At 43.6% G+C, this 112,397-nt stretch overlaps 2 protein-coding genes across 6 annotated transcripts; one reads left to right on the forward strand and one right to left on the reverse strand.

Moving 5' to 3' along the window:
• Nucleotides 1–5,827: 5,827 nt before the first annotated feature.
• Nucleotides 5,828–44,020, reverse strand: LOC141917756 (AN1-type zinc finger protein 5-like). 5 transcript variants are annotated; one of them, XM_074811188.1, is made up of 7 exons: nt 37,431–44,019; nt 37,155–37,301; nt 32,089–32,252; nt 31,567–31,678; nt 30,644–30,741; nt 10,287–10,412; nt 5,828–10,005 (listed from the first exon to the last, which is right to left on the reverse strand). In XM_074811188.1, exons 3-7 carry the CDS (start codon nt 32,243–32,245, stop codon nt 9,857–9,859), a joined length of 642 nt encoding a protein of 213 aa, XP_074667289.1. In that variant the 5' UTR covers nt 32,246–32,252; nt 37,155–37,301; nt 37,431–44,019; the 3' UTR covers nt 5,828–9,856. The 5 variants fall into 5 exon arrangements, with proteins under 5 accessions (XP_074667289.1, XP_074667292.1, XP_074667288.1 ...); XM_074811191.1 differs by having other exon boundaries at nt 32,095–32,252; nt 37,155–44,020; XM_074811187.1 differs by having other exon boundaries at nt 37,155–44,019.
• Nucleotides 44,021–44,931: 911 nt separating this feature from the next.
• Nucleotides 44,932–51,325, forward strand: LOC141917750 (uncharacterized). The gene is made up of 2 exons (XM_074811173.1): nt 44,932–47,436; nt 50,338–51,325. Exon 1 carries the CDS (start codon nt 45,005–45,007, stop codon nt 47,126–47,128), a length of 2,124 nt encoding a protein of 707 aa, XP_074667274.1. The 5' UTR covers nt 44,932–45,004; the 3' UTR covers nt 47,129–47,436; nt 50,338–51,325.
• Nucleotides 51,326–112,397: the final 61,072 nt, after the last annotated feature.

Consider the following 112,397-nt stretch of genomic DNA (forward strand, 5'->3'; position numbering starts at 1 on the left):
GTCCTTGGAAATTATATGTTTGTGTATGAAATGGTGTCCTTGGAAATTGTGTGTTTATTGTATGAGCAAGTTCTATATAAGATGCATGATTTTAGTGCTTGGTACGCGCTGTTGGTGAGAACACTCCCCTGCGCGTCCGGCCCTCAATAAAGAAGTGTCTGCTTATCTGCATCAAATTGGTGTTGATAAGTTCTTTATTCTGGATTTTTGGTAACAGGGTCTGCAAGTTTGCCAATGACACCAAGCTGTGTGATGCAGTTGATACGCTGGAGGGAAGGGGTGCCATTGTCACAACCTGGACTGTGATCCCCTTGGCTTAAATTAAGGTGAAATAACACCAAACGACCAGTTAAAATGTTTTACTTGTGGTAGAAAACAATTTAAACTTGGAAAAGGATAATAAGGAATGTGTGATTTTTTTTTTTTTTTTTTTTTTTTTTTTTAATAAATCTCTAAGAAAGAAAGGAAGGGAAAGGAAGAGGAGAAAGAGTCAAAGAAATCCAGTCCCAACCTCTGGATCCAGTGTTGTCTCAGGTCCAGTAATCTTGAGTGGTGGGTGCACACACAGAAAAGTTTTCTGTCACCTTTTAAGTTCATCTTATCAGCTGATTAGCACACTAGTCCAAGAGAGGCAGGTATTCCATGAACTCATTTCCATGAGAGACAAGGAAAAGGTGGAGCATGGGTTCTGTGCATGCGTTGAGGGGGTGCACCAATCCCTTGGCCAATTGAGTCAGTCGTGCTTGCCCTGCACACCTTCTACCCCAATTCCCACAGATTTTTGCTAACTTCCTGTTTCTTGAGCAGTCATACAGCTTCTGGGGCAGAAATGCTCACCTTTTATCAGTTCTTATCACCTCTCCAATGGTGAGGTAGTTAGCAAGGTCTGCATGGTATCAGGCTTACACAATCGAGCTACAGAGTATTGGGCTTGCACAACTGAGCCAGTATTCCCCCCTTTGAGGCTTATCTAAGGAGTTTGACAATGCAACTGCAAGGGAGTGGGGAGTACATCCTTCAATGCACTCCTGCTTCCTTGGGTGACATTCCTTAGACTAATCACAAAGGCCACAGCTTGTCCTTGAGGTTTTCTGTGTTGACAAATGTTTGAGGCATCAATTCCTTCAGTTCCTTACAGCCATCCACAGGGACCTTGACAGGCTTGAGGGGTGGGCCCATGCAAACTTCATTAAATTCAATAACACCAAGTGCAATGTGCTGCAAGTGGGTTGAGGCAATCCCATGCATAAATACAAGCTGGGAAAAGAGTGGATTGACAGCAACCCTATAGAGAAATACTCAGGAGTAGTAGTGGATGGAAAACTGACTATGAGCCAGCAATGTGCGCTTGCAATCCAGAAAGCCAACTGTATCCTGGGCTGCATCAAGAGAAGTGTGGCCAGCAGGTTGAGGGAGGTGATTCTCCCCCTCTGCTCTCATGAGACCCCACCTGGAGTACTGTGTCCCAATATAAGGAGGACATAGACCTGCTGAGGCTGGTCCAGAGGAGGGCCACAAAGATGATCGGGGGCTAGAGCACCTCCCCTATGAGGACAGGCTGAGAGAGTTGGGGTTGTTCAGCCTAGAAAAGAGAAGGTTCTGAGGGGACCTTATAGTGACCTTCCAGTACTTCAAGGGGGCCTTCCAGAAATATGGGGAGGGACTCTTTATCAGGGAGTGTAGTGATAGGCTGAGGGGTAATGGTTTTAAACTGAAAGGGGGTAGATTTAGATTAGATATTAAGAAATTCTTTGCTGTGAGGGTGGTGAGACACTGGAACAGGTTGCCCAGAGAAGTTGTAGATGCCCCCTCCCTGGAAGTGTTCAAGGCCAGCTTGGATGAGGCTTTGAGCAATGTGAGCTTGTGAAAGGTGTGCCTGCCCATGCAGAGGTTTGAACTAGATGATCTTTAAGGTCCCTTCCAACCCAAATCATTCTATGATTCGATGATTCACAGTAGGACATCATCCTGTCTTGCTATACTGCAAATTCACCAAACAATCAGTCAAAAACATTAGAGAGGGGCATTGCAGTTCTCTGAAGACAAATGGTCTGAGATGAGGGAGTTTCTCTCTGCTTACGTTTGCCATGCAGTAGCTTGGTTTCTACTTCTCTCACAAAGGAGTACACCAACAAACTGAAAACCACCCCCACCAAAATGCCTTGAGATAATATGTTAACTAAATGTACAGACTGTGTGAATAAAATCTAAAAGTAAAAAGCAACCAATAAAGAGGAGTCTAAATATGCATAGTTAAATACACTTCTGTAGCATTTTTATAACACCTTTCAGGCAGTGGCTGTATTTTAGATAAAGGGCCTGAGAATCATTACCTCTGTTGTTACAGTGGAAAAATGAAGCTGAAAAAAAATAAAAGACTTCTTGTGATAAGGGTCTCTTTCTGGTCCCTAGCCTCATTTTATCCTCTAGGTGATGTTGCCTCCATTTATATTGCTTTTATTATTGAACCATTAGAAAGTGCTATAGGAAGAGCCTGAAAACACATGAACCAGGAAGAGCAAATTAAAAGTAATTTACCATTAAGCATTCTCATAGTCCTGTCAGAACAATAGCAACAATCCCCAAACAAAATATTTTAAAACTGTGATATTTCCCTAATAACAGACTAAATCATGGTGAGTCTGGCTAGATGTGGGACTGAAGCAAAAAAAAAAAAAAAAAAAAGGCAAAATGAATTAAGATGCAGCTACATTTTCAAGTAGCTCTTGCTGGAGGAATAGCAAGTGGAGTGCCAGGCATCTAAGGTTTGTTGAGTTTAATTAGGTAAATACATTTGGCTATTACACAATCAGTGACTAATGCTTACCTTGGATTTAAACATTTTTCATGAGCAACCCAGCGCTTTGGTGGTTCATTTAGCAAACATGGTCCTGGTTTATTACAAGAGAAGGTAATATTACACTGATGTTTGGGTTGGTCTTATACAAAGATGGCCACTTTCTAACTACAGTATATGATATTGTAAGCATGAGGCTTATGTTCAGTTGAATCCTTTGAGATACAGCATATTAACTGGAGGAAAAATGAAAAAAGATCAAGGAACTCCATATTTTATAGATTAATATATAAAATTCCTTGACATACATATACATATATATGTATATTTTTTAAAATACATGCATACCAGTTACAAAAGCAAACAGAAAACATACAAAATAAGAACTTGCTCCAGGGTAATGTAATTGAGAAATATTGTTGCCTATGTATGGATTAAAAATAGCATCATACTAGCATTAGAATCATCCAGATTGGAATCCAGGAATTCTGCAGGACTTGCACTAAAGAAAGAGGCTATGAAGTGCTGGCTTTTTTGGCACAGATTGTGGGCAGCCTCACAGTGAAAGCCTGCAGAGAGAGAGGTACTTGACTCTACAGAACTCTTTAGGGTGCCTAGAAGGTCAGTAAGTACAAGACTTGCCTTGGGTAAGGACTAATTACACATTTTCTTCTACCCTGCATGGTTGTACTCAGAAGACAGATATAATTGTATTATTTAGTTTTTACTTTCTCTATGTACACTTGCCAGGACAGGCTCTCCAAATCCTCGCTGTAACCGGGGCTGCCCAGCGACTGCGGATCTGGATGATGGTAAAGTATGCAAGTGGTGATGGATCTTTCTTAATCACTATTCTCTCTCTCAGGTAGTAATGATTTCATGCATTACCCTGTATTTTCCTATCTAAGTGCACTATTCTGTCTTTTCTTACTGTATGTTTTCTGTATTATTCTGTTATATTATTTAGTTATTTCTAGTAAAATACGCCTGCTCTTTTCACTCTGGTGTCTGAGTTTAATTGGTATCCCTAATCAGCAAAACACAGGGGCAAAAAATAAGATGGACAAGGGACCTACAACGTTCATCCAGTCCCACTGCCTGACCACTTCAGGGCCGACCAAAAGTTAAAGCATCTTATTAAGGGCATTGTCCAAATGTCTCTTAAACACTGACAGACATGGGGCATTGACCACCTCTCTAAGAAGCCTGTTCCAGTGTTTGATCACCCCCTCGGTAAAGAAATGCTTCCTAACATCAAGTCTGAACCTCCTCTGATGCAGTTTTGAACCATTCCCACGCATCCTGTCACTGGATACCAGGGAGAAGAGATCAGCACCTCCCTCTCCACTTCCCCTCCTCAGGAAGCTGTAGAGAGCAACATGCCCCTCAGCCTCCTTTTCTCCCAACTGTGTCCAGCAAGCTTTGCTGACATCCATGAAGATTGTGTGAAGAATGTATATTTTAATGATAAATCTTAAATATGTGATTTATATATGCAAAGGGTAAAGTGTATTGAGTTTACATGGCAAGGTTTTGGTAGTGGGAGGGCTTCTGTGAGAAGATGCCAGAAGCTGCCCCCGTATCAGACAGACCCAGTTCCAGCCAGCTCCAAAATGGACCCACTGCAGGCCAAAGCTGAACCAATCAGCAATAGTGGTAGCACCTCTGTGATAACATGTATAAGAAAGGGTAAAAACCAGGATGCAGCAGCTGTGAGGGCAAAAAGAAAACATGAGAAGCACCTATGCAGACACCACAGTCAGTGAAAAAGGAGGAGGAGGTGCTCCAGGTGCCAGAGTAGATTCCCCTGCAGCCCATGGAAAAGACCATGGTGACACAGGTTGTCCTCCTGCAGCCCATGGAGGTGCATGGTGAAGTAGATATCCACCCTGCAGCTCCTAGCGGACCCCACACCAGAGCAGGCTCCTAGCAGGAACTGCAGCCTGTGGAAAGGACTCAGGTTGGAGAAGTTCATGAAGGACTGTATCCCATGGGAGGAACTCCATACTGGAGCATGGGAAGAACATGAGGAGGAAGGAGCAGCAGAGACAACATGTGATGAACTGACCACAAGCCTCCATTCCCCATCATGCCCTGTGCAGGGGGGAGGAAGAGGCAGAAGAATTGGGAGGGAAGTTGAACCTGGGAAGAAGGGAGCAGGGGAAGATGTCTTCAGTTTTGTTGTTGTTTCTCACTATCCTCCTCTATTTTTGGCAATAAATTTAATTAATCTTCCCCCAGGTTTTCTTGCCCATGATGGTTATTGGTGAGTGATCTCCCTTGTCCTCATCTCAACCCACAAGCTTTTTCATCATTTTTTTCTACCCCCATCTTGCTGAGGAGGGGGAGTGAGAGCACAGCTTGGTGGGCACCTGGCAACCAGCCAAGGTTAACCCACCACAGTCCTTTTTTCTAAAGGGCTAAACAAAAAAAACCCAAACACTAGACCAACTTCATGGTGCTTTAAGGGAGAAAGCTCTACCCTACACCATTCTACTATTTGCATTTCATGTAGAGGTACTACTCTAAATCGGTACCTTCCCTGAGAATGTTTATGCTGTTAGGGGAAATCCTGTTCCATGTGTGAAATGCATTGGAAAAAGGCACTTCATATCTATAACTGCATCAAAAGTAACCCTTTTATTAAGGCATCTATGGGGAGGAAGAGAGAGACACCTTGGTGAAATACTTAGCCTAAGTAGTAGTTATTCATTCATGGAGGAGACTTCCACCTTCCCAAATATCCTTACAGGTCCTTCTTCAACAATGAAGGATCCCACACCTGCAATTTCTCTGTCTGTAAGAAGTAACAGCATGCCATGTGAAATTTTTCATCTACTTTGTTGGGTTTTTTCCCATTATGGAAAGAAGAACAAAAACCAGATGTAGCTTTTAGGTCTGAATTCAAGTAAGAAAAGCTAAAGATAATGCCTGAAATTTAGATCTGTTCCTTAGCATTTACTGTACAGTAAAGCATATAAAAGAAGTTACATTATCTTAATGCAAAAAGGAAATAATGAAACTGAAAGCTTTACAAGCAGAAGTTTGCCATATATTTGCCATCACATACTTTATACTGAAACTTTATCCTCATTCTCTTTTGCCCGATTTATGAATAAAAAGTACATTAAATATACCACACACAGAAAGCCTCATGGCATTTGTTAAGTGAGCTGATTATTTATATAATCACAAAGGGGATAATCAGTGACATTCAACTTGTTAACCTTGAGTCATGGTAAGAACTGTACATGGTCAAACACACTGTTAACAAATAAAAAGTAAAAATAGTCAATAGCAACATCGAGAAAATAAATCTACTAAATATCATAATTTGATTTTTAAGAAACACATGTAAAAGCATAACAATTTATATATGTTTTATCATGCAATTCTGTGTCATGCAGTTGCATAAACAAAAAGTAAAGTTTTAAATCAGTTACATGGTTTAACATTACATCTTCCATTCTCAGTTGGTGGGAGATACCTGAAATACTGCAACAAAGCTCATCTATTATCCTATAGACCCAGAGTAAAACATGTTTCATATATCAGTCTGAAGTGCCAAACCTGCTTCTGAATCATTTAGAATAAAAAAATCATAGCTGAAATAGAATGCCTGTGAAGCTGTAATGTTTATGTTTAGAATATACGATTATCAAAAACACATTCTCAAAGGGTCAAACGCCAGCAAGGTCTCAGGATGTAGCCAGGGCTTAACTTCATTACATCCTTATACACCACAACCAACCTAATTATCTGACAATTCAACCACCTTAGAGCAAATGGTTGAAAACACCACAGGAAGCCTTTTGTTCTTCCTCCAAATTTCAGGTTTGTTTGCACAGAATCCTATGGAACCCACTATTGTGCAGCCATAATCCTAGCTAGACATTTAAGAGGTAAGAGTAAAAAATTCTTAGTCGCCTACCTACTTTCATTTACGATGTTCTTTCATTTATACGTTCTTTCTTATGGCCTAACTAAAAAGTCCCCATCATTTGGTAAACTTGTCAGGGGCACAGGAAGATTCTTCCTATAACAGCATATTTATGTACAAGTTAAACACATATCAGTTAAACAGCCAAATGTTACATAAGGACTAGTGTCATGCTAAGCAATCACATTGCCTTCTTCTAAGATGAGTATATTGTTTGTAAGCATTTGTCACTTTAAATTTGAAGACCAAATGACCAAAATCCAAAGTGTTCTACACCTATATTCATATTCTTTTTACCAAGGTATATGTACCACAGTTTGCACTAGAATTTAAATATCCATTTATCACACTTTGTCAGTATCCACTCTTACTAAAAAACCTTCCCCCTCTTTGAATGTTTAATGAGCCTCAATGGAATCAGTGCTCCTGAATGATTACAGACCCTATATGAATCATTAGCAGAATAAAGCTTAGCTTTGAATACAGGCTCATATCCCACCTGTGGACAATTTACATACAATACAGTTAATGATTTCATAAAACAATGAGGGATTTCTCATTCCATACTTTCCTCCTCAGATCTACAGAGATAAATTATTTAAACAAGCTTTTGTCCAGATTAAAAAAAGCAAATAAATGCGAAAGACCATCAGAATCACTAAGTACTGGTATCAACATGGTTCCTTCCTAAAATACTCTCACCCCAACAATATCAGATATCTGAACGCATTCTCCTTAAATATCCAGTTCCAAGGTGCATTCACAAAATAAAGAACCAAAGCAAAAAACCCAAAACCAAACAAGCTTTTTATGATGCAGTTGAGTTGATTTTCCTTTAATACAAAAAGGTGGAAAAATTATAATTTTGATGCTTTAAAATAGTTTCACAATTAAAAAAATAAAATTCATCCCAGCACATGAAGGCCCAGAACATGCCCTTGTTCCCTTATCAGAAGTATATATAGTGGCAGCAGTAATAACTTATCCCTTGAGTGTTAGTACTAGCTGACTGATGGGATGCACATTATACATTTCTGATATAAGCAATTTTTATGTATTATTCAGTAGTGAAGATAACATCTTCCAAGTCAACATGTGCTCTGCACTTTTGTTTCTCCTTGGGAAGGGTAAGTTTGTCATATGTGACATACATATTTGGATACAGACCCTGACAACTCTGCCCAGGCCTACTGGCAAAGATTTGAACAAAACAGTGTAGTCAGTATACTAGCTGTATTAAAACAGATCCACTGGAAATAATTTTTGTAGCCAAAAGGAAAAAAAAAAACCCACAACACACCCACAACAAACCATAAACATTTAAAGTTCACTGCTAATACTTCCTTCATTCCTTTTAAGCAGAATGCTGTTTGCAGACATCTTTGTCTGGTCATCAAGTAGTTACCTGTATTCCAGCTGTTCATGCTTCTCTGACTTAAACAAGCCATCTTAAACAAGTTGGTATGTCAAAATAAGAAATAAGGAGGTGAGACACTTTTAAACAAAAAAACATCCATACAAATCTAGTACTAGGCTTTGTATCCCAACCTCCACAGGGCCACTTTCAAGTTACAGCAATAACTAAAATCAATGAACTATCACAAAAAGTATTTCCTTCTGTACATGATTTTTATTATTTGCATAATACAGAGCACAGATGCTGGACAGTGTGACTGTGTGCAATACATGAATTATCTGTGCACGTTTGTATATCTGATAACCAAATTGAAAGAACAAAGTTAAAGCAAAAGCCTGATGCTTTTAATAGTAAACTAAAAAACTAAGACTGAACACTGCAATAAAGGTCAGAAGTAGCATCTTGTGTACATAAACAACTATTTACAGATGAGAAGAGGCATTACTACAACACTAGTCTACACTATACTTGATTATATAAAAAAACCCCACAAGTTTCATACATCACAAAAAACCCTTCCATTATAACACAGAAGTGATATTACCAGACAAGCAGTGAACTATACTGCCCTTTCTAGTTATTATACAAAACTGTAGATAATGGAGCCCATGCAATACACTCAAGAACACTACAGTCCTACACCCAAGTAGAATTAAAAATTATAAAGCAGCCCTCCAAGAGTGGTTCCAGTTTCCCATTTAAGTCTACAGGAGTCATGTTGGGTATGGTTTTCCATACTCAACAATTGTTGCATGTGCAATTGTTACATTTAAAACTTTCTCTTTTTAATTTAAAAAAACTCCTAATATTCTTCTGAACCCAGAACACACTGAATTTAAGAAGTACATGAATAATAAACTGCTCAAATACTTCTGCAACTTACACAGATGCATGTATCACTCAATAGAGCTGCCATGGTATGTCTAAAACACCCACATATATGTAGCTTTTGTTTTGTAAGTCGATCTTAGCGCAACATTGTGCTACACAACATTTTTAGCTATGCAAGGAAAAGCAGACAACTGTTGCAGGCCAGTTCTTAAGTTTCTAACAGATCATTTCCTTTGGGAAACTATTTTCATGATTCTGAAGCTAATGTAATCCGTTCCAAAACAGTTTTCTTCTCATACATATTCGATGATTTCCATTTTTCCCATTGCAATTGTTAAATGACATTAAATATGGTACCAACACTCATCTTACTGGAAGGTAGAGCCCTCTACATGGCTTATGTTCTGCTGGAAAACAATGGAGTGTGTAAACTACAAGCAGAACAAGATTTTAAATGATAGAAGTAGACCACCAACCTTTCTGACATATACTTCTCCCAAACAGGCACATAGTCTTTGGCTAGTGTTATACACCTTGAACATCTCAAAAGGCAGATCTGCTGCAAACATGCAGATAGTATACATCTATTTGGCACACGTGAACTAGAGCCTGTCCTCTGTGTATGTGTATTCCTGTGCAGGTTCTGATCATCCAATCATATTCTGATGAGAGCATATACATTTTCAAGGGCTGTATCTATCCAATTCTGTCTGTAACAAACACTCAAACATTCTGAAATATCATGAAGACAGACAAGACTAAAATTAAAACTTTGGAGAACAAAGGAAAATAGCCATGCATCTGCTCTTTAATGCTTTCCTAGTGGATATTAAAATAAAACAAGAGTCAGTCTTTTCACAAGTAGGCTAGTTTATATTCTCTGTATTTTTTCAGCCACCACAACTGGATTCTCTTTCCTGATTTTTGCTGCAGCTTCTGCTTTGTAATCATATGGACAGTTATGCTTGTCAGAATAACGGTGAAGTCCACAAAATAAGTTTCCACATCTGCAATCAAATCCTGTACAAAGAAAAGGAAAAGCAACATCACTAGGAAGCTTCAGACTTAAGCAAGCTATAAATTAAGGGCTTAGTCAGTACAAAGGGGGTATGTGCATCTACTTTAACAAACAGAATAAGTGAAATGAATATTTCCAAATATCAATTCTATTAAGGGATCTAACATTATGGATTTTGAAACAGCAAGCAAGTTTAATGGCAACAGATAATTCAACAAATTTAATCTAGTAAGAGGCAACTAATCATATAAATCTGTTCAACATTGACAAAGTGCTCTCATACCCGTAAGGCCAACTTTCTTTCTGCACATGAAACATCTGTTCTTCTTTGGTTTAGGCAGTTCAGAAGCTTTCTCTTCACTCTGTGAAGCACTAGGTTTAGAAACTGATGGGCTTGGTTGAGTAACAACTGTTAAAGCAAAGGAAATAAATGTTAATTTTTTTCCTTTTCTTGACTTCACTAGCTACTCATGCTTGTATTTATTAACAGTTAATTCCCCTCTACTAAGACCCTGAAGTTTATTGTCTGAAATACTAAGTAGAATAGGTATTCTATTAAATTCCCTTTTATCTCTACAGAAAATGATCAAGTTTTCCCCACTGTTCCATCATCTAGAAAATACAGGATACTTAGTGTTATCACCTGTATACACCCACATAGGTGTAAAGGCTTGGAAAGCACTGTAGAAGTTCCACGTACACACATTAAAAGCCATATGATCTAGTTGTTGAACAGAGGGGATACTTGTGGAAAACAGACAATAGGAACATATTTTAGAAAATTACATTTACAGTAATGCTTTTTTGTCATAGTACCAAGCTACTCTGCCACTACACTTGCCAAGTCAGATGATCTAAAAACCTCAAAGTGTCAACCAGAACAACAGCTAACATTCTTCAGCTTCAAACCACCAATTCTGTGATACATCAAGCATACTACTACAAACCACACAGCTCAAAAGAGCCCTTGTTTCAGACACTTTTTTCAGCAATTTAAAGAAAAAAAATCCTAAGTAACAACCCAAACTCTTTACTAACTTTATTTTTGACACATTCTATATATTTTTCTAGAAAGTGTGAAGAGCTCAGTGTTAATGCTATTTTGCTAAGTCTGTGGATAACAATACCATCCAGTCTTGGATATATAATATTTTTTCTATATTTAAGCATGCTATTGGTAAAAAGCAAAGGTACAGCACTACAGTCATTACTGCTATTAATACTTTTCAGGGTAGTTTCCACAGCTGCTTTTTTTTTAAATTAAATAAAAAAATTCCTTTGTCTTGACAATTAATATTTTCTAGATGAATAGATATAATCCTTTAAATTTGTCTTTAAACCCCAAGGAAAGTAGTATGCAGTATCAGATAATCTAGTTGAGAGCCTGTGACCAAATAAATCAGGTTAAAAAACACTGACACCACAGTGTAAGCCCGTTAGATACCACACACCTTAGCTGGTAGGCATTAGCTATGGCATTAATTGACTAAACATCTCCCAAACCAATAAGCATGGTCAAGCTCCTTTTAGATTTCTTGTATTACCAGTCTGTTTAAAATGAAATGCTAGTTGCACGCCACAGCAGACAGAAAAAGGGAATCTTCCGATTCTCTCCCCCATCCCACTCTGGGGGACTGAGTGAGCAGCTGTGTGCTGCTTAGCTGCCTACCAGGGTTAAACCATAACAGGCCTTTTTGGCACTCTATGAGGGGCTCAAAGGGTTTGAGATAATGACAGATTTGATTGGAATGTGCTAGATGAAAATTATAGCTGTTATTGCTGTTTAGATATTGACAGGCTTCTGTGCTTGCCATGGGGCTTGCTTGACTTACTATACATTAGAGTCTAGTACTCATTAGTGGCTGCTTTTCGCTTTTGCTTCTTGCTGTACTGCTGATCATCTTATTCTGCTGTGCCTGGGAACATTTTGATAACAGCAATGGCCATGCACATGGGCTGGCAGGTGGCCAGAGCATCACTGCTGCTTTCATGCTGCTGTACTGACAGGCTAGAACTCCATGTGAAGTCAAGTCAATGGGACTGTGACCTGTGGATGAGTCTACATGGGAGCAGGACACCCTGAAGCATCTGCGGCCACGGATATGTCCATGCCACAGCAGGTATACCTCTGAAGGGATTGTGGCCCAAGGATAAGTCCACACTGGAGAAGGTACACCTCAAAGCATCTGTGGCTGTGGATAAGTCCATGACACAGCAGGTACACTCCTGAAGGGACTGTGGCTGTGGGTTAAGATATGCTGGAGCAGGTATATCTCTGAAGGGATTGTGGCCCATGGATAAGGCCATGTTGGAGCAGGTACACCTCAAAGCAACTGTGGCTGTGGATAAGTCTATGCAGCAGCAGATACACCCTGAAGAGACTGTGGCTCAGATACAGCTCCACTTGGAGCAGGTACAGTCCATGGAAAAGTCCAAGTCAGAGCAGGGACAAGGGGAGGAGTTCATTGCAACGTTAAACCCTATGGCCTAGTACAAAAGGACCAAGGGTAGAGACTGTAATGGAAATACCTTTAAAATGTTGTAACTCATGATTTGAGTTGCGTGTTATAGGAAGTACTATAGCAAGAACCACCCAAACCAATAGAGGCAAACCTCACAAGAAGCAGTGCAAGGGCAGCAGTGACCCGATCTGAGCTCACTGAGCCATCAAGGTAAAGAGATAGTCTACTAGATCATTCTGTGTCACAAAATAAAGATTAAAAACAAACCCATCTAAGGGAAAATATTACCAACTACTACAAATGTACTTCCTCCTCCACATTAACAAACTGACAAGTGTTCACTGCCACAACCAGCAACATGGAAACTAGAAAGCAGCGAGAATAATCCTAAGTGCAAAGGCCCATTTCCCAAAAGAGCTGCCGAACAGGATCCTTCCCCCACAACTAAAATACATTCCAAAAAGGAAAAGCAGATAATGTGCAGAAATGGGCAACTAAAAGGTCCCAAGATGAGGAGATGGTGCATGGCCCCCAAAATCAGAATTAAAGTGTTCAATTTATTACTCTACACAGATAACACCTGCAGAAAGGAAGTATCCTCCCACTTTTATGCCAGCACTTAGATCTAATAATGAAGTCTTCAAAGTAGCTTCTGATTAACAGCTAGAACAGGGACAACACCCTTTAACTACTCACACATCAGAACAAAAACCCCTTTTTCATCAAACTGTGGCTCAAATGAAATAAGAGTTTTAGTTGTTCTGGCATGACATTAGGAGCCAAACTCATCAGATAATATCCTGACAATTGCTTGTCACAAAAGGCTCCCTCTAGCATACAAGCCAAATCTAACTGGGCAAATACAACACCATTCCTCAATATATTAAATTCATTTTATGCCAGAAATTATACTGTGTTAATCATCAGGTAAAGTACTGTAAGTGATTGCCATGGAATAAATCACTAAACAAAAGCTGAAACAATGGTAAGGAAACAGTTGTTACTGTTACCTGCATACCTGCTTCCTCGATACCAATAACCCTATTCGTATGAAATAATGCCTTTTACCACCAGAACATGTTTTAACACCTTAACAGAGTTCCTGTTGGCATGTAGTCCTCTCCATCAGAATTATTTCTCTTGCCAACCATCAGCTCATGTTACCAAATGAGGTTTATTTCACTTGAATTTTACGAGACCAGTTCTGCTAGAAGGCTGAAGAACATGGGAGCAAAAGTTGTTTTCAGAATGGGGCATGACTTTTTAATTTATTAATAAAGACAACAATAAGTTAACAAAAGGCATTGAAAATGCACAGAATCATTTAGGTTGGAAAGAACCTTGAAGATCATCCAGTCCAACCATTAACCTAACATTGACAGTTCCCAACTACACCATATCCCTCAGCGCTATGTCGACTCTACCCTTAAACATCTCCAGGGACAGGGACTCCACCACCTCCCTGGGCAGCCCATTCCAACACCTAACAACCCGTTCTGTAAAGAAATGCTTCCTAATATCTAGTCTAAACCTTCCCTGGCGCAACTTGAGGCCATTCCCTCTTGTCCTATCACTTGTTACTTGGTTCAAGAGACTCATCCCCAGTTCTCTGCAACCTCCTTTCAGGTAGTTGTAGAGGGCAATGAGGTCTCCCCTCAGCCTCCTCTTCTCCAGACTAAACAACCCCAGTTCCCTCAGCCAATCCTCGTACGACATGTGCTCCCGACCCTTCACCAGCTTCGTTGCCCTTTTCTGGACACGCTCGAGTAATTCAATGTCCTTTTTGTAGTGAGGGGCACAAAACTGAACACACTAATCGAGGTGTGGCCTCACCAGTGCTCAGTACAGGGGTAAGATCACTTCCCTGTCCCTGCTGGCCACGCTATTTCTGATGCAAGCCAGGATACCATTGGCCTTCTTGGCCACCTGGGCACACTGCTGGCTCATGTTCAGCCGGCTGTCAATCAACACCCCCAGGTCCCTCTCTGACTGGCAGCTCTCCAGCCACTCCTCCCCAAGCCTGTAGCGCTGCTGGGGGTTGTTGTGGCCAAAGTGCAGCACCCGGCATTTGGCCTTATTGAAACTCCTACAGTTGGCCATAGCCCATCGCTCCAGCCTGTCCAGGTCTCTCTGCAGAGCCTCCCTACCCTCGAGCAGATCAACACTCCCACCCAACTTGGTGTCATCTGCAAACTTCCTGAGGGTGCACTCCATCCCCTCGTCTAGATCATCAATAAAGATGTTAAACAGGAGTGGCCCCAAAACCGAGCCCTGAGGGACACCACTCGTGACTGGCCACCAACTGGATTTAACTCCGTTCACCACAACTCTTTGAGAAAAACCAGACACAGGGGATGCCATTCATAGATACCTGGAAGAACTCAAGAAGTGGGCCCATGTGAACCTCATGAGGTTCAACAAGGTCAAGTGAAAGGTCCTGCACCCAGGCTGGGGCAACCCCCAGTATCAATACAGGCTGGGAGATCAATAGATGGAGAGCAGCCCTGCGGAGGACGACTTGGGGGTACTGGTGGGTGAAAAGCTGGACATGAGCTGGCAACATGCAATTGCAGCCTAGAAAGCCAATCGCATCCTGGGCTGCAACAAAAGAAGTGTGGACAGCAGGTTGAGGGAGGTGATTCTGCCCCTCTACTCTGGTGAGACTCCACCTGGAATACTGTGTCCAGCTCCAGGGCCCCCAGTACAAGAAAGTCATGGACCTATTAGAGCAGGTCCAGAGGAGGGCCACAAAGATGATCAGAGGGATGAAACACCTCTCTTATCAGGAAATGCTGAGAGTTGGGGTTGTTCAGCCTAGAGAAGAGAAGGCTCTGGGGATACCTTATGCAGCCTTTCAATACTTAAAGGGGGATTATAAGAAAAATGGGGACAGACTTTTTAGTAGGGCCTGCAGCAATAGGACAAGAGACAACAGTTTTAAACTAAATGTAAGGGACAAGTTCTAAGTGATTGTACTGTAAGCCCAGGCAATGCCCTGAGAGGGGGAACCAGAAGTCAGTCACAGGGAGGGGTCTGGTGTCACTTCTCTTGATTGACTGGTGTCTCAACCACTCCTGGAACTGGGGCAAGAGAAGGTTCCAGAAGTCCAGGAACTGGAACCATGAATAGGGGCACACATAAGTCTAGGAGGGGACTCTTCACATTAAACACCCCTGTTGGCAGGTCCAACACTGGATCCAGGACTGGTGATATAGCACGCTCTCTCTCTTCTAAGTAACCTTAAAGCTACTAAGTAATGGTTAAAATTGTTAAGTAACACAAGGCCGACCTTGATTTCCCATAAAGCCACATAACTTATAGTTGTGAAAGTGCCAACATTTACAGAATAGTTGTTTCCATTAAATTTGAGACTTATGTATGGACCTTGAGTGTTATCTCACTTTTGTCCACACCAAAGGGAATTTGTGAATGAGTCACCTACCCCCCTCCCCACAGGTGGGGCATGACATTTATTTGGCATCACAGACAGGATTTCCTTGGTGTTGAAAGGTCCTAAGGGATACCAATTCTCTACCCAGTGGGGAAAGCCAGGAAGTGACCTCTCAGCAATAAGCCGGGAGAGGTCCAAGCAGCAGCAAGCCATGGCTGCCAGGAAACATCAGTGCTTGATTGTTTCCTTGTTATTGAAAAGTTGAAGGAACATAAGGCATGCCCTTCCCCACCAGAAATGGCACAGGCCCACATTATTGGCGTGATCCAAAGTCTGCAGTGTACTACAACACTTAGGAAAGAACAAAAAGTGCGACCAGGAAAAGCCACACTGTGTGACATGTTGGGAGCAGCATTAGTGGCAGCCCAAAAGGAGAGGCAAACCAATGATGAAATGGTTAAATCCTTGCAAGAACAAATAAAAACCCTGCAGAGCCAACTAGCCACTGAATGTAATGCTACTCAGTGACTCCACATGGCTCTGTCAGATGTGTTGGACCAAGTAAAATTTTATGGTCCAAATTAGAGGAAGGGGGACAAGGATCTTATGACCAGACAGACCTTGATTCTGTTCTGAATAGTGAACCTGGATTTTCAAGCTTGACACAATTGGCCAAAAACCAGGCATCGGACCCAAGACCCTTGTACCCAACTAGGAAATTAGAAATTAGCTGAGAAATATTTTACCCCAAAAAGGAGGAAGTGATGAGGCCACTAATTAAAACCAAAACCACCACTGATAATGGTCAAGGTGGGGGAGCACTGCAAGTTACTATCCGGATGGTGCCGTACTCAGTGGCTAAAAATGTCAAAAATGCAGTAAAAATACACCAGGTTAGCTCAAGATACTGAGATTGAGTATGTATGGAGATTATCACTGACCGGTGGTGATCGAGTTTTGCTGTTGGAAGATGATGCCCAGGGGTACTGGGGGCCAGGGGTTTTCCTAATTGCTGATGACCTGAGAGCACCATGGTCCTTAATTCAACAAGCTGCCTATTGGGCAGGGAGTCTGGACCCTTTGGAAAGCAGGGATCCAGTATGTATTGAGACCCCAACATAAATCATTTGACTGAAAGTCTGCAGAAGGCTGCTTGTCTCCAGTTAACACATGACAGGCATTTAGTTCCTCAACAGCCTTCCCTGATTCTATTAATTGTTAACCCTAATAGAATTACTCCCCTGATTCAGGGCCTGCCTGAATTTTTGAAACTATATGCAGTACAACTACCCATGACTTGGGGAGAGGTAGCCCAAGAGTTAATAAATTATGGTAGAAGGATGGGGATCACAGGGGAAGCCACAAAAATCAAAGACTGCTGTGCAAAGAGTAGACCAGCAGGAAAATCAGACACCCCCCCTCCCCTGAGCCTCAGGGGCAAAGAAAAAGCTATTGTGAGCTGAGGGAATCGAACAGGAGATTTAATGGAGATTTAATGGACAGTATGTCCACTGTGGCCTTAGAAAAGCTCATTCAAGCATTGAAAGACAAAAGAAAGGTGCCCCCCAAATTGAACAGACCTCTTGAGACAGTAGGAGGGTGGAACCCCAATCTGGCAGCATGGCAGTAATTGCCTCCAAGGCACCTACCACCCCTGAAAAGGACTTGATTGATCTTGGGATGGCCAGTGGGTCCATTTAAGAAGGCTCATGGAAAATAATAAGGGGGAAATATAGACTGAGTAAAACCATATGTTCAGGTTAATGCCTAAGCTATAGTGACACTAATTTAAGACTGAATGTACTACACTGATTTTCTAAGGAGGACCACTAAACATTGGCTCTATTGTGTAAGCCTGATACTTTGTATAAATGATACAGGCCTTACTAACAACTATACCCTTGAAGAGGAGTTAAAAGATTGATAAGAGTGGAACATCCTGCCCCAGAAGGCACCAGAGGCTCGATAATTGCTCAAGAAGCATGAAGTCAGCAAAAATCTGTGGTAACTAGGGGAAAGGTAAAGGCAGTAGGGGAAGATCACAACCACTGACTCAATTCAAGACTGAAAAGACTTGCCCCCCCATCTGTAAGGAGCATGCATGCTAATTTACATAGCAAGCCTGGCTAATTTAAATATAACTAACAAATAGCAGATGGAATGGCAATTATGGACCAATAAGTGTAAATTTAGATAGGTCTTTACTAATCATGTAACAAGACAAATAGGCTGTAGTTCCTTTGTGAGGTGTGCTAGCTTTGTGGAATTGCCACCCAGCACCCATCTCTGCAGACATGAAATAAAAGAAATACATCAACCCTACATGTATTGGCTTGCATACCAGGTGAAAGAACCCTTCTTTTGGGATAACATTCTGGCCATCCAGATGGGACAGCCACAATGCCTTGCCCAGATCATATGATCAGTCCCAGCACTAGGGTTAGTAGTCCAGACTCCAGCATGCCTTGACCTGCTTGGTCAGGGATCTCCTGACAGCCTTCCGTGGTACCAGGATGACCAGCAACTCAAAGGTGCAATGCCTAACAGAGGTATTTTGGGGAAAAGGGTGGAGGAGAGCTTGGGATTTTGGGTCAAAGTGCCACTCTTTCAAAACAAACAAAAAAAAAAGTAAATTATCATCAGCCATGGGGGCCAACTGACCAGGGGGGGTTGGAGAAATAGGTCTTCACATAAGTCACACAATAATACTTGGCAGGGTGCCTTAATCAACCAGCAAGGTTGGAGCAGTGTGCAGTAATAGACTATTAAAGGGTCCAGACCAATAAGGGTAAGGTAACTGGATAATATAATTTGGTAAACAAAGATAGGTACAGCATCCTCTACCACAACTTCTCCTTGCGCACACACACCCCCTACCCCCCCCCCCCCGAGTATTTTCAAAAACTGGAAAAAGTTTGGAAGAGATCCTCTGACTAAAGAAAAAATTAAAAGATATTGTAATCAGCAGTGGCCACAATATTTTTTGTATGATAGGGAGAAAATGGCCTGAAGGGTGATCTTTATAATATAATACTATATTACAGCTAATGTTGTTTTGAAAACATGAAAGAAAATGGGATGAAGTACCACATGTGGATGCTTTTATGATTTTAAGAAATGATTATGGTACTAGAAGGAAATACAAGTTGTTAAATATGTATGAAGGGGAGAACAGGATATATATATTGGATACTGAACAGGAGGGTCAGATAGTACTGCGAGGGGTTTGAAGTTGTGGTTTAGCTGTTACCCAAACCCAAATCAATCCAATCAGATAATGGAAGCCATTTTACTGCTGGGTTGGTTCAAAAGTCAGCACTGGACAAAGGGATCCAATGGATTTTTCACACTCCATATTACCTCCAGACAAATAGCATTGTTGAATGTGCCAATGGGCTCTTAAAATGAACCCTGAAACCTCATGAACCCGGGTGGGCACAGCAGGTGGCAGATGCAGTATAGAGAGTTTATAGCCACTGGGGAATTAACGGATACCCACGACTCACCACGTTCTGTCCTAAGCCTCTATCCATACTCCCTAGGAGAAAGGAGACTAAGGACCCTGCAAACCCATTACATTATCTGGGACATCCTGTTATAGTAGAACCTGCCGACAGCGGGAACGGTGCTCCTAACCTTAAAAAAAAAAAACCTTAATCTTTATGCTTCAGTGGCCACCAACACACACAGGAAGGATCACCAAATTCATACCTGACGGATTGTCCCATCCTTCTAGGCAGGCCTTCATGTCCTGAATTAAAGATGTTCCGATGTCAAGAGGCTGATCAGAATGTGCTCACACAGTGTACTGCATCCCATTTTCTTTTCTTCTTTATCCCACTAGCTGGATTCTAACAAGCATATCAGTTAAGATACAAAAATCTAGCCCCAACTCTCTACTATAGTTCCAAGACCATAGCTGCTTGGTTGTTTGCATATGCGCATTGAAATAATCCTTGTTGCTTTCATATTTCTGACTGGTGATGCTGTGTTAACCTCTCAGGGTTTCAGGGGGATCGGGCACTGGAAGCTTGGCAACAAGTGGTGTTGGAGTTTCTGCAGCAGCATCTAAACCAATTTACCTGGTCACAACAGTCCTGGCACAGCTTGGGGTAACCCTTGGCTGGTAGATAACATCACAGGCAGGACAGAGGGAAAGACACCATGCAAGAGCAAGAGGTTGCTATTTTCCCCACACAGTCTCCACTATGGGGGATGAAGAAAGATGCTCAAGCTCTTTCATCATTATTACCTGATTAAGGTGTGGTCCCTTCACCACAAAGTTCATGCAATGTTCCTTTGGCTGGTCCAACTGAAATTTATTAGCATTTTCACACACAATGAGCACATTCTGCAGATTTGCAGATGCTTCAGTGTATTGTGGGTGGAGCTGTTCCAGTCAAGAGAGCTTGAAGTTTAAGACTAGTTTGTATGCATCTGCATGAGCACCTCAAAAGATTGTGCCTCAGCCTCTCAGAGGCTTCCAGCCATGACCACAGGCAAATCAGAAGCCCACCATGGGACTAATGTTTTTGGTTACTGAGTGGGCCATTTTTTGCATTGTTTGTCTGATCTTATTATGCCTGGTTTTATTCTTTACTAGGGAAAGATGGCATGGAAGAAGTTCATATTCTCACTTTATGGATGTATAACCTTGTCTCAGCCAACTGGGAATTTGAATAACCAACCCAACGTGGCACAGGAATTGATTACCGGTTTTATTCAAATCTGGAATTGAACAGACCAAGGTCTTTGTGTGGATCTCCCCATGTTCGCATCAGCAGGCTTCAAATTCACCATCATTTGGCTAAACTTCTCACAAATTTTGCATTCGAAACTAAAAATGTTAAATCAAAAGGTGTACTCAAATTCCTGACAAATGGAGGGGCTACATTCACCATGACCATTCTCACTATGAATGCACTTAGTCCCTTAAACATTTTCTGTCCAATCCAAATAGTATAATCAATGCACAAGAAATAAATCCCCTACGCCATGAGGATACCCCCCTAATGAATTGTTCATGGACAATTAGTTGTCAATCGTTAATATGGGACCCCATAAAAACATGGTATGTCCCACAATTACGAACCTTTGTTTGAGATATGGGTACTTCTTGTGGTTTTCCAGTACCAGGGTTTAAACTTGAAGATCCCATGTGTAATGGAACCATTACCAATCAAGAAACCACATTAAAATGTTGAGTGCTGAACCATACGGCTGGAGAACGCTGCATTACCATACACAATGCCACAACCACGATCATGGAGGCATGTCAGAAGATGCAGGAGACTTATTCCAGTCAATGTTACTGAATAGGTGGATTGGAACCCTGCCTCATGGATATCAACTCTGCTCAAAAAAAAACCCCTCAGACTTGCAGGATGGTGGGATTGGATAGTGGAAGCTCTAAGGATGTTTTTGTTAATATTAATTGGCCTAGCTATCAGCTTTGCTATAATAAGGTGTCTAATTAGTCGCTTATTCTCTTCTCTCTCTCCTTTAATATGGTATGTTCAGATCACCACTGTTGAAGATCTTGGAGTGTTTGAGCCACAGGATGCTATAAGGGACAAGTCCCAAGTGACTGTACTGTAAGCCCAGGCAATGCCCTGAGAGGGGGAACCAGAAGTCAGTCAGTCACAGGAAGGGGCCTGGTGTCACTTCTCTTGATTGACTGGTGTCTCAACCACTCCTGGAACTGGGGCAAGAGAAGGTTCCAGAAGTCCAGGAACTGGAACCATAAACAGGGGCATGTACAAGTCTAGGAGGGGACTCTTCACACCAAACACCCCTGTTGGCAGGTCCAACACTGGATCCAGGACCGTTGATATCTCTCTCTTCTCAGTAACCTTAAAGCTACTAAGTAACAGTTAAAATTGTTAAGTAACACAAGGCTGACCTTGATTTCCCATAAAGCTGCATAGCTTAGATATGGTTGTGGAAGTGCCAGTGTTCACATAATAGTTGTTTCCATTAAAGTTGACACTTATATATGGACCTTGAGTATTATCTCACTTTCATCCACACTGAAGGGAATTTGTGAATCTGAGTCACCTACTCTCCTCCCCACAGGTGGGGCATGACACTAAAAGAAGGTAGATTCAAACTAGATACAAAGACAACATTTTTTACAATGAGGGTGGTGAAACACTGGAACAGGTTGCCCAGAGAGGTTTTAGATGCTCCATCCCTGGAAACATTCAAGGTCAGGCTGGACAAGTCTTTGAGCAACCTGATCTAGTGGAAGATGTCCATACTCATTGCAGGGGGGGTTGGACTAGATGACTTTTTAAAAGGTCCCTTCCAACCCAAACCATTCTATGATCATAATTCTGCTAGGATAAGGACCAACATAATCCTAGTACAAGAAGTGCCTAAAAAAACCACAAGTACAAGTGTTGCATTCTAAACATGGGAAGATTTACTTCCCTCAGTCTAAAAATAAGATGCATCTTTAAAGCAGAGGGGGAACAGCAAGGTCACTGATGATTGGAAGCCACAATCATGACACAGGATGACAGCTGTTCAACCTATACACAGAAAGGTCCTACAAGCAGGAGCCCAAAGTACTGACCCCAAAGTACTGAAGCCACAGTGACTGCAAGACTACTCCTGAAAAAGTAATAACCACTGTAATAACTAGACATTCAGAACTGACAATGGCTTTCCTTACATAAACCAATACAGCTGGAGCAGTTCATGAAGGACTATATCCTGTGACAGGGACCCATTCTGGAACAGGAAAAAAGTGTGAGGAGGAAGGAACAGCAGAGAAGAACTTATGAACTGACTGCAATCCTCCATTCCCCCTGCATCACTCAAAACAGAGGGAGGAGGTAGAAGAGTCTGGAATAAAGGAATGAAGTTGAACCTCAGAAGGGGGTGGAGAAAGGCATTTTTGATTTTGTCTTTGTTTCTTTCCATCCCACTATTTAATTGACAATAAATTAAATTAATTTTTCCCCAGTTGAGTCTGTTTTCCCTGTGACTGTAATTGGCAAGCTATCTCCCTGTCCTTATCTCAACTCATTAACTTTTCCATCTTATTTTCTTCCCCCATCCTGCTGATGAGTGAGAGAACAGCTGGGTGGTCATCTGGCAGTCAGCCAAGGTCAACCCACTACACCTCCCAATATTTAAAGCAACCAGAAAGGGCTAATAGAGTAATACCAATAAGGTTTTTGAAGCTTCCTCTATACACAAATTATCCAAAATAGGACCCTAGCAGTTTAAAAAACTGCATTGACTTCCACAATACTAGGAAGCAGTAAGCATGCCAGTGAAGAGTGAAATGCTTGAGAGCATAAAAATTGTTTTAAGCATTCTAAATTTTACATGAAGGTAATCCCCAACTCCCACCATGGAAGAACTGGGAAAATTAAAACAGAAGGAATAAATGTAATAGACAAAGAGCACCCAAAAGTCATCAGAAAGACATACTGCACTTCTGCAATACCAGAACTGAAAACTATATTACAGATTATGTAATCCTTACATTGCAGATTAACACAACTGACTTGTATATAGTTTGAGTCATTGAAAAGAAGATGGACAGTATTTATTATGCTTTATCAAGCTTGAGAATAAATATTTCATTCTTCAGAAACTGGAATTACTATGCTGATCTAGGTGCCCATGATAAAAGGCTAAAGAATAAACTGCATTTTTAATTTGATACCAAAGAACTGGGATAAAACTGTTCTGCAGCACATATTTTTATTCTTATATCTATGTAATAGATACTCCTGTAAGTATCACACTAAAATATGGTTTAATTTTGTTACCATCAAGACTTGATGTCTGTTGTGCATCTTTTTAAAAGATACAACAGCATCCTATCAGCAACAAGCACAGGACCAGCAGCTGGGTCCTTGTGGGAGGCATTGGCCTGCCAGCCTTGCACAGCCTGTGAGAAAGTGCTAGGCTTTGATGAGAAACAGGCCTTGGAAGAAAGATAAGAGGCTGTTGAGTTATGCCAAGGTGGCAGGGAAAAACAACGGACAGCTGCAACACTGAACTGTGGAAAAGTACTGAACTGCGAGAAGTTGCTACCGCGAGAACAGCGCGTGAACGAGAGGGTGATTGGTCTGCACAGCGCGTGTGAGAGTGGTCTGATGCTGATAGGAGAAAAGGTTGAGAGCTGTCTAATTGCTGATTTGTTAACTATGAAGTAAGAGCTTTACCAACAGCATAAGTATGTACCATTGTAACAATAAACTCTTTCTTTCTGGATTTCATCAGGAGTCCGTGCCTCAGTTGCCACAGGTCTTCAGTTATTTTTCAAGGTAGACAGCTTCAAGACTTAGAAGAGATTATTAGTTTCCTTTCAGAATTTTTTTCAATCAGGGACATCTACTCAAGCTACAGCAGACATGGGAAATGGGAAAACAATTTTGAACACAAGACAAAATTGATATATCTGATGATTTTATCAGCAGCCACAAAGGAACTGTCTACAGATAGCACCCACAGTTAAAAGCTATAGCCATGTTCGAAAACAAATCAGAATCAGTTATTAAAACAAGAACCAAGCAATATAATGTATCATCTTGAACCTTCAATATCTCATAAGATAGCTGTCTATTCCGCATCTTACTCAGAATATTATCTGCAACACACACACTATATATATCATAGCTACTGGTTTTATCTATAACATAAGTGACAGCAACCCATAACAGGGTCTCAACCTATATGTAGGACAGCTGTAGCATTTAACATTAAAAAAACTCATCATATTGGCTTGGTACAGAGCCAAAAACCAAGTGAGCTAACCATAATCTCATGAATTTCATTAAATGTCAACTTTCAGGACTGGAAAGGGTAATCTACAAAGCAGATGGAATAAGACTGTTAACAATATTTGGGGAAGGTTTTTTAACACTTATTTTACACAAGACTACACACATTTCAAGTTCCAGTTCACTTTCTTTACAGGCAGCACTATTCCACAGCTGTGACTTCAGAGTGATAACTCACCACACTGCTCCCTAAAACAAAGCTATTACTGGGTTAAGAAAAAATAGTTTTAGATATGCATGCTGATACTAATTAAGTCTGGAAACACTGAGACCTGATAGGAGACTCATTCAGAAAGGTAGTAACCCACAAAAGCAAAAAATGCTAGAAATATGCTACGCCTTGATACAATATGATTAAACATACTTGGTTTCAGAACAGTTTGGTTTTAGTGCTCAATATCTAAGTCAGCTCTCTTGTATGGATCTTTTATTGCCACTTAAAAACCTGCTAAAAAACAGGTTTCTTAAAGGCCTCTACTTTGCCTCACCAACTTGGTAATGCTATTGCTGTGATGTAACAATCAACACAAGGAAAGTAAAGGAATTAGATAAGGTTTTTCCTGCATTTAATACTCAAATTAGCATGGAAAAACCACACAAATATGAACAATATATCTAGAATGCTTCAGGTATATTCTGACTTTGATCAAGATTAGACTAAAAAGTGTAGAAGCATATCAAAACACTATAAAATGCATGATATAACTAATACCAAATTATGAACTGGACTTTTGATAAAAAGGTCTTTATATTTCACTGACTTGTGAACAGTTCATCAGATAAACAGCTGGACTGAACAGATGCCACAATTCAGTTACAAAACTACAACAAGCAAAAAAGTTGGACTAAAAAATTACAAGTTACAACAAAATATAGCATGGTAGACATCTAAATTACAACCAAGTAGGTCAGGTACATTTGTCATGCCTCCCTTCCCAAATGCTAAGATATGATTAATTGCCTTCAGACCCAATTTGTTCTGAATGAAAATCCAGGTTAGAACCTCAACCTGGGAAAAACAAAAGAAAAAACAAAGTCTTTTAAGCTTCATTTTTGTCAACTTCAGAACCTTCTAGATTCAGATGCTTAAATCCCAACAGCAAGAAAGTATACTTTTAATCCACAAACTTAAAGACTTGTCCAGACTTAACTATTTAGAACTTTGTGGCTTGCTGAAGAGAATGAGCCTTCATAGTGCTGAAGACGTTAAAAAACCCAACCTACTTTGCTTGAAGGATACATTGTTCCTGACCTACCATCTGATAGACAGTTATGAAATTCAATTGCCAGCATGAGACTACAGATAAAACTAACAGTCCTTTCATTAGCAACATCATGACAAGCATCACCTTCAAGAATTACATCTCAAAGTAGTAGCTTTGTTGTTATGAGGTGACGTGAATTATCTACTCTGCTATTGTTTCATCTCCTCCTCAAGAGAGGCCAACACATATTGGATGCTGCTGGAAAAGAAAAATACAGAACCAACCCAAACACAATAGGGATAAGAAGTTGAGGCCAGTATTTCTTGACTGCAAGACACTTACAGGATCGATGTACTAGTGAATACAGCAAACACTTGGTATATCTTAACTGTCCGATAAACCCTTTGTAATCTAAGAATAGTATATAAGGACATGTATAAGGACACTACTCCCTGCTGTCTAAAATCTGCCCCCAAATCAATGAACTTCTACTTTTAGATCAGCTGAAAACTGTTTCAAGAATTTATGGATATGTACTAAGAAAGACAGTTTTGTTATAGGTTTTTTCCCAAACATTTGAAGTCCACAGTAGTTTTCCCAATGATCTCTACACAAACTTTAACAGATCTTTGACTAGTTTCAACTCTGAGTTTCAAGCTGCAAGATTATCTTGAGTTGTTTTCAGGGATTTTTTTTTTCCCCTATTCTAATCAATAGTGCTCTGTGTGACACTACCATTTAGTTGCCTTGTTAGAGGAAAATGGATAGAGTCAACAGAAACAGAAGATTGCCCTTTACAGTTGGCAAAATGACAAAACCCTACTGGCAGTTTTAACAAGACAAGATTCAGCTATTACTTGACCACTGCTACCATTTTATGTATTTTTCCTGCCTGTCACATTCTTGGGTAGCAATTCATTGATGCCAATTGCTGTAAGGGGCCTCAGACAAGAATGCACCCAAGGACATCATTTTTGCAACTGTGATGGGTACATCCCAGGGAGGGCAGAGAAACCAACAGACACCTGTGGCAGTCAAAGAAAGCTGAGAAACTTTACAGACAGAGCAATGAGCCAAGACGAGGCCATATATGAAAAAACCTCAGAGTTCATGGAAAGGACACTAAGAGACACCTCTTCAACAACCACTAGGGACCAGCACAGACCACCGAAAACCCCCATGGAAGCCCCTCAGAGACCCTTCCCCAAATTTTAGTACTTGCACAATGTATTAACATATGCATTAGATCCTCTGAAAATAGGTGTGTACTTCTCAGAAATTACAGAATCACAGAATCGTCTAGGTTGGAAAAGACCTTGAAGATCATCCAGTCCAACCATCAACCCAACATTAACAGTTCCCAACTACACCATATCCCTCAGCACTAAGTCAACCCTACTCTTAAACACCTCCAGGGATGGGGACTCCACCACCTCCCTGGGCAGCCCATTCCAACACCCAACAACCCGTTCTGTAAAGAAATACTTCCTAATATCCAGTCTAAACCTTCCCTTGCGCAACTTGAGGCCATTCCCTCTTGTCCTATCGCTTGTTACTTGGTTCAAGAGACTCATCCCCAGTTCTCTGCAACCTCCTTTCAGGTAGCTGTAGAGGGCGATGAGGTCTCCCCTCAGCCTCCTCTTCTCCAGACTAAACAACCCCAGTTCCCTCAGCCCCTCTTCATAAGACCTGTCCTCCAGACCCTTCACCAGCTTCATTGCCCTTCTTTGGACACGCTCGAGTAATTCAATGTCCTTTTTGTAGTGAGGGGCACAAAACTGAACACACTAATCGAGGTGTGGCCTCACCAGTGCTCAGTACAGGGGTAAGATCACTTCCCTGTCCCTGCTGGCCACGCTATTTCTGATGCAAGCCAGGATACCATTGGCTTTCTTGGCCACCTGGGCACACTGCTGGCTCATGTTCAGCCGGCTGTCAATCAACACCCTCAGGTCCCTCTCTGACTGGCAGCTCTCCAGCCAATGCTCCCCAAGCCTGTAGCGCTGCTGGGTGTTGTTGTGGCCAAAATGCAGCACCCGGCATTTGGCCTTATTGAAACTCCTACAGTTGGCCATAGCCCATCGCTCCAGCCTGTCCAGGTCTCTCTGCAGAGCCTCCCTACCCTCGAGCAGATCAACACTCCCACCCAACTTGGTGTCATCTGCAAACTTCCTGAGGGTGCACTCCATCCCCTCGTCTAGATCATCAATAAAGATGTTAAACAGGAGTGGCCCCAAAACCGAGCCCTGAGGGACACCCCTCGTGACCGGTCGCCAACTGGATTTAACTCCGTTCACCACCACTCTTTGGGCCCGGCCATCCAGCCAGATTTTTACCCAGTGAAGTGTGTGCCCATCCAAGCCACGAGCAGCCAGTTTTGCCAGGAGAATGCTGTGGGAAATGGTGTCAAAGGCCTTACTAAAGTCAAGGTAGACAACATCCACAGCCCTTCCCTCATCCAGTAAACTGGTTGCCCTGTTGTAGAAGATCAGGTTTGTCAAGCAGGACCTGCCTTTCATAAACCCATGCTGACTGGACCTGATCATCTGGTTGTCCTGAATGTGTTGTATGATGGTACTCAGGATGAGCTGCTCCATCAGCTTCCCGGGCACCGAAGTCATGCTGACAGGCCTGTAATTTCCCGGATCATCCTTCCGACCCTTCTTATAGATGGGCGTCACATTGGCCAATCTCCAATCTGTCAGGACCTCCCCGGTCAGCCAGGACTGCTGGTAAATGATGGAAAGCGGCTTGGCGAGCACCCCAGCCAGCTCCTTCAGCACCCTCGGGTGTATCCCATCCGGTCCCGTAGACTTGTGTGTGTCTATGTGATGTGGTAGGTCACTGACTATCTCCTCCTGGATTGCGGGGGGGTCGTTCTCCCAGTCTCTGTCTTCTGGCTGAGGAGGCTGGATTCCCTCAGTACAACTAGTCTTGTTATTAAAGACTGAGGCAAAGAAGGCATTAAACACCTCGACCTTTTCCTCATCACTTGTTTCCATGTTTTCTTCTGCGTCTAGCAGGGGATGGAGGCTCTCCCTGGTCTTTCTTTTGCTGCTCACATACTTATAGAAACATTTCTTGTTGTCCTTGATTGCTGAAGCCAGATTAATTTCCAGCTGGGCTTTAGACCTCCTGATTTCTGCCCTGCATAGCCTCACAGCATCTTTGTAATCATTGTGAGTGGCTAGCCCCTTCTTCCAAAGGCCGTAAACTCTCCTTTTCTCCTTGAGTTGCAGCCAAAGCTCCCTGTTTAGCCCAGGTGGTCTTCTCTTACAGCACCTGGGGACAGTCTGCTCCTGAGTCATTAAGACTTCCTTCTTGAAGAGTGCCCAGCCTTCCCAGACCCCTATACCCTTCAGGATTGTCTCCCAAGGGATCCTGTCAAGCAGGTGCCCAAACAAGACAAAGTCAGACCTTTGGAAGTCCAGGATTACATGAATATTCATTTCTTTATTGTATATATTAAGTGCTTTTGTCTTTCGGCATGCATGTTAGGTGGAATGATCCCCCCTGCATCCAGTGCTGCAATAAAGCATGCCTGCCTTCAAAAACTTCCAACTAAGTCTTAGGGGGTTCTTTTGAGACCGAATTAACGGTAACATCATAAGACGACAATATGGGTTTATAAATATTGTAACAAAGTATAAATTTCTAAACTACATACAATAAGCCTCCTCAGATAATATAAGTTACAAGAAGCTGAAACATGTAAAGATCTCCTCAGTCTGTACATAACCAAAAAAGAATATAATAAAAGCTATTGTAATTTAGTTCATGACACATTTTTAACTTAACATGACAAAATATTAAAAACCTGTGTACAAACACTGAGCAATGAACTATGAAGCTCTAACAGCAGTCTTACTGACAAAGATGTATCTATAAAATGCTGAGTGGTACCTTCTGGAATTTTGAACTCGGATTTTCAAAGCAAAAAAATCATTTTATCTTCAGTTGTAGTGAAGAGATTTTCCTATTAAACATCAGCTTAATGTTTTAAGACTGTTTCAGAACTGTTAAAATTAACAGGTGTCAACACCTATAGATATCAAACAAGCACGTTAAGATACCCATTTGAATAAACTGCTATATAATAAAACATGAATTCAATTACTCACTAGTAGGTAGGGAAGCATTTCCTCCCCACCTCCCACCAAGAAATACTTTACATTTCAAAGTTTAAATACTACAGCTACAACCTTCCTAAACAGGAGTAAAAGCTAAGCAATTAATGCCGTAAGTATTCTATATCCACAGAACAATGTTTTGGTTATATCTACCAATCACTCAATTAGTCCAAGAACCTTTAGTAATCTTTGTTAGTACTTTAAAATCAAGTATTCCCTTCTCCCCCACTCTCATCCTTCTGCAGAATAGAATTTAAGAACTCTGTTCTTCAAATGCAGCAAGCCATTTTGATTGCCACGAGTCAGCAGGAACTGTACTGCTAGATTTTATATAGAAGTCAACATCGACTTCAAAATTGAACATCTTGCATCCAGATACAATTTAAATGTCTTTTTAAAATGAAGGTTTGATAGTCAAAATGCTCCTCAAGTACCAAATTATCCACTAAAATTGAACATGTGTCTGAAAACTATATTCTGGCACTAGTAATTTTTCTTGATTCTGAGGATACTAATACTCAAGAAGCATCCATAATCAACAGTTCCTCAAGACCATCACCACAAAGGGATATGCCTACTGAAGAGAAAGTAAATAAGTTGTCAGCTTCTGTTAAGTCAGTTGTACCCATTGTTACTCTGCAAACATACCTGGCTTGGTCTCTGTTTTCGGTGATATTTTTTCCTCTCTTGAAATGCTCATTTCTGTCATTTGCTGCATTACAGGCAAAGCGGCAACAGGCACATTTCTGTTCATGTACAGTGAAATGGATAGTTACATTAGTTTTGAGTTCATAATAAGAGCTTAAACTGTCAAAATCCATCAATAGACTATCTGATCAGTTATTATTGATACACATTCCTGACCTTCACTTCTACTATCCCTCTTCCCTAGAAGACACTAGGCAATCTGTAGCAAATGCTTCCCCAGATAAACCAGAAATGTCCTTGTAAATGCAGTAGTCCAACAAACACTAATTAGTTCTCATTTATGAAGATTCATAAAGCACTGTCAGGTACACTGTCCCTTTTTCCTCTGCAGAAACTCACTGTAATAGGGAAAGGTCACTGCAATTGTTACTGTAACTTGCTATACACTCACAGTTCATTCAAACCTCAAAATATTATCTTCATCTGGTGAAGGGTCCGGAGAACAAGTCTTACAATGAGCAGCTGAGGGAACTGGGGTGGTTTAGCCTGGAGAAAAAGGAGGCTCAGACAAGACCTTATCGCTCTCTACAACTACCTGAAAGGAGGTTATAGCGAGATGGGTGTCAGTCTCTTTTCCCAAGTAACAAGCAATAGGACAAGAGGAAACAGCCTCAAGTTGTGCCAGGGGAGATTTAGATTGGATATTAGGAAAAATGTCTTCACTGAAAGGGTTGTCAAGCATTGGAACAGGCTGCCCAGGGATGGTGACTCAACCACTTCCCTGAAGGTATTTAGAAGACTGTATAGACATGGTGCTCAGGAACATGGTTTAGTGGTGGACTTAGTGTTAGACTTAGTGTTAGGTTTACAGCTGGACTCAATCTTAAGGGTCTTTTCCAACCTAAATGATTCTATAATCTTACCTTGATTTTTCAGATGTGCTACTAGTAGTACCTTCAAAGTTGTTTAAGCTAGTGTCTGCTCTCTGTACAGATGCAGAGTCTGAGGTGGGACAGTTTGAACCACTAGCTGTCCCTATATAACAGAAATTTGAGAAGTTAATTATAAGCAAAGCATAGAATAGAATGCAAGTTAGTCAAGTAGTTTTGCATAGTTATGAACTGTTTCAAATCATTCCTCACTCTACTGCATCTTCTTAAAGACAGACTATATTGGTAATGACCAAAATACAGGGATTGTATAAGAACACACTTATAGCAGATGTTAAATTGAAATGCAAATTAAGGCTCAATACCAAGTGGGCCAGAATATATTACAGTTTAAAATGCAGTTTTATTTTTTCATATGATTTAAAGTATTACTCCCTTTGATATTCATAGTTTTACTATGCAGCTTTCAGAAGATCTCCTGAAATACATTCTGCAATTCCTCTCATCACCTATACATTATATTTTCAAGACAAAAGAAAATAAAAAGACTCAAACCTTTACCCATTGGGCTGATTCTACCACTATTCTGCTGTCGCTGAAGATGCTCTTTGTAGCAAACAGAACACATTCCATTTGTCCTAGGATTTCCATAAAATCCGCATCCTGTACTACACAGCATGGGACCTGGGGTCTGGTTTGTCTCCTGAGCCATTTCAATGCTGTAAAAAAAGCCCCAAGAACTGTATTAGGAACTGGTGTTTCAAAAATCAATAACAGGGTTATAGAATTAAAGTAGGTCTGCTTACCTTGCCCGCAAAGAGTGATATCAGCATTTTTAAAGATAGCTATATGGATGTTATATAATTCAATACTTCAACTGCATTGATAAGTAACATAGTTATGAACTTTTAAGAGGTAAAAAGTGTTATCAGTGTAGAGGATTGACCTTTGCTGGATGACAGGTGCCCACCGAGGTGCTCTATCACTCCCCCTTCTCAACTGGACAGGGGCAAAAAATACAATGAAAGGCTCATGGGTCAAAATAAGGACATGGAGAGATCACTCACCAATTACCATCATGGGCAAAACAAACTCTACTCAGGGAAATATAATTTATTACTAATGAAATCATAGTTGGATAATGAGAAATAAAACCAAATCTTAAAATACCTTCCTCCCACCCCTCCCTTCTTCCCAGGCTCAACTTCACTCCCGATTTCTCAGAGTGACACAGAGAATGGGGGCTGTGGTTGGTTCACCACACACCATCACTTTCACTCCTTCCTCCTCACACTCTTCCCCCGCTCCAGCATTTGGTCCCTCCTATGGGAGGCAGTCCTCCATGAACTTCAACAAGGGTCCTTCCCACAGGCTGCAGTTCTTCACAAACTACTCCAATGTGGGTCCTTTCTACTTGTCCTTTCCACAGGGTGCAGTCCTTCAGGAACAGACTGCTCCAGCATGGGTCCCCCACAGGGTCACAAGTCCTGCCAGAAAACCTGCTCCAGCATGGGGTCCTCTCTCCACAGGGTCACAGATCCTGCCAGGAGCCTGCTCCAGCATGGGTTCTCCAAGGGGTCACCGCCTCCTTCAAGCACATCCACCTGCTCCAGCATGGGGTCCTCCCCGGGCTGCAGGTGGAGATCTGCTCCACCGTTAACCTCCATGGGCTGCAGGGGGACAGCCTGCCTCACCATGGTCTTCTCCACGGGCTGCAGGGGAATCTGCTCTGGTGCCTGGAGCACCTCCTCCCCCTCCTTCACCGACCTTGGTGTCTGCAGAGCTGTTTCTCTCACATACTCTCACTCCTCCCTCTCAGCTGCTGTTGTACAGCAGTTTTTTTTCCCCCCCTCAAATATGTTATCACAGAGGTGCTATCAAGACCACTGATTGGATCGGCTTTGGTCAGCAGCAGGTCCATCTTGGAGTCGGCTGGCATTAACTATCAGACATAGCAGAAACTTCTAGCAGATTCTGAGGCCACCTCTGTGCCCCGCCCCGCCCCCCCCCCCCCAACCTTGCCACACAAACCCAATATATGTAGTAATACTGAGAAGTAGTGTACTTGTCAGGACACTGAGCTGTGTGTGCAGGTTACAACCAAGTTGAATTCAGTGGCCAACAAAAACTTTATTACCAACCTCTGAGCACTTATAGGGTAGGAAAAAACCCAAACACAGCTAGATGGGTAGAATAAGCAAGACTAAGTTTGGGTCTACTAAACAATTTTGGTTATTAGCATAGCTTATCTTTGCAGACTCCAAAAGAAAACTCCACTTTTTCAATAATGTTGATCTTGCATCATTCTGATGCTAATCCCATTATTAGCAATTTGTACTTCAACACATTTGTTAAACAGAAAAAAAAAAATCACTTAACTATGGGCAACAGTAATTTTAAAAATGTATTTTATATCTTTAGAAGTTTCCATAACAAGACCTTTAACTGCTTAAATTGTATATGAAGCCCAATACTGAATATTAACTGGCAACAACATGCATACAACAGGCCCTCAAAACAGATGATCAAAAAGCATTTCTGAAATAAGCTTAGACCAGATCTTACACTTTCAAGAAAAATAAAATTTTAGACTGTTGAATACATTCATTTACACAGCCTATGCATTTCCAAAAAGACAGTTAAATCTTTTGTCTTAAAGATATAGGCAGACTTCTGCACCTCCCAAACATAGTAATGCTAACCCTCATCTCTGCTATCAACTGCAAAAGTTAGGAATAAAAATACTTCACCTTCAATGGTAGTTAACCTCTGCAAAACAAGGCTAGTAGAAAAACTGATATAGTAACCAAAACCTTAGTTCCGAATGACAATGAAACTGGAATATAGTAATCAAGTGATCTACTACAAATTGAGGACAAGAATATTGTGCTTGCCCTCCAAAAATTTAGCTTTAGTGGAAGTACTACCTATGGCACTTGGAGACATTTTAAGGGCAGCCACAGTAAGGGATATTTGTCTGCTGATGCTCATGAGAACTCAAACATACAAAATGCTAGTTAGCTCTAATATATAAAGAAATACTTTTTATAACTTGAAAAAAGCCACACTACAAGCTGTAACCATATACCTCAACAATACAACAACTGTAATTGGCAACAACATTTGTCTAGTTAATCTAAACTTTTAGGATCAAAGGAAATCAATAGCAGGAGAAAGAGTAAAATTAATCTGCTTGCCTGCTGGTGGGTCACAGGACTTGAACATTGTTTCAGTACTAAAAAGCAAACTCACACTTATTCTGATATACCTCTCAACAAATTGTAGTTTTACAACCATACACCACTCAATGGATGAAACAGAAAATTTAAGACAGAAAATTCTCATCTTTATTGTAGCTCTGTTATTATAATAAAGACTGTACTTCTGTCCTTATTATGAAGGTACGTTCAAAGCACTACCACATATGCTACCACCATCAGTCTCAATTGACTTGCTCCACTTTCAAATTAGCATGTTTCACCCCTTCCTAAGTTTATCTTTAGTTATTAATGCTGGTATTAACAACAAACAAGAGCCTTCATGGCTCCTTTGTCAAAGTCTTTCACTACTTGAAATACATGCCCCTAATTGAAAGATCAAGTTGTTACCAAATGCTTAAGAAATTGTGCTTTTTCACACTCTTTAAGGTCCAGGTATTACCTGACTAGGTTATAATACACTTTCCAGAACTTAATCTACTGAAGAGGAAATATGCCATTTAATCTTTTGACCCAACAGTGAAAATGAAGTTTTCATAAGAGACAGATTACAAACCTCTCCAATTCTTCCCTATGAGCTTTTCTACTAAGAACAGTAACTAGCTAAGGCCTTACAAATTCAGTTCTGTTTCCCTGGAAAACTAGCTAATACCATCACATATCTGCTTTCCTGAACTTCTCAGAAACTTGGGTCACATGGGTGAGCGCATTAGCTTCCGCCTGTCACAAGGCTGCAGTGTGACAGGCTAAGCTAAAGGCTCAGACACAAAACCTTGTCAACAGGGGCCTCTGAAATCAGCTTCTATTTATATCTCTGAAGGCTGCCAACTCCAACAATCCACAGAACTGAAGCTGAGCATACACCCACTGTAAGAGGAAAAGATGAAATTCCATTAACATGACTACAGCTTCCTTTCTAGAGGAATTCAGTCAAGAAAATGCAGCATCATGAGGTAGTCATCTCAGACATTTTCATCTCTATTTCACAGCAAGAACAGAAAACAACTAGCTATGATCAGAGACCTGAGAGATGATTACTCTCTCATGGCCTTACAAATACATTCCCCAACCTTTTGGTTGGGTGGTTACAGCCAAACCTTTGCAAAAAATATAAAGATCTCTTCTACCCCCAAAAAGGAGAAAGTCTTAACCCTCAGAGATGTCCCTGTTTAACCCTGACCTCCCAATATAGAAAGAAGCTATTTTATTCATCATGTTAACTCAAACAGTAATTTACATCACTGACTTTCACAGTTACTAGCAAATTCACCAAGCTAAAAGAAGAACATAAATAAAGTCTCATAACTAAGACATCTTCTTAGTTCCAAATTACAACTAAGGCATAGTTAACTTTAATAACAGCAGATATTTAGATTTTTTGAATGATCAATATAACTAAGCTCTTCCTTGCACACCAAGTGCACTTCCGATCAACTACAACTGAATCCTAACACTTATGCACTGTGTGAAGTACATCATAAATGCACTTAAAGTTACCCTAATACTTAATATAATAAAGGGAATACAAATACAAAGAGTTTTTAAACCAATAATAAAACCTTGTAATTGAGTCAGCAATTGGGCTAAACTGGCTAGTTAAATAAATACTTATTTATCCTAATATCCTCAGCTAGAAAATGGACCACAAAAAAACCAACAAACCCCAAACAAACAGCAAGGATGTTTCAGGTATACGCCTCTCACAGGTATACAGTGTTCTAGGTGAAGCAAGAAGACAAAGTAAATGCTAAGAACACGGATCAAACCCGGGCATTTCCCAGTGTCAATTAAATCTAGCTCAATGAGTCAGACAAAAGGAAAGGCACCACCAAGTGCTCAAAGCGTGGTACGTTTCAGTCGCCTTCTCCCCCCCACCCCAAAGACACCGGAACACAAAAGACACGGAGGCTGCCGGGCTAAGGAGCAAAAAAACCCAAGAACACAACAAAAAACCCCACAAACAAAAAAAAGGAGGTGGTGCCAAGGCGGAAATGTTGAGCCCGGGGCATTCCCCACCACGCCGGGGCCTCTCACAGACTCCTGAATCATATTCAGCACCGGCTGCTGCACGGCTCCCCTAACCCCCCATCGCCCCTCTCCCAGCGAGGACTGAAAAAGCCTCACTGTCTCACTCTCTTTGTCTGCCCTACTAAGGGGGAAATAGGGTGTGCGCCAGCCCGGCCCGCGGCCTCCCTCCACAACACCCACCGCATCAGTGATAAGGAGACCGCCGGGGGGGTACGCGAGAGACGCCCTACCACCCCTCGCCTCGCGGAAGGCAGCAGAAACGCCGCGGAGAGGCCTAAGCGCCCCCCACGCCGCTCCTCTGCGCACACCACCACCGTGCTAACAGCTCTCAAACCAAGCCCGCATCTCCCAAGCCGCCCCTCAGCGTCCGCGTACCTGCTCCTGAAGACGTGTGCGTGCGCGTAGCGAGAAACACCACGGCTGATATCGGAGGCACTGCAGGTGGCTCTGGACTGTTTCTGGGAGAGCGAAGGGCAAGAGGGTGTGGGGTACAAAGCTGACGGCGCCACCACCGTTTCCCTTCTGCCGCAGCAGCGGGGAACGAGACACGCAGAAAAAGAACGAAAGGAAGGCACAAGAAAAAGAAAGAATTGAGGAAGGGTGGAGGAAGGAAGGACTCAGACCCAGACCCGAACCCTCCGGTCCGCTCACGTCAGCTCCACCTCCTCCTGGCTGCTACTGAGGCCTGCACGCCCGCGCGCTCCTACGCGGAATCAGCTAGAGAGAGGGAAAAGAGAACGAGGCACACGCGAGGTGGCTCACGGTACCGCGGCCAGCGCCTGCAGAGTCACCAACCTCCCCCACCCCGCGACTGAGGGCTATATAGGAATGGACAGAGACTCCGCGCGTAGTCAGAACATCGTCTACCCTCCAGGGGGTGGAGAAACGGAAGGAGATGCGTATAAAGCAGTGATCTTTACCCCGCCTACAGGAATAGCATGGAGCTACGCGCAAAGAAACAGCGGAAACAAAGCCTTCCCTATCCGTTTGCCTTAATAACAGACACCTCCGTCCCTAATTAATGGTACCGTTTAAACGTGCGCGTGCAGTAGTGTCACAGGTGAATTACCGAGAAGCCATAGTTGTGGTTAACTAAACGGGTTTTATTAATGATTAAACGATGATCAAATGATAGTTAATTGATGATTGAATGAAAATTAAATGGTAATGAAGCAATAATTGAATGATAATTAAACAGTGATTGACAATTATTTAAATGATGATTTAAACTATAATTTAGACAGTGATGATGATTTAGACAGAGACCAAACACTCTACTACTTACTACACTTCTAATAATTAAGCTATAACTGGATATGTAAATGTTGCTAGCACATAATATACTTCTAGGCCTAATGTAAAATGTCATTTACCTTATTATAGATATCACATGCTGGGTAAAGGGGTCTCTCAACTTTGAGGAGTGGTGCCCCTACTCAAGGGGTAAGGTCACTGCTGTGTAGTCTGCTGCCATGTAGGAGAGCTCAATGGGCTTGGGGGTCTGTAGATATTTATAGCATACAGTGATTGACTTGTAGTCAAACTCTCCTTTGGTGCATGTGGAAGAGTACAGTTGTAGCAGTCTTAGTTTTGTCTAGTCCTAGCTCAAGCTGGTACTGTTAGCTCCTGATAAGACATGGCCTAGACTCCTTAGTTCCTGAGAAGTTATAGCCTAACACAATTCTCAAGGTTTGCACATCAAGGATGATTTCAGACAGGCCTACTTGTTGGTAATACCTGAACCAAAGTACTGTTAACTCACTCAGAGTGGGTGCATCCATCATAAGCAGACATTTCATTTTTTAACCTCACACTCCCTTTTTAGCTATCTTCTGGATTCATTGGCTATTGTTTACTTACACTTTTATACCTAAGCAACTATTGAGGCACTAGTTGCTACTTTTTTTTTTTAAAAAAAAAAAGTTATCTGACTTAATGAAGTGTCTGCAGTGATAAGTCAGTTTTAAGACAAATGGGATAATTCTGTGCTTGATGGTGGATTTTTTTCTGTGAGATTATAGTATAAAGAAATTCTAGTTCTTGTGAGATTTAAAAGTCTTTAATTTTGAGTGTTTATAAACTACATTTACTCAAAGCAAAGGAATCTATAGTATACAAAGATATCAGATTGAGACAGGAAGTGATTTGTTGTATATGGGAAAAAATCTCTTTGTTCTATAGTCTACCTGAAGGTTTGCTGTCTTTCTCACAGACTTCATTGGTTGTAACCAACCACCTATAAACATAGGGTGAACTTGAAATCCAAACCTTGACTTGCATTCAGATTTGCAAATTTGTGGCTCACCGAACCTCAAGATTAAATATTTATATATTTTTGCATGTCCAAACTTTAGCTCAGACTTTGTGTCTACTGGATGTTGATAAAACTGTGTGTTCAGAGGATGTAACACTAACCTAGATAGGTAAGACAGATAGAAAGGTTACATCACTGTGGAGAGAGCGAGTTAGAAGGTCATGCAAGCTTGGAGAGCACGGGAAGAGCGAAAATAAATCAAAGGAAAGAATAAAGCTTGTTATTTCAGACTTCTTGCTCACTGTGGGAGCAGCAAAGGGTAGCTCATAGTTTCAAAACACTGTTAGTAGGTATAGGAGAACAATTATTTTGTCACAGTAAAGGCAATTAAAATATTTGTAAGGTAGTATTGTTACTGTAAATTTGGTCTCAAAAGAACCCTCTAAGACTCAGTTTGAAGTTTTTAGAAGGCAGGCATTCTTTATCGCAGTGCTGGATGCACGGGGGATCACTCCACCTAACGTGCATGCCGAAAGACAAAAGCACACTTACTATATACAATAAAAGAAATGAATATTCATGTAAATTCTGAGAAGTACACACCTATTTCCAGAGGATCTAATGCATATGTTAATACATTGTGCAAGCGTACTAAAATTTGGGGAAGGGTCTCTGAGGAGCTTCCATGGGGGTTTTCGGTGGTCTGTGCTGGTCCCTAGTGGTTGTTGAAGAGGTGTCTCTTAGTGTCCTTTCCATGAACTCTGAGGTTTTTTCATATATGGCCTCGTCTTGGCTCATTGCTCTGTCTGTAAAGTTTCTCAGCTTTCTTATCTTTGACTGCCACAGGTGTCTGTTGGTTTCTCTGCCCTCCCTGGGATGTACCTATCACAGTTGCAAAAATGATGTCCTTGGGTGCATTCTTGTCTGAGGCCCCTTACAGCAATTAGCACCAACTGCTTGCAGGCATCAGCTAGCAGGCATCAGTATTTCTAGGAAATCAAAGATAAACATAACATGCTTACATGAATACATGTATCTTAGGAATAGAAGATCTGTAAAATTCAAAGGTGCTTTGGATAAATGGTCTACATAATTCAACTTTGCTTAAAATCAGTTTCTACCATATTCTATTGATTTTCTGAGGCTACAGTATATTGGGGCATATATTTATGGGCCTCTTTAAACCATTTAATCTGAAGAAAACAGCTAGAATTGGAAGGTATGGCTTTATGGGAAGTACACCACTGAAATCATTAGAAAAAACTATTCGCCTGACATGCCTTCTAGAGCTGATCTCTTTCCTTGTTTGTCAGAGGGATGTCTCCTGAGATCTAAAAGTTTATATCATCAGAAACAGTGTGTTGGGTTTGTGTGTGTGGTGGGTTTTGGTAGCGGGGGAGGGGGCTACAGCGGTGGCCCCTGTGAGAAGTTTCTCGAAGCTCCCCCAGCTCCAAGTTGGACCCACCTCTGGCCAAGGCTGAGCCAATTAGTGACCTGTGCGAACACCGAGATCAGTGTCAGAAAGGGGGAGGGGGGGGTGTGTGCTGGAGGAGAGACTCCCCTGCAGCCCGTGGTGAAGACCATGGTGAGGCAGGCTGTCCCCTGCAGCCCATGGAGGTCCATGGTGGAGCAGATGCCCACCTGCAGCCTGTGGAGGACACCACACCAGAGCAGGTAGCTGGGCCGAAGAAGTATGGGACTCAGGGAAGCCCGCGCTGTTGTAGTTCGTTGCTGGGAGGACTGCAACACACAGGAGGGACCCACACTGCAGCAGTTTGGGAAGACCTGCAGCCTATAGAAAGTTCGTGGAGGACTATCTCCCATGAGAGGGACCCCATGCTGGACCAGGGGAAGAGTGTGAGGAGTCCTCCCCCTGAGGAGGAAGGAGCGGCAGAGACAACGGGTGAATGGGTGATGAACTGGCCACAACCCCCATCCCCTGCCCCCCTGTGCCACTCGGGGGGAGAAGGGAGAGAAATCGGTAGCAAAGCTGAGCCCAGGAAGAAGGGAGGCATAGGGAAAAGGTGGTTTTAAGATGTTGTTATATTCTCACTGTCCTACTCTGATTGTTAAATTAAGTGGTGGTGGTGTTTGGATTAAATTAATGTTCTTTTTTCTTCCCCTAATAAAGTCTGTCTTTTGTCCATGACCATAATGGGTGGATCATCCCTCCCTGCCCTTATCTTGATTCCTGAGCCTTTTGCTGTATTTCTTCCTTCCCATTCATGAGGGGGAAGGGGCGTGTGAGTGGCTTCATGGTGCTCAGTTTCCCTCTGGGCTCAAACCAGGACAGATAGCTAAAACTTTCAGGTACATGGAATTATACTGTGCTGAAGGACAGCAAGCTCTGCAGAAGTATAGGGTACTAATAATGGAGCTCCAACACATAAAGGCAGCATGCAGAGGATGAAAGTGGAGACAGGCTGTCCTGGTTTAACCAGGATAGGGTTAAGTTTCCCCAGCAGTGGGGGGGAGCTCTAGCCGGGTTATTCAGATACCATGCGGACGTCACATCCTGGCAGGTCACATTTTCCTGGCGCGGAACTCGGTGCACTCGTGGTTTTGTACATCGTGCTTCCCACTGCTGTATTTGGTAGCTATTTTGCTCTGTTCATTGCTATCGCTATTACTGTTATTGTTATTGTTGTTGTTTGTTGTGTTGCTATTGCACTGTTGTATTAAACCTTTCCTTATTTCAGTCTTGGGGCTTTGTATTTCACTCCCTTTGTGGGGGAGGGGCAGCGGCCGCGTGGTCTCAGACGCCGGCAGGGGCTAAACCACCACACAGGCTGTTACCCTGAACAAGAGGCCTTGTTCAGAGTTGCTTAAACTTTATGTGCTTGCTACCCATGGGAAAGAATGTATTGTTTACCGGGAATTGTAGGCCACAAAACCATTTCTCATCGCACATTGCAGGCCCCACAAATGCTTCTCATCGCACCCAAGGCCACATAGTACGTATTGTTATCCATACAAGTATTTCTCATCAAATACAAGGACAAATTGGACACAACAGATAGGTCAGCCTGTTCTTCAAACCATCAACAATAATTAGTAAGGAACTTCTAATCAGGAGCTACCATCCTTGAAGAAGAGAAACATTCTGGGACATGGAAGCTTGGTAAAATTTTTTTACGTAAATAAGCTTAAGACCCCTGCCCGAATACAGACCCTTACCCTTTGAGCTTGTGCAGAAAGTTAAAAAAAACCCACTGTATGTTACTAACCAATAAGGGATAGAAGCGATAAGCAACTAACCAATAATCATTATAGAAAATATGTAATCACATAGTTTGGAGTGTATAAATACTTTGAAGTTCTTTGGTGTGGTGTGCTTGATCTGTGGATGCTTTCCACCTAGCACCCTGCGCAGAATAAAGCAATATTTCCTCTCTAAACTAATTTCTGGTTTCGAGAGTCTTTATTTCAGGTAACAGTTTTCTGGCACCCCAGATGGGACACTGCTGTCTGGGACACTGACGACAGTGAGACTTGAAGTCCGTATGACTCTCCCCACCACCGGGAGTCATGAGTGGAACTCCAGCACGCACCGGACAGTTTCTCCGGGGACTTCCCTGGTGATTTCCCAGCAGGGGTGGTGAGTACTCAACTGGAAGCAAGTTAAGATATTGCTCAATAAAAGGAATCCACAAGTAAATCGTACTAGGAAAAGTACGTGTTGGTGGATAAAGGTTGGTTGCAGCTGCTGGGGATTCTCCTGCATTTGTACAGTGATGACTGGAGCAGGTAGACATAAGGGTAATGGAAAATTCAGTGTCATCTTCTGAAGGAGGCATTGTAAGAGCCTCTCCTTTGGGTTGTATATCGAAACACTGACGAAAGTTTGGAGGTGGTCAGTTAACTTGGAAAATGTTGGTTGAATATTGTAATCATTGGTGGCCGATGTATATATTGGATGATCAGGAAAAATGGCCAAAGGATGGAACATTGAATTATAATACTATATTGCAATTAATGTTGTTTTGTAGACGGGAAGGGAAATGGGATGAAATACCATATGTTGATTTGTTCTTTACTCTCAGAAATGACTATACTAGTAGAAAGGATTGTGGATTAATGGTTAATGATATGAACATATTGGCTTTAGAACACAAAAATGGAAAATCAAAAATGTTAAAGCAGTGCTGCTCAGCTTGTAGCATTGGGAAATGGTGTAATAAGTATAAGGATACTGAAGAAGAGGAGGATGTTCAGTTACTAGTAGCCCCATGGGGACTGCCGGCCCCACGGCAGCCACCTGATGTTCAGGATGAAAGTGTGGAAGTGAGGGAAGAGGGAGAGCCTGGCGGGGGAGTGGAGAGAGAATCTGGGAGTGGAAATTATAGTCCGGTAGCTGGTCATACTAGATGAGGAAGAGCTGTGCTGCAAGCCCCTTTAAGACAAGTGGCGGGGCCCACTGCAGAGCCGGTGTGGGTAAAAGTTCCTTTCTCAGTAGCAGACTTGAGAGCTTGGAAGGAAATGGCAGGTACCTACAGGGAAGATCCACAGAGGGCAGCTCAAGCATTAGAGACTATTATTGAAAATCATGATCCAGACTGAAAAGATGTGCAAGTTGTTCTGAGTACTCTTTTTATGCATGAAGAGAGACAAATGATAATAGGAAAAGCCAAGGAAGAGGCAGAGAAAGTACATGTACAGGATGTGCAGGCAGGGAGAGTGGATGATCATTTCCCAACTCTAAACCCTAACTGGGTGGCCTAGTTTCGGCTGGGATAGAGTTAATTTTCTTGAGCTTGGGAGGGAGCACAGCCAGAGTGCCTGACCCGGATTTTGGCCAGGATAGAGTTAACTTTCTTTGAGCTGGGAGGGAGCACAGCTGGAGTGCCGGGCCAGGATTGGCCATTGGAGTATTCCATATCATGTGATGTTATGCTCAGTATATAAAGGAGGCAGGTTCTCTCTCACTTCCAGTCTATGTGGCAGGATCTTCGTTCTGGTGGGATCACTGCCAGGGACAGGTTGCGTATCGGTCACTGGGTGGTGATCAAGTGCATTATCCGTTTGGACTTTCCATTATTGTTTTGTTACATTAATATCACTAAATTTTAATTTTTTTTATTTCAACCTATGAGGTTTTTTTCCTTTTTGTTCCTCCACTATTTCCCCGGGCAGGGGAAAAGGGTGAGCGACCGGCTGCATGGTGATTGGCTGCCGGATGAGTTCAAACCACAACACTAGGATCCGAATGATAGAGCACAAAGGTTGCTTTTAACAGAATACCAAAGATTGATTTTGTTTGGGGTAAAGAACACAGTCCCAAAACCTAAAAATCTGGCAAAAATCTATCAGGTGGTTCAGGGAAAAGATGAGACACCTTCTGCCTTTTATGAAAGATTGTGTGAGACAGCCAGAAAATACTCAGATCTAGATCCAGAAAAATAAGAAAGTGCACTGTGGGGATTCAGAAGGAGTCCCTGCAAGAAAATGGACGTGTGAGCAATCCTGTGTATGAGCAAGGATGTGACGAGGGACTGACCCTGGAAGAATGAGGAAGAACCCAGGAAGGTAAACAGCTTCAGGGTGATGGCCTGGGCCGAGAAGAAGTTTGTACAATGTCGATGTGGCAGTTTTCATCCAACCAGAAGAGAGCCTAAGGAGCATGTGCAAAGCTACCTGTCAAATCAGAAAGAATTGTACCATGTGATTGTATCTTGTGATTCTCACCTTCATTATAAAAGACTTGTCCACCATATTAAAGTAGGTATTGCTTAATCACTGTGTGATCATTTGCATGCGTCAATCTCTTGCACCTGGTGCCTGACCAGGGCCATAAATCAGATTAGCACAAGTCTGAAGAGGACTCAGTGAAGTATTATCGCGGGAAGGCCGGTCGAAATTCAGCCAGACGCTGCCCCAGTGTCTGAAGGTGAGAATCAGCGCGCTGTCCCCTTAAGGAGCCGCGAGAGGCGGCTGAGTATAGGGAGCCGCGAGAGGCGGCGGCCGGGGAGGAATGGGGTCTACGCTTACTAGAGACGAGCAAGCAGTAGTAAAACTCCTCCAACTGATCCTCTCTGTGAGAGGGATAAAATATGACAAGTCTGCACTAGAAGGCTTATTAAAGTGGAGCCGAGAGAAGGGACTTATCCCCAGTCCAGGGCTTATATTTGAAGCCGCTACCTGGGAAGCCACAGGGAAACAGCTATGGGACTCGGTCAGTGATGGAGGAAAGTCGGCAAGAGAAGTGAGCAGTTACACTGCGCTATGGAAATTAATCCGAGAGGCGTCACAGGAGATGAGTAGTGAGCGTACGGCTGCGGCGTATGTCGCTGCAGCGCTCGGACCGGCCCCTAATCTTGATATATCAGCCACGCCGCCGCTGCCGCCGCTACCGCCCTGCCCCAACCACGGCCGGAAGGACGGTCCGGCCCCTTCCCCCCCCTCAGCCCCCTCGCCCCGGGGCGATGAGGGAGGGGGGGACTCGACGCCGCTTGCGGCGCCCGCCGCGCTGGGTGAGCTGAAAAATCCGTTTGACTTAACGATTGTGCCGCCGGGGCCGCGGCGAGCGGCGGGACCTAAATTCAAAACTGCGCAATCAGGGGCGGGAGGCACCGGAAGGGTGTCTGATGCCAACCGGAAAGCGACTGAGGAGAAACCGAAAGAGACCAAAGACGCCAATAGTGGGCGGGACCCAGGCGAGGGCGGGGGTACAGAGGATTTGTGCCCGCCCCTCCCACCCTCACAGAACAACCCCTCGGGAGAAGAGAGCCCCGCCTCACAAGCCGGCTCTGCAGACATTGAAACCTTACTCCTGCACATTGTAGCCAAGCTTGATAACTTAACTGTATCACAGGCAGAGAAGAGGGAGCAGAGACCATATACCTTTTCGTCAAACACGGGACCACAGCCATCTGCTCCTCCGGATCCATCACTCGAGTATGCAGTTCCTGTGCCTGCTACTGCGCCCTCATCATCTCACCCTGCAGCTTCGCATCTTTTTTCTTCACAGGCGCAGAGTGCCTCTGTAGCTACACGCCGATGGAAAGGAGTTCTTAAAGATGCTATAATAGAAGGGTCTTTTATCCCAGAAAGCGTACAAGCATTTCCAGTTTCCTTTAATACTGTTACTGGCGCCAATGAGTGGGATCCCTTAGATTGGAAATTGCTTGAAAAGGCTAGGGCTTCAGTAATCCAAAATGGTCTTCATCACCAATTGACCAAACAAATCATTCACTATATCTTCTCGTCATCGCTGTTAATTCCAAAAGATATTGATCAAATAGCGGCAGTTATTTTAACTCCATCTCAAAAAATGTTATTTGAAAGCACATGGTCGAAGTTAGCTAACGAAGAACAGGTTCGTCCGCGCCCACAGGGTGATCCCCTTCATCTTGTCCAAGCACAAATGCTATTGGGTACAGGGCCCTTCACCGCAGTAGATCTACAGGTCAATCTCTCTAATGAAGTGTTACGGCTATCACAGTCAATAGCCTGTCAGGCCCTACTGTCTGTACCTGACACAGAAGGAAAGAAACAGGACAAGTTTGTAGCAGTAAAACAGGGACCTAATGAACCTTTTTCAAAATATGTAGATCGCCTTTATCACTCCCTAGAACAACAATCTGACATGACCCTAGAGATGAAAGAAAAAATGTTCAAGTTAATGACCTTTGAAAATGCTAACCCATCTGCCCAGCACCTGCTAGCGACCCTCCCACATGGAACATCTGTAGCTGATATGATTGAGTTAACCAACCGAGGAATGCAACACTCTAATGTTGCAGCCTATGCCGCTGCGGTGCGCAACATGGCTGCACCATTTTTTAGGAAGAAAAGTGGGGGGGGGCAAAAAGGGGGGAAGAAATGTTTCAATTGTGGCAAGCAAGGTCATCTTCAGAACCAATGCAGAAACCCAAAGGCTCAAAAATGGTGTCATAATTGTATACGAGATACTCATAACACTCACGAGTGTAGAAGGTGCTCGGGAAACATGAAGAAGAGCACGATTCCCCCTCGCGCTCAGACACAAATGAGGGGTGTATGGCAAGCTCAACATCAGGACCAAGGGCTGGTTTCCTGTCCAATATCGCTTCCGCCACAGCAGGAAGTGCCGGAGTGGACGTGGAAACCGCAGTAGACATTACAATACAAGATCAAAAGGTCCACTTAGTGGATAGTAATGTGAAAGGACCATTAGGGTTTGGATTGAGTGCTCTTTTAATAGGGAGGTCATCAACGACTCAGCAAGGTATTCAAGTATTATTGGGAGTAATTGATGCTCATTACATTGGTGTTGTAAAGATAATGGTTCAAACTTTAACGCCACCTGTGTTTATTCCTAAAGGTAGCAAAATAGCCCAGCTTGTGCCATTTAAAGCCTGTGTTCCAAATGTAGGAGACAGTCATCGAGGGACTGGTGGTTTTGGGTCAACCGGCGAACCGCAAGTATATTTATCTTTTGACATAAGTCGAGTAAAACCAGAATGTGACATGATTATCCAATCCCCTGATGGGACATGGAAGAAATTGAAAATGTTAATAGATACAGGGGCTGATGTTACAATCATATCGGCTCAACAGTGGCCTGCTTCATGGCCTACCATTGCAGCAGCAACAGGAGTGTTTGGCATTGGGGGGTCCCAAGCCACCAGAATTAGCCAAGATCCCATTGTAGTCAGATTTCCGGATGGAGCTCAGGTCACCATGAAGCCTTATGTGATGGAAGTTCCTATTACCTTACTTGGACGAGATGTTCTGAGTCAAGTCAGAACAACATTGGTTACACAGCCTTTTCAGTGATGGTCATTGATGAGCAGCCCATCCTCAAACTTAAATGGAAATCAGAAATGCCTGTGTGGATAGATCAATGGCCATTGAAACAGGAAAGGCTGCAAATCGTCCATCATTTAGTTGCTGAGCAATTACAAGCGGGTCATATTGTCCCATCACAAAGTGCCTGGAATACTCCGATTTTTGTTATTCCCAAGAAGAACAACAAATGGCGACTGTTACATGATTTAAGAGCGGTCAATGCGATAATGGAACCCATGGGATCCTTGCAGCCAGGACTGCCTTCTCCCTCAATGATACCAGAGTATTGGTCAATATTGATCATTGATTTAAAGGATTGTTTTTTCACCATTCCACTTCATGAGTCTGATAGAGAAAAATTCACATTCTCTGTTCCATCTATTAACAAGGCCGAGCCAGCAAAACGTTATCATTGGGTAGTGTTGCCTCAGGGAATGAAAAATTCACCTACTATGTGTCAAATTTTTGTTGCTTGGACATTAGAACCAATTAGGAAAAGGTTTCCCCAGTTAATCATTTACCATTACATGGACGATATATTAATAGCTGGTAAGGACATGCAACCAGAAGTCAGATTAAGTCATCTACATGCAGAATTGTCAAAGAGGGGCCTTCGAGTAGCCCCTGAAAAAGTACAGTTTACTTCACCCTGGAAGTACCTAGGGTGGATCATAACCGATGCTGCCATTTGGCCTTAGAAATTAAAGATCAATACAGATATTCACACACTAAATGATGTACAGAAAATGATTGGAGACATTCAATGGGTTAGAAATTTGTGCGGAATCACAAATGATGATCTAAAACCATTAATGCCCTTATTGAGCACTACTGCACAGGCTGATACAAGGAGAACCTTGACACAGGAACATAAGTTTGCTTTACAAAAAATTACAGATAAAATAGAGTCCTGCCATGCACAGAGATTACAATTAGAACTCCCATTACAATTGATGATTATTAATAGTGGCGGAAATAGACAATACCCATTAGCTATCATTATGCAATGGGATTCAGAACAGAAACAACTGTTACGTATTCTAGAGTGGGTTTTCACAGCATACACTCCTAAGAAAACAGTAACTACAAGAGCGGAATTACTATCGCAATTGATCATGCAAGGTAGAAATAGAATTATTGAGATCTCAGGCGCAGATCCCCAAACTATTGTTGTTCCCCTGGCACAAGAATATTTGGAATGGCTGCTTAGACATTCGGAAGTGTTGCAAATTGCTCTGGAAGATTACACTGGCCAGCTGTCCAATGTCTACCCAGCTCATCGTCTATTGCCATTATTAATGAACCAAACGATTGAAACATTTCCAATGCAATCAGAAATACCAGTTCAAGGGCTAACAGTTTTTACAGATGCTGGAAAAAGGTTGAGACGAGCTGCACGTACCTGGTTAGAAGATGAGGAATGGAAATACCATATTATTCAGGGCCAACAAGAAGATTCCTTACAAACGTTAGAACTCCAAGCAGTCTTGTGGGTATTTTTATCCTGGCCAGAGATAGCATTAAATGTAGTATCTGACTCATTATATGTAGTGGGAATAGTGAAGCGAATTGAACGTGGCCAAGTAAAGGAAGTAAAAAATGAACATTTAGGGAAACTGCTTCAACAGTTAGCTCACACTCTTAATCAGAGGGAAGTTTCCTATTTTATTACTCATATCAGAAGTCACCAATCTAAGGAGGGGTTAGGCTATGGAAATGACTTAGCCGATCAGCTAGTTGCTCCAGCCTGGTCTGGACCTTCGCCAGATTTGTTTGCCCAAGCCAGAGAATCTCACAACTTTTTTCATCAGTCAGCAAAACTGTTACATAAACAATTCAAAATCCCTCTTGTAGACGCGAAAGGAATTGTTCTCTCCTGCCCGTCCTGTCAGAAAATAGGGTTTGGCCTCGGAACAGGGGTCAACCCACGGGGCCTGTCACCTTTGCAATTATGGCAAATGGATGTCACTCACATAGCTGAATTTGGTAGATTAAAATATGTACATGTTGTTATTGATACCTTTTCTATGGCTGTTTGGGCTACAGCCCAAACTGGAGAAACAGCAAAACATGTTGAGAAACATTTGTATAGTTCCTTTGCAGTGCTTGGGGTGCCACGAGAGATCAAAACAGACAATGGTCCTGCATATATTTCTAGTCGCTTTCAACGTTTTTGTACTTTATGGGGTATCAAACACTACACAGGAATTCCACATTCTCCCACTGGACAGGCAATCATTGAATGAGCCCATCAAACTCTGAAGCAACTGCTTCAAAAACAAAAAGAGGGAATGTTAGGAGTGATGCCAGCCGAACGTTTAAACAAAGCTTTGTATGTTTTGAATTTTCTGCGACTTACAGGAACGCGTCAGGAACCTCCAATGATGATTCACAGTTTAGCACTAAAGGGTGATGCCGAACAACCTATGGGCGCACAGCAGCCGCTGGTCATGTTCAAAGATTTAAGCACAGGCCAATGGAAGGGACCTGTTAAAGTACAATTAACCGGCAGAGGTTATATGTGTTTGCTTACAGATCATGGCTTACGGTGGGTTCCGTCTCGTTGGGTACGGCCTTGGAAAGGAGACCAAGTTCGTGACTCTAAGCCTCGTGATGGTTCTGACAGTGATTAATGCTCGTTCAGCAAATATACAGGATTCTAGATGTGGCTTAGTCAAAATGTAGCTATTAATAGGGATGAAATGCTGTAAGAATGTTTGTATTCAACTTTCCTTGTTTAGCTGTATTAAGAAGCAAAACCTCAACTGTTCAACCTTATTAGAGACTCCCTTGGTTTTCCCCCTTGAGTGATGGCCAGACTCTGGGTGGAACCCAACAGAAGGATGAGATCAGATGTTTCCGCTCAAAATTGCCAGTTATTTTGGCCTGTTGATTTAGAGGCTGGACCTGCTTGCAGCGATGTTGGATGCCTCACCTACGGATGGATGCATCACGTAGGGCTTTCCAGTTTGCGAGGAAGGGCACTCTAAATTCTCGCTGCATCCAGGGTTCCCCAGCAATTGCGGATCTGAATGTTAGTACCCCATTGTAGGGTGTTCGAAGGAATTGTTAAAAGGAGTAATCATTGTAATTATTGTGATTATTGGGCTTGCTATTATTGTGCCATGCTTAATTCCTTGTGTTAGACAATCGCCGCAAAAAGGCTTACAAGGAGTTTGGATTGCTCAAAAACAAAAAGAGGGATATGTGGGGATTCAGGAGTCCCTGCAAGAAAATGGACGTGTGAGCAATCCTGTGTATGAGCAAGGATGTGACGAGGGACTGACCCTGGAAGAATGAGGAAGAACCCAGGAAGGTAAACAGCTTCAGGGTGATGGCCTGGGCCGAGAAGAAGTTTGTACAATGTCAATGTGGCAGTTCTCATCCAACCAGAAGAGAGCCTAAGGAGCATGTGCAAAGCTACCTGTCAAATCAGAAAGAATTGTACCATGTGATTGTTTCTTGTGATTCTCACCTTCATTATAAAAGACTTGTCCACCATATTAAAGTAGGCATTGCTTAATCACTGTGTGATGATTTGCATGCGTTTAACTCCCGCACCAATCTTCTGCAGTGCACTGTCCTTAATATATTTGTGGGACAGTCTTATCCAGACATTAGAAAGAAGTTGCAGAAATATGATGGGGAGGATTCAAGATCTATAAATAAACTGCTAGAGGCAGCTTGGAAAGTGTATAATAATAGAGAGGAGGAGGAAAAGAAAAGGCAAAAGAGGGAGCAGCTTAAGAGAGACAGATTAATAGCAGCAGCAATAGAGAGAGGGAATAAAGGAAGTAGGTGGAATGAGACTAGAGGAAATCAGAATCAGAAGGGGAGAAATAAGTATCCTTTTACTCCTCTTGAAAAAGATCAATGTGCAATTTGCAAACAAAAAGGACATTGGAAGAGGGAGTGTCCTCAAATTAGATTGTGGACAAAACTCCCTAGGATTAATGAAAATCCTAAACTAACCAAATTGTTGACTTTGGATCAAGATTCCAACTGACAGGGACTGGAGTGTTACTGAAAATTCGGAATAAAGAACTTATCAACACCAATTTGATGCAGATAAGCAGACACTTCTTTATTGACGGCCGGACGCGCAGGGGAGTGTTCTCACCAACAGCGCGTACCAAGCACTAAAATCATACATCTTATATAGAACTTATTCATACATATTCATTAAGTGTTCATACACAAATATACAATTTCCAAGAAATCATTAACATACTATCCGCCTACTTCCGATTCTGCGCAGTAAAGATTAGAAATGTCTACAAATGAGTCTGGGGTGTAATGTGAGTAGGTGGTCCATGGGTCGATGGTCGCAATCTCCCCCTGTCAGAATTACCCTTTGCTTAAGGACACAGTTTCCTTGGCAGGTACTTGTAAGCTGTTACGGTTGTTTCCCCCAGTTCCCATTAATCCTAGACTTTGACAACTACTTGCATTCTCCTGGTCCTGTATATATATTATAAATCAACTTACAAATCAGTTTGTGTTTGGTTACCTAGGTTCCAAACGTTCCTACTAGATGATTATAACCAATCTCTTCAGCCTTGGTATGGAGCTGTATAGGGGATTTTAAAGTAGCAGTCGGTTGATGGTATAAATTACAGCAAATACAATTTTTACTAAATATTTCTTATGATTCTATATTTCTATTAAATCAAACACAATTACTTCTACTTATTGGTAAATCAATAACAAGAGGGTGACTCAGAAGTCTCCCCAACAGAACCCCTGGTTACCCTGAAGTTGGGGAATGAAAGAGTAGAATTTTTAGTCAACACCAGTGCAGCATGTTCAGTTTTAAATTCATGTAAAGGTAAATTGAGTAAGCAAAGTTTATCCATTGTTGGTGCCACAGGGGTGTGGTGGTGCAATTCTTACCCCTCCCCGCCCCTCCTTGTTGGGCTGCTTGGTGCTACATGTGATTCCACCCACATCCCCCGAGCTATACACCAATCTGTGGAGATAAGGACTGATAACATTAACGAGCCTGGCTCCTGCCCCTCCCAATTACTCGGGAAATGGTTAAAATGGCCCATCATCTCCTAAGGGCCTGGCACACCTGTGCCTGGGATGGGGTCAAATGGGAACAATAAAAGAGTTGCACATTCATGAAGTTCTTGTGCAACTGCTGGAAGGCACCAGAAGGTATTTGAAAAAAGTCAATTATCTTGGACCCTATAAATGGGGACCACCAGGGAGACCCTTTGAGCTCTCCTGGATCGCAGCCGGCCTGTGACCAGCATCTCCCCTGAGCTGGGACGCCTCTCAGGTACCAAAACCCTTAAGGTGTCGTCTGCTGCCAGAGCTGAAGGAAGGCCAGGGCGAAGTCCACCCACTCGAGTCTCAATTATCGCCCGTTGAGGAATGCCAAGGCATTGTAAGTATTTGCTCTAAACTCGAGAGGGAAATTCTCCTTTGAGCTAGCTTCTCTTTCACCCGTTCTTTCTCTTGTTTATTGGTGTGTGGGTATGTACTTTGTTCTACTGGATCCAGATACTTTCGTTTCTGTGTGTGTGTTTGTAAGTTTTGTGTTAATTCTACTGGATCCAAATACTTTTGTCTCTCTGTGTGTGTTTGTATGTTTTGTGTTTGTGTATGCGCATGTACATATGTATAAATTAAGGTACCGTTAAGTTAGTGTGAATCTTGTCATTTTAGAATCTGTGAATAAGTCGCTTTCCTTTCTTTCAGCATTTCTGAATTATCTTGTAATAATAATAAATTGCTGTTAGTTATTAATAAATCTAGATTTCTTACTAAATCATTACCGTGTCAATACTTTCATCCACAACAAGGGGGTAGAGAAGTCAGGCCCTTTTTCCAACTGTTTTGCTGATTAAGGATACCAATTAAACTCGGACACCAGAGCGAAAAGAGTAGGTGTATTTTACTAGTGATAACCAAATAATATAACAGAGTAAAACATGCAGTAAGAAAAGGCAGAATAATGCACCTAAAGCAACAAATAGGAAAATACAGGGTAATGCATCAAATCATTACTACATGAGAGAGAGAATAGTGATTAAGAAAGGTCCATCACCACTTGCATACTTTACCATCATCCAGATCCGCAGACGCTGGGCAGCCCCGGTTACAGCGAGGATTTGGAAAGCATTTCCCTGAAAGTGGGAAGTCCTACGCGATGTGTCCGTCCGTAGGTGAGGCATCCAAAGTCGCTGTGAGCGGGTCCAGCTGAGATGAGGAGCTAGGAAATTAAAATAGGATATAGAAATTAGGCACTCAAGAAATGAAGGTATAACTTAGTTTAGAGATAAAGATGGAAGACTTAGAGATCAGGCTAGGGGCTAGAGGCCCATTAGTTAAAAGATAGCTAAGATAGAATAGGATAATAGATCACAGTTGATAGGCCAGAGAGCAGAACAATATGGAAACCTTGATTAATGGAAGCTGTGAGGGAACGCTTCCTGATGGAATAGGAAGTCCCATCCCCCAGATGGGACATGCTTTGCTCGGCTGCAGGATAGACTGAGGAGCGGACATCCTAGGCGTGCCCTGAGTCCTTTCTCGGAGGAACTCCGCTCCCAGCCACTCACTGCGGGGGCAAACAACGACCATCTACAGCTGCGGACAAATGGTATGTTTAACGAGGGAAGCCAATAAGTCGTACGCTTGCCTGGGGCTGCTGATAAATCGCGCAGAGACGTCTGGCGTACAGCACAGTCCCCGTATGGGAGGAGGGTACCCTGTATGTTGGTAAAGGGGATTCGCTGACTGATAGAGTGGCCGCTAGCGATCTTGGGAGTAGATCGAGTGAATCCGAGGTCACCGCTGCATCCCAGTTTTGGGAGCCAGGATGGACCTGCTAATGACTGTGTAAGAAGCAGGAAAAGGGTAAGCGGAACCTCTTGAGTGGTTTTGGTAAAACATTAACAGCTGTTGGAAGGATATCAACTGGAATGTAGTAACTGTGTATTTAATTTGTGAAATGCCTAGGAATTTTATGTATGTTTAGGAAACCGTATTACCACCTAAAAACGTTTGTATGGTGTGCCCGGTACCGAGATACAACATCAGCAAATTGTGGATCCAAGAGTAAACAACTCAGATCAGTTAAAAACAACATTATATTAAGCTAGCTTTTAGATGAGTAAATGAGTACCTGTGTGTGTGTGAGACGCAGCACAGCTGCGAAGCGAGTGTGGAGTTCTGATCCGCGGTTCCGTGTTCTCCGCGAGGAGAGCGGCCGGAGACGAACGAAGCGAACGAAGTGTATGTCAGATTGTAAAAAGTGTTATTTGAGCCTGTGATTAATTTCTGGTGCCCCCATACACCAACCCGAGGTTTTTCTTGTAATCCAATCTTTGTGTTGAATGCCTCTGAAGCATGCAGGAATGAATGAATGAGTAGGAGGAGAAGGAATAGTGAGTCTCTCCTCCGGTGGTTTGGGCTGGAACCCAGTGATTATTTGAACGATGAGAGTGAGTGGATAAGAAGGGAAAACGGTCTATATCGATTGGAGGGATTATATGTAACCCCTCAAGGGAGACTTGTAGCATTAGATTGGGAACAACCCTCTGAAATCGCTCTTCTCCCAATTGAAGACAGAATTCCTTGTTTTGTTTGTGGATTAATACCTTATAACTTCTATAATAGAGGGGGTTACCATCAAGCCTGGGTATTGCTGGAGTGTAAGCTCTGTAAACAAAGGTGGTATTGTGCATCTGATAGGCGAAGGCCTGAATGCCCTAAATGCTTACCCGAAACGGCACCTCCGAATCTTTATAATTGGGAAAGGGCTAGACAGGAGTCAACAATAATAAAATTTGTATGTGGTAAGAGCAGCTTAATTCTAGAGCTTTGGGACGTATGGGAAAAGAACTGGGACAGAGTTAACATACAGTGTAAGAAACGCTTTAAGTGGAAATTAAAAAGAAAATAATTTTAGAAATGGGAAACACACAAGGGGGAGTTATAAAGAGCAGCCCTCTGGGATGCATATTGGCCCACTGGAAAGATATTGCTGGGACAGGAAACACAGAAAGCAAAAGAAATCTTGTTAAATATTGTAATCAATGGTGGCCACTATATGCATTAGAGAATGAAGCCAAGTGGCCGTTTAATGGGACTCTCGATTATAACACCCTTTTACAACTAATGTTGTTTTTGAGGAGAGAAGGGAAGTGGGATGAGGTATCATATGCAGACATGTTTTTCACTCTCCAAAATCATCCAGAGTGGCAAAGGGACCGCGGGATTGTACCTCCACAGGACCCTTTGGTACTCGCCCTTGAACAAGCTAATAAAAAGGAACTTAAAGGCAAACTGAAACGGTGTTGTTCAGCGTGCAGTATTGGGCAAAGATGCACTAGAGCAGATAAGATTCATCAGGCACCAGAGCAGGATCTAACTGATTTGTTCAAGCCTCCCCCTCGACCACAGGAACAGGATGAGGACTCGGATGGACCCTCCACTCCCCCGGGTAGTCCAGTATCCTCCCACACCAGGAAAAAGTCTGCTCCAATGGTCTTGCAGGCACCTCTCCGAGAGGCAGTAGGACCTAACGGAGGGACAATGTTAATTAAGGTACCTTTCTCTACTACTGATTTAGAGGCATGGAAAAAGGTTGCCAGGGATTACCGTAACGATCCGACAAGCGTGACCAGATACTTTCAGTTTATTGTAAAACAACATAATCCTGACTGGAATGATATACAGCTATTGTTAGATCATTTGACTGAGATGGAAAAGCAACTAGTTTTAAAAACTGCATGGAATTTGGCAGAGGATTATTATAAAACTATGGGAGGAGACGTTAAAGAATATCTCCCCCTCCAAGATCCAAAATGGGAAGCAAACAGGTCTGCACATATGGAAAGATTGCAGGCATACCAGGAGTGGATTGTAAAAGGAATGGAGAGGGCTATTCCCAAAACAATAAATTGGTCAATATTATATGAAATTAAACAAGGTCCTTCTGAGTCACCATCAGAATTCCTGGATCGACTGAGGGACGTAATGCGTCGCAACACACCATTGGATCCGGGGTCAGAGGTAGGACTACAACAATTAGTTTCTCTGTTTTTAGGACAATCTACAGGGGACATTAGACGCAAGCTTCAGAAGCTGCGTTCCACAGAAAGTAGAAACCTGGAAGCATTACTGGATGAAGCGTGGAGAGTGTTCAGAAATAGAGAAGAGGATTATAAGCGAGGACAGAGAAGGGTACTGGCAGTTGTTAGGGAAGAAGAAGAAAGGAAACCTAGGCGAGGACTGTCTCAATTAAGAAAAAAACAATGTGCAATATGCAAACGGTTTGGGCACTGGAAAAATGAGTGTCCGGAAAAATGGAAAGTTAAGGAAAGGGGATGAAATAATCAGAAAGGAAGGGCAGTGGCCCATATGAAAGAGGACTGACGGGGACCTGAGGAATCTACCCTAGCGGATCCGCTGGTTACAATAAAGCTAGGGAAAGAACAAAAGAAGGTAGAATTTTTAGTGGACACTGGAGCGACATACTCAGTTTTAAACCAAGACCTAATGCCCTTAGAAGACAACTATATTATGGTAAAGGGGGCGACTGGCCAAAGTGAAAAGGCATATTTTTGCAAACCCCTAAAGTATAAATTAGGAAAACAATGGGGCATACACAAATTTTTATATATGCCTAACTCCCCGAAGGCACTTCTGGGGAGAGATTTATTAGAACAATTGGGTGCAATAATTAAATTTAAAGAAGGAGAGATTACTCTGGAGGTAAATGACCAAGAGTTTATACAAATAATGAGTTTATCCCTAACTAGTGTTCCCACAGAAGGAAGAATCAGCGAAGAAATTATTGACCAGGTATATCCCAGAGTATGGGCCACTGATGTGCCCGGGAAAGCAAAGAATGCCCCACCTGTTGAGGTCAGACTTAAAGAAGGACAACAGCCGGTAAGAATCAAACAATATCCTCTGAAGAGAGAGGATCAGGAAGGGATCCAGCCAGTTATAGAGAAGTTCCTACAACTAGGATTACTGAAAGAATGTGAGTCTAATTTTAATACTCCCATATTACTTGTCCGTAAACCTGACGGGTCATATCGGGTGGTTCAGGACCTGTGGGCAGTGAATAACATAACTGAAGACCTCTACCCGGTGGTGGCAAATCCATACACTTTACTGACTGTATTGACACCTGAACTAACCTGGTTTACTGTTTTAGACCTCAAGGATGCTTTCTTTTGCCTCCCTCTCCACAAAGCCAGCCAGAAAATATTTGCATTCGAATGGGAAAATCCTAAAAGTGGACGTAAAACCCAGCTGACTTGGACGGTGTTACCACAGGGGTTTAAAAACAGCCCTACTATATTTGGCAATCAACTCGCAAAAGACCTCGAGTTGTGGGAAGCCCCAACCCCGCCTGAGGAAGGGAAACTGTTACAATACGTGAATGACATCTTGATTGCCACCAAGACAAAAGACGCTTGCATGACTTGGACGGTAAGCCTGCTAAATTTTTTGGGGCTTCAGGGATACCGAGTGTCTAAGAAAAAGGCCCAAGTAATGCAGCGCGAAGTGATTTATCTGGGCTATGAAATTAGTGCCGGAAAAAGAACTTTAGGACAAGCTCGAAAAGAAGCAATATGTCAGACTCCGAGGCCACAAACAGTGAAAGAGTTACGGACTTTCCTGGGAATGACTGGGTGGTGCCGACTATGGATTTATAATTATGGACTGCTTGTCAAACCCTTATATGCATTGACAACCACTGAACAAAAACACCTTCAATGAAATAAAGAAACTATACAGGCCTTTGAGCTACTGAAAAAGGCTCTGATGTCGGCTCCGGCCATGGGACTCCCAGATGTAAGTAGGCCATTTTTCCTTTTCTCTCACGAGAAGCAGGGGATTGCCCTGGGGATATTAGCACAAGACCTGGGCCCATATCGTCGAGCAGTTGCCTACTTTTCCAAACAGTTGGATACAACTGCCAAGGGTTGGCCTGGATGCTTGCGAGCAGTCGCGGCTGTGGTATTAAACATCCAGGAAGCCCGAAAATTCACCTTGGGCCAGAAAATGACTGTGTTAGTATCCCATACAGTGTCTGCAGTGCTGGAGGCGAAAGGTGGACATTGGCTTTCCCCGCAAAGGTTCTTGAAATATCAGGCTGCAATGGTAGAACAAGATGATGTAGAGATTGTGGTTACTAACATTGTCAATCCAGCCTCTTTCCTCAGTGGGAACACAGGAGAACCAGTACAACATGACTGTCTAGAGACCATTGAAGAGACGTATTCGAGCCGCACGGACTTGAGAGACAGCCCTATGGAGAACACAGAGAACTGGTTCACGGATGGAAGCAGCTGTGTCCTAAGTGGTAAAAGACATGCTGGGTATGCCGTTACTACCAGCCAGGAAATAATAGAATCAGGGCATATGCCCTTGAATACCTCTGCACAAAAGGCAGAAATAATTGCCCTGACCCACGCTTTGGAGTTGGCCCAAGGCAAGGCTGTGAATATCTATACGGACTCAAAATACGCCTTTGGAGTCTACATGCACATGGAGCAATTTGGAAAGAGAGAGGACTATTGAACTCACAGGGTAAAAACATCAGACATGCAGAGAAAATTCTGAGACTGTTGGAAGCAGTCCAGCTTCCTAAAAAAGTGGCAATCATGCACATCAAGGCACACCAAAAGGTGAACTTGGATTTGGAGAAGGGAAATGAGCTGGCGGACAGAGAGACAAAACGAGCAGCCAAAGGAGAGGTAAAAGTAGAAGGAGCTTTAATCCCTGATGGGCAAATTTCCCTAGAGGGTAAGCCTAATTATACTAAAGAAGATCAAAAACTTATCACAGATCTGGAAGGATCATATAATGAGGAAGGTTGGGCCCTCACCCCGCAAGGAAAGATAGTCATTCCCTCTTCTTTAACATGGTCCCTAGTAAGGGAGGAACATAAGAAAGGACATTGGGGAGCAGAGGCCCTATATAAACACTTAATTAAAGATACTAGAGCTAGAAATTTATATACTACAGTAAGACAAGTGACTCAACAGTGTGATCTTTGCCTCCAGACTAATCCTAAAAATACCCCCAGATTGGAAATGGGCCAAATTGGGAAAGGCAATGGGCCTGGGCAACAATGGCAGATTGATTTTTCAGAACTTCCAAGAAAAGGGGGGTATCGATACCTATTGGTTGTGGGGATTGGTAAGGATTTCCTGCGGGGAAATGGGCGTGTGAGCAATCCTGAATATGAGCAAGGCTGGTAAAGCCTCAGCGTCAGCAAGGATGTGACGAAATGACCCTGGAAGAATGAGGAAGAACCCAGGAAGGTAAACAACTTCAGGGTGTTGGTCTGGGCGGAGGAAGAAGTTTGTACAATGTCGATGTGGCAGTTCTTATCCAACCAGAAGAGAGCTTAAGGCGCATGTGCAAGGCTAACTGTCCAATCAGAAAGAATCATACCATGTGATTGTATCTTGTGATTGTCGCGGATGAAAGTATTGACACGGTAGTATTTAGTAAGAAATCTAGGTTTATTAATAACTAACAGCCATTTATTATTGTAAAATAATTCAGAAATACTAAAAGAAAGAAAAGCGACTTATTCAGATTCTAAAATGACAAGATTCACACTAACTTACTTAACGGTACCTATATATATACATGCATGCACATAACAAAACAGACAAACATACAGAAACAAAGGTGTTTGGATTCAGTAGAATGAACACAGAACGGACATACACACACAGAAACAAGGGTACGTACCCACACACACACACACACACACCCCAGTAAAGAGAAGCTAGCTCAAAGAAAATTTCCCTCTCGAGTTTAGAGCAAATACTCCCAATGCCTTGGCATTCCTCAACGGGCGATAATTGAGACTCGAGCAGGTGGACTTTGCCCTGGCCTTCCGTCTGGAGCAGACGACACCTTAAGGGTTTGGTACCTGAGAGGCGTCCCAGCTCAGGGGAGATGCTGGTCACAGGCCCGCTGCGATCCAGGAGAGCTCAAAGGGTCTCCCTTGTGGTCGCCATTTATAGGGTCCAAGATAATTGACTTTTGTCAAATACCTTCTGGTGCCTTCCAGCATTTACAAAAGAATTTGATTAATGTGCGACTCTGTTATTGTTCCCATTTGACCACATCCCAGGCACAGGTGTGCCAGGCCCTTAGGAGTTGATGGGCCATTTTAACCATTTCCGAGCAATCGGGAGGGGCAGGAGCCAGGCTCGTTAACATTGTCAGTCCTTATCTCCACAGACTGGTGTATAGCTCGGGGGATGTGGGTGGAATCGCACCTAGCACCAAGCAGCCCAACAAAGAGGGGCGGGGGGGGGAGGGGTAAGAATTGCACCACCACAATCCACCCTGTGACTAAAGTCAATTTATCTTGTCCATAGAGTGGCAGTGTGGTTGCCTCTTGCCTCTATGCCTATAAACAGAGGATGCCATAATCCAATTACAGTTGAAGGAAATTTTGTGTTTGATTAGCTTCAAAAAAAAAAAAAAAGTTTTGGGATAGTGTACACACTAATCCCTGTTTTGGGATAGTGTACACACAGGGATACTTCTGTAACTGAGTAATCTGTTTAACCATCCTCCAAACCTTAATATACAATACAATTATGAGCAGTAAACATATTAAAATTAGAATTAAGAAAATCATGACCGGGTGGAACATGGAATTGAACAGTCCTGTTGCAGTTGGTGACCATCCAGATAAGCTTTCCCACCATCGATGCTCTCCATCCCTTTTGACTCTTGTTAACACTTGATGTATTTCTTCTATATCATGTTGGACCGTGATAAGAGTCTTTTGTCCAGTTTTCTGTGCTTGTTGCAGGAGGTCGATTAAGTCAGGATGTTGGAGGAGTCGTATGGACAGTACCATCTATTAATAAGGAATCACATCATGTTCGCATGCAAACACATCCTTTTCCAACATATATGACTACGCTTTCAGGGGTTTCGTTTGGGTGGATCTCAAAGTGACAAATGTTTTGTTCAGTATCAAGACAAATGTCTTGAGCCTCAAGAGTATTTCCTTCACAAATGAAGCCTCGTTGTTCTCGCACAGTACATGCATTTACATCAATTGTTTGCCATTTCCCCTCCTTCTGGTGGGCCCATACTTTATGTTCTGAGGGACAGAGTATGTTTCCATTGTGATTTAGTCCTAATGCAAGGATTGGGTATATGTTGTACACTGAGGCATTGCGTATGGTGAGGACAAATGCAATAATCCTATCACCTTCTGTGTAGTGAGGAAAGTTGACCAATTAGACCTGCCTTTTCTTGTAGTCTTTTGATGCTTCCAGTGTATCTCAGTAATGCAAGATCCCAAGGATTTGATGTGTGAGCCATTGTAGGTGTCTTTACTCTCATGAGCAGAAAAAGGAAGAGAGAAGAAGAGCTGTATAGACACCATTGTTGTAGCAATCGAGGTATGATGGTGAGGGAGAGAAAGGGTAGGCATAATGCTGCAGAGAGTCTCATATTGAAGATGAGGGTTGTTCCCACAGTGCTACTGGTGGACTTGCTGGGTATGGTGTCTGCTTCCACAGTGTCGTTGGTGGAGTCGGTTATTTCTGAAAAGGAAAGAAAAGAGAACGGTCTCGGGGGGGGGGGGGGGGGGGACGCTGAACAGGTTACCCCTTAGGATGCTGGATAAATCCATCTAGTACTGATTTTATGTTTTATTCCATTATTATCAATAGCATCCCATGCTAGAAATCCTCGTGGTTTGACCAGGGTTACTGGTATTGTTCCTACAGATGGTATTTTTGCCATCACAGGCTGTCCTGCTTTCATTGAGGACCAGGTGTGCTCATTATTTAGGTTTGTTTCTGAAGAAAGTGTTAAGAAGGCTCGAGTAATTGGACTTCCATAGGGACCATACTGATTATTTAACTGCTGTAAAATTTCAGAAAGACGTCTGTCCCATTGTCCTTCATGTGGTTTAAGATATTTTTTCAGCAGTCCATTGGCTCGTTCAACTATACCGTTAGATTGTGGGTAATAAGGTGTGTGAAATACCCACTTTATTTCTTTTTGCTTTGCCCATTCCTGTACTTCTTTACTAGTAAAGTGTGAGCCATTGTCACTCTGGATAGAATCAGGGACAGGTAAAATTGAGAGCCATGAGGAAAGGCCTCGGATAGTATTCTGTGCATTAGCCTTTTGGCACTTGGTAGCTGTAAGGAGTCCAGATATTATTTCTACACCTGTTAAAATATATTTGTACCCAGCAGAGGATTTTAAAGGACCAATGTAATCAATTTGCCAAGTAGACCACAAAGTTTTCCCCTCTTTAATGTGTAAAGGTGGTGCTTTGGCAGGATGGTCCATCTGCAATTTTAATTTACACTGGGGGCACTCAGTGAGGATGGTTTCACATGTTTTCCTACTGAGGGGCCATCCCCGGCTTTGGGCTGAGAAGTAAAGTGCTTCTCGACCTGTGTGGCCTAATTTTTGATGTAACCATTCTCCTAGTCGATACCATGTGGGGTTTGAGGAATCTTCAATGTCTATTGTGATAGACAGTAAACTGTTTGTTCATCAAATTCCATTGAAGATACTGGGAGCTCGTGACATGTTATTCCATAAACTATGTTGGCCTAAGCTTAATCTTAACTATTACACTGTGTAACGACTAACTGACTGTAAGTGCTTATCTAAGTTGAAATGCTGAAGCAAGGACTCCTACTAGGCAAAAGACTGAAAAGAGGGAGAAAGGGAAGAAGGACAAAGGGGAGAAAGACAAAGGGGAGAAGAAGAAGAAAAAAAAAAAAGGGGGTAGTGTCTATATTCTGTAAGATATAAACAAAGACTTTGTGAGCCACTCTCAGGAAAGTAGGAAATACGAGAAGCTGGTGACGTGAGGAAGACCCGGATGGAGCGACCCCCTAGCTGCAAAGTGCGCAGACGCAGGGTACACCTCTCAGAGAGACCCGATAACGGAAGGCGGAGGATATAAAAAAGACGGACCCTCGGGAAGTGAGTGCGCGCCGTTGGTGGAGCAGGGACTCCCCGGCCGCCCAGCGCTGTTTTGCTTATTGCCGCTTGCTAAAATAAATAATTGAAATTTAATTTGTGCTAACTTGCATCATTTTGGCAAGATAGTCTATAACAAAATTGGTGCCGTGACTCGGATAGAGGCAATCTGGTGGGAAGCCCCATACGGGGAGGCGCGCCCCGCTGAGTTCAGCGGCCCCGGCTGAGTGCTATCACATCACGCCCTCTACCGACGAACTCCAAAACTCGGCAACAAGCAAAAAAAATACCGGTAACCCTGTAATCTTTGTGCACGAAGCCCCGGACGAAGACGCAGGGTTGCGTGAGTATAGGCCGGTTACCGTTCGGTTGGGGTTGGGTTTCCCGGAGCGTGGTGTGTGAGACGCCCAGCAGGGCGAAGCGAGTGCGGGCCCCTCGGTAGTGCAGTTCCCATATCCCACGAGGGACTGGGTCACGAAAAGGGGGAAAAAGAATTGTGTGAGTGTGTGAAGGCGCTCCGGAAGATGGGACAGAAGAAGAGCAAGCCTTCTGATCCCATGGGTGATTTGGGACCCGAGGTGAGGTACCCCCAAATACCACCAGATAGCCCTTTAGGCTTGATGTTAAACCATTGGGAAGATTACCCCTCTAGGCGGGGTAAGGACAAAGCAAAAATGATTTATTATTGTATGGAAGTTTGGGGAGGGAAACAAATCAGAGGCGACCATCTCTATTGGCCTGTTTTTGGGTCCTTTGAAGAATGGGTCTGCCAAGCCCTAAACATTTATGTCAACTCAAGGGAACCCTTTAATTTGGAGGAGAGTGAATATGCACAGGTATGGATAGCATCAGATACCCGAATAAATCTATATCCTCTAAAAGAAAAAGTTAAGAAAAAGAAGGTACGTGATGAGGACGAACCTCCCACCTCTCCTCCTCCTTACATACCTCCACCCCCACCTCCGGCGCCTTCACCTCCTCCGACTGCGCCGGAGGACCCAGAGAATTCAGACTCCCCACCTGAATCCCCGAAAGAACCGAGACGAATAACCCGTAGTCAAACTAGAATGGGGTGGGGTGATAGTGGCTTGTACCCCCTAAGGGAGGTTGTGATGGGAGGACCCCAGCCTGGCATGGGATATGTGACTGTCCCTCTTAATTCAGGGGACGTCAGAGAATTTAAAAAAGAGATGGGGAATCTATTGGAGGATCCCTTAGGTGTGGCGGAGCGGGTGGATCAGTTTTTAGGACCAAACATCTATACCTGGGATGAAATACAAGCCATAATGACTATACTATTCACTGTTGAAGAAAGGGATATGATCAGGAGAGCAGGAATGAGAATTTGGGATCAACAGCATCAGCAAGGTCCGGCAGCAGATGTAAAATGGCCTCTAAATCGACCTAATTGGAATAATCAAAATGAAATCGATAGAGGTCATATGCAAGACCTGAGGACGATTGTAATCCAGGGTATAAGGGAATCAGTCCCTAGAGGACAAAATATAAACAAAGCCTTTAGTGAACATCAGAAAAAGGATGAAACTCCTACTGAGTGGTTAGAGAGACTGAGGAAAAATCTTCAGCTTTACTCAGGACTAGACCCTAATACCCCAGTGGGACAGGCATTGTTAAAGACACAATTTGTGGCAAAAGCATGGATAGATATTAGAAAGAAGCTAGAAAAAATAGAAGATTGGCAGGATCGGGGGTTGGATGAATTACTGAGAGAAGCACAGAAAGTCTATGTCCGAAGGGAGGACGAGACTCAAAAGAAACATACCAGAATGATGGTAGCTGCGATAAGGGAAGGACAGAGAGTGAACAGTGCTGGGAGAAAACAAGAAGGTCAAAGAACAGGCTATAGATCAAAGGAACCGGAGAGAGAGAGAGAAAAAGGGAGTATTGTCTGCTTTTATTGCGGAAGAAAAGGTCACACAAAGAAGAGCTGCAGAAGGAGAATGATGGATGAGAGAATGTTTAAAGAAGATTAGGGGTGTCAGGGGCTCTATTTGCTGGGGACCCGAGAACGAACTGAGCCCTTGATAAAGTTAAAAGTAGGTCCTCAGCAACAGGAGGTAGAATTTTTAGTAGATTCAGGAGCGGAGAGATCTACTGTTCAATCCTTGCCCCAAGGATGTAAGATTTCATCAGAAAAAGTACAAGTAGTTGGGGCGAAAGGAGAACCATTCGGAGTACCGGTAATTAAAGATGTACTCCTTGAAACAGATTCTAAAGTGGGGGTGGGATCCTTATTGTTAGTACCTGAGGCAGATTATAACCTACTGGGGAGAGATCTAATGATTGAATTAGGAATTAGTTTGGAAGTAACAGAACACAAACTTGAAATCAAACTATGCCCCCTACGGGTTGAAGATGAGACTAAAATCAACCCTGAAGTGTGGTACACTCCGGATACGGTGGGAAAATTGAATGTTGAACCTTTTATGGTAACCATCCGGGATCCTGAGGTACCGGTGAGGATTAAGCAATATCCCATACCTCTGGAGGGAAGGCAAGGATTAAAACCAGAAATTCAGAGATTAATAAAGCAGGGATTATTGGAACCCTGCATGTCCCCTTTTAATACTCCCATTTTACCTGTCAAGAAGGCGGATGGGGGGTACAGATTAGTCCATGACCTAAGGGAAATTAACAAAAGGACTGTAACTAGATTCCCTGTAGTAGCTAACCCACACACTCTCTTAAGTCAATTAGGCCCGAACGACCGGTGGTACAGTGTAATAGACTTGAAGGACGCTTTCTGGGCATGTCCCTTAAAAGAGGAGTGTAGAAACTATTTTGCTTTTGAGTGGGAGGACCCAGACACCCACAGGAAAACTCAACTCCGGTGGACAGTCCTACCCCAAGGTTTCACTGAATCCCCAAACCTGTTTGGGCAAGCTTTAGAACAAATTTTGCAGGATTACCAGATAGGAGATACCCTTACCCTAGTCCAGTATGTAGATGATCTTTTAATAGCAGGGGAGGATGAGGAAAGGGTTCGGGAAGAAAGCATCAAGTTGTTAAATTTCCTGAACTTAAAGGGACTGAAAGTGTCAAAATCCAAATTGCAATTTGTTGAAAAGGAAGTTAAATACCTAGGGCATCGATTAAGTCAAGGAACTAAGAAATTGGATCCAGAAAGAGTGAAAGGGATACTTTCCCTACCAAGTCCAAAAACTAAGAAACAAGTCCGGCAGCTATTAGGGCTATTTGGATATTGTAGGCAGTGGATCGAAGGGTATAGTGGAAAGGTAAAGTTTTTATACACCAAAATAACTAAAAATGGATTATTAAAATGGACTCAGGAAGATGATCAACGGTTAAAAGAACTAAAAACTGAATTAGTAAATGCTCCTGTTCTGAGCTTGCCCGACCTAAAAAGACCGTTTTTCTTATTTGTCAACACAGAGGAAGGAACTGCATTTGGAGTATTAGCCCAGGAATGGGCAGGAAAAAAGAAACCAGTAGCATATATCTCAAAATTACTGGACCCCGTAAGTCGGGGATGGCCTACGTACCTACAAGTTGTGGTGACAGCTGCTTTGTTAGTTGAGGAAGCGCATAAAATAACTTTTGGTAGTGAATTAAGGGTACTATCACCCCATAATATTAGGGGTGTGTTACAGCAAAAAGCAGAAAAATGGATAACCGATGCTAGACTAGTAAAATATGAGGCAATCCTCATTACGTCCCCCCACCTGACCCTTGAAACAACATCGTTACAAAATCCAGCCCAATTTTTGTATGGAGAACCTAGTCAAGATCTTTTTCATGATTGCCTCCGTAACATCGAGGAGCAGACTAAGATAAGACCAGATTTGGAAGAAGAGGAATTAGGGAAAGGAGAAAAATTATTTGTAGATGGATCCTCTCGAGTGGTAGAAGGGAAAAGAAAATCAGGGTATGCCATAATTGATGGAAAAACTTTTAAGGTGATAGAATCAGGACCCTTGAGTCCCAGCTGGTCAGCACAGGCATGTGAATTATATGCAGTATTAAAGGCTTTACAATTACTAAATGGAAAAGTGGGAACTATATACACCGATTCTAGATATGCCTTCGGAATAGTACATACCTTTGGGAAAATATGGGAAGAAAGAGGTTTAATCAATTCTCGGGGGAAGAGCCTAGTACATCAGGAGTTAATATCACAAATTTTACAAGCTATACGAGGGCCCAGCGAAATTGCGGTAGTACACGTAAAAGGACACCAGAGGGGGCTAAATCCTTTAGTACGGGGGAATAACCTTGCTGATCAAGAGGCAAAGAGAGCAGCGCTATCAGCACTGGACTTGGATGATCCGATAGAGGACAGAAAGCGGTGTGTTAATTGTGGAGATAATTACCTCCCCTGTTATGGTTGCTGGAAAGAATACGGAGTAGACGGTATAGAATGTGTATGTGAAAGACCAGGGTTTAAGTGGTGCTTTTTCCATGGAAAATCCTATGAACTTTTAAGTTTTACTCTTCAAGAACAAGCAAAATTAAATCAAATGGGGATTAAACAGAAAGCTAATGGAAAATGGGAACTCCCGGACGACCGAGAAGTTCTCCCAAAACCCATAGCTACCAAGATAATGCAGCAATTCCATAAAAACACTCATTGGGGAACTCAGGCATTAGTGGATCAATTTGCAACTAAATACATGTGCATTGGGATATATGATATAGCCAAACGAGTGATAGGAGAATGTCTCGTTTGTCAAAAAGTAAATAAACATCAAATAAGAAAACGAGTATATGGGGGGCGAGAATTGGCTCATAGACCTTTTGCAAGAATACAAATAGACTTTACTGAATTACCAAAGGTGGGGAGGTATAAATACCTATTAGTAATTATAGATCATTTAACTCAATTCGTAGAAGCCTTTCCCACAGCCCGAGCCACAGCTCACACAGTAACAAGGATATTACTTGAAGAAATTATACCTCGGTATGGAGCAATAGAAGCAATAGACTCAGATAGAGGTCCACACTTTATATCCAGAGTAGCCAAAGAGACTTTGGCTGCCCTGGGTACACAGTGGCAATACCATACTCCGTGGCACCCGCAGAGCTCAGGGAAAGTTGAACGTATGAACGGAGAAATAAAAAAACAACTTACCAAACTAATGTTAGAAACTAAAATGTCATGGGTAAAGTGTCTCCCTTTAGCCTTGTTAAATATCAGAACTCAGCCCTGAACTGATGTAGGCATTTCTCCCTTTGAAATGCTATATGGGATGCCTTATGATTTAGAAATGCCACCGGATCACCCCCAACTTGAAGAATTAAAGATAAAGTCCTACCTGATACAGCTAATGGCAAGGAGAAAACAACTACAGGCTCGGGGGATGGTAGTACAAAGGCCTCCATTGGATGTGGCCATGCATCAAATCCAACCAGGAGATAAAGTACTAATCAAATCATGGAAAGAATCTTCTTTGACCCCCCATTGGGAAGGACCCTATGTTGCTCTTATCACTACAGAAACTGCTGTTCGGACTGCTGAGAAGGGGTGGACACACACAAGCCGAGTAAAGGGACCTATACAGGATCCGGCCTGGAAAGTGACCAGCCCTCCTGGGGATCTACGAGTCACCCTTCGGAAAACCTGAAAGAACTCTCTACACATTGTGAGATAAGAACCTACGAAGGACTCGATGAGTGAGACCCTGATATTTTTGTCCAATTGAAACTTATATTTGTTTTCCTTTTATATGCATAAAGTGTAAAGTGTAATGTATGTAAAGAAGGCTGGGGGATTCATAATGCACATGGAATAAATCTTCGGTCTAGCTGTAATCAGTGTTATTAACGAGAACGGAGATTAACTAATCAGGCCCTAAAACTGGAGTAAAAACAGGAAAATAATTGAAGATTCTAAAACTTGGTAGAAAATATTTACTAAAGGGATAAATCCTGAAAGAGAGTGCACTCACTCTAATTGGCCTACTCAATAGCACTCTCAGATCCTAAGGGTGATCTGTAGAAAACACATCCCCTGGGTCCCCTGTCGTGAACCCGAGGTCAAAGATAAAAACTGGGAGACCTATGTGTCCCGGAGTAGAGGCAAACGTACCCCTGAAGAATACGGCTGCTGCCGAGAAGATGGAACACCCTGCTGCTCTAAGCAACAGAGTAGGCAGAGGAGGCAGAGACGTATCAAAGTGGGGAAAACTTTACTGCCCTACTCTGAAGAAAAAAGGACCTCTGAGGGAGAAGGGCCAGACGAGAGTGTCAGACACCCCGATACAAAAGAGACTAAGAAAAAATATGCAAATCTATAGAATCCCGTCAGCCTTCTATTGGAGCTATTGGATAGTCTGGCTAGGTGTATTAGCTACAATGAATACACTACCAGGATGGGCTAGAACGACTAACCAATCCCACCAACCTTTTGAACATACCCTAACTAATCAAATTATATGGCCTTGGACAGATGCTTATTATGGACATACAGGAAGTATGGATGCAGATTTGTATGGGACAGAGTTAGCAACTGCCATACTAAGCAATAACCTAACACTCCAAACATATAAATGGGAGAATTCATCCCATACCTGGACAGCTAAAAAAGGAGATGAGATACAGATAGGCTGCAGAGTATTCAATGTAAATGTGATAATAAGTCGGCACCCTTTAATTCAAACCGTCCGTCAGCCCCCTTTTACTCAAATCGTTATCAGAGACAAAACGGAATCTAAAATAGCTCAAACCCGTTGTGAGTCGGGGGCCTGTTGATATGCATTTACTGCAACCCAACTGGTGTCCATAGTTTGTTTGGGAGGGACCAGGTCAGGAGATCAAACTATATCTTTCCGATTTCCATTGAATATACAGGAGGAAACTACAACAACCACAACCCACGCTCCCAAAGAGACTACTCAGACTACTCATACTGTTCCAACACAACCAACAGTCATGCTTAGCCCAAGAATTTTTAAAATTGGACCATATGCAATTAGAAATACAGGTCAACAACAAATGCTGTTTAACCCGGCGTGGTCTCTCAAACAAGTTGAATTGTTAATGCAAAATAATGTTTCAAATATTCAGCCAGCATGTTCACCTTTCCTAAAGACTTCTTACGAGGGATGGACAACCTGGCTGCAAAAACAAACTCCTCACACAAAAAGAACGCAGAGAGACTTAACCGGTGCTTTGGGAACAGGATTGGGAGTTTTAAATAGTATTGATTCGGAGGTGATAATGAACAAATTGGCTACCTCAATTAGTGATTTAACTAATATACAAAGGCCTTTGCAATCTTCCTTATTGACTTTGGGGACTAACCAGTGGCTGTTGTCGAATATATTACCAAAAGGGGAAAAGGTAAATATAAAGGATCATGAATTGATTACAGATGCACTCAGTGTGCTCCAAAATAACCTCTCTTTAGCTCTCAGCTGCATCCAGGCTCAAATATGGATGCAGTCGATAGCTGCCTCAATTATAAGAGAAGGTGAAGAAGGTATTCTTCCTACTGAAATTCGGAGAATAATTTGGGACAGTGCTACTAATTTTGAAAAGAAACTCCAATCCTGGTGGAACCTGGTAAACTTTACCTATGACCCCATCACAAACACAGCTACTACCTTTATACTCACTATTTACAATGCCACCATATACCAAATTTATCCTATCATTGCATTAGGACTGAATCACAACGGGACCATACTCTATCCTTCTGAGCATAGAGTATGGGCCCGAAAGGTAAACGAAAAATGGCAAACTGTCAATCTAGAGTCCTGCATTGTACGGGAACAACAAGGATTCATTTGTGAAGGCAATGCAATTGAGGCACAAGATATTTGTTTAGATACCGAACAAAATATTTGTCACTTTGAGGTCCATCCCAATGAAAATCCTAAAACAGTACTTATATATATTGGCGAAGGTTGTGTATGTTTGAGGACGGTTTGTGAATTCTTAACCGTAGACAAGATCATAATAGAGACAAAAAATTATTCAAATCTCTGTGTTTGCAATTTCACAAAGGTAATCGGATGTGACTTTTCCTATTTAGCCCCGGTCACGTCTTACCAACTCCTGCAATCCAATTATACATTAATACATAATCTACAACCTACACCCATTGGAATGAATCTCACTTTGGTTAAGCAGTTACTTCAACACAAAGACTTAGTTAGAATTTTAGAGAAAGTTAGAGAAAACGGACAGAAAACTCTAATAACTGTTCATCACAATGTGGAAGAAATACACCGAGTCTTGGAAAGAGCAAAAAAGAATGCAGAACATAATTGGTGGGACACCCTTTTTGGATGGTCACCTACTGCTACAGGCATCTTGAACAAGTTATGTCACCCCATTGTGGTTCTCTTGATATTAATCTTAATCAGTTTGACTTTGTCAATAATATTATATGTCATAACTTGGAGAATGATGCAACGGGTAACATATCTGATATCTGTCACCCGTCCAATACTCATTAAAGCCAAAAACAATCAATTAGATGATGACTTTAAATTGAAAAAAACTCTCCTGTTAAGTCAACAAGAATTGCAACGATTTGATGAACAAAATGATAAAAAGAAAAAGGGGGGATTGTGATAGACAGTAAACTGTTTGTTCATCAAATTCCATTGAAGATACTGGGAGCTCGTGACATGTTATTCCATAAACTATGTTGGCCTAAGCTTAATCTTAACTATTACACTGTGTAACGACTAACTGACTGTAAGTGCTTATCTAAGTTGAAATGCTGAAGCAAGGACTCCTACTAGGCAAAAGACTGAAAAGAGGGAGAAAGGGAAGAAGGACAAAGGGGAGAAAGACAAAGGGGAGAAGAAGAAGAAAAAAAAAAAAGGGGGTAGTGTCTATATTCTGTAAGATATAAACAAAGACTTTGTGAGCCACTCTCAGGAAAGTAGGAAATACGAGAAGCTGGTGACGTGAGGAAGACCCGGATGAAGCGACCCCCTAGCTGCAAAGTGCACAGACGCAGGGTACACCTCTCAGAGAGACCCGATACCGGAAGGCGGAGGATATAAAAAAGACGGACCCTCGGGAAGTGAGTGCGCGCCGTTGGTGGAGCAGGGACTCCCCGGCCGCCCAGCGCTGTTTTGCTTATTGCCGCTTGCTAAAATAAATAATTGAAATTTAATTTGTGCTAACTTGCATCATTTTGGCAAGATAGTCTATAACATCTATTTTCCTAATTTTTGTCAATTCATCCACCCTTTGGTTCCAATTTGTAGCTGGTTTATTGTCATTAGCATGAGCTTTTACCCATCCTATTTGGAATGGTGTTTTTCTGGCCATGGTTAATAGTAATTGCCAGTCTTCAGTTCTCCAGATTGGTGATTTATTTATCTCCCAGTTTAGGGCTTCCCATTGACAAAGCCACTGTGTGGCACCTGCCCAGACAGCATAAGAGTCTACATAAATGGCTTTTGCTTCATTTTGTGCTGCCAAGACAACTGCTCTTAACTCTCCTACTTGAGCACTGCCTTCACCCTCTTCAATAACTTGTTTGCCTGTTTTGATTTCTAATGCAACAGCTTTATATTGCCATTTACCATCCACTCTTTTTGCCGAGGCATCAGAAAACCAGACACCCTCGGTTGGTGAATCTTCAGTGAAGGGAGGTGCATCTAAAATTGGTGAAGGTTTGAATGGTTGTTGTAATGCCAGGGGGTCAGTATTGATAGGCATTTGCAATTTAGAAACTTTTATGTGTCCTTCACTTAATTGCATTTCATCTGCCACACCCACTAGATAGGCATACCATTTCCTAATTGTAGGTTTTTGTGCAATTCCCTCTGGGGGAGCAGTCCCTTTTAGGATTGTGTCTAATAAATTAAAGGGACCTCTGGTCTGAACAGCTTGTTCTTGACGTATTTTCTCAACTTGTTTAACTGCATGGACTAGAGACAAGAGACCCTTTTCCCACTCTGAGTATCTTTGTTCAGTCTCTTTAAATGCAGTTGAGCTAAACAGTAAAGGTCTCTTTGGCCCATCAGGGCCGATTTGAAATAAGTTACAATAAGTACCATGTTCTGCAAAACCCCATTCTGCTATAATAGGGTCACGAGGATGAACAGGTCCTAGGGATTGATATGTTTTTAATTCCAGTATTAGAGTTTTAATTGCTTCTTCATGTTCTGAATCCCATCTCCACGATTTTCCTTTTCGTAAAAGTGAATAAAGTGGGCGGGCAATGATGGAGAATCCAGGTACATGTTTTCTCCAATATCCTAAAGTGCCCATTAGCTGCTGTAATTCTTTTCTAGATTGGGGCATTTCTGATTGTTCTATTTTATTTAGAGTATCTGGTGGGATTGCTGCACTTCCAGCAATCCACCAAGTGCCCAGGAATTTCACTTCTTTACTTGGTCCCTGACATTTTTCAGGTGGAATTTCAATTTTTGCTTCATGCAATGTTTGTCAAACTGTTGCTGCCACTTCTCCCACCTTGTCAGGAGAGGGTCCTCCAATTAGAATATCATCTATATACTGATACAGTTTTACTTCTGCAGGGAGTGAAACTGTCTGTAAAAGTTCAGCAAGTGCAGCATGGGCAATTGTGGGTGAGTGTTTATATCCCTGTGGGAGTCTGTTAAAGGTATATTGGATACCTTCCCATGTAAATGCGAATTTTTCTTTATCTTTTTCCCTTAAAGGGACCATGAAAAACATGTCTTTTACATCTAGCACTGCCATCCAAGGATGTGCAGCGGCTTGCAGTGTAGCGGTTAAAGCTGCAATGTTGGGGACTGCCGCTGTCAATGGGCTGTATCGGCATTTAAACGCCGATAATCGACTGTTAAACGCCACCTCCCGTCTGGTTTGCGGACTGGCCAGACAGGAGAATTGTATGGGGAGTGAGTTCGGGAAATAATCTGTTGTTTTTCTAAGTCCGCAATTACTTCAGAAATTCCAGTTCGTGCTGTAGCAGAAATTGGATACTGTGGGACATCAGTAATTTTTGATTCGGGAAGTGCTGGAGCTGCACGGAGTACACGCACTGTGGCAGTTTGTTGATTTTTATTAGGGCTGGGGTTGGCAATTGAACCAAAAGACCACAGACTGCCGTCTGGCAAACGCCAGGTCCGGCCGTTCAATGCGTCAAAACCCAGGATATTTTCATAATGCTCCTTGATCGCAAAGCGAAGAGATGTTACACGTTTTCGCCAGGGAGCAGTAAATTAACTTTTGCTGTCTGGCACACAGTGCTAATTCCTGTAACTCCGGTAATTTTAACCTTTTGCCGGCCAGGTCGTATGCCTAGCTTATTGGCATCTCGCTGTGTAATTATTGAAATTTGTGCACCAGTATCAATCAAAAATTTTATTAATTGTTGTTGAGGACCAACTGGAATTAAAATGTAAGGGCCGTTCTCATTTATCCACTGATAAGCTTCTACTTGCCGGACTGGCAGGCCCAGTTGCCGTCCAGACCTTATCAGTTTTTTGATCCTGTGCTTTGCAATTGATCCTCTTGAGGGAGGAAAGGGTTATCTTTTTTTTCTCTGGGAGCTGGCGAAGGGGGGAGGGGGGGGGTCGGAGCATTTGAAGCGATACCCTTTTGAGATGCCTGAATCAGACTCAGAATGACGCCGGTAGGCTGTCTCTGAATCGCGGCTCTAGGAATTCCTAGTGACAATGCTTGCTTCCACAGTTCATTTCTCCACTCCTGACCCCTAGATTGTCGGTCAGAGGGTTTTTGTTCCTGAGAATTATTTTGATGCAATTGTTTAATTTGCCTAACAGTGCGACCTATATTTTTTGTTTCATTGGGAATTTCATCCCATCCCATTTCTCGGGCATGATTTACAGTTTCATGTACTAAAGTTGCCCAAGTGGGTAATACTCTTGGTTCTAATTCTTCTTCCCCACTATTTCCAACAGTTTGTGTTAGATTTACCAATTCATTATAATTTAAGTCTCTCTGGATCTCATCCCGTTTTGCAATGAGAAAAGGTTTGAGCATGGCAGGGGCTCCTTTTATCAGTACTTTAAGTATAGCAGGAGCTACAGGTGCCGAAAGAGGAACATCAGTAGGTTTACGCTGATGCATGGCTTGAATACAGGCAGCTTTGAGGTCATTTAGAGATTTGATAGGTATTAACAGAGGTTCTCCTCTCTCTAAGGCATCAATGCCACCAGCCCAATATGCCACTCTGCTTGTTAGTGAGTGGGGGTCATTCGGGGGGTTGGGACCAGCATCCAAAAAGACACCAGGACCCCAATATCCACCGGCTTCATTGCCATCTAGTAAAATTCTATCTCCCCCGTTTAGAGACACTCTCCATAGGTATTCAGTTTCAGTCTCTCCAGGCTTACGGCCGTAACGATCTTGTAAATGGGCTATTTGAATTGGATCAAAAGGGGTTGTTTTGCTGATGCGACTTCTCACACCACCCCGAGGTCCTGTTGTTTCCTCTGTTTTAATAATTGGTCTGACTGCAAGTGGGGGAGACTCAGGCGGCTGCAAATAATTATTTTCGTCTGAGTCGTCATTATGTGTATCACTCCAAATGTTACCATCCCAGTCTTCAGGGGACACAATTAATTTTCTGATTTGAACAATATCAGGGGGGTTCGGAGACTGCATTAGCATCATTTCAACACGTTCCCCCAGTTTTTGTTGTTTCAATTGGGATTCCTTAAGTTGCTGTTGCAGCTGCTCTATTTTAATCGATAACAGCAGATTGGTGGATTTGTGCCCTGTAATCTCATCTTGTAAATTTTGTATTTTACAATGAACTTTCTCTCGTTCATGACAGGCAGCTTCCAGGCACACTCCCAACATTTTACAAATCATACCTTTATTTTTTCCAAATTTAGTTGCACCTCTAGCAATAGTTAACTGTTTTTCTACCTCTTCTCAGTTGTGCCAATTATTATAAGCCCAATCCTCTGGGAAGGTGGGATTTGGTTGGATACCGTGTTTTTGTAAGTATTTGGTGATTTTGCTTGTCATCCTGCCGACTACGCCAATTTGTCGCAGATGAAAGTATTGACACGGTAGTATTTAGTAAGAAATCTAGGTTTATTAATAACTAACAGCAATTTATTATTATAAAATAATTCAGAGATACTAAAAGAAAGAAAAGCGACTTATTCAGATTCTAGAATGACAAGATTCACACTAACTTACTTAACGGTACCTATATATATACATGCATGCACATAACAAAACAGACAAACATACAGAAACAAAGGTGTTTGGATTCAGTAGAATGAACACAGAATGGACATACACACACAGAAACAAGGGTACGTACCCACACACACACACACACCCCCCCCAGTAAAGAGAAGCTAGCTCAAAGAAAATTTCCCTCTCGAGTTTAGAGCAAATACTCCCAATGCCTTGGCATTCCTCAACGGGCAATAATTGAGACTCGAGCAGGTGGACTTCGCCCTGGCCTTCCGTCTGGAGCAGACGACACCTTAAGGGTTTGGTACCTGAGAGGCGTCCCAGCTCAGGGGAGATGCTGGTCACAGGCCCGCTGCGATCCAGGAGAGCTCAAAGGGTCTCCCTGGTGGTCGCCATTTATAGGGTCCAAGATAATTGACTTTTGTCAAATACCTTCTGGTGCCTTCCAGCATTTACAAAAGAATTTGATTAATGTGCGACTCTGTTATTGTTCCCATTTGACCACATCCCAGGCACAGGTGTGCCAGGCCCTTAGGAGTTGATGGGCCATTTTAACCATTTCCGAGCAATCGGGAGGGGCAGGAGCCAGGCTCGTTAACATTGTCAGTCCTTATCTCCACAGACTGGTGTATAGCTCGGGGGATGTGGGTGGAATCGCACCTAGCACCAAGCAGCCCAACAAAGAGGGGCGGGGGGGGGGGGTAAGAATTGCACCACCACAGTGATTTTCACCTGCATTATAAAAGGCTTGTTCCACCATAATAAAATTGGCATTGCTTAATCAATCTGGTTCTCCGCATGTCCATCTCTCCCACAATTGGTATTGACAGATACCTTTTCAGGCTGGCCGGAAGCGTTCCCTACCAGAACCGCCAAAGCTCGGGAGGTGACCAGAATATTAATACAAGAAATAATACCACGCTTTGGGGTTCCAGCAACAATATCCTCTGACAGAGGGCCACATTTCATTTCAAAGGTGGTGCAACAAATCAGCCGCCATTTAGGTATAGATTGGCAGCTTCATACCCCATATCATCCCCAGTCAAGTGGCCAAGTAGAAAAGATGAATCATTTAATCAAACAGCAGATTGTGAAACTTGGACAGGAGACTAATTTGGCTTGGCCTCAGTCTCTTCCTGTGGCCCTTCTGCGCATACGAACTAAGCCAAGGGCAAGAGAGGGGTTAAGTCCTTTTGAAATTCTGTACGGACGACCCTATAGCATACAAAAGGGCATATCCATGCAGGCAGGGGATGAGACTATAACTTCATATCTGGTGGCATTGGGTAAACAGCTCAATAAAATTGGAAAACATGTGTTTGGAACCCGAAGTAGAGGGTTAGATGGACCTGTGCATAATATACAGCCTGGGGATTATGTGTATGTTAAGTCTCTTGCAGAAAAGACTCTGGAACCGCAATGGGAAGGACCGTTCCAAGTACTCCTCACCTCCTTTACGGCAATTAAGATCAAGGAGCAGAGCGCCTGGATCCATCATACCAGAGTGAAGAAGGCCCATAGATCTTCACGGAAGGTTACACAAATTCAGCCAGGAAAATTGTATTTTTCACGATAATTTTGGTCAACGTCTATACTGTTGTGGTAGCATGGAATCAGAATTTCTTTGTAGGCCTTCTTCATGGGATGGCTCAAGGAAATAATTTGTCAGATTGTTGGGTATGCACAGAATTACCAAAATCAGGTCAATTTCCTTTTCTAGGTATCCCCAAATTTAACATCCCATGGTTTACAAATACGACAGGTTGGGTAGGGGGACCCACCCCTCATGATCTGACGGGAGTATGGAGACCACCCGATGGCAATTATGACAGGAGTCAATTTATTAAAGGTAGTAAAAGAATTTACTAATGTATTAGAAAAGGGGGGAATTGAGATGAGGAGCTAGGAAATTAAAATAGGATATAGAAATTAGGCACTCAAGAAATAAAGGTATAACTTAGTTTAGAGATAAAGATGGAAGACTTGGAGATCAGGCTAGGGGCTAGAGGCCCATTAGTTAAAAGATAACTAAGATTAAATAGGATAATAGATCATAGTCGATGGGCCAGAGAGCAGAACAATATGGAAACCTTGATTAATGGAAGTTGTGAGGGAACGCTTCCTGATGGAATAGGAAGACAGCCCTAAAAACTGGTCAAAACCAACCCTATGGTCCGGCCCGAGTCCAGGAGGCTACAGAGACTGCGCAAGGAACGGAGGTAAAAAGTTCAACAGTGAGGAAGAGGAGCTACTTCATCTCTGCGACCCCAGCCCACGACCACCGGGACACACTGTGCAGACACAACTAGGAGGAGACCGGGGAGGAACATATGAAAAAGACTTTCAGGCTCATTATAATACGAAGCGGGGATAGGTCATGCATATGTATAGGCGTATTATGAATATGTGATGCTTTGTAGCATAAAGCCAAGACCAGGTGCCACGAGAGGTGCGCACGTTTGTGGTGGAGCGATCCCCCGTGCGTCTCAGCGCTGAGTAAACATACCTACTTTATAACCTTATAGGTTGTGGAGTCGTGTTTCTGCAAATCACAGCCTTATATGCCAGAGATCGACAAGCCAGAATAGCTGGCACCTTTGTTTTGAGCGGAAAATTTCTGGTTTCATTCTCCTGTTGGATTCCACCCAAAGCCTGGCCAGGGCTCAGGGGGGGAGACCAAGGGAGTTTCGAACAAGGCCAAATACGTGGGTTCTCAGCCTTGAACAAGGCTAAACAAGGGAAGTTGGATACATTCTCTCAGCATTTTGTCCTCACTACTGATTATATTCTAAGCTGCATCTTTCGCTAGTGAGCTCACATACTTTGTTAATGATTACATACTAAGTTAGCAGCTTCAGCTTGGGGCCTGTTGTTCAGGCTGCAGTATTTCAATGCTTTAGCACTTTTTACACCAGCATAAGTGGGTTGTTATAACTTAGTACAATGCCTACTAGCACAATGGTTATCAGTTATAAAATATACAGGATTCTTCTATAGGTCAACTCTGGCTTGGGCCTGTTGTCCAAACCTTAGCACTTCACCAACCTATTAAACGTGGATATGGATCTTGGAATTTTATGCATAAATTGGAATTTTATGCATAAATTTTTGTACGTACCTGATTGCCCTATGCCTCTATTGGTAAGAGACTTGTTAAGTAAATTTGAATGCTCAGATCATGTTTGAAGGTGATCACATCTGTGTGCAGATTCCTGAAGAAAAGGCTCTGGAGGCGCAAGTTTTTCTGTTACAGCAGGAAACAGCAGAAGAAATTCCAAAGATACCAGAAGAGGTTTTGAATGCAGTGAATCCCCTTGTATGGGCATTTGAAGTACCAGGTCAGTCAAAACTAGCTGAACCAGTGAAGACTGAGTTAAAGCCAGGAGCCCAACCGGTAAGGCAAAAGCAATATTCTATACAATTGGAAGCAAGGAGAGGACTGGAACCCATGATAGAAAATTTCATGAAATATGGACTATTAAGAGAGTGTCAATCTGAATACAATACTCCCACTTTACTATGACTTGCTTATCCATAGTTACCCACCACCCTTTGGGATTCTGATGAGCTTTTAATATTTCAGCCAATTGATTGTCCTGGCTTTGATATTCAGGTGCCCCTTTGTCCCGATCCAATGTCGGGGGAGGTTTCGATATGATCCCAAGAGCGAGATTAAGACACAAATGAGGTCAAATGCCGTACACCCAAAACAGTTTTTATTATTAAAAATGAAGAGGGGTAGTGATAGGACAGAATGGAAGGAAAAGACAGAAATCAAGCAAGCATCCAGAATGGAATCGCAAGAATAGTCACCACCATGAATCCAGCAGCGTCCCATTGGTCCTCAGTCTTTGGTTCTTCAGTGGTGGGTGCACACGCAGCAAAGTTTTCTGTTGCCTTTTAAGTTCATCGTAACAGCTGATTAGCATATCTGCCCACCTTTAATGATTCCTCTGTTCCCACAGGTTTTTACTGACGTCATGATTCTTAATCATCTGGCTTCTGGGGCAGAAATGCTTACCTCTTATCAGTTCATTAGCAATGCATGCATGGTGTCCGGTGTACATAGTAGAGCCACAAAGTATCGGGCTTACACGATGGAGCCAGTGATAATCATTTGGTTTCACTCAGTCCATGTCTCCCCCTTTGAGGGTTATCTAAGGAGTTTAACAATGCAACTGCAAGGGAGTGGGGGGTGCATCCTTTGATACACTCCTGCTTCCTTGGGTGACATTCCTTAGACTAATCCAAAGGCTGCAGCTTGTCCTCGAGGTTTGCACAGACACAAGCAAGCTTTGAGATAGTCAGTTGACATTTCAGCCTCTCACACCCTTTAGGCAACTTTATTTGTCTGGACGGTATAACAAATAGGATGCTTTTCTCTGCCACCTCCTTTGCTGCTTTATCTGCTAATTAATTTCCTATATTGACTGGAGTGTGTCCAAACAGATGGCCTTTACAGTGCATAATAGCTACTTCTCTTGGCAACTGAACGCTTTCTTGTAGTTGTTTCATAACATCCCCGTATTTGATTGGAGATCCCTGCACTGATAGTAGTCCTCCTTCCTTCCATATTGCTCCGTGGGCATGACTCCAAATGCATATTTGGAATCTGTTCAAATGTTGACCCTTTTTCCTTTTTGATATTTTCAATGCCCACTGTAGTGCTACCAGTTCTGCTTTTTGGGCTGATGTGTTTATGGGTAAGCGTTGTGCTTCCACAACCTTAGTCTGAGTCACAGCTGCGTAGCCAGCTCTTCATTTCCCTTCGCGCATATAGCTGCTACTATCTGTGAATAATTCCTCCTCAGGGTCTTCTATCGGAGGGTCTTTTAGGTCTTTTCTACTTGAATAGACCTATTCGATGGTTTGGAGGCAATCATGTTGTAACACTTCTTCTTTTCCAGATACAGGGTCTAGAAACATTGCAGGATTAAGGACAGTAGTTGTCTCCAGTTCCACGTCTTCTTGCTCTAGGAGGACCACTTGGTACTTTAGCATCCTGCTTGGAGACAACCAGTGGCCCCCCTTTTGCTCCAGTATGGAAACCACTATGTGAGGCACGTAAACAATCATCTTCTTTCCCATCATTAATTTCCGGGCTTCTTGAATTAGTAGAACAGTGGCAGCCACGGCCCTTAAACACGCTGGCCACCCTTTGCTAACATTATCGAGCTGTTTAGAAAAATATCCTATGTCTCTCTTCCACGATCTCAATCTCTCAGTTAATACTCCCAGAGCTTGATGGAGTCTCTCGTGTACAAAGAGTTTGAAGGTTAAAACAGGGCTGGGGCCGTCATCAAAGCCTTCTTTAGGGTTTGAAAGGCAGATCTGCACTCAGGAGTCCAATGCAGTATCTCCTTTGATTCCTTGAGCGTTTCATATAATGGCCTCACAATTAGTCCATAATTAGGAATCCACAGCTGGCACCACCCGACCATTCCCAAGAAGGCACGTAGCTCCCGCACCGATCGTGGTTCTGGTGATTGGCAAATCGCTTCCTTCCATTCTGTTCCCAGGCTCCGCTGTCCTTGTGAAATGGTGAATCCCAGATATAGGGCCTGGGTCTTTGCTATCTGTGCTTTCTTCTTGGATACCCAGTAGCTGGCTTGTCCTAGAAAATTTAACAGACTAATAGTTATCTGAATGCACTCATTCTGTGAGGGAGCGGCTATCAGAATGTCATCCACATACTGAAGGAGAGTTATATTTTCATTCACCTTTTTCCATATTTCCAGCTCCTTTGCCAACTGGTTTCCAAATGAAGTAGGGCTATTTTTGAACCCTTGCGGCAACACAGTCCAAGTGAGTTGTGTCTTCCGGCCTATACTCGGACTTTCTCATTCGAATGCAAAAAGTGTCTGACTGTCCAGCTCCAGAGGTATGCAGAAGAAAGCACCCTTTAAATCCAATACTGCGAACCATTTATCATTTTCTTTGATCGTTGTTAATAGGGTGTAAGGATTAGCAACTACTGGGTGTATATCCTGCACTATCTGATTAATAGCCCTAAGAACTTGTACCAATCTGTACTCCTCCAAATGGGGTTTCTTTACCGGCAAAATGGGAGTATTGTAAATTGATTGACACTCTACCAGCAATTTATATTGCACAAACTTATTAATTAAATTCTCCAATCCCCTTCCTACTTCTAATTTTAAAGGATATTGCTTCTGCCTTACCGGTCGGACATTAGGTTTCAGTTGTATTCTTACTGGTTCTGCTGCTCTTGCTCTCCCTGGAATATCGCTGGCCCAGACTAATGGCGGGACTGCATTTTCCACCTCCGCTGGAATCTCTTCCTCCACCTGTGGCTGCTGTAACATAAGAACTCAGGCCTCCAGAGCCTTACTCTCTGGAATTGTCACCAAAACGGGATAAAAGAACTTATCGACACCAATGTGATGTAGATAAGCAGACACTCCTTTATTAACGGCCGGGTGCGTAGGGGAGTCGTCTCACCAACAACGCACACCTAACTCGTGTAACATGCTGATTATATAGGATACAGTAATACATATTAATCAAGTTCTCATACATAAATATGATAATTCCCATAACTCATTTTCTTATTCCCACCTCTTTCCGGTCATGCGCACTTGAGTCCTGAAATGAGTCGGGGGGCTGCTTTTGCGACCACCATGGACTACTGACCTAAAAGAAAGACCCTCCAATGCCCTTGACTCAAGGACTTTGGCTCACATTGCGATTTTAACATGCTTCGAGGCCCTTTCACAATACAACTTTTAGAACACCTGGTCTACAGGGCAATAAATTGTCCTTACCGAACAGTCTAACAATGGTACCTCATCTAGCAGCGTAACTGGTTGTATGGTTACTTTAAACTAAATACAATATCTCTATGACTACTTAAAACATTACACCACTATCTTTTATAAAAAATGATATTCCTGTGAAATTCCATTTAATTGATTAGGCCTAATCATTCCTTACCAAAATCACCAAAAATCATCAACTCAAATTAATAACAAATCAGTAACAATCAGTAACAGAATATGTACCCGTATTAGTCCATTCTCAAAAGCTATTTGAGCGTCTAATTTACTCAATACGTCTCTGCCTAGTAGAGGCATTGGACACTCTGGCATGTATAGAAATTGATGTGTTAACCACTTTTTACCTATTTTGAATTTCAGGGGTTGGAAAAATGGCCTATTCTCCTCTTTCCCAATGGCACCAACTATATTCACAGTGTCTTGACTAAAAGCTCCTCTACAGGTATTTAGAACAGAATATGCAGCTCCAGTGTCTACTAGGAAATCTGTTTTCTCATTCCCCAGCGTCAGTGTAACCAGGGGCTCAGCTGGGGATGATTCCCCCGGTCCTCTTCATGCCTCATCCAGAATCATTAATCTTGCAGCATGTTCGGGAAAGCTTCCACCAACTCCCTCCCTTCTCGGACATTCCCATTTCCAGTGTCCTTTCCTCTACTTGGGCCCCTTCCTCCGCCTCTGTTGGGGCTCCCAGTGATCATCGCTGCCAGCAGCGAGGCTTGAATTTTATTCCTTTATGCTTCTCCTTGAGTCTTTCCCTCTTTTTCCTCTCTCATCTCCGTTATTGCAAACCTTGTATGTTATCTCTATCAATTGCGATATGGACATTCCTCCCACTTTTGCAATATATGCCGTACATTGACTGCAGTTAATCAGCATACAAGCTATTTGATATTATGTACACATTAAAGTTCTCACTTCCTGCTCCTGAGCTGGAAGTGGGCTGGTCTTCATCTTCACTATCGCTACTATCCTGTGATTTCTCTTTTATTCTTTTTCTTCTTTTTTTTTTTTCTTCTTTTTTATTTTTTCTTCTTTTTCATTCTACATTTACCAGATTCCCTTTTGGGACCAACATCTGCATGTCCTCAGCCTCCCCACCGTCCTTAACACATTTCTTTTTGCATTCTTTTCCAATTTCACAACTTTTACAACAGCTCTTTCTCTTTCCATTAACTTTTTCTGCTAATACATACACTCCATCAGCATCATCCATCAACAATCTACATTCTTTTACAAGTTTCATGATCACGTCTTAAACAAAACCAAATCAGCATATGCAACTTCATCCCATTTCCCTTCCCGCCGGCAAAACAACATTAATTGTAACATACTTTAAGGTTCCATTCTTTGGCCACCAATGATTGCAGTATTTAATTAATTGTTTCCTGGTAAGGGGATCACTCCCTATATCTTTCCAATGTTTTAATATACATCCCAGAGGCAACTTTAAAATACCACCCTCAGACCCCTTAGATGATTGACTGGACCCCATATTAGAACAAAACAAACAAGTTACATGCACAAACACTACAATATCTAACAAAACCGAAACATACAAATCACAGTTACGAGCTCGACAGTAACCAGTACCCTGGCTGGCACTCCTCGTGCAAGCAAGCCTTTGTTTATACGTCTGGCACTCCGCATGCAAGCAAGCCCTGGCTGGCACTCCATGCAATCAAGCCTTTATTTTCCGTCCCTTATAGCCCAATCCAGTGGGAAAGCATGTCCCAGGTATATCTTTTAGTAATGCCTTAACAAATCCTAGGGGTCTTGCTCTGAACTCACCGGACCAGGAGATTGGAGGATCTCCCTGAAAAACCTTCGGTGGCACCGGAGTCCTCACGATCCCGTGGCTCCGTCGAGCATCAGAAGCGTTGTCCCAGCTGGGGTGCCAAATTGTCACCGAAATCGGGAATAAAACTCCTTAATGCTGGTTTTCTCATTAACGAGCAGGCATTACTTTATTCGGCTGGGGACATGAGGGAATCGTTCCACCTAACATGTCCACCGTATGTTGCCTCAGCCAAAGCTTATATCACTCTGTTACATACATATGCATTAAATTTCCTGGAACTAATTATCATATCGGCTTGGGTCTTTGAGGGGCTTCCATGGGGTCTTTGGCAGCCGTTAGTTCTGTTTGTTACAGTCCTTCATTACTCATCTAGGTCTGACGAGTTTTCTTAAGTACATTCCAAGATAAAATGACACAAACTGTCCTTGCTGATTAAATTAGTAACGATCTTTCAACAATACTGCTCATCCTTTGAATTTATTATATCATTCTGCTAGAAAAAATATCAAAGCATTAAGTGGAAACAAGGAAACTGCCATAGTCTAGCTCTTAGGTCAAAACCTACAAATAACATCTATGGGATAATAATTTGTTTTGATAGAATGAAGCTCATGTAAGACCTTCATGGATAACAGAAAGACACTGGGCCATAATGGGTTAATCAAAGCTAATATAGTTGCAACCATTTAAACTCATCTAACATGCCTGAGACAGCTTGAGTATATCTCCACTGGCTTAATTAAAGTTTCCGTAGTGGGTGCCCAAATTTGCTGGATTACACATATAATAATGAGGACCTATTTATTTTCACAAAAAGGTAGGCAATTTCACAGTGAAAACCCTTTTTTTTCCAATAGCCTAATCAGTAAGAGGAAATCCATCAATATATTTTGTTTGTGGATGAAGTAACCTAATAATATATGTGTAACTAAAGTAACCTAATAATATTATCTCCTTTCAGGTAACTTCTTTCTTTTGCGGTTTATCCACAAAGGGTAATGCCCTCTCTTCCCTTTTGGCTTGGAATTCTCTTAACTGCCCCAACGCTAGAATTGCATCACCAACTGCTGTCCCCTGGGCACCTCCCAAGATGGATATGATTGTTGCGGGAGGATATCGGACCTGCACAACTCTATGAGAGTTATAACAAGCAAAGCCGTTTATTTTTCCAATAGTACATACTTATGCTCTCGCCAAAGCTCTTACTTCATAATTAGCAAATCAGCAATTAGACAGCTATCAACTTTTTCTCCTATCAGCATAAGACCACTCTAACACGCGCTGTGCAGACCAATCACCTTCTTGTTCACGCGCTGTTCACGTGGTGGTAACTTCTCATGGTCCAGTACTTTTCCACAGTTCAGTGTTGCAGCTGTCCGTTGTTTTCCTCTGTCACCTTGGCACAACTTGGCAGTTTCTTATCTTTCTCCCAAGGCCTGTTTCTCATCGAAGCCTAGCTGTTGATTCAGAGGCTGTGCAGGGCTGACAGGCTGATGCCTCCCACATATGATGTTCCCTTTAAGACAAAAAGGTGTCTTGCCTAACAGTCTGGATTGCATTCCTGAGGTAAATACCTTTGAGTCAGGGCTAGTGAAGGTAGGGTTGTAAATACCTTGTTGAATAGCCAATTGTCTTAAATATTGCAACCCTGCCCCCACATCTATATGCTTCCTGTCACCATTCTGTCATTCCAATCAAATGGGGAGGGGTGTTAAATATTGCCCCCCCCCCCCCCCCCCAACCATTCCCAAAGAGAATAACTTGCATTTCCATTTGTCCTTTTTAATCATTGCATCACCACTGAATACAGAGAAACTGCTCCCAGGCGCACCGCTTCATGGGGCACAGTTGTATACTCTCCGCTACTTGGTCCCACACTCCCAGTAACCACTGTCCCATCTTCTCCCCAGAGTTCTTCTGATATGAGTCTGCCACGCTGATATTGTATGCTGCGGTGCCCCAGGGGGGGTCCTTTTGATTTATTAATAACCAAAGGGTGCACAGGGATTGCTCCCAGTTTTGGGTCATCAGCAAACGTGCTGAGGGTATGCTCTGCCCCAGCATCCAGATCATTAATGAAGATGTTGAACAGGACTGGGCCTAGTATTGACCGCTGGGGTATACCCCTACTTACTGGCCTCCAACTAGACTTCGTGCTGCTGATCACCACTCTCTGGCCCTGGCCATATAGCCAGTTTTCCACCCATCTCACTGTCTGCTTATCCATCCCATAAAAAAATGTGTTTGGAAATGTTTCCAAGGTCATTGTGGACAGAGATGGAAACGCCATCAAATCAAGATGGCTCAGGACTTTCTTTTAAGGCTTTTTCTTTGAATATAAGCCAGAGAGCCATGTCACACTGCCAGACGGAAGGTCCACCCCAGCCCTGTAAAAGACAAAGGAAGTGTGGTGCCAGACAACAGTCTGACCAGGACAGGAAGAAGAAAAAGAACAAGCCGGGCTGAGCCGTGCAAAAGAAACAGAAATCCCAGAGAAAGAGGTCCCGTTCTACCGCTAGAAAAGTAAATATATTTTAAAAATGGATGGTTTCTGTTCATGGCTGCTCAGAAGAATGTACCAAATTTGAGCTGGATTTGTTTGAAGTGTCACACGCTGACACAGACCAACATTGACAAGAGCTGGGCAGCAGGAAGCGGTCAAGACGGATGATGTTGGTAATCAGGGCTTTGGACAATGCTCAGCTCTGATGGCCCAGAGTAGGAGGATTCAACTATTGGGACCTCTCCACAGCGATCTGTTCTTTCAGTGCAAGGTTTTGTTGGATGGTGTGGATGTAAAAACTAAGCTGAACCCACAGCAAAGATAGCTTTTGTTTGATGAGTTCCCCAGCAGCAGGAGCCTGCAAGCTGGTTATTACCTATTTCTCACTGTTTGTGAAGAAGTTGCAGATGGTGCCTGGAGTCCCTTTGGGGCACGCTGAGGCATTACTCATAGTGGGCATGGAAGTGAATTATCACAGAACCCAGGCCAGCAATGGTCTTCCTGGTTTTCAAGACAAGTTGATGAGCGAGTTGCTGCCAGATGAGCACATTATGGAGTTTGTGTCATCAGGGCCCGAATCCTACAGCTACTTGCAGTGTGGAGGAAAGTGTTGCTTAAAGGCTAAAGGCATCATTCTAAATACAACAAAAAGAGAAAAGATCAGTTTCGAGGCACTGAGTGATCTCAGGTTGGATTATGGCGTAAACCCAGACAGTGATGACCATAAAAAGATCATGACAGAGCAGTGCTCTGTTGTCAGGAACAAGCAGAAGTGGGCAACAGAAACCAGGCCCCTCTGGAAGACACGGAAGGTGGTCTATGACAAAAGAGTACTGACTAAAAATTTTAAAAGCCCCCCCTATGGTTTTTGATCCTGGGCATGAGTTGGAAGCACCCCTTTTCTGCTATTCTGGTGGGGCCTAGCAACTGTGGGAACAGTTATTTTGTAAAAAGTATTTTGGAGAATGCTGACCGCTTGCTGTCCGTTATGCCTGAGAATATTGTGTGGTGTTACAGTTGTTGGCAACCACTGAGCATCAGGAAATGCTCTGTAAATATCCTTTTATCAAATTTGTGGAGGACTTACCTGAAAGTCTTAGTGATAACCACTGATTTTCCCCCTAATAAAGTAAATACGGTTGTGATTGATGATTTGATGAACTCTGCTTGTGAGAGGGATGAAATTGAGAAAGCTTTTAGTAAGTATGTGCTTCACAGGAACATGATGTCCCAGTGTTTGAAGAGTAACCTTTCCCACCTGGAGCTGTTGATCCGATCCTCCCCCCAGCAGAGGAAAGCAATACTCTGCACTGCTTCTCATGACCCAATAAAGGCCATTTCTGGAATTGCCCCAAATACCTTGAAGGGGAATATTTCATTAACACCCCACCAGACGTGTGGGTGAAGGTGTGCTGAAAAAGGGACGCGAGTTCATTTAAAGCCTGAGTAGTAAAAGTGTGTCCTTCAAAAGAAAGAAGGTACTGGTGAGGCAAGACGGTGGGTTTATTGGTCCTTTTCTAAGTTTTGCTCTTCCGCTCATCACAGGGATTTTGGTAAATGGACTGGGTTTACGTGGCAAGGTTTTGGTGGCAGGGGGGCTACAGGGGTGGCCTCTGTGAGAAGACACCAGGAGCTGCCCCCATGTCCGACAGAGCCAGTTTCGGCCAGCTCCAAAACAGACTGACTGCTGGCCAAAGCTGAGCCAATCAGCGACGTTGGTAGTGCCTCTGTGATAACATATTTAAGAAAGGGTAAAAAATGCTGCGCAACAGCAGCCGGGAGAGAGGAGTGAGAATATGTGAGAGAAGCAACTATGCAGACACCAAGGTCAGTGAAGAAGAAGGGGGAGGAGGTGCTCCAGGCACCGCAGCAGAGATTCCCCTGCAGCCTGTGGAGAAGACCACGGTGACGCAGGTTGTCCCTCTGCAGCCCATGAAGGTCCACGGTGGAGCAGATATCCACCCTGCAGCCCATGGAGGACCCCATGCAGGAGCAGGTGGATGTGCCCTGAAGGAAGCTGCAGCCTGTGGAAAGCCCACACAGGAGAAGGCTCCTGGCAGGAACTGTGGCCCTGTGGAGTGGAGCCCACTCAGGTGCAGGTCTTCTGGCGGGACCTGTGACCCCGTGGAGAGAGGAGCCCACGCTGGAGCAGTCTGTTCCTGAAGGACGGCACCCCATGAAAAGGACCCATGCTGGAGCACTTTTTGAAGAACTGCAGCCCGTGGGAAGGACCCACATTGGAGAAGTTCATGAAGGACTGTCTCCCGTGGTAGGGACTCCACGCTGGAGCAGGAGAAGAGCGTGATGAGGAAGGAGCGGCAGAGACAGAGCATTATGAACTGACTGCAACCCCCATTCCCCATCCCCCTGCGCCGCTTGGGAGCGAAGTTGATGCTGGGAAGAAGGGAGGGGTGGGGGGAAGGTGTTTTTGTATTTGTTCTTATTTCTCATTGTCCTGGTTTAACCAGGATAGGGTTAAGTTCCCCTGCAGTGGGGGGGGGAGTTCTAGCCGGGTTATTCAGATACCATGCGGACGTCACATCCTGGCGCGTCACATTTCCTGGCGCGGGAGCGCGGTGCACGCGTGGCTTTGTACATCTGCTCCTCTCACTGCTGTATTTGGTAGCTATTTTGCTCTGTTCATTGCTATCACTATTACTGTTATTGTTATTGTTGTTGTTTGTTGTGTTGCTATTGCATTGTTGTATTAAACCTTTCCTTATTTCAGTCTTGGGGCTTTGTATTTCACTCCCTTTGTGGGAGAGGGGTAGCGGCCGCGTGGTCTCAGACCCCGGCAGGGGCTAAACCATCACAACTTTGGCGCTCCAACGTGAGGCTGGAGAAGACTGAAATAAGGACAAAAGGAGAAGTGTGTTAGAGCAATCTGTTAGGTGTAATTTTTCTGTTTTTACTTGTATTGTTTGATAAGAAATGTTTGCAATGCTGGGCAATTTGCTTGCGTGGTGGGGCTGGATTAATCCTCATATCCACTCTATGCTCCTAGTGCTGGTGTTTGTTCTCGGTGGAAAATGTATCAAGGGTCTTGTTCTGCTCTACTGGTTACTGTCTGCTTATAATGGGCTCGTTTCACTGCTTGTGGGGGTGAACCGGTACCTGTTTGCTGCCTGGTCTTTTGTTTGGGGTCTCACGCCCTCTGTGGGTGAGCCAGGGGAAGAGATTCTCTCGGTTTTTGAGAGTTTCAGCTATCCCTGGAGCACCCAGGCCACTGTGCTTGCGGCTCTGTGCTTTCTGAATGTCTGCCAGATCATGTTTTGGGCCATGCGGTATTTCTCCAACAATAGCACCACCCGGAAACCTGCCCCGGGGGCAGATAGTTATAAATGGCTAGGTATGTGGGAGAAGATGGGCAAGTACCTGAGTGAGTGGTCACCCCCAACGTTCTGGGATTTTACTCCCGAACAAGTGCAGAGTCCTGATAAACTGGTGGAGTGTTTGGAAAAGGTGTGCTGCCAATCTGACAAACCCCGGGAGATGCAGCTCGCTGCGATGTGCTGGGGGCTTGCCCATGCTTACTGCATCGCCCTTAACACTGATCACTGCCCTCAAGGGGGAGAAAGGGCTGCAGGGTCTGAAAGTGAGCCTGCTGGTACAGCAGCTGGGCCAGGGGGACAGGCAGCACCAGTACCGGTCGCCTCCACCAGCACAGCAGCTGAGCCGAAGGGACAAGCAGTACCAATATCAGTTGCCCCAATACGGAAAACCAAATATACCAAAAAATCCCCTCGCAGTGCACAGGGTGATAATGAACCAGGCCCATCACGAGAGCAGGAGGAAGAGCCGGAGGTAACCATCCGATCTCTATCCCTCAGTGAGTTGCGAGATATGCGGAAGGATTTCAGCCGCATTGCAGGCGAGCAAATTTGCACCTGGTTGCTCCGGTGCTGGGATAGTGGAGCTGCTGGTTTGGAATTGGAGGGGAGAGAGGCCAAGCAGGTGGGACCTTTAGCCAAGCAGGCTGGTATTGACAAGGCAATAGGGAAACAGGCTCAAACCCTCAGCCTTTGGAAGCGACTCCTGCTCGCTGTGAGGGAGAGGTACCCCTACAAGGATGATGCTCTATGTCGGTTAGGCAAGTGGACCGACATGGAGAAAGGCATTCAAAACCTCAGGGAAATGGCTGTGTTTGACATGGTCTATGGTGATCTGAATGATGAGCAGTCACCAATGGATCCAGATCAGGCCCCTTGCACACAGTTGATGTGGCAAAAGTTCCTGCAAAGTGGACTAGAGGGACATTCCAAAGCATTAGCAGCAGCATCCTGGTGGCGAGACACTCAGACAGTGGATGAAGTGACTATGCAGCTCCAGCAATATGAGGGAAGTCTCCCTTCCTCCCAACATGCTTTGGTTTCAGCTGTAGAGGAACTGTCTCAGAGGCTCCAGAAAGTGGAACAGGACATGTCCTATGTTCCACCTGCACGGGCCGATGTCTCTGCTATTAGAAGCAGGCGTTTCCCCACCCAAGAGAAGGGCAGAAGGCACACACCACGGGGCACCCTGTGGTTCTTTCTCCGCGACCATGGGGAGAACATGAGAAGGTGGCATGGACAGCCCACTTCCGCCCTAGCTGCACGAGTACAGCAACTGAAAGGGAAGACCACCATGAAAGGGGAGTCTTCCAAGAGAGATGCAGCTCCAGTGTCCAGTCGGAAATCCCCCAGACAGAATAGAATGGCCAACAGTATGCTTGACCCTCTTGAGGGGACCAGGAAGTCATTCCTGCAAGAGTCACTCCTAGATCAAGTGAGTGATGCCATCAAGCCACAGTGGGGTTGAATCCATCTGCATCTCCGGAGTGACAGGGGGGTCCCAACAGCTGACCCTATTAGAAGCTGAAGTAAGCTTAACTGGGAAGGACTGGCATAAGCACCCCATTGTGACTGGCCCAGATGCCCCGTGCATCCTAAGTATAGACTACCTCAGGAGAGGGTACTTTAAAGACCCAAAAGGGTACCGGTGGGCCTTTGGTATAGCTGCCCTGGAGGAGGTTGAGCAATTGTCCACCTTACCCGGCCTCTCAGGGGACCCCTCGGTGGTGGGGTCGCTTAAGGTTGAAGAGCAGCGAGTGCCAATTGCTACCAAGATGGTGCACCGGCGGCAGTACCGCACTAACTGAGATTCCCTGGTCCCCATCCATCAGCTGATTCGTCGACTAGAAAGCCAGAAGGTGATCAGCAAGACTCATTCACCTTTCAACAGCCCTATATGGCCAGTGAGAAAACCTAATGGCGAATGGAGACTGACCGTGGACTACCGTGGCCTGAATGAAGTTATGCCAGCGATGAGTGCTGCAGTGCCGGACATGCTAGAGCTCCAGTATGAGCTGGAGTCGAAGGCAGCCAAGTGGTACGCCACGATTGACATCGCTAACGCGTTCTTCTCCATTCCAATAGCACCAGAGTGCAGGCCACAGTTTGCATTCACTTGGAGGGGTATCCAGTACACCTGGAATCGATTGCCCCAGGGGTGGAAACACAGCTCCACCATTTGCCATAGACTGGTCCATACTGCACTGGAGAAAGGTGGGGCTCCAGAACACCTGCAGTTCATTGATGATATCATTGTATGGGGGGACACAGCTGAGGAAGTCTTTGAGAAAGGAAAGAAGATAATTGAAATCCTTCTGAAGGCTGGTTTTGCCATCAAGCGAGAGAAAGTTAAGGGGCCTGGAAGGGAGATTCAGTTCCTAGGAATAAAATGGCAAGATGGGCGTCGCCACATCCCAATGGAGGTGATAAACAAGATAACAGCCATGGCCCCACCAACCACTAAAAAGGAGACTCAGTCCTTCCTGGGCGCTGTGGGGTTCTGGAGGATGCACATCCCAAACTACAGCCTGATTGTGAGCCCTCTCTACCACATAACCCGCAAGAAGAACGATTTTAAATGGGGCCCAGAGCAACAACAAGCCTTTGAACAAATTAAGCAGGACATTACCCAGGCAGTGGCCCTCGGGCCAGTCCGGACAGGGCAGGAGATTATGAATGTGCTCTACACCGCAGCCGGGGAGAATGGCCCTTCCTGGAGCCTTTGGCAGAGAGCAGATGGGGAATCCTGAGGCCGACCTCTAGGCTTTTGGAGTTGGGGATACAAAGGCTCTGAAGCTAACTATACCCTGACTGAGAAGGAGATACTGGCAGCGTACGAAGGTGTTTGAGCTACCTCAGAAGTGGTCGGCACTGAGACACAGCTCCTCCTGGCACCTCGACTGCCGGTGCTGGGATGGATGTTCAAAGGAAAGGCTTCCTCCACACATCATGCAACAGATGCCACGTGGAGTAAATGGGTTGCGTTGATAACACAACGGGCTCGAATAGGGAACCTCGACTCCCCAGGATTAGTGGAAATGATCATGAACTGGCCAGAGAGCAAAGATGCTGGGATGTCACCAGAACAAGAGGTGAAACGTGCTGAGGAGGCCCCACCATATAACGAGCTGCCAGAGGAAGAAAAACAATATGCCCTGTTCACTGATGGGTCTTGTCGCATTGTGGGAAAACATCGACAATGGAAGGCTGCAGTGTGGCATCCCACATGAGAAGCCACTGAAACTGTTGAGGGACAAGGTGAATCGAGCCAGTTCGCAGAGGTGAAAGCCATCCAATTGGCTTTGAAGATTGCTGAGCGAGAAAAGTGGCCGAGGCTCTATCTCTACACTGACTCGTGGGTGGTGGCAAGTGCCCTGTGGATGTGGTTGCAGCAATGGAAACAGAACAACTGGCAACGCAAGGGCAGACCCGTCTGGGCCGCTGAAGTATGGCAGGACATTGCAGCCCGGGTGGAGAACCTCGTTGTGAAGGTGCGCCATGTGGACGCCCATATACCCAAGAGTCGAGCCACTGATGAACATCAACATAACCAGCAGGCGGACCAGACTGCTAAGATCGAGGTGGCTCAGGTGGACTTGGACTGGCAGTGTAAAGGTGAACTGTTCATAGCCCGGTGGGCCCATGAGACCTCGGGCCACCAAAGCAGAGATGCAACATACAGGTGGGCTCGAGATCGAGGGGTGGACCTCACCATTGACACCATCGCAGAGATCATCCACGGATGTGAGACGTGTGCTGCAATCAAACAAGCCAAACGGGTGAAGCCCCAGCGGAATGAAGATCGATGGATGAAATATAAATATGGAGAGGCCTGGCAGATCGACTACATCACACTGCTACAGACCCGCCGAGGCAAGCGCCACGTGCTCACAATGGTGGAAGCAACCACTGGGTGGCTGGAAACTTATCCACTGTCCCACGCCACCGCCCGAAATACCATCCTGGGCCTTGAAGAGCGAGTCCTGTGGCAACACGGCACCCCAGAGAGGATTGAGTCGGACAATGGGACTCACTTCCAAAATAACCTCATAGATGCCTGGGCAGAAGAACACGGCATCGAGTGGGTCTACCACATCCCCTACTATGCACCAGCCTCTGGGAAGATCGAGCGCTACAATGGACTGTTAAAAATTACATTGAGAGCAATGGGGGGTGGAACCTTCAAACACTGGGACACACATCTGACAAAGGCCACTTGGTTAGTGAACACAAGAGGATCTGCCAATCGACCTGGCCCGGCTCAGTCAAAACTCCCACGTGCTGTAGACAGGGATAGAGTCCCTGTGGTGCGCATGAGGGATCTGCTGGGAAAAATGGTCTGGGTTAGTCCTGCGCCGGGCAAAGGCAAACCCATCCACGGGATTGTTTTTGCTCAAGGACCTGGGTGCACCTGGTGGGTAATGCAGAAGGACGGAGAGGTCCGATGCGTGCCACAAGGGGACTTGATTGTGGGTGAAAACACACCGTGAGTTATACTGTGCTTTTGTTAATTTTTCTTTGTCAATGCTAATTGCTAAGTGGAAGCTGGATGTGACGCACGTGGTATAGAATAAAGGGGTGGATTATGTCCTGGTTTAACCAGGATAGGGTTAAGTTTCTCCAGCAGTGGGGGGGGGAGCTCTAGCCGGGTTATTCAGATACCATACGGACGTCACATCCTGGCACGTCACATTTCCTGGCACGGGAGCGCGGTGCACGCGTGGTTTTGTACATCTGCTCCTCTCACTGCTGTATTTGGTAGCTATTTTGCTCTGTTCATTGCTATCACTATTATTGTTATTGTTGTTGTTTGTTGTGTTGCTATTGCATTGTTGTATTAAACCTTTCCTTATTTCAGTCTTGGGGCTTTGTATTTCACTCCCTTTGTGAGGGAGGGGTAGCGGCCGCGTGGTCTCAGACCCCGGCAGGGGCTAAACCACCACACTCATTATCCTGCTTTTTAAAATTGTCAATAAATTAAATTAATCTTCCCCAAGTCAAGTCTGTTTTGCCCATAATGGTAATTGGTAAGTGATCTCCCTGTCGTTATCTCGACCCACGAGCTTTTCATTGTATTTTCTCCCCCTGTCCTGTTGATGGAGTGATAGCGCAGCTTGCTGGGCACCTGGTGGCCAGCCAAGGTCAGTCCACCACAGTAAAGCAGTGATGGAATATGTGGAAAAAACGTATCTGGTGCCTCCAAATCGCTGGAGCAGCTAAGGGTATCGCCATTATCCGGGGGAGACATGGGGGCTAATGCAGTTCACTCTTTGAATGCTGAAATGAGGGACATTCTCCAGAAATTAGGCTTGATGGCCTACAAGAAAGCTAAGGTGTAATACAGCCACTCTTCAGAAGTACTTGGCACACATGAAGCAGAGTGATCAGGAAAGGGGGAAAATAACTCTTGTTTGTCCAGAAGAAAACAAGACAGAAGTGCAGAAGCCCCTGGAGACTCCTGAGGCCCTCGATCTTGTTGTTCAGGGAGCGTTGGCTAATGTGCATCCATGGCATCAGAAGAATGCAAAGCGCTCCTAGGTAAACTAGGGCAGCACAAGCATATTTCTCCTTGGGACAACCAGGGAAGTTTTGTATACAAAGGAGATGTCATCAAGGGGTCCAGCCTGCTTGATTTAGTCTGATAAACTCTTCAGCCTCGTGTCCCTCCTAGCCTGAAAACACCTAAAGGCTGGAATGTTTTTATGAAAGCCATGGCTTGGGTGACTGTCTCATCTTCTTTCATGGGTCATACAGCAAACCAGGATCTCTTGGAACAACTAAAAGTGACTGTGGAGAACAGAGAAGTACCACACAGACCACCTAAGAAGAGAAAGATACCTAAAGCCCAGTGACTCACTCCATAAAGTTTACTGTTGAAAATAAAATATACATAAAATCTTTGTTGTCCATTTAAAAAACATGTTGGGGTGGGGAGGGGTGGGGGTGGAGTGGGGGAGATGGGGTGATGTTAAAGAAGGTGCACACAACCCCTTGTGGTCAGGTTGTAAGTTTTATTTACAGAATATATTTATCAAAATCATTGCAAGGTATGCAGGTCTGGGTCTTCTGAAACATATTTTGAGTAGTTCTGGTCATGGGAAATCTCCATATTCATATTTTACAAAATGCATCACCATCTGGGCATTTTGTACTAAATCGTTAGAATACAGTTTTAGAAGTTGTTCAGAAGGTAGTTCCTTGTTATGGTGATGTAGGAAAAAGACACGGTGGTATCTGCAGGCTGTGGAGAGGGGATGCTGCAGTTGTGGACGTTCGCTGGTCTTGGAGAAGCATGACTGTCCTGGTTTCGGCTGGGATAGAGTTAATTTTTCTTAAGCTGGGAGGAGGCACCAGACCCAAATTAGCCAATGGAATATTCCATATCATGTGATGTCATGCTCAGTATATAAAGGAGGGTCAGCCAGGAAAAGGGGGGTTGTCTCTCGCTTCCGGGATTGCGATTGCAGGATCTCGTTTTTTTTCAGGATCGCTAGCCAGGAACGGGCTGGCTATCAGTCAGTGGGTGGTGAGCAATCGCATTGTGCATTACCCGTTTGTACTTTCTATTATTGTTATTGTTTTATTTTATTTTATTACAATTACTAAACTGTTTTTTTTTTTTATCTCAACCTACAAGTCTCCCTTTACCCCTCCAATTTTTCACCCATTCCCCGGGTGGGGGGAGGGTGAGCTAGCGGCTGCGTGGTGTTTGGCTGACGGCCTAGTTCAAACCACGACAATGAGCCCTAAGGAACCAGTCACTTGAGTAAACACTTAGAAATGTTTCCTTGGCGTAGGGGTCTGATGAAAAAAAACAAGAAAGCTGTTCAGTGTCCATCTTCACATCTGGTCGAAGAGCATGTGTCTTCTCAGGTTTATTTCTGTCACCTTGTCAAATACACCGTACACGATCATATTAATGGTGGTGGTCAAGGCCCCTGCAAAGAGTACTTCTCTTCTCAGGTTTCCTGTTTGAATCGGAAATAGTGATCAGAACATTCTTTGTCTGGAGACAGGTCAACGGTCAACAGGGTATAGCCATGGGTGAACTCTTCCCTGTCAACCATCAGGGAATGGTCTTTCATATGGCAGCCGATTGTCTGAATGAGCTGCATGTATAATCTCACACAGCAGCCATTCTCGAAATCAGGCTGCAGCAGTTTTGTTCCCATTTGTTCACCATCCACACAGAGGGCCACAAAATTTATATCATAATGTTTAAAGTTGTAAAGGTTCTTCACATAATTGCCACTAAAAGTGTCACTATCTACAGATCCAATCACAAGCTTGGGTACCTGGCCCAGGAACAAATTTTCCTGGTTGCTGACATGACTGCTGGTCATGCTGAACACTTTCATGCCCACCCAGTCCACCAGGTATTTAGTGTTGGCTATGAGTAATGCCTCAGCATGCCCCAAAGACACTCCAGGCACCACCCGCACCTTCTTCCTAAACAGCTCTGGCTTATCAGTTGGTCCCCCAGCATAACGTCCAGCTGGCTGAAAATAGAGGCCAGTGGGTAATTCATGAGACCCACAGCCTCACCAGCTCTGAGGTTTGACCTTTCAGCTTTTACAGTCTTGCAGCCAAGTTACAGCAGGGTGTTGTTCAGATCTATGTAAACCTTCCCCATTCCCAGATATGAAAAAGTCCAGAGGTGCAGACTCTGCAGTAGCCGAAAGTGGAGGCACCTCAGTAAACAGGCTTTTCTCAATGCTGGTCTGTGTCAGGGACACTTCAAACAAATCCAGCTCAAATTTGGTACATTCTTCTGAGCAGCCATGAACAGAAACCATCCATTTTTAAAATGTATTTCCTTTTCTAGCGGTAGAACAGGACCTCTTTCTCTGGGATTTCTGTTTCTTTTGCACGGTTCGGCCCGGCTTGTTCTTTTTCTTCTTCCTGTCCTGGTCAGACCGTTGTCTGTCGCCACACTGCCTTTGTCTTTTACAGGGCTGGGGCGGACCTTCCCTCTTGGGGCATGACATGGCTCTCTTTCTTTTAAGGCTTTTTCTTTGAATATAAGCAAGTCCCGAACCCTCCTTATTTGACAGCATTTCCAACTTGTCCACAACAACCTCGGAATCATAGCCAAACACATTTTTTACAATATCTTGAGCGGTGCTTTTAATGTGTGGTGTAACACCTTTTCAAAAGTGGGACAGCCTTTCTAAACAGGCTATAGACTATACCTCCAATGCTCACACCATACATCACAAGAATACATTGAAAACAAGGGAGACCATTGCCAGCCTGGGCTCTGTAATTCACGTACAAGGACGGGTCCCCATAATTTTTTATCAGTACCATTTTGGTGTGATTTCTTAAAATAGCCTTCTGGGGCTGAAGATGCAGCTTGACAATCACCTTCCCAGAGGAAAATGAGATGTGCTTGTTCTGGTCAGTCTTTATTTCAGTGCTGTTCATGTTGATGTGCTGGCAGTTTACCAGCAAGTCGTGTGGCTTATATGTCACCATAATGATCTTGTCGTTATTACTGCCAGTCAGAACACAGCACAATAAAGGAAGTGCAAAGAAGTCCCTGACAAGCTGGTGCTCTGCAAGGTCCATGTAGAGGTAGAGCGAGTTAAACCCTCCCGTGATGTCTGCCACAGAGGGAAATTTCTTAGCAGCAGCCCCCAGAGAAGCCCCCAAAATATGTGCTAGATCCCCAGTTGCAGAAAAAAGTATAAGGATTCTCATCGGTTTTGAGCTTTGTTTTCCTTATGATGGGGTCGTAGACCAGGCCCACTGCTGGACAGTCAACAGCTGAAGCTTTGTTGTGGGGGTTAATAAGATGGTTCATGCATTCCACTAACTTGGAGAGGAATGGATAATAGCCTTTCCTCAAAGTATACTGCCATGTCTTGCCCTGAAGTGCTATTTCAAAGATGGTGTCTTCATTGATGTTATTCCAGCTGTGTGTATTTCCAACACCCCACCTCCCACTTCCCAGAGAGCTCCAGGAGTCTCACCAGATGTATGGTGAAGTTCAAGCTCGTGTTCTGTGGGAAGATTTTGGTGCTAGCATTGCTGGGCAGCATGATGTGGAAACTCTGCTTGTAACAAATATATTTGTGCCTGCCAGACATTAGTTTTGGGAAAATGAACTTGAATTTTTCCTTTCTTAAAACTGATTTGTGCTCCTAGCTTATTTAATAAATCCCGTCCCAAGAGAGGTATTGGGCACTCCGGCATGTATAAAACTTCATGCATTACTGGTTTTCCTCCAATTTCACATTTCAAGGGTTTCAAAAATGGTCTGACCCCTGTCTTTCCCGTGATCCCAACAACAGACATATTCAATTTCCCTGGAGGTCCCCTAGAAGTATTTATAACTGAATATTTTGCTCCTGTATCTACTAGAAAATCAAGTTTCATTCCCCAGCTTTATTGGAACCAGGGGCCTGGCTGGGGAGTCCTCCTTCCCTGCCCCCGGGCCCCATCACTCAGATTCAGTTCCCATCATAAGCAAGTCAGCTTCATGAGGTATTTCCCAGGGCTGACTGGCTCTTTTATTTTTCAGACACTCATTTTTCCAGTGTCCTTTCTCCCTGCAAAAGGCACATTGATTAATTCCTAGAGGTACTTACTGTCTGATCATATGTCCATGTCCTACTCCCCTACCTACTCCCCTACTCCTTTTTCCTTGTCCTTTGGGAAATCCTCTACCTCGGGTTGAAATTTGGGCATTAGCAAGGGTGGCTGCCAAAATTGCAGCTTTCTGCTTCCTGTCTTTTAATTTCTCCTTCTCTGTTACCTTTTTCTCTTCCACTTCTCTATTGTTATAAACTTTGTATGCAATCCTGATTAGCTGAGAGAGAGTCATTCCAGTAACTCCATCTACTGTCTGTAACTTTCGCCTAATGTCTGGGGCTGATTGCCCTACAAACAAGGTAGCGAATACTGCCTTGTTGGGCTCATTCTCTGGGTCCAAATCAGTCCATTTTCTGTCCGCCTCACATAACCTTTCGTAGAAGGCTGAGGGGTCCTCTGGTTTTCCTTGAATTACTTGAGTTAATTTAGCAAGGTTCTTTGGACGAGTAATTCCATTTTTAATTCCATATAATATTAATAGCTGATATTGTTTTATCATCAGCTTTCCCTCATCTCTATTGGGGTCCCAATTAGGCTCCTGGGTGGGCATAAAACGCACCGGAACATCCCTTGCATTTATCCTCCCATTCTCTGCCTCAACTCTCACTAATACCATTCTCTTTTCTTCCGGGGTTAACAAGCTATTTAATAAAACTTGCATGTCTTGACAATCTGGATTATGATTTTCAATAATCATTCGAAAAGAATGATACATTGTGTCTGGGTTTTCCCTATATGATCCCACTGACTCCTTCCAGTTCACAAAATCAGAAGTAGTAAATGGTACCTTGACAAATACTGGATTTTCCCCTGGACCTACAGCCTGTCGAAGAGGAGCTAATAGTGTAGGGTTTCGCTGTGTTTGAGTTCTCCCTGCTATAGGGCTGAAACTATCACCTCCTCCAGCATTATTTTCCCCACTGTCTGGAGCCACCAGCATTTCTACATCCTCCTCTTCATCACTCAATTTTAAACATCTTTTCCCAATGCTACATGCAGAACAACGGGACTCTGTATCTTTATCTTCCATCATCATCATTACATTAGAATCAGAATCCAAAAGCTTACATTTCTTTTGAGTTTCATGATCATTTCTCAAAGTAAAGAATAAATCCACATAAGGTGCCTCATCCCATTTGTCTTGTCGTTGACAAAACAACATTAATTGCAAAATAGTATTATATTTCAATGACCCCTTCTCAGGCCATTTTTCCCCATCTTCCAACTTATACAGTGGCCACCATTTAGTACAATATTCAATTAGCCGTTCCCTTGTTAACGGGTCTCCTCCAAATTTTCCCCAATAGTTTATAATACACCCAAGAGGAGAACAGGGAGTCATTTTAGACGACTGAGCTCCCATATTTTTACCCAAAAAGAACGTTCTGATCCATGACTTCATATACTCCAGTCATCACTGTCAAATGTATATGAATTTACCTATTTTACCAACAGTCCCCCCTTAAGTGCATGCACAACCTTATATCAAGCAATATCTCTTTATCAAGGGTTGCACCCTTGTGTCGCTTATCCACTCTGGTCAGGGAGAGTACTCACGGAGTCCCCGATCAAAAGGTCGGTGCGCGCTGGAGTCCAGAGAGCAGGGTCTCCCCGCCGAGAGTCAGCAAGTCGATCCAGGCAAGGCATTACAGCTGTGCCATCTGGGTCACCAAAAACTGTTATCCCAAAAGCGGATTCGTGCCCGGCGTGCAATAAACCGATCTTAACATGCTCAGGAGAGATACTGTATTTATTCAGGCCTGGGTGCTCGGTGCACTTTTCCACAAATCAAGCACACCAACAGCAGGTTTTCGTGCTCCTTTTACACACAAAAATCAGAGGTTAGTACTTTTCCATACATGCCTATTTAGATACTGATTGATTAGTGATTAACATACAATTATAATATGGTTTACATAATGCTTCTACTACTATGCATGCTCAGGGGAAGGGTCTTAACCCGGGCAGGGGTCTTTTTGACCTGTGGGTGTGTTTTTTAGTATTATAATGAAGGCAGATCACTTTCAGGACACTCAAAAGTTAGTTTCATTGCCAAATTAAGTAATCCCAGACATTCACTTTTATGGTCCAGGACGTTCTGCATCCTCAACACAATCCCACACATTCTCTTTTATGGTTCAGGATGTTCTGCTTATTGTCTAAGGTTTGGAGATCAAAGCTTGTATTTAATAAACTTCTTATCAATGATCAAGCTTACCTCGACCACAAATCAAAGTCTTGTTCGACCAGGTTTCAAAACCTCATAATTGTCCCCATATGTGCAGTAACTATGGCTACTAGCACAATTATTAACCATGGCTACTAGCAAATGCGAAGTATACTATATCACTAGCATTGCTGGGCAGAGTGATGTGGAAACCTTCGTCTGCCATTCTTCTTTTTCCCCCTGCTCCACTTCCACTCACTTGATGTCTTGGACTTGGGAGACTTCTATCCAACCGCTAAATTTCTGGGGACAGCCACGGCACTTCACCAGCAGCTGTTTCTTTCTTCTATTCCCTTCTGCAGAAATGATCTTCTCAATTTTGTAGATTCTGTTCCTGTCAACATTCACTTTTTGAAGTTCTTCAGGGTAAAATGTCCCCTCAATTGCTTTGTAACCACAGTCTATTAAGCGGTGCACAGGTATCTGTCCCCTTCTCACAATTTCAGCTACTATGAAAATTCCATCCGTGAACCTCTGCTCATAACCTTTCTCAAATCTCTCTTTTGTTCTAGACACCTTGATGTGGTCTCCTTTTTTGAGCAGAGGTGCAGATTCTTTAATTTTAAGCACACCTGCATACACAGTTTTCCAAACCCTTGCAGTGTTTGAAGTGTTCACATCCACATGCCTGGCTCTGATAGTTCTGTGGAAGCTATGGTTATAGCTTTTTATAAACTCTGATAACACATCAATATAGTGAAAAGTGTTGTGTGCTGTAAAATATCTCCACATCTTCGGTTTGAGTGTTCTGTTAAGACACTCTATGATGGAGGCTTTTACTTCATTTCCAGTAACAAAATGCTGAACATTACACTGCTTTAAAATCTTGTTGAAAGGCTGGTTTAAAAATTCTTTTCCCTGGTCAGTCTATATATAATGTCTGAGGCTTGCGCCCCCTGCTAAAAATTATTTTTAAAGCCCCAGCTATTTCAGAACTTGTTTTGTGTTTTAGACCAATGGCCCAGGTAGGCTTGGACAATATGTCTGTCACCGTTAAGATGTACTTAACACCATCATTGTTTCTGGAAAAATGTTGCATATCCACCAAGTCTGCCTGACATTGTACATCCACCTGCGCCGCAATCACCCTGTTTCTTTTAAAATACTTTCTTGCAGCCTTGTGTAAGCTGTAAGCATCCTTGCTTGCAAGCCAGGTTGCCGCTTGGCTTCTCTTCAGATCGGCAATTCACCTTTTAGAAGCTTCAAAAAGGGTATTTGTACCTGTAGCGGTCACGGTCACGACCTATGAGGGTTACCCGACCCGCAGGTGTGTAAAGATCGTGACCGTGGGGTTCTCCAGATTCTGCAATACACAAGGATACAGAGGTCTGGGTTTCTGAGAATTTCTTTATTACAAATTACTACAAAACTACTATTAGTAAAAGCACATATATATATGCATATATACTACAAGTCACTACAAAATTACCACTAGGAAAGCAAGTGTGTGTGTATATATATATATTACAAGAGTAAAGCAAATATATGTATATTACAAGTTATTATAGAATTAAACTAGTGAAGCAAGTATATACTTATGAACCTTTACCTGTGCGTGCCTATAAATATTTTATGTGAGGTGTTACCGGTACGACACTCACCAAACCACTCCCAGAAGTGGGGGTAATGGATGACGGAAAAAGTCTCACTTCAAAGATGATCCGCGTCACAGAGTCTGGAGTCAGCCAGGCGTCCCCAGCGAGGTTCTGGTGTGTCTGGGAGATCTCGTGCAGAAAGGCTCTTGGAGAGAAGCTCTTGCAGAGCCGTTCTTGCAGAGGAGCTCATTTTGGGTAGGTAGGGAGGTACTTTTTATACCTTTTTGGTGTAGATACGTAAGTGGCTGTAGGACATCAGTTCCCAGAATAGTTGTTGCTGACTCCTGTTTTCCTGGAAGGTCAGTTCATTATCACAGTTTCTTTGTCCTGCCACCCATCAAGGTTTCTTTGTCCTGCCAAATACTCCCATCAGGGAAGTTTCCTCCGAGCTTATCAGGGATGTCTCGGCACTCCGGTTAAGGAGATATCCTTCTTTGTCAGTATGGGTCACTCCACCCCTTGGCCTATGGCCACTTATGGGCCATTAGGAGTGAGACTACACCATATCTGGTGTGTGTCTCTTGCCTCCTAGTGCGTGAGGCAGAGACATATATCCGCATCAAGCCCAATGTTGTTGTAAATCCTGAGAGGGTTTATCAATTGAGACACGAGTATGCAGTACCAGTTTAGTTAAAAGTGATACACACAGTTATTGGATACAAGATATAGTACAAAAAAGCACAATTACGACAGCTAAAATGAGGGCTAATATCATTAAGCTGCACTGTGCCCATGCTCCAAGGTCTGGTAGCCAAGACCTTCCACATGGCGCTCAAAAGGGATGTTTGTAATATGCAAGGAAACATTTCTTTTTGTGGACGATTAATAACCTGGACAGTCTGTCCAATAGATAACTGACGATTATCATTTATGCTTGAAGTTGAGGTTGTACCACGGCTGCTGTCAAAAGCTTTCCAAATCAGACTACCAGTCACGGTCTGTCGGTTATTCAAAGCAGCAACTGCATCATTAAGGTGATGTTGCCATCCATGATATGAGGAGGTACTAGTTGAGGTTTTGGACTCAGTGGTCCGAGTGCAAATATGTTGATGAATTTTAAGAAGTCCATTCCATTGTTCAATGACACCTATAGTCTGGGGATGATAAGGGATGTGGAAAATCCACCTAATTCCTCGGGCTTCAGCCCTTCTCTCTATATCTTTACTTTTACAATGTGATCCATTGTCTCATTGAATCTCATAAATAAAATCTATTTATTTATTTGCCACGAGGACCACAAGTATTTACCTTTCCTCAGATTGGCCCACTGTTGCCCAGCCAAAAATTTGGCCCAGACTTCTGCACAGAAAGGGCAGCCAACTACAAAGTCTAATCATTGTACTTTAGAAACGGGCCACCCTCGGAGGCCAACCGGTCGATATAAATCCAGGCTACCCGTAGGTCCTAAGCGGTCATGTAGCCAACCCAGCATCATGTGACCAGAGGTAGAGAGAGTATATATGTTATGTGGAAGAACAATATCACTGCTCTTTCTAGGTTCTTCAGTCAAGCGTTCTACTTCATGGTTCCATCCGAATCCTAGATCTGTGCCCTTCATATGTGCTGATACATGCCCTATTTGAAGAGGATTCCCATCATCTTGCTTTGCTCAAGCTATTAAATATAGCTTTTCCTATAGTTCTTTTCCCCAGACTTGCCTTCCTTTCATTTTTCATCCTTCAGCTTTCCAGTATGGGAGCCACTGAGCCATACCACATTGGAATCAGTATATATTGTGCCGGCGCCCCATTTGGCAGCTAGCACTACTGCCTTGGAGCTCAGCCAATTGAGCTGATCCCTCTCTCTCTTGTGTTTCAGATCTCCTGTCTGAGGGCTGCAGGAGGGCAGCCCTTCTCTTCCGTCTCTCTTTAATCCTTTGAGCTGATCCACCTGTAAACCAGTGTGGTGGGTTGACCTTGGCTAGCCGCCAGGTGCCCACCAAGCCACTCTATCAGTCCCCCTCCTTCTTCACTGACCTTGGTGTCTGCATAGTTGCTTCTCTCGCATTTTTCTCACTCATCTCCCTCACAGCTGCGGCTGCGCCATGTTTTTTATCCTTTCTTAAATATGTTATCACAGAGGTGCTACCACTGTTGCCGATTGGCTCAGATTTGGCCAGCGGCAGGTCCGTCTTGGAGCCGGCTGGAACTGGCTCTGTCTGACATGGGGGCAGCTTCTGGCAGCTTCTCACAGAAGCCACCCCTGCAGCCCCCCCCACTACCAAAACCTTGACATGTAAGCCCAATGCAACTAGATATTAGACCAAACCTTGGTATCCTTTTGTAAATCAGATGAGAGTGGCGCATTTTGAATGTGTGAGGGCGGCACGTCAAGGGGTGGCTCGGCACCCTCTGGCCATTGGATATTGTACCCTGTCAATTTCCCTGTAAGTCCTGTTCTCCCCTCGACCCAGCCACAATGTGCTATGTACATTACCATCTTCTCGATTGTACTGGAGTGTGCAATTGCCTGGGGAATGGGAGCAGACTCTCTGATTCTTTTGAGGATGGGGAACGGGGTCCGTATTTCTAAGGGTGCGTCTAATGTGATGGGTTCTGTATCTAATAGGACTACATAAGTAGTCAGCAGCGATTTTTCCCAGGGTGAGTACTGTGATTGTGAATCTTGCCACCCCTTTGACCTGAACGGTACAGGAGTCAATTGGGCCCTATTGGGAGCTCGTTGCCACAATCCCCATTGATATCCTTTGTCTGTGAGTCCTATATATAGGCTAAAGGGGGCCCCTGGTATTACTGGGCCTACAGCCTGATTTTCTAAAACAATTGCGTATTAATAAACGAAGCGCCTCTTGATGAGTAACTGTCCATTCCCAGGTAGCATGGTTCTTCAACAGATCGTATAAGGGTCGAGCAATTATACTAAACCTTGGAATATGGGCTCGCCAGAATCCTAGAGTTCCTAGGACTTGTTGGAGCAACTTCTTATTGGAAGGTGAGCTCAACTCAGATATTTGCTGCAAGGTGTCAGAGGGTGTATTGCATATTTCCAATTGGCATACTGTTGCATTTAAGGTGAGGCTAAATTTGGTAAGAGATTAATCCCCTTGCATTCTAACTGATCCTCAGATATTAGAGGGGCTAGGGGCGGCTGGACTTATCTCTTAATAGGTATGCCAATTGGGGCCATGACTATAGGCCTGACACCAGATGCACAAACAGCCTGTATGCGTAGGTCTGGTTGCATTCAAGAGAAGCAGTCAGGTTCACGAATAGTACGGTTTATTTTTTATGCAACATTTATAGATTCTTTAAGATTGTCTGCGATAAATGCACGAACTGCAGGTTGGTTATATAACACTACACACAAAAAGGAAAATGTTTGCAATCACACACACACTTAGTTCCCGGGTAATCACTCGGCATAGCTGAGGGAATCTTACCAAAAGGCGTCCCTTCTTGGGGGGGGGGGGGGGGGGCGTGGTGCGAGAGCACAAACCCATTGATCTGTCCCTCCGATTTGGTATTGGATTATTGTCCTCCCCAGTTAGGTACAAACTTGGGGTAGTATTTATCACAGCATGTATGTGTGAGTGGGTGGGACTGTGGTCAAGCCATTATCTCTTGAATAACGACACAGCACATTCCTTGGTGCCAGGGGTGCACTGTTTTTTGTGGGAGAAGAGGAAGGATGAGAGACAAGGTGGCAGACTACTGCAAAACAGTCCTTGAGAGGAGATAAGTGAAAGAATGGGACCGCACGGCCTCCACCTCGCTTCACATTCCTCCTTGGTGCCACAGCAAACACAAATCACAGGATCTTCATCCCATCCTGTGTTTGTTCTGGGCACCATGTGTCAAGGAAATGTGTGTTTTGCAGATTTTTCATTGTTTTGCTTTTCCCACACTTCCAACACCTAACACATACCTATTAAGAGATAAGTCCAGCCGCCCCTAGCCCCTCTAATCTCTGAGGATCGGCTAGAACACAAGGGGATTCATCTCTTACCAAATTTAGCCTCACCTTAAACGCAACAACTGAGCATGACATCACATGATATGGAATACTCCAATGACCGATCCATGCCCGGCCCTCCAGCTGTGCTTCCTCTCAGACCAAGGAAAGTTAACTCTATCCTGGCTGAAACCAGGACAGTCTCCACCCCTTATTCCATACCATTTACATCATGCTCAGGTTCCAAATACATTCTAAGGAATCACCACTGCTTTCCCTGGTCTCACAGATATCATTCTCTTAGTCTATGGGGCATCCTTCCAAAATGTGTATTAAGTTCATTTAGTCCATAACTTCAGGTTCCATTTCTCATGACAGTCCTTTAAGACTGGAGGAATGAGGCAGAGTTGGCTCAGCAGGTGGAGCAGGTGATCTTGAATATGGCAGGAGGATGGTCTGCTAAAATGGGAGCTTGTAGATGATATATCTGGTGCAGTCCATGCTCACAGTCTGCAGGCTGAAGATGTCAATCTCGAGGATGTTGCTGGGCACCAATTGCTGAAATCAGTCCTGACTCTATCAAAGTTCATCTTTTTTATTAAGGTGATGCCATTAGTATAATCTATATCAACCATAGTGATGATGCTATGCAATAACAGGGTTATTTGACAGTTCACATCATACAGTTCAATTCATCAGCTATTTTCACCCAAAACCAAATCCCTTTGAGGCACAGATCAGACTTCTCTGACCTTCTGCATTACCCACCAAGTGCACCCAGGGCCTTGGGCAAAAGTAATCCCATGCATGGATTTACCTTTACCCAAGGCAGGAATAACCCAGTCTGTATTCCCCAGAATATTTTTAATACACACTACAGGGACTTTATCCCCATCTACAGTACGTAGAAGGTTTGATTGAGCAGGGCCAGCTTGGTTGGCAGATCCTCTAGTGTTGACTAACCAGGTGGTTTTTGCTAAATGCACGTCCCAGTGTTTGAAAGTTCCACCACCCATTGCTCTCAGTGTAGTTTTTAGCAACCCATAGTACTGCTCAATTTTCCCAGAGACTGGTGCATGGTTGGGAATGTGATATATCCACTGAATGCCATGTTCTTTGGTCCAAGTATCTATGCGATTATTTTGGAAATAAGTCCCATTATTGGATTCAATTCTTTCTGGAGTGCCATGCCACAACAAGACTTCCTTCTCAAGGACTAAATTAGTGTTCCAGGAGGTGGCATGGGGCACGGCATAAGTTTCCAACCATCTGGTGGCTGCTTCCACCATTGTGAGCACATAGCATTTGCCATGTCGCATTTGTGGGAGCGTGATATAATCAATCTTCCAGGCCTCCCCATATTTATATTTTAACCATCGTCCTCCATACCAAATGGGCTTTAACCGCTTGGCTTGCTTGATTGTAGCACATCTCATGTTCATGGATTACCGGTGCAATAGTATCCATGGTTAAGTCCACCCCTCGGTCATGAGCCCATCTATATGTTGCATCTTTTCCCTGATGGCCTGAGGAGTCATGGGCCCAGCGAGCCATAAATTGTTCACCCTTATGTTGCCAGTCCAGATCCACTCAAGCTACCTCATTCTTAGCAGATTGATCCACCCGTTGGTTCTTTTGCTGTTCTTCAGTGGCCCGACTCTTGGGTGCATGAGCGTCTACATGGCGTATTTTCACAACTGAGTTCTCTACCTGAGCAGCAATATCTTGCCATAATTCAGCAGCCCAGATGGGTTTGCCTCTGCGCTGCCAGTTGCTCTGTTTCCACTGCTGTAACCACCCCCACAGGGCATTTACCACCATCCATGAGTCAGTATAGAGGTAGAGCACCAGCCACTTTTCTCGCTCAGCGATATCCAAGACCAACTGGACAGCTTTCACCTCTGCGAACTGACTCGATTCACCTTCTCCTTCAGCAGCTTCGGTGACCCATTGTGTGGGACTTCACACAGCCGCCTTCCACCTTCAGTACAGAGGGCGTATTGCTTCTTATTATCCGGTAGTTTATTATATGGTGGGGCCTCTTCAGCACGCATCACCTCTTCCTCTGGCACCATTCCGAAATCTTTGCCTTCTGGCCAATTTGTAATCACTTCCAGTATTCCTGGGTGACTGGGCCTCCCTATTCGAGCCTGTTGTGTGATCAGTGCAACCCATTTACTCCACGTGGCATCAGTTGCATGGTGTGTAGAGGGGACACTCCCTTTGAACATCCAGCACAGCACCTGCAGTCAGGGTGCCAGGAGGAGCTATGCTTCAATATCAATCATTTCTGAAGCAGCTCGAGCCCCTTCATATGCTGCCAATATCTCCTTTTCAGTTGGAGTATAGCGATCCTCAGATCCTCTGTATCCCCAACTCCAAAACCCCAGGGGTCGACCCCGAGTCTCCCCTGGTTCTCTCTGCCAGAGACTCCAGGTAGGGCCATTCATCCTGGCTGCGGTGTAGAGCACATTTTTAACATCTTGTCCTGTCTGAACTGGCCCAAGGGCTACTGCATGAACTATTTCCTGTTTAATTTGTTCCAAGACTTGTTGTTATATCGACATATAGCATCTTCCTTGAAGGGATACCTCTCCCTTACACTTGACAGGAGTTGCCTCCAGAGATTGAGGTTTTGTGTCCTTTTTCCAGTTGTCTTGTCAATGCCCCCTTCCCTAGACAGGGATCCCATCTGCCTGGCCTCTCTACCCTCTAATTCCACTCTACTGGCCCCGCTATTCCAGCATCGGAGCAGCCAGGTAACAAGTTGCTCACCTGGATGGCAGCTGAAATCCTTTTGCATGTCTCGCAGCTCACTCAAGGATAAGGACTGGGTGATTACCACTGTTTCTGCCTCCTCCTCCTGTTCTCATGATGGTCCTGGTTCATCGTCATCCTTTACAATGCAAAGGGATTTCTTTGTATATTTCTTGTTATGTATAGGAGCAACTGACACATCACAGGTTGGTTGTCTGGTTCAGCTGCAGTGCCTGTTGTTGGGGTCAGATTAGCTGCAATACCTGTTGCCAGAGTTGGAGTGGCTGCAGCGCTTGTCATGGGGGTTGTAGTGGCTGCAGTGTCTATCATTTTGTTATCAGATAGAGAGACCTTCTCTTCCCTTTGAAGGTACTAAATAGTGGTTAATAAGGCTCGGTAGGCATGGGCCAAGCCCCAGCATGTTGCAGTGAGCTGTGTCTCTCTGGAATTACCGGGATGGCAGCATACTTTTTCCAAATATTTTCCTACTTCTTTGGGATTCTGCACCTGTTCAGGAGTGAAGTTCCAATACACTGGAGGTGCCCACTGTTCTAGGTACTTGCCCATGCTATCCCACACCCCCAGCCACTCATAGTTGTCCAACCTTGGGGTAGATCTCCGGGTGATACTCTTAAATAGTTGCTTAACCCTGAACAAAGCCTGAACCACATGCAAGAACACACTGCCTCCCAGCAGTAAGACGACCATGTTAATGTCAACATTCCAAGGATATTCAGAATTCCCAATATTCTCAAACACCTTTGTAAGTACCCTCAGGACCGACGACTGCATCGTGCCATAAATCAGTGTTACATAGTACAGCAAAACCAAAATCTTAATCCAACTCTCACGGGTGACAAGCAGCAGCATGGGGACTATATACAGCAAATGAGGTGATGAAACTTTAAGAAGCCAAGCGATCGGCATTATGACCAGCAACTGATAAGCCAATATAATGAATGCTTACACCAAATTTGTTATGACACACTGATCAGATC

This window comes from Strix aluco, chromosome W (assembly GCF_031877795.1).
Source record: "Strix aluco isolate bStrAlu1 chromosome W, bStrAlu1.hap1, whole genome shotgun sequence".
Taxonomy (NCBI): Eukaryota; Metazoa; Chordata; class Aves; order Strigiformes; family Strigidae; genus Strix; species Strix aluco.

Excerpts from the sequence above, each read along its gene's own strand:
- LOC141917756 (XM_074811188.1), bottom strand. The coding sequence starts at position 32,245 with ATGGCTCAGGAGACAAACCAGACCCCAGGTCCCATGCTGTGTAGTACA. Across the intron at positions 31,679-32,088 it reads AATCAGCCCAATGGGTAAAG|GGACAGCTAGTGGTTCAAAC; the intron begins GTTTGAGTCTTT and ends TCTGTTATATAG. Across the intron at positions 10,413-30,643 it reads GAAAACAGAGACCAAGCCAG|TTGTTACTCAACCAAGCCCA; the intron begins GTATGTTTGCAG and ends TTGCTTTAACAG.
- LOC141917750 (XM_074811173.1), top strand. The coding sequence starts at position 45,005 with ATGGGGTCTACGCTTACTAGAGACGAGCAAGCAGTAGTAAAACTCCTC.